At 45.0% G+C, this 103,224-nt stretch overlaps 2 protein-coding genes across 11 annotated transcripts; one reads left to right on the forward strand and one right to left on the reverse strand.

Annotated features, from left to right (window-relative positions):
* Positions 1–3,811: 3,811 nt before the first annotated feature.
* DCAF4 (DDB1 and CUL4 associated factor 4) lies at positions 3,812–44,824 on the forward strand. 8 transcript variants are annotated; one of them, XR_011568992.1, is made up of 16 exons: positions 3,812–3,966; positions 21,277–21,373; positions 23,495–23,604; positions 24,053–24,210; positions 24,932–25,014; positions 26,122–26,224; positions 28,251–28,394; positions 29,077–29,126; positions 32,863–32,942; positions 33,938–34,036; positions 34,150–34,247; positions 35,106–35,279; positions 35,632–35,746; positions 37,289–37,491; positions 38,589–38,664; positions 42,835–44,824. XR_011568992.1 is itself a non-coding variant. In XM_070797815.1 (15 exons), the coding sequence occupies exons 2-14, from the start codon at positions 21,285–21,287 to the stop codon at positions 37,480–37,482; spliced, it is 1,497 nt and encodes a 498-aa protein (XP_070653916.1). In that variant the 5' UTR covers positions 3,812–3,966; positions 21,277–21,284; the 3' UTR covers positions 37,483–37,491; positions 42,835–44,824. The 8 variants fall into 8 exon arrangements, 5 of the variants coding, with proteins under 5 accessions (XP_070653916.1, XP_070653918.1, XP_070653915.1 ...); XR_011568991.1 differs by lacking the exon at positions 38,589–38,664 and having other exon boundaries at positions 37,289–37,533; XM_070797815.1 differs by lacking the exon at positions 38,589–38,664.
* Positions 43,623–88,548, reverse strand: ZFYVE1 (zinc finger FYVE-type containing 1). Of its 3 annotated transcripts, XR_011568990.1 has the most exons (13): positions 88,315–88,548; positions 86,042–86,984; positions 66,622–67,126; positions 62,131–62,345; positions 53,091–53,197; positions 50,678–50,786; positions 50,031–50,128; positions 49,827–49,944; positions 48,272–48,442; positions 47,363–47,543; positions 46,768–46,881; positions 44,516–45,316; positions 43,623–44,106 (listed from the first exon to the last, which is right to left on the reverse strand). XR_011568990.1 is itself a non-coding variant. In XM_019969166.2 (12 exons), exons 2-12 carry the CDS (start codon positions 86,522–86,524, stop codon positions 45,084–45,086), a joined length of 2,334 nt encoding a protein of 777 aa, XP_019824725.2. In that variant the 5' UTR covers positions 86,525–86,984; positions 88,315–88,548; the 3' UTR covers positions 43,623–45,083. The 3 variants fall into 3 exon arrangements, 2 of the variants coding, with proteins under 2 accessions (XP_019824725.2, XP_019824726.2); XM_019969166.2 differs by having other exon boundaries at positions 43,623–45,316; XM_019969167.2 differs by lacking the exon at positions 88,315–88,548 and adding an exon at positions 88,060–88,140 and having other exon boundaries at positions 43,623–45,316.
* Between the last annotated feature and the right edge of the window lie 14,676 nt (positions 88,549–103,224).

Genomic DNA, 103,224 nt, shown 5'->3' on the forward strand with positions numbered 1-103,224 from the left:
GACCATAGCCCAGGAGAAGGAAATGGCAACCTACTCCAGTACTCTTGCCTGGAAAATCCCATGGCGGAGGAGCCTGGTAGGCTACAGTCCATGGAGTTTTGAAGAGTCGGACACGACTGAGCAACTTCACTTTCACTTTTCACTTTCATGCATTGGAGAAGGAAATGGCAACCCACTCCAGTGTTCTTGCCTGGAGAATCCTGGGGACAGAGGAGCCTGGTGGGCTGCCGTCTATGGGGTCACACAGAGTTGGACACGGCTGAATCGACTTAGCAGTAGCAGCAGCAGCAGCAGCAGCAGCAACAGACCATAGCCCACCAGGCTCCTCCGTCCATGTGATTTTTCAGGCAAGAATACTGGAGTAGATTGACGTGTACTCCTCCAGGGGATCTTCCCGACCCAGGAATCAAACCCCCATCTCCTACACTGCAAGCGAATTCTTTACTGCTGAGCCACGAGGGAAGCCCAGGAGCCTCAATGAATATTAACATTTGGATTCTGCCTATCTGGTTATGAAAAAGAGTATGTCAGAGGAGTTTTCAACTTTATTTTCCTTACCTTGAGTGAGGCTGAGCATCCTTTCATGTTGACCTCCTTTTCTGCATAGTTGGTATAGCCACTGCACCTTTTTCTATTGAGTTTATTTGTAGGAGCACTTTATATTTTAAGAAAATTAGCCTTTTCTGTGGTAAGAGTTGTAAATATTTTATACCAAATTGAAGTATGTTTTTAGACTTTCATTATGATACTCTTTGCCTTATGAGCACAAATTGTGCCACTCACCAGCTTGTTGTTGTTGCTATTCAGTCGTGTACAACTCTTTGTGAGTCCACGCACTGCAGCACGCCAGGCTTCCCTATCCTTCACCATCTCCTGGAGCTCACTCAAACTCATGTCCACTGAGTCAGGGATGCCATCCAACCATCTCATCCTCTGTCATCCCCTTCTCCTCCTGCCTTCAACCTTTCACCAGCTTGAGCAAGTTACCTAACTTCTCTGTGACTCAATTCATCAATGAAGTGGTGATATTAATAGTACATGCCTCATAGGGTTGTGGTAATTAAAAGAACAAATATATGGAAAGGGCTTATATATGTGACATATGAGAAGGACTCAAAAAGTATTGTTTTTTTTTTAATGTAGTCAAAGTTAATGCTGACTCATTTTAGGTGCCACTTCAAAGAAAAACTTATTTGCATTGGCTTCAAATTCTGGAGAGGAAATGAGAAAAAGGAATTATTCTTACTTTTGATAAGTAATATGCACTATTCACATATCAAGTCATCCACATAATAAAGGATGCTCAGTCCATAGAAGTTACAGATCAAGCAGTAAGGTGCTTTCTGGTTTTCTCCTCACAGCCACTCTTTTTGATAAACAAGGTCTACTGTATAGCACAGAAAAAGTATATTCAATATCCTGTGTGTGTATACACAGATATATATATATATATATATATATATATATATATATATATATATACATATATATATATGGGTTTCCCTTGTGGCTCAGCTGGTAAGGAATCCGCCTGCAATACAGGAGACCTGGATTCGATCCCAGGATTGGGAAGATCCCCTGGAGAAGGGAAAGGCTACCCACTCCAGTATTGTGGCCTGGAGAATTTCATGGACTATACTATATAGTCCATGGGGTCACACAGGTGTAACAGCACAGGAAAAATATATTCAATATCCTGTGTGTGTGTATATACAGACATATATAATATATATATGAAAAAAAAAAAACTTCAGCAGGTATCATTATCCTCATTTTACCTATGAGGAAATTAGAGTTCACAAATGCCAAGACTTGCCCAAGGCCAAGCTTCCTTTGGGCACTGATTTGTAAATATTTTTTATCCTTTTTCTGGTGTGCCTACCTTAGATCCCCAAGGCACATCCTGTTCCAGTTCCCTCAGTGACTATTCAAGAGAGCCTGGGGGCTGGATGTTTGTTATTGCCAACTCCTTCTGACTTCCTCTGGTGACCCTGGCTCTTCGCCTGGAATCCCATTTGACTCTTCCCAGAGTTCCTCACATCTTACTGATTCCCCCTCCTCTGAAACCTGTCTTGACTCTACCCCTCCCTTCCATCCCAGTTGCCACCACTCTGGTTCAGGTCTGTCTACCTTCTTCAGGGACTCATCTTCTACGGAGACTCGAAGGTGACTTCCACATCTTTCCTTTCCAGTTTCCTCTACAGTGCTGCCCAAACCACAGCTATGATCTCCCCAAATCACGGCTCTAATCTTGTCACTCCCTACCTCTCAAACCTACAGAGGCTCCCTCTGCCAGCTCCTTACCCTTGACATTTGATCCAACCTATTCTGCCAGTTTAGCTTCCAAGACTCCCCTCCCTTTCAGTCAAAATGAATGCTTCACTACTCCCTGAACAGGCTTCCAGTCAGATTGTTGGTTCAGCTTAGAATTTCTGTTTTCTCTTCCAGGCAGCTCAAGCTTCATGAAGCTGTCCTTTATTCTGACTTCTGTCCTTACTCTGATCATCTCTTCCCATTCATACCCTTTCTTATATAAAATTCTTGACAGGCAGAATCCTACCTTCCTTGTTATTTGTTGAAATGCTTTCACACATGGCTACAATTGATTAACCCCACAATCTATTTTCTAAGGGATCTAGCAACTCACAGGGCCCTGGGTTAATAGGGCACATAGTGTGCCAGGTCTGCTCATGGCAACAACCAAGCCTGGCCCATTTGAACCCAGCTATCCTCACAAAACTGTCACTTGTACATAGAGAACATACCTGTAGTTAGTTGCCAAGGGGAAGGGGAGTGAGGGAGGCATGGAGTGGGAGGTTGCAGTTTCCAGAATATATATAGAATGAATAAACAACAAGGTCTTACTGTATAGCACAGGAACTGTAGACAATATCACATAACAAACCATAATGGAAAAGAAATATATATATATACAAAATTGAATCACTTTGCTGTACACCAGAAACTAACACAATATTGTAAATCAACTATATTTCAATTACAATAAAGATAAACAAAATCTGAAAAAAAAAAAAAAGCAAACTGCCACTTCTGGTAAAGGGCCCTACACAGGATTCCATTTTCCATCTTTTATGTCAGCTGACACCTGGAGCAGGCACAGCACAGAGAAACCATACTGGAACTATTCATTGTATAAACAAACTTTCCACTAGAGAGAACATCAGAACGTTAGATCTACTTCCTTGTTTCAGGAGAAGAAATCAAGTCACAGAAACGGAAGAGACTTCCCCAAGGTCACACAGCAAGAAGGAAATAGAACTTGATCTACAGCGGAAGCTCCCGAACTGAATCTGAGGGCACGCTCTTCTGCAGCTTGGAGCCACGCAGACCTACGGTCAGTAGTCTCAAGCTACCAGAGGTCACCACCAGTTCATCACCGGTTCCTTTTTCCTCTCATCTCAGACCCTCCTTCGCCCTTTCCACAACAGACTCTTTCCTCCTCCGTAAGTTTAAAGGAGGGGGTCCCAAGCAGCGAGAGGACTTTCCTGGGCTGGATTAACCGGGTTGGACACAGAAAATACCCGGTGCTGGGTGGGGTAGCCACAGCTTGGGAAGTTTCAACTCGCCTCTGGCCCAGCCCGGCCCGGCCAGGCCCAGCCCCAAAACGCGTCTGTCTCCACCCTAAACATGATTGACCCCGCCCCAAAGGGAGGAGCCCAAAGAATACAGCCGCCGATTCGCTGCCTTTTCGCAGGCCTGGGCGGAGCCGAGACCTCAACCCCGCCCCTCCCTAAGATCCACCCTTATTGGCATAGCCCGTCAGAAGACGCGTCCAATGAGAAAGGAGGGGCGGCTGCCATCTCCCTATCCGCTGCGACAACGCGAGAGTGGACGCAACTAAGTGGCAGACGCTACCCTTCGGTCTTTCCGGGTCTTCCACGCTTCGCACCCGGCACCTGTGGACCCTGGGCCCGAGGGAGAGCCGGAAAAAAATCCTCTGATCGAGTAAGTCTGCGCTGACTGGAGTACTGTTGGCGTCGGTTAGGGGGCTGCTGCTGCTCCTCTGATAGTGGAGGTGGGGGGCAAGGCCCAAGAAAAGGGGCGGAGAGGAGGAGCCGCGCGGACCCCGGCGTGGGTAGGGGGCTGGGCGGGCTAACTCTGGTTGAGTGGAGTCTGTGGGCGCGTGGAGCTCGCTCGTCCTGTTCGATTTACAGCCGTAGAGACGGGAGAGGAAAGCCCTGAGTTTCGCCGCTCCGTGTCTGCCCCGATGGAGCGTTCTTTTAAATTGGGATGTCAAAGTGCCACCCGATAGCTGCCAGTGGCTGGACTGCGGGCTCTTGGTGGCGGTTTTACCTGGAAGTTCAGATTGTGGTTGGCTTTCAGACAGGTCAGCATAGCAGTTAAGGCAAGCACCTACAGTGCTATGCACTACCAACTGCTTTATAAGCATTATCGAAGCTTTCCGCACACTAACCCCATGAGGTCGGCGGCAGTACCTCTGTCGGACGCAGAACGAGCCCTAGTGAAATTGTCATTTACCCGAGGTCACTAGCAAGCGGTGGGGCCACGGGGTGAAACCACACTTCCCGAAGTTAACTTCCGCACCGAGGTGCCTTAGCGACGAAGCTAGCACTAGCTATGTCCAAGAAGCCTCGTCGTCACCCCAGTTGACCTTAGAAACCATGACTACCCCCTCCCCTTTCCCCTGGACGGACATGGGGTGGTCCACAGACCTTGTCCTCTGAATCCAACAGCTCTAAAGAAAGAAAACTGAGGCCACAGCTTCCAGGACGAAACAAAATTACAAAACCCCAAACTCTAGTTTTAAATAATCGTGGAGATCGCAGTTGAGGTGGTGTCCTGAGGCGGACCAGCAGGAGTAGAATCCCTTCCCCAACCCCTAACCCCCACCCCATTGTGTCTTTCTGGGTACCATATTTAGCCTTCAAAGCCTTGATTTCCTTCATTTGTGAGGTGCTTTTAAATACTACTCAGGGTGGGCAGGGCAAGCCCCCTGCAGAGGTCATTTTATGTGGGGCTTTTCAAGCCAGTGGCGGTAGCGTTTCCCACGCTGCAGTCCAGTAACCTCTATAATCTTAACTCATCTGTCGCTGGATATTTAGGATATGTCTCATTTATAAACGTCATAGTACTTTTGTAGCAGGAAAATTTTTGTTTGTTTGGGCTTCCCTGGTGGCTCAGCTGGTAAAGAAGCCACCTGCAATGCGGGAGACCTGGATTCGATCCCTGGGTTGGGAAGATCCCCTGGAAAAGGGGAAGGCAATGGCAACCCACTCCAGTAGTCTTGCCTGGAAAATCCCATGGACGGAGGAGCCTGGTAAGCTATAGTCCATGGGGTCACAAAGAGTGGGACACAACTGAGCAACTTCACTTTCACTTTCACCTACTCCAGTATTTTGACCTGGAGAATTCCGCAGTCTGTATAGTCCATAGGGTCGCAAAGAGTCGGACATGACTGAGCGACTTTCACTTGGATATATATAATTCGCCTTTTTATAATGCACCGTTTGGCAGGTTTTGTACAATATTTCCAATGTCGTCTGACCATCTTGCGTGTGTGCGTGCTGCGTTAGTCACTAAATGGTGTCTGACTCTTTATGACCCTGTAGACTCTAGCCCACCAGGCTCTGCTGCCCATGGAATTCTCCAGGTAAGAATACTGGAGTGGATTGCCATGCCCTTCTCCAGGGGATCTTCCAGAACCAAGGATCAAACCCCATGTCTCTTGGATCTCTTATGACTCCTGCATTCGCAGATAGGTTATTTACCATTAGCGCCGCCTGGGAAGCCCTGTGACCATCTTATTCCAGGACATTTTCATCACTCCCCAAGGAAGCCACTGCGGGCCACGTGCTGGGTAGGACAGGGCAGTGAGCCTTGGCCCCGTGCTGAATTTCGGCAGGACTGGGCCACCTTGCACAGAGGCCAGGAGAGAGGCTTCCTGGTTAGGTCTGAGATTCCCAGGCCTGGCCTTTTCCAGGCTGCACCTTCAGGATTTGGCCACCTGGCCTGGAATGGTGTCTGGGGAAGAGGAAGGAAGCGGTACCCTGAAAAACCTGCGAAGCTCAGATCAGATCAGTCACTCAGTCGTGTCCGACTCTTTGCCACCCCATGAATCACAGCACACCAGGCCTCCCTGTCCATCACCAAATCCCGGAGTTCACCAAGACTCACGTCCATCAAGTCAGTGATGCCATCCAGCCATCTCATCCTCTGTCGTCCCCTTCTCCTCCTGCCCCCAATCCCTCCCAGCATCAGAGTCTTTTCCAATGAGTCAACTCTTCCCATAAGGTGGCCAAAGTACTGGAGTTTCAGCTTTAGCATCATTCCTTCCAAAGAAATCCCAGGGCTGATCTCCTTCAGAATGGACTGGTTGGATCTCCTTGCAGTCCAAGGGACTCTCAAGAGTCTTCTCCAACACCACAGCTCAAAAGCATCAATTCTTCGGCGCTCAGCCTTCTTCACAGTCCAACTCTCACATCCATACATGACCACAGGAAAAACCATAGCCTTGACTAGACAGACCTTTGTTGGCAAAGTAATGTCTCTGCTTTTGAATATGCTATCTGCTGCTGTGCAACCCCATAGATGGCAGCCCACCAGGCTCCCCCGTCCCTGGGATTCTCCAGGCAAGAACACTGGAGTGGGTTGCCATTTCCTTCTCCAATGCATGAAAGTGAAAAGTGAAAGTGAAGTTGCTCAGTCGTGTCCGACTCTTCACGACCCCATGGACTGCAGCCTACCAGGCTCCTCCATCCATGGGATTTTCCAGGCAAGAGTACTGGAGTGGGGTGCCATTGCCTTCTCCAAATATGCTATCTAGGTTGGTCATAATTTTCCTTCCAAGGAATAAGTGTCTTTTAATTTCATGGCTGCAGTCACCATCTGCAGTGATTTTGGAGCCCAGAAAAATAAAGTCTGACACTGTTTCCACTGTTTCCCCACCTATTTCCCATGAAGTGATGGGACCGCATGTCATGATCTTTGTTTTCTGAATGTTGAGCTTTAAGCCAATTTTTTCACTCTCCACTTCACTTTCATCAAGAGGCTTTTTAGTTCCTCTTCACTTTCTGCCATAAGGGTGGTATCATCTGCATATCTGAGGTTATTGATATTCCTCCCTGGCAATCTTGATTCCAGCTTGTGTTTCTTCCAGTCCAGCATTTCTCATGATGTACTCTGCATATAAGTTAAATAAACAGGGTGACAATATACAGCCTTGACGTACTCCTTTTCCTATTTGGAACCAGTCTGTTGTTCCATGTCCAGTTCTAACTGTTGCTTCCTGACCTGCATACAGGTTTCTCAAGAGGCCAGGTGGTCTGGTATTCCCATCTCTTTCAGAATTTTCCACAGTTTATTGTGATTCACACGGTCAAAGGCTTTGGCATAGTCAATAAAGCAGAAATAGATGTTTTTGTGGAGCTCTCTTGCTTTTTCCATGATCCAGCGGATGTTGGCAATTTGATCCCTGGTTCCTCTGCCTTTTCTAAAACCAGCTTGAATATCAGGAAGTTCACAGTTCACATATTGCTGAAGCCTGGCTTGGAGAATTTTGAGCATTACTTTTACTAGTGTGTGAGATGAGTGCAATTGTGCGGTAGTTTGAGCATTCTTTGACATTGCCTTTCTTTGGGATTGGAGTGAAAACTGACCTTTTCCAGTCCTGTGGCCACTGCTGAGTTTTCCGAATTTGCTGGCATATTGAGTGCAGCACTTTCACAGCATCATCTTTCAGGATTTGGAATAGCTCAACTGGATTTCTATCACCTCCACTAGCTTTGTTCGTAGTGATGCTTTCTAAGGCCCACTTGACTTCACATTCCAGGATATCTGGCTCTAGGTGGGTGATCACACCATCGTGATTATCTGGGTCGTGAAGATCTTTTTTGTACGGTTGTTCGTGTATTCTTGCCATCTCTTCTTAATATCTTCTGCTTCTGTTAGGTCCATACCATTTCTGTCCTTTATCAAGCCCATCTTTGCATGAAATGTTCCTTTGGTATCTCTGATTTTCTTGAAAAGATCTCTAGTCTTTCCCATTCTGTTGTTTTCCTCTATTTCTTTGCATTGATTGCTGAAGAAGGCTTTCTTATCTCTTCTTGCTACTCTTTGGAACTCTGCATTCAGATGTTTATATCTTTCCTTTTTTCCTTTGCTTTTTGTTTCTCTTCTTTTCATAGCTATTTGTAAGGCCTCCCCAGACAGCCATTTTGCTTTTTTGCATTTCTTTTCCATGGGGATGGTCTTGATCCCTGTCTCCTGTACAATGTCACAAACCTCATTCCATAGTTCATCAGGTACTCTATCTATCAGATCTAGGCCCTTAAATCTATTTCTCACTTCCACTGTATAATCATAAGGGATTTGATCATACCTGAATGGTCTAGTGGTTTTCCCTACTTTCTTCAATTTAAGTCTGAATTTGGCAATAAGGAGTTCATGGTCTGAGCCACAGTCAGCTCCTGGTCTTGTTTTTGCTGACTGTATAGAGCTCCATCTTTGGCTGCAAAGAATATAATCATTCTGATTTCGGTGTTGACCATCTGGTGATGTCCACGTATAGAGTCTTCTCTTGTGTTGTTGGAAGAGGGTGTTTGTTATGACCAGTGCATTTTCTTGGCAAAACTCTATTAGTCTTTGCCCTGCTTCATTCCGTATTCCAAGGCCAAATTTGCCTGTTACTCCAGGTGTTTCTTGACTTCCTACTTTTGCATTCCAGTCCAGGAGCAATTTGGTGAGCTGTGCAAATCTTTGGCATGCACGCACAGTAAACTTCCAGGCTGCAAGTCAGAGCCGACTTGCCCACATGAGAGCCTCACAAAAGACCCCAGCTTTGAAGTGGGGGCCAAAAAACCGCTGAAGCATGTGCCGACCTTCAGGATTGTCTGCACGCCGAAGCAGTGAGTGGAAGGAACCATAAAGGAAACGTGATGACCTCACAGTGACATCATCATCAAGAAATGGAGTCGCCAAACAGCTACCTGAAGTAGAAAGAATATATCAGCACACCCTTCCGCTGGATGTGTTATTTCCTGATGAACCCAGTTATAAAGAGCTACAGTGGATGCTGTACAGACAGCCCTCATCTGGAGGAAATGGTTGGCGGTTCTGAAAAGCAGAAAGTAAAGGAAAAGAAGACTGTATTTTCAGAATTTATCATTATTGAAATGCTTTTTCTCAGCAAAGCTTCAGAGGTATACACTGCTCCCTACCAAAATATACAAAAGATTGATGAGAAGCTCTGAGGTTTTCAGAAGCTCTAGGTATTCACCCGATTATCCATCTCACATATATTGTAAGAGTACATTCACAGAGTCCTTTTCAGAGATTGCTCAGCTCATTGTCTGGAACAGGACAAGTGTCCACCTGTGGACTAAGAAAGGATCAATAAGAAGATGAATTAGATATTACAGAAGAAGGAAACTAGCTTTCCTCAGTTTCATTTTTATCTTAATATGACTCAGATTTCAGGATTGCTGAATTAATAGAACTTTATTCTGGTTTGCTCTGCTAAACATCAAAATGCGGCTGAAAGTAGGGGGAAAATTAAAGGATTATTTATGCTGACCCAAAATCAAGGTTTTAAAAAATATTACACACCCAGTCATTTCACTGCCTACCTAGTCAACTTCCTACCCAGTGATATATGGTCTTTTTGTATAACTCTGACACTTTTTTTTTTAAATTATGGTCTTCAAAGTATTTCATATTACTACACTGTGCCTGTAGTAAGTAAATATCAAAAACCAAAAGTTCTACCAATTCCTGTTAGCTTCTTTTAGATTGACTTCCCAAAAGGATCCTGTCTAGTCATTCTGATTAAATATAAATTCTGTTCCATGAAGCTTTAACTAAAAAGACAAGTTTTCTTTTTAAAAAAGAGAGAGGAAAAAAAAAAACTTTCACTGAATCCTTAAGTTCCATCATTTGATCTGTAAATTTACCTTTCAACAAGTGTATAATCAAGTAGAATAAAGGAAATATGATACCAGTGTATCCATGTTTTACAAATGCACAAAGCATAAATTTTAGTTTAAAGTCATATTCAGTTTGATTCTGACTTTAAAACAAGTGAAACTGCTGTCATGCTCATAGAGAAGAGGCTTGTGGTTGCTAAGGGGGAGGCAGGTTGGAGGGGTGGAGTGGGAGGTTAAGGTTCTCAGATGTGAGCTATTACATGTAGAATGGATGGATAAACAAGGTCCTACTGCACAGAACAGAGCTGTGTTCAGTATCCTGTGATAAACCATATTGGAAATGAACACTTTAAAAAAGAATGTGTGTGTGTAACTAAATCACTTTTCTGTTCAGCAGAAATTAACACATTGTAAATCAATTATAATTTAAAACATTTTTTAACTGCTGTCATACACTAGTATTATATATGGTACTAGTAATTTGATGGAATGTTACCTAAGAAAACAAACAAGAACACATGGAACATCATAAATCATTTAAAATTCTATAAAAATTTTTCAAAGCTACCACCTAGATAATAAAAAGATGTAATAGTTACTCTTATTCTTAGACGCATAAAACAGTTTAATCAGAGTCTTCATCAACTCATCTGGGGATAACTGGAAAAAGCAGTTATTCATAACAGAAAAACAGGCTTTCAGGAAGCTTTAAAAAAAAAGAGGACCTGGCCCTTTATGCTCCCCATACTCTGTACCCCTCCTCCTTCAGCCCCTGAAAAACCGCTTCTCTCGTTCTGCCTCTCTGAATGTGCCTATTTTGAAGATTTCATGTACATCAAATAAGTCACACAGTATGTAGCTCTTTCTGTCCCACTTCTTTCACTTAGCATAGTATTTTCAAGGTTCATCCATGATGTAGCTTCCGTCAATAGTACATTTTTTTTTATGCCTGAGTAACAGTCTGTTGTATGGATGTGCTATATTTTTACTGATTCATCAGTTGATAGAAACTTTTATTATTTACTCTTTGGGGCAGTTATGAATAATACTGCTATGAACATTACTGTCCAGATCTTTATATGGCCATATATTTTCATTTCTGCTGGATTTTGTTAAGTCATATGGTAACTCTGTGTGTAATCCTTTGAGGAATTGCCAAACTGTTTTCCATAGTGACTGTAGTGTTTTACATTCCCACCAGAAGTTTCTTCACATCTTCACCAGTACTTTTTTCTTTTTTTGTAGCCATCCTGAGAGAGATAAAGTGGTATCTTATTGTTACTAGGCATCTACCTAGTAATGACTGAGCGACTTCACTTTCACTTTTCACTTTCATGCATTGGAGGAGGAAATGGCAACCCACTCCAGTGTTCTTGCCTGGAGAAAGGGGCCTGGTGGGCTGCCGTCTATGGGGTCGCACAGAGTCAGACACGACTGAAGCGACTTAGCAGCAGCAGCAGTAATGACTAATGAGGGGACTTCCCTGGTAGCTCAGACGGTAAAGCGTCTGCTTACAATTCGGGAGACCTGGGTTCGATCCCTGGGTCAGGAAGATCCCCTGGAGAAGGGAATGGCAACCCACTCCAGTATTCATGCCTGGAAAATCCCATGGACCAAGGACCCTGGTGGGCTACAGTCCATGGGGTCGCAAAGAGTCGGACACTGGCTCAGATGGTAAGGAATCTGCCTGGAATGCGGGACACCTGGGTTCGATTCCTGGGTTGGGAAGATCCTCTGGAGGAGGGCATGGCATCCCACTCCAGTATTCTTGCCTGGAGAATCCCCATGAACAGAGGCTCCTGGCGGGCTACAGTCCTACAGGGTCACAGAGTCTTGCTCGACTGAGTGACTAAGCACACAGCACAATGACTAATGATGCTGAGCATCTTTTCATGTTCTAAGTGGCTGTTTACCACATTTCTAAGTGGTATATGTTTGAAGAATTGTCTTCAGATTTTTTTCCTTATTTTTCATTGAGTTATTTTTTTCTTGTTGAGTTGTATATATATTTTGGATACTAGATCCTTATCAAATACATGATTTAAAAATACTTTCTCGCATTCTGTGGGTTGTCTTTTCACTTTCATTTTTTTTTTAATTTATTTATTTTAATTAGAGGCTGATTACAATATTGTATTGGATTTGCTGTACATCAACATGAATTTGCCATGGGTGTACACGTGTTCCCAATCCTGAACCCCCCTCCCACCTCCCTCCCCATACCATCCCTCTTGGTCATCCCAGTGCACCAGCCCCAAGCTTCCTGTATCCTGCATCTAACCTGGACTGGCGATTTGTTTCTTATATGATATTATACATGTTTCAATGCCATTCTTCCAAATCATCTCCCCCCACCCCCACCCCCCCACCCCCCTTCACCCCCACCCCCCCCCCCCCGCCCACAGAGTCCAAAAGACTGTTATATACATCTGTGTCTCTTTTGCTATCTCCCATACAGGGTTATCATTACCATCTTTCTAAATTCCATATATATGCGTTAGTATACTGTATTGGTGTTTTTCTTTCTGGCTTACTTCACTCTGTATAATCGGCTCCAGTTTCATCCTTACTTTCTTGATAGTGTTCTTAGCACAAAAGTTTTTACTTTTGATGAAGTCTAATTAAGCTGTTTTTCCTTGTGCTTTGGGTGTCATACTTAAAGTGTTGCTTGTTCAAAGTTCTTGATGATTAATACCTTTGTTTTCTTCCATAAGTTTTATAGTTTGAGAGCTTAGACCCATTCAAGTTAATTTTATATATGGTGTGAAATAGGAATCAGATTCATTCTTCTGCGGGTGAATATCCAGAGCTTTGGGCAGTTGAAAGATTTTTCTTTATCTGCTGCTGCCTCCCACCCCCATATTGTCTTGGCACCTTCGTCAAAAATCAATTTTCAGGATTTCCATGGTGGTCCAATAGTTGGGAATCCACCTGCCAGTGTGGGGTACATGGGTTCGATCCCTGGTCCAGGAGGATTCCACATGCTGTGGGGAGCTAAGCATGGGTGCCACAGCTACTGAGTCCACAAGCCACAACTCCTAAAGTCCGTGTGCCCTACAGCCTGTGCTCTGCAACGAGAGAAGCCACCACAATGAGAAACCCACGCTCTGCAAGTAGAGAGTAGCCCCCACTTGAGGCAACTAGAGAAAAGCCCATGCTCAGCATCAAAGACCCAGCGCAGCTAAAAGAAATAGATAAATAATTTTCTTTAAAATTTTCTATAAAATATCCAATAAATATATGGATTTATTTCTGGATATTATTTCATCCATAAATATATGGATGTATATATTTATACATCCATAAATATATGTATTTATGTATTTATTTCTGGATTTCTTTCTTTCTTTATTCTCAGTTCTACTCCATTGATTTATGTTGCTGTCCTTGTGCCAATACCGATGTCTTGATTACTGTAGCACTGAAATTGGGAAGTGTGAGTCCTCCACTTTGCTCTCTTTCAAGATTATTTTCACTCTTCTGTGTCCCTTATATTTCCAAATGAATTTCAGGATCAACTTAGTAACTTCTCCAAAGATAGCGGTTGGAATTTTGAGAGCGGTATGTTAAATCTGTACATCAGTTTGTAGACCATCTTAAGTCTTCCAATCCGTGACATGGTTGTCTTCTCATTTATTTAGGTCCTCTTGAATTTCTTTCAACAATGTCTTGTAGTTTCAATGTATAGAGTTGTGCACTCGTTAAATTTATCACTAAGTACTTTATTCTTTTTTGTGCTATTTTAAATGGATTTGTATTCACTTCACTTTCAGATTATTCACTGCTCATGTACAGAAGTACAGTTATTTTGCATCCTTCAGCCTTGCTTAACTCATTTCTTAGCTCCAGTAGTTTCTGTGCATATGTGTATATGTGAATTCTTTAGGATTTTCTTTATGTATCACATCATGTCGTCTACAGATATGAATAGTTCTACTTCTTCCTTTCCTGTTTGGATTCTTTTTATTTCTTTTTCTTGCCTAATTGTTCCTGGCTAGAACTTTCAGGACAGTGTTAAATGGAAATGATAAGAACAGACATCCTTGTCTTGTTCCTGATCTTAGGAGAAAAGCTTGCGGTCTTTTACCATTATGGTGGTAGCTGTGGGGGGGTTGTCAATGCCCTTTATCAAGTTGAGGAAGTTACCTTCTGTGCCTAGTTTTTGTCATGACAGTATATTGGATTTTTTTTTTAAGATAAGAGCTGTTTTGTTTTTGAATGTTATTTATTTTCGGTTGTGTTGAATCTTCATTACTGTGGGCCAGGCTTTCTGTAGTTGCGTTGTGCGGACTTCTCGTTTCAGTGGCGCAGACCCCAGGGGACACAAGCTTCAGTAGTTGCAGTATGCAGGTTTAGTCGCCCCACAGCATGTGGGATCTTCCTGGACCAGGGATCAAACCCATGTCTCCTGCTTTGTCAGGCGGGTTCTTAACCACTGGACCACCAGGGAAGTCCAGCAGGACATTGGATTTTGTCCAGTATTTTTTTTTTTTTTGCATCTATTGAGATAATCACGTGGGTGTTTGTTTATTTTTTTCTCATTTATTCTGTTAATATGGTGTATTGCACTGATTTTTTTTTTAGTGTTGAACCTAGATTTGGTTTGCTAGCATATGGTTGAGGAATAGTGTCTGTGTTCATAAAGTAGGTTGATCTGTAGTTTTCTTGTCTTGTGATACCTGTGTCTGGTTTTGGCAACAAAGGACTCCTAGCTTCATACAGTGAGTTGGAAAGTTGTAGTAAACGTCTTGCATATAATTCTTACAATCTTTTGGATTATTTTCTTAGGATCAAGGCCCAGAAGAAGGCAAGGAATATATTTAAATTACTTGATAAGTATTGCTCAGACATTTTCCAAAAAGTTAAGTCATGTTTCTTTATTTGTTTGAGATTAACATTATCTTTCTAGAATAATGGTCTCTTAGAAATTATTATTCTTTATTCCTTTAAGTGCTTGAAAGATACTCTAAAAGGCAAAGCCAAGCTCAGCCTGCCACAACACATCTTATTTAATATCTGTGCTTGGCAGAGTGGTTCCCAAGGAGCTGAGAGCCAGCATTTTATCCCCAGCAAAATTGTTATTGAGCATTTCCTTTTGGAGCAGGATTTCTTAACCTCAGCACTATTTGGAGCTGGATAATTTGTTGTAAGGGGCTGTCCTGTATTACAGGATGGTTAGCAGCATCCCAGGCTTCTACCCACTAGATGCCAGAGCAGCCCACCCCTCCCCACCCCCAAGTTGTGACAAACAAAAATGTCCCTGGAAATTGCCAGATGTCCCCTGGTGGGTGAAATCGTCCTTGGTAGAGAAACACCAATCTAAAAACTGATTGTGCTGACTTCATGTTACTGTCCAATAAAATTGTCTCTAATTTTGAATTTTAATCCTCGCTGTATATTTGGCTTGAGCCACATTTGTCTCAATCTGTTACCGTGTGCTGATGACTTTCAAATCTGTATCTTTTGCCTCATTTCCCCTCTGGATTCTCAGGCCCGTTTTAACACATCTTGAGATTGGCTTCTTCATGGTCAGACTTTGTTCCCCAAACCGCCCTTCCTTCTTTATTCTTGGACTCTCAGGTCAGAACACTGCCAGTTATTCACTTGTCAGTTTTCAGCTGCCCTCTGCCCACCTCTCCCATGAAATTTCCCTCCTACCTCTTTCTAACTTCAGGGTTCTCTATCTCAGGTATCACTGTCACTTCCATGTTGGTGGGTTCATCTAACCTGAGTTGCTGCAGCAACCCTTAACTTCCAGCTCATTCCCTCCACCGCTGCCTCTGAAATGCCCTTTCTAAAATACAGGTCTAATGTTACTCACCCAGGGACCTCAGTATCTGACCCTGCTTGCCTCTAGCCCAATCTCCCAACCCCTTGTACCTTAGGCTCTGGCCACACCAAAAAGTGCTCACAGACTCCTCACACTGCCATCTTGCCTGACGGGCTGGATTCAAATTCAGTCTCCACTCTGGCTCTTCCACTCCGAGCCATCACTGCCTTCTCCCCCACTGCACCTGGAGAGACCTGTATCACCCTGAAGATGCACGGCAGGAATTGGTGCACATATTCATCTTCCCTCTAAGCACCGAGTCCCTTGAGAACGGGAACCACAATTTATCTCTGCCTGCCCCTCCATGCCCGGTGCCTGACGTGAGTGGGCACTTTGTAATGTATGTTGAATATCAAATGAAAATACCCAGAGCAGAAGGAAGCTACTTGGGATTTAAAATAGCTGCAGAGTTGGCTGGTTGGTTGGTTGGCTGGATGTTGGTCAGTTGGTTTTAGCTCAGTGAACATTTACCAAGAGCCAGCTACTGAGTGCCAGGAATAGAAAAAAGAACAAAGCAGGATTTTTGTCTTAAAGAATTCACATCACATTTAATGGTGGGAGGTGAGAGTACAGAGTTCCACGCAGAGGGATAGGTGCAAACCTGGTCCCTAAAGTGGTTATTGAGATTGAACCACGTTTGCATTTAGGGAAGACACACTCTACCCCTGAAATAGACTTCTTAAAAGTACAGAAAGATACCGTTTCATCCCACTCTTAATTCTTTTCCATGTTTGGTCAACATCTATTTGTTACGACTTTTAAAAATGACTTCCGCTTGATCTTGTCAGCCTCCCTTGTTCTGTTGCATTGCCTGAACCTGTGTTTGTGTGACTTGGTAGTTTAGAGGTATTGTCTTCAGCCAAAACCAGCAGCTGCCATTTCTTTCTTATTAGCTGTGTCTTTGTGATTGTGCGCTGCTCTGTTGAGGACAGTGGTGCAGGTGGGCCAGTGGCCTGCCTCCTGCTGGGTGATCTGAAGCCTTTGACTCACCATTATCTTTTTATTGAGTTGGTAATAATGATAATCTTTTAACTTATTATTTTTTTTTAATAAATACAACTTTTTTTTTTTCTAAGGCTTAAGGTAATTGATCTAAATTCAGGAGCCATTAAAGTGGTTACTGAGAAAAATTAATAAAATTATATTTTTGGATGGGGTGAAGCACTGATGGAATTTCAGAGACGGGAAATACAGATAGGTAAGAGAGCAGGCTAGGAAACTAGAGAGAGATTATGAACTCTTTGGAACATGTTGAATCTGCTTCATGTAGAAGTAGACAGGAGATGGCCTTTTCATGAGAACTAGATGCTCTAGGGCAGAGGTCCGCAACCTTTTGGCACCAGAGACCAGTTTCATGGAAGACAGTTTTCCAGGGTGGGTGGTTTCAGGATGATTCAAGCAAGCTTCGTTTATTGTGTGCTTTGCTTCTAATCTAGAGACACTGCTGATCTGGCAGGAGGTACCTGTCTGGAGGCCTGGAGGTTAGGGACCCCTGCTCTGGAGGGATGCTAGGATAGAGGTGAAACTGTGTTTGTAGGTGAGATGCTATTAAATATGGAATCAAGAGCATCTGGGATAGAATGTTGGGAAACACAGAATAGGTGGCCCAGGAGAAATGAGAGAACGATGAACTTGACAAGTCAGGGGAGAACCAAGAGAAAGCTCTTCCAGGAACCTCAAGAAGCTTGAAACTTTGTGGTGTCACATGTCGTGAGAATCAGGACTAAAGAGAGACCACTAACATTGGCAGGTAGGTGATCATTAGTTCACACCTCAGTAAGAGCATTTTAGCAGAAGGGTGAGGATAGAGGGGGCCTGACTGCATTGGGGAATGATTGGAAAATAAAGAAGTAGGGTGTGTACATACAGATTGTGCTTCCAGAACACTTTTGTTCCTTTTGGATTGGAGGTGGAGCACATACAAATGAAAAGCCGGAGCATGTTTATACGCTGAGATGAGGAAAGTGGGAAATTGATTAAACATATGAGAACAGATGTTGGCAATGTTTGAGAAGGAAACTGTCAGGAGGGATGGGTTGGCCTGGAAAAGGCACAGGGCCACGTGTTTCTCCTAGACAGGAGGGGAGATGATAGGAATTAGTAAAGGCAGACATTTGTGCAGGGGATGAGAAAGAAGTTGGGGTATTCATGCTGGTAACGTCTGTCTTCTGGGTGAAGTAGGGAGCTGTGCTATGTACTAACGGTGACTAGAAGGAAGTGGAAAGGATTTTAGGAGAGTGATAATGCTCCGTATTGTCAGCAGTGAACCAAACTAGGAGTAAATAAAACTAGGTCAGTTTATGATGTCCCAGCAGAGGATGAAAGTGAAACATTTGTGATGGCTCCAAGTCGGCATGGTTGTATGATGTGCTTTAGTGGTGCATATGCTTTCTGGCACAGGACTACAGAGTGGCTGGTTAAACTAATCCAAATTGTGCAGTGACTCTATGGGAAGCAGACTGAAAGGAAGCAAATCAAGGACTTTGTTACAGAATTCATGAAATGTTTAAGTACTATACTCACTTAATTTTTGTTCATTTGTATCGAATTAACCCCAACTCACAATCATAGGTTGACACAGAGTCTTTGGATAAATAGTGAATTCTGGAACATAGGTCTGGACTTGCAGTGCTTTGTTTGATGCTAACAGGCAAGGCACTCCCTACTCAAAAGTAGAAGTTGGGGAATAAAGGCAAGTTCAGTTCAGTTCAGTCGCTCAGTTGTGTCCGACTCTTTGCGACCCCATGAACCGAACCACGCCAGGGCTCCCTGTCTATCACCAACTGCCAGAGTTCACCCAAACCCATGTCCGTTGAGTTGGTGATGCCATCCAACCATCTCATCCTCTGTCGTCCCCTTCTCCTCCTGCCGTCAATCTTTCCCAGCATCAAGGTCTTTTCAAATGAGTTAGTTCTTCGCATCAGGTGGCCAAAGTACTGGAGTTTCAGCTTCAACATCAGTCTTTCCAATGAACACCCAGGACTGATCTCCTTTAGGATGGACTGGTTGAATCTCCTTGCAGTCCAAGGGACTCTCAAGAGTCTTCTCCAACACCACACAGTTCAACACCGTCAATTCTTCGGCTCTCAGCTTTATAGTCCAAATCTCACATCCATACATGACTACTAGAAAAACCATGGCCTTGACTAGATGGACCTTTGTTGACAAAGTAACGTCTCTGCTTTTAAATATGCTGTCTAGGTTGGTCATAACTTTGCTTCCAAGGAGTAAGCGTCTTTTAATTTCATGGCTGCAATCATCATCTGCAGTGATTTTGGAGCCCCCAGAAATAAAGTCAGCCACTGTTTCCACTGTTTCCCATCTATTTGCCATGAAGTGATGGGACCAGATGCCATGATCTTAGCTTTAAGCCAGCTTTTTCACTCTCCTCTTTCACTTTCATCAAGAGGCTCTTTAGTTCTTCATTTTCTGCCATAAGGGTGGTATCATCTGCATATCTGAGGTTATTGGTGTTTCTCCCAGCAGTCTTGATTCCAGCTTGTGCTTCTTCCAGCCCAGCATTTCTCATGATGTACTCTGCATATAAGTTAAATAAGCAGGGTGACAATATATAGCCTTGAGGTACTCCTTTTCCTATTTGGAACCAGTCTGTTGTTCCATGTCCAGTTCTAACTGTTGCTTCCTGACCTGCATACAAGTTTCTCAAGAGGCAGGTCAGGTGGTCTGGTATTCCCATCTCTTTCAGAATTTTCTACAGTTTATTGTGATCCACACAGTCAAAGGCTTTGGCATAGTCAATAAAGCAGAAATAGATGTTTTTCTGGAACTCTCTTGCTTTTTCCATGATCCAGCAGATGTTGGCAATTTGATCTCTGGTTCCTCTGCCTTTTCTAAAACCAGCTTGAACATCAGGAAGTTCACGGTTCACATATTGCTGAAGCCTGGCTTGGAGAATTTTGAGCATTACTTTACTAGCATGTGAGATGAGTGCAATTGTGCAGTAGTTTTAACATTTTTTGGCATTGCCTTTCTTTGGGATTGGAGTGAAAACTGACCTTTTCCAGTCCTGTGGCCACTGCTGAGTTTTCCAATACTGACATATTGAGTGCAGCACTTTCACAGCATCATCTTTTAGGATTTGAAATAGCTCAACTGGAATTCCATTACCTCCACTAGCTTTGTTCGTAGTGATGCTTTCTAAGGCCCATTTGACTTCACATTCCAGGATGTCTGGCTCTAGGTGAGTGTGAGTGATCACACGATTATCTGGGTCATGAAGATCTTTTTTGTACAGTTCTTCTGTGTATTCTTGCCACCTCTTCTTAATATCTTCTGCTTCTGTTAGGTCCATACCATTTCTGTCCTTTATCGAGCCCATCTTTGCATGACATGTTCCCTTGGTATCTCTAATTTTCTTGAAGAGATCTCTAGTCTTTCCCATTCTATTGTTTTCCTCTATTTCTTTGCATTGATCACTGAGGAAGGCTTTCTTATCTCTCCTTGCTATTCTTTGGAACTATGCATTCAAATGGGTATATCTTTCCTTTTCTCCTTTGCTTTTCACTTCTCTTCTTTTCACAGCTATTTGTAAGGCCTCCTCAGACAGCCATTTTGCTTCTTTGCATTTCTGTTCCATGGGAATGGTCTTGATTCCTGTCTCCTGTACAAAGGCAGGTAGGTTTTCTAATCTGTTCTTTGGTTGTATTTCAGCCCTAGAAATATTTTTCCAATTTTTGTCGTGGCATTTAATTACGTTTATAAAGTACATTCAGTCGGATGTCACGGTGTCTCCAGTGAGTGGGAAAGGAATCCCAACCAGGTGTTGGGAAAGCATGAATCTCGCAGCAACTGGCCTCCATACTACAGTTCAGTCTCTTAAGAATTCCTAGTGTGATTCCCAATGTTAAAACTTGTGACATTTTGACAACTAAGTGATAAATTCAGGCTATACAAGGTAAGATTTGAAAAAGCCACTTGAAATAGTTATGGCAACATCAGTGTCGTCATTTCAACAAAGGCACGCCCTTGCCTTTAGTTAATGTACTTCAGGAAGCTAAAACAGTCTCTAAAGCACATCGAGACGTCACAGGCACTGGCCCTGTTTAATTTGTTCACAGTTTTTCCTGCTCGATACTGAGGAAGAGAAAGTATTCACTATTAACTGTTCTGTATGAATCAGGGGTGTGTGTGGATTGAAAGAATAATTATTATATAGCTCTGGTGTTAATCTGGTAGGGAAAAGACTAGCTGAAGAAGGTTCTCAAGGCAGGCTCAGACCTCAGTCGAAAAGTAATTGTGAGAGTCTGTCCACACGTCACACAGTGACCCGGGGAGTGGAGGCTGGCGGATTGGCAGGCCAGGTGTCTGTCGTGAGGTAAGAGGCTGCAGGCAGACAGTGGCTACGGGCGCTGGGTTTTATCCGTGCGTCCACCTCGTGGCAGGCCTTCTCTAGGTAAGGCTTAGTGACGGCTTTCCCAGTTCTGTACGTGAAGGAACTGAACTGTCAAAAGCAAACAGAAGAGAAAGATGTGCGCACGTGCGTTTGCATGTAATTTCTTTTTGTTTCTTCTTTCTGTCTTTTAGGAGCTGAAATGCATCAAAGCAGCTGGAAGAGTAGAAGGCACAGGAGAAGGGGCCACCGACACAGCGCTTGGTTCAGACAACATGGCTCTAACGAGAGGCAAGTGCTGTCGGTCGCCCAGTGTCTTCCCAGCATGGCCAGCACGCTGACATGCACATAACTCCCTAAGGGTCTCGACCAAGTGCAGCATCTGAGGGGGGCTGACTAGTCTACGCGTCTCCCACGCTCCCACGGGGGTGTCTCTGCCGAGGACCAGCCCATCCGCCACACTTTGAGTAGTGAGGAGATGGCCACACTCATCTTCCTCTTCCGTGTGACCATGACCTGTGGCCAGAGCCCTAGCCACAGGCTTAAACACTGTCTGGTATAACTGAGGAGCTGTTTCTCCATTTTTTGAACCTTTTTTCTCTCTCTCTCTCTTTTTTTTTCAGCCTTGAAAATAGCTTTCTAGAAACCTAATTTCATTAATTCAGCCTAAATCCCAAGGAAGGCTATGTAATATATAATAGCTAATATTTAATGAATACAGAAAGGTATAAAGAATAATACAGTGAATATCATGTACCTACCACCCAGCTTAGAAAATAAAACAGCGTAAACTTAGGTGGAATCCCTATAATAAACATTTTCCACACTTGTTTTTCTGCATGAATGAAGTACAAACAGTCTAGTCTCAGGACATGATTCACCCCACCCCACCCCAGGAGAGGATACCTCCTCACAGTTCAGGGCTGCTGACCTGACTTCTGGCCCTAGGAGGTCTCTACAGCCCATTCCTCACCAAAGGAGACCTATATGCCAATTTCAGAACTCTTCCACTCTCCAGATCTCCTTTTAAAATGGACAAATTTCTAATTATAGAATCAGAAGCTGTCGAATGCCAGTATGCTTCTCTAGAATAGATTAACTCAAAGAGTAAAAAAAAACCATAAAATTTAAGTTTTAAAAAGGCATCACATTTGTGTGGAAGGAACAAGGGTGTTAGGATATCTGGGTTTGACGCTCTGCATTTTTCCCGTGTGAAATCGGGCAAGCTACTTGGCCACCCTGAGTCACTCTTCGTATACAGTGCTTCTCTGGCGAGGGTCACAGTAGTGTATGCAAAGCCCCATGAGGATCCCTGGCTCTGAGCAGGCCTCCTGTATGGGCAGGCCTCACCTGGTTCAAGCTAATAGGGACTCTGAGCTGAAATCCCAAACTTGACCCGTGTTGTAGAAAGATCAGGATAGTACCCAGTGCTGATACGTTGTATAAGGAGAACCATGGGCCCCAGGCCTTCCCCCAAGAGCACAACATGCACCAGAATGTGGTCTGTGTAAGAAGAGTACCTTGACTCAGCCTGGCAGAGTCGCATGGAAACATGCAGGACAGCAATCCTCTGCACTCCACATGGAAAGAAGGGAACAGCAGTCCTTGGACTAGAAATGTAGACATCTGTCATGACACTTAATCCCTCTCTCTCTCTCTGCTGATAACAGATGAACTGCCTCGGGAAGCTCTGGGCCATAAAAAGGGAGAATAAATAATATTCTCTGAAACTGTATTGTATTTCTGGGCAAAAAGAAAGTTATTTGATTTTTTTTTTTTACGCTTTTTTTGCAGTTTGTATTCCTTTCAGTGTTATAGGCTAGGGTAGGGAAAGTTCATAATTTTGGACTTTATCAGAATTCTAAAATTAGGTCTTTTGTTCTATCCTTCAGCCTGTAATTGCCACAGGAGCTGCTTGTACCTTTGCAGAATGAGTCTTTAAACCATGGGTCTGTCCCAGTGTTGTTGAGGAAATCACCTCTGTGCCCGAACCCCAGTTTCTCCAACCGTAGGCTTGGGTAGCCAAGTAAAATGTAAATTCTTTGTACTGCTGAATCCAGTAAAGACTTGAATTCACCTGGCCTTGTAGCTACTCTTGAGTTGACAGATGAGCCCAGCTGGTAAAATTCTTATTGGCCAAGAGTTCTGTTCTCATTTTCATCTGGAAAATTCCAAAAGACCTCAGAAAATGCTCAAAGGAGGAGATACAAAAGGGGAAGTACTGTGACCTGCATCCTGTAAAGGGTGAAAAGCCAAAACCTTGCCCTGACTTTGGAATATTGGCAGTAGGTAAACTGCTTCCAAGGAAGAGAAGGGTCAGTGCCTCCCAAGTAATCGAGGGTTGGGAATGTGAAGGCTGTGGAACTGCAGGACCCCACGGTCAGAGAATGACTGGGACTCACTGGCCGCAAGTTACTCTTGCAGGAAGGACGCAGGGGCGCAGCAGAGCCCGCAGGGTTCCAGCGATGGCCATGGTGAGGCCCCCTCGACCTCCAGCACAGCTGGCAGCTCTTCTGTGCCAGGTAAGGCCGCCTGCCGGACAGGGCTCCTCTGGGGCCTGCCTGCGGGGAAAGATGACTAGATGAAACCTAGTCATCCCTTGTCATCTGGTTCTGTCTGTTCTGGCTGTCCTTCTCCTCAGCCCCGTGTGTCTTCACTTGTGTGTGGTACACTCTAGGTGTGTCATTAGCCCATTCCTGACTCAGAGGAAATCCTGGGAGCAAGTTGAAACACTCATGGGAGGAGCCGAGTGTGTTAAGAACCGAGATCCTGAGGCAAACGGCTCCCCGCAGGGCTGAACTGGGGCCCAGGGTGGAGACTGGCAATGCTCGTCCACCTGCTGTCCCTCGGGAAGGACCGGCAACGGGAGGGGTGGTGGACAGGCCCCTGGGCTCTCCGTTGGGTGGCTAAGTTCATGGAGTTTTAAGTTGAATTTTATTTCTTTTGATGTAAGATCTCTTTTGATGTAAGATCTACCAGGTTATTACTTTGATCCTGAAAAGAAGCGCTACTTCCGCTTGCTGCCTGGCCATAACAACTGCAACCCGCTCACAAAGGAGAGTATCCGGCAGAAGGAAATGGAGCGCAAGAGGCTGAGGCTGCTAGAGGAAGAGGAGCAGCAGGGAAAGGTAGGTGCCGCACCCCAGGGGCTGCCCGTCCCCGCCACTCCTGCCAGCGTCCACCCACTGCCACAAGGAGGCGGCAGTGAAACACCCCCCATAAGACTCGGTGTAGCACACTTCCCTGAAGGGGACCTGATGAAGAGAATAGGAAGCGGCAAGATACTCCTCCCACCACCACCACCTTTTCTCATTCGCTGGGTTTCATCAGTAATCCTGACTCTCTGTTCCTCCCCTGGAGGTTCTTGGTTAGCAACCTGATACAGCCTCTGTGACTGTATCTTTTCAATGGAAAACCAGAACATGTGGTTTGTATAGGAGGGTCTCCAGGACCCCTTCTGGGAATGAGACACCAGGATATCTCAGTGATCACAGGAGTAGTGGAGTGGAAAATCCAGGCCCCACCGTCATGGTAGCTCAAACGGAAAGCACGATGCAGACCCGAGTGGCCAGGCCATTCCTGCACTCGCTAGCTCAGCGGCCTCATCGCAGGTTTAAGTTGACAGGGCCCTTGGAGAGAGGGGTGCCGAGCAGACTTTGTAGCTCTCACATACTTTCTTGTGATAGGCTTTTTCTCTTTCCAAGGAGAGGAGACTAGCACAGCAGAGGATCAGATTTTTGTGCATGTAATTTCTGTCAACTTAGTACCTGTTTCTTCATCACATCCTAAAAACAGAATCCATTATACAATAACAGAAAACTTCATTGCATCTTTCTCTCTTTAATTTAGAAAATAGCCAGGTTGGGATTTAATGCATCTTCCTTACTCCAGAAAAGCAAGCTGGGTTTTCTCAACGCCACCAGTTACTGCCGGTAAGATAATGCCTCATGGTTATGTTTTCTTCATCAGTGTTCTTTTCGTATTTTTTTATTTCCATGGTCCAAGAATTAAGTGGGCATAGCGTGCGTAGCTGCTCTTTGAGGAACCTTCACAGAGGAGGCGCTTCAGCCCACAGCCTGCCTTCCGCTGCTGAAGTCAGCCCTGGGAGCATCACCTCCCCTCTAGAGCCAGGGAGAGCGGGGAACGCATCCAGGCAGAGAAACTGGGCAGGAATTTCTCAAGGTGTTTCCTCTTCATTACCTGTAGTTTGTTTCTAGTTAAGTAGAAGGTCCTTTAACTTCATTCCATCAGACTTCTGCCTCCTTTTCTCCTTCTAACGAGTTGTCAGCAAAAATGGCACGTTAAATGGGTATGTACTAAATTTCAAACACTTGTGATGTCTACAGTTCTAACTAAAGACCTGTGAGGTAGGTTGACCCTTCCCCCAGCTTCCAAACGAAGAGACTGAGACTCAGAGTGGAATGATTTGTTCAGGGTAAAAGTAGAAAGGGGACCGACCATCCATCTGACCCCAAGCCTGAGCTCCTAGCCCCTGCGTTCTGCTTCCTGCTACAGCTGGGCCGGGAAGAACAACATGAGTGGGGTGGCTCCCTTGGGGAGGCCCCTCCCCGGAAGGCCGGCCCTACAGACAGTGTCAGCCAGGGCAGGTGGGAAAAGAGTTAAAGGTCTAGTTCTTCACCTGAAGACATGCTCAGTCCTTGGTGAAGAGGAAAGGAGCCAGTCGGATGGGCGGCTGCACGGGAACTGTGTGCCCTGCCGCAGGTTGTTCCGTTCGGTCACACGCTCTTCATCCCGAGAGAAAGAGTTGCGCTAGATGATCCAAAACCAATCTTTCTAGTGTGCCCTTCTTTGACACCATGAGTGAGCCAGCCATTTCTTTGCTGTCGTTTTCCTAAGATTCTTAAATCGAGCTTCCTTGGAGCCTTGTTCAGCTCCACTGCTGAGATTTAACACAGAGAGAGAACTGACCCACAAAGATGGTCTTCTGGGTGGGGGACAGAGCAGAAGCCCTGCGTCTTCTTCATGGATACCTACCTGCGGCGTCCACCCTCCCATGCTGCTCTCCTTCTCCTCTGCAGTTTAGCCCACGAGCTGCGAGTGAGCTGCATGCAGAGGAAAAAGGTCCAAATTCAGAGCTCGGATCCCTCCGCTTTGGCAAGTGACCAGTTTAACCTGATAATGGTGAGTGCAAGGGAGCCGTCCGCGGGTGCCGGGGTGTAGTGGCCGTCCCCTGGGCCATTTGTGGCTTCGCTTTGCTTTCCATCAAGCCTGACCGCATAGAAGCCTCTAGCCTTGAAATCAGGTATTACGGTTCTAACAAGCAGCTACCAGCGGCAGATGCCAAGCTGGCGAGACAGGCTGTGCTGTGACCGTTGTCAGCCCCACTACAGCTGTGTCACTTGACATTCATTAAAGCCACAGTCCGCACATGCCAACAGAGAACCATCACTAAGTAACTTTCCACTGGGTATGTTGTGTACACAGGCGAGAAAGCACACAGTGGACCAGGGGCCTCTAGTCCTTTCCGTGCTGGACAGGGTTTGGTGGCCAAACCTGAAGTTCCAGCGTCCTTCAGAAGCAATGGCGTATTCGTCTCTTGCTTTGTCCCTGACTTCATTAGCAGGGCCTGCTCATCCAGCACACCTCCGTTTCCTCATCCATTGCATCATTTCTGGGGAACAGAAAGTTCCCACTTCTGGTTAGACCCAAACCAGAAGCCAGGGGCCAGAGAAATGCTGGCAGAGGATCAGAGTGTCCACCACAGACGGAAGGAGTCAGACCACTGAGCTAGACTGGCAACCCCTGGAGGCCTTCTGGGAGGCAGAGGGCCAGTCAAGGAGAGTGAGAGAACCTCAGTGGTCTACTGGTAGGATGGGAGGCTGAGGCGATGGAATTGGCCATTGAGGTCCGGCCCCAGGAGACCTCGGCAGCAGAACCCTTCTGCGTAAGGTGTGTTGGGGGCCAGGACTCACATTCTCTCCTGTGTTTGGGCTACCGTTTGACCTCAGTCGAGCAGAATCCTTTCTGGTGGTGGGTTCCCCTCCGGAGCCCCTTCCCTCCAGTAGACCGGGCGGGGACAGTAGAGGTCGCTGTGCGCCTGCCGCTTTAGCACGGCCTGGGCCCTCGGTCCTCACACTGCGGTGCTGGTGCCTGCAGGTCCCTCCCCGCCTGGATGGCGGGTGTGACCAGAGGGGTGGGAAGGGCAGTTTGTCACCCAGGGATCAGGTGCTCAATCTGACGCTAGCCATGGAAATGATTCTTCAGGAACATACTTGTTCTTGCCGAGTGAACTCGCAAAGGGAGTGTGTTTTCACCAGCATCCAAACCAGTGTGTATATGTGTATATTTATACATATATATTAAAAACACACATATAAAGGTTTTGCTTTGAAGTAATTAACCACATCTTTTAAATGAGAAAAGAAAAGCTTAAAAATAGCCCACATCCCAGTGCCATCTTTTTATTACAATTTTTTTCCCCACGCAGTGCCTTTTTTTACTTGGTGGTAATCATAGTGAAGTGAAAGCCGCTCAGTCATGTCCGACTCTTTGCCACCCCATGGACTGTACAGTCCATGGCATTCTCCAGGCCACAATACTGGAGTGGGTAGCCTTTCCCTTCTCCAGGGGATCTTCCCAACTTAAGGATCAAACCCAGATCTCCCACATTTCAGGCGGATTCTTTACCAGCTGAGCCACAGGGGAAGCCTGAGAATACTGGAGGGGGTAGCCTTTCCCTTCTCTAGCAGATCTTCCTGACCCAGGAATCGAACTGGGGTCTCCTGCGGTGGTAATCACAGTAGCTGTGTAATAGGAATCTTTTAGCCCTTGCCAGTTATAACTAGCATTCCCCACATTGCTGTGTGGCCTGCATGATGGCCACGTGCTGTGTCACCATGAGGCTCATCTGAGCAGTCCTCTGGGTGGACGTTAGGACTCTCCCACACCCAGTTGAGTGAAGTCAGACTTGCTGGCCGTGCCCCTCACTGCCGTTTTTGCCTCTGAGTTGTGAGACTAGATATCTGTTAGTTTTGCCCGGTGATGGCTACACCACGTAGGGGCAAGTCAGGTCACTCCACATTCCCTCATGGACAGGAGCCCTCACCTGGTGGGAATGCACAGAGAACGTGGGGACTGGGCAGTTGGTCTTAGGCAGCCCACCTGGCTCAGCCTGGGCAGTCACCCACAGTCCACCTCCCCTCTCCAGGCGGATACCAACAGTGACCGGCTCTTCACTGTGAACGATGTCAAAGTCGGGGGCTCAAAGTACGGCATCATCAGCCTGCACGGCCTGAAGACCCCCACGTTCAGGGTGCACATGCACGAAAACCTCTATTTCACCAACCGGAAGGTATGCTGCCCTGCGCTATAGCCTTGGCAGCCGCTTTGCCTTTGGATCCAGGGCACTGTGGTAGTTGGTCACACTCAGAGGAGAGGAGAGCTTGGTGAAGGAGGCAGGGCTCCATTACCTCATTTTCACAAGGGAAAACGTTGTGTTTTAGCTCCTGGGAGGTGCGCCACGGTGGGCAGAGGGTCCTCCCACTGCATCATCCTGTGTTCCATCTCCCAGCCAGTCTAGCCAGCACTGAAATTTACATAAATGTAAAGAGCCTTGCTTGCTGACTAGCGGGCAGCCTTTACATTGATTTGGGGTGATGGCATCTGTAAGAAGCTGTGATTTCCTCTTCGGTTGAGACCTGGGCCACAAGACAGACACAGCTTGAAAATGGTTTCTGGGTTAAGTGAGATCCGTTGCAGAGAATCCATCCCCTCCCTGGACGGGATACCAGATGCCTCATTATGAGGCCCCCATGCTGATGATGAAGGACCCCAGCCCAGGAGTTGCTTCCTACCCTTGCCCTCAAGGTTCTACGCAGTGGGCAGGGAGCTTCCTTGTCCTCAGAAGCTCGTTCCAGCCCCTATTCAAGGAGTGAGACCTGAAGAAAGCAGTCATGTGTCTGTGTTCTGTAAGAAAGAGTCTGATTCTAAGTTGGCAGTCAGACCAGTCTTCCCATCTTGTCTTTCCTCACCAGGTGAACGCCATGTGCTGGGCCTCACTGAATCACCTGGATTCCCACGTTCTGTATCTTTGGGCATTGAAGAGGTTTGGTGGGCGGGCTGCACACTGGTGTAGACCTGGGCACCTGTGGGGTTTGTGAGACTGTGTCTCGGTGTCTTAGTGTCCAGAGGTCTGGGCCATTCTGCAGGCATGTCTCCCCTGAAGGAAAGAGCGGCGCATCCGCTAGAAAACAGGGATCCCCATGAGCACAGAGAAGTAGTTGAAGTGCTGAAACTGTGCTGATGGCACCACGTATCAGACAGAGTCCTGGGCTCGAGAGTCAGTGCTTTAGCAGAGGAACCAAGCGCAAAGGAACAGTAAAGCCGTGAAAAGGGACCCCAGGTCCTCCTGAGACAGAGGGAAGGGGAACCTTGCAGGCAGGGCGGGGAGGCTGAGGGCACAGCAGAAAGGGTGTCCCTGGACGTGCACTGGGGCTGTGGGCTCTAGGCCTTCTTCAGAGCACTCTTCATTCTCGTCTCCATCTTCCCTTCCCAGGTTATAGGGGCACACAGTGCCCAGTCAGGGCAGTTGGGCTCCCTGGGGCTCTTGATGGTGCAGAGGTCAGCTGTCCATTGTGTCCTTCATGGAGAGAAGGACCCAAAGTCGAAGCCACGTGCTAATGAGTCTTGTGGTTTACTTCCATAACAAATGAGCTCTTGAAACTGTGTGACCACTTGTTTTACCTGACTTAGAGCTGTCCTCAGGTTAACTGGTTAACATCTGTGAGTACACTCAGCACAGTGCTTGGCCATGTCATGGGTCCTCAACAAATGATGCCTCAATTGGAATCTGTTAGTTTGGTTTGCGGGGTTTGTTTTTTTTTTATTTGTTCCACAACACTCTGTTTCAAAGGGTTTTATTAGGATCTGATTATAAATTTTATGTAAGACAAACTGTGTGTGTTCTGTAAGTAGAAAGTTTTAGGTGGCTTTCGTTTGGTGGGGTTTGTGTAGTGATAGGACCACCTGTTACTGTCTTGATCTTAACCAGAGGGCAGAAGAGATCAAGCCTTTAAAAAGGCAAAACAAGAACCTCACTCCCATTTCTGATCTTCAGACAATATGGCATTTTTCCATGCTTCTCTTTGTGAGGATAAAATTCATTTATAGGCCTACCTCAGAGAGAGTGTAGGTTCAGTTCCAGACCACTGCAACGAAAAGAATATCATAATAAAGCAAGTCACATGAATTTTTTGGTTTCCCAGTACATATAAAAGTTGTTTACACTATCCTGGTAAGTGTGCAGCAGCGTTATATTTGAGCAACAACGTACCTTATCTTAGAAATACTGTTGTTAAAAGTGCTAATCATCATCTGAGTTTGACTTGTTGACGACAAGTCAATCTTTTTGCAATAGACATCAAAGATCATTGATCACAGATTACTATAACGTAAAATAGTAACGAAAAATTCTGAAATGTTGTGAGAATTACCAAAATGTGACAGAAAAACACAAAATGAACAAATGCCATCGGGGAAATAGCAACAGTAGTAGACTTGCTCAACGTCAGGTTGTTACGGATTCTCAATTTGTTTTAAAAATATATTAAAAAGTCCACTATCTGCAAAGAGCAGTAAAGCAAAGCATTATAAAACAAAGCATGCCTGTAGTGGGGTTTCATGACTGGGGTCTATTGCTCTTTGATCAGCAGCTTGCCCTCTGGTGGTCATTTCAGGTAATCAGGCTTTTACACACCTGCTGCTTTTACTGAAGGTCTTGAACTTTCTCCCTTTAGAAAAATGACACCTGGTTCAGACCAGCCATCTGCTCTTTTCTCTGGAATGGCGGAAGGGTCAACTGAATTTTTTCTACACTTAACTAGTTTCTTCATTGACCTGTGGCCTATTAAAGGATTAAATCTTTGATACTGGCCCTTGCAAGTACTGTGCAGAGTTTGAGTGTAACCTGGGTTTCAGCCATAATAACATGGGTAAGGACTTTCTCCCATCCTTGCCCTACAAACCTAAAAGGAAAAGAAATTTATTTAAGAAAGTACTGAGCTGCCCAGATCAGGGTTCTCATGTATAATTTCAACAGCCTGTGTACTAGAGATACTCAACATGAGGCTTACCACCCAAGGCAACATGATACCCACACGTCACACATGCAGGTGGTCAAGACTATTGCCTGCTTGGCACAGATGTACATTTTTCGATGAAGTTTGTATATTCATTCCATCATTTATTGAGCATCTGCAACCCCTGTGGAAGGTAGGAACTAGGCACCTCAACAGGTGATCAAGTCTGCAGTGATGGCCATGGGGCAGTTGTAGAGTACAGGAATTGGGTGGCCTTTCTGGAGGTGATCCCCACATGGGAAGGAGGGGACAGAGCGCCCATTAGAAGGAAGAGTGAGAAGCGAGCTTGGCACATTGGACAGCAGTAAGTGGCTTGGTAGCCATGATGTTTTTGGCTAGGTAGGACCTTGCAAAACCACATCCTCAGGGCTGTGGGATGCCCCTGGAGAACAGTCGTCATGGATTCACTTCTCAAATGGCAGTGAGGGTGGTTGACTGGTGAGGATGAGACCTTGGGTGGAAGGCTGCTGCAGGACCCAGAGTAGTGGCGAGAGAGTGAACTGATGAGCAGGAGTGGAGGAGAGACACGAGTTTACGAGGCTTTAGAGCCTAGGCTGGGGTGTCTTAGCGATAGAAGGTCCAAGGATGGAACGCCAGGGGAGTGCTTACGGAGCCAAGGAGTGTGCCATTAGAAACTGTGCTGCATGGCTCAGGGCAGGACCGGAAGGCATTCATCGGGTTTAGGTATTAAGAGCTCACTGGAGACCTTGGTGGAGAACATCTCACTGAAAAGATGAAGGTCTGACCTGGATTTCAGTGGGTTGAAGAGTAAAAGGCGAGGAAGTAGGGAATAAACACAGGTTTCTATTGAAACTCTGAAGGGAAAGGAACCACATCAGAAGACGGTCCAGTAGAAAAGCAGGCAAAGGACATAAAGTGACAGCTCAAAGGAAGGGAAGCCTGAGGACTATCAGATGTAGCCAGAGAAATGCGAACTGAAAGGTAATTTATACCCATTCAGATAAACACAGTTTTTAAGGTCTGATAGAGCCAAGCTTTGGTGTAGGAGGAGAATGGGGAAAACTGCTAGAAGATGCCGGTTTCCTATTTAGTAAGGGTGACTGTTTTACGGAACTCCTGTTTCAAATGTTTGTGTGTGTGTGGCACACTGTAGTGTAAAGTGAAATCCTTATCACAGGTGTAAGAAACTCTTAAGAGAAGCTTCCCATACATGGGAGTGGAAGACAGAAGGACAAGAAGAGAGGAAAAAAGGATGCGGGCGGGGGCAAAACCCACTTCAGCAGCAGGATCCCAGATAAATAAACTGTGGTCTGTTCATACAAAGGGGTGCTCTGTGGTGCAAGTGGTTGAACCAGAGCTACAAACACTACCACAATTACGTCTCGGAGACAATGTACGTTGAACAGTTGTAGAAGATTGTGTGTGACGCCATTTACATGTATTTTAAAATCAAATGCTTCTTTACATTGCTTAAGGACAAATACTGTGTAGTAGAAATATTAAGGCCTAGAACTCAGACTTGTTTTAGAGTCGCAATTCTATGTGGGGGAGTTAAAAAGGGGCCTTTAAGTGTATCTGTGACATTTTTTTCCTTTTAAAATATCCAAAACTAAATATGGAACATGGAGCCTGTTAAATGTGGATGATTTTTTTGAAGAGTGCTGATGCCCATTCTCCTCCTGGAGGAGACTCGTTCTTGACTGTCCTTAACAGCTCTTCCAGGCTGTGCCTCATGGGAATTGCAGAGACTCCGGGCTGTGCCACCCTGCTCCCCACGTCGCTGTTTGTCAGTAATCATGCAGGTACTGATGGATAAGGAGGTGCTGGGGGACATCTTTGTCCTCTGCCTCCCAGAAGCTGCAGCCAGCAGCAGCATAAGCTCTGTGGTGATGGCTTGGACAAGACGGGTGGGGACCACAGGCTGGTGAGTCCAAGTGGGAGCTCGCAGGATGGGGACAGTCTGCAGAGCACCTGGGAGGATTCCCTAAACCCCACCCAGGATTTGTACTGGAAGCGTGTACATCTTCACTTATCCCCTCCTTTTGGGTCTTTTCAGCAGCCAGAACAGTTAAAAGCATGTGTAACCAGTATAGGAGATGAAAATATTTATTTAGGCTGCCTATATACAGATCACCAAGAGAGCATCTGTTAAGCTCCTACTGTATGGAAGGTGCTGTCAGGGATACTTAGATTCTGTATGGCTGAAGGCAGTCTGGCGGCCTGGCAGCATTCTGGATATGAAGTTTTCAGTTTCAGAGAATTAGGTTCAGAGACAAGGATCAGGCCTCTCAGGTAGACCTGACATGAATCCCAGCTCTGCCCCTAACCATCTTGAAGAGATTGCTTAACCTCTGGAAAGTAAATATCTGCCCCCTCGGGTTACATGGAAGATTAAGTGATTTAATGCACACATAGCCTTGTGCCTAGCGTTTCATCATACAGCCAGTTTGTGAAGCAGGAGGATATAGTATCATCATTTTACAGATGAGGAAACTGAGGCAAAAAGAGGTTCAGAATTTGCCTTACAAAACCAAGAGATGCTTTTAGAAGTCAGGATAGTGGTTTCCTTTAGGGAGGAGTGAGGAGGGTAGTAATTGGGAAGAAACATGAAGAGTATCAGGGTACTAGAATGTTCTAGTAACCTGGGTGGTGGTTACAAAGCTCTACTTACTTTGAGAGAACTCATTAAGGAGTATAGTATGATTTGTGCCCTTAATGTATGTTTTATCAATTTTAAAAAATGAACAGAAAGTTTGCTTAAGATCACACAGCTGGACTTGAAACACTGTTCCCTCAGCAGGAGACCGGCCTGGCATGCTCTGCAGTTTCCGGATCCCCGGGGCCTGGTCCTGCGCGTGGTCCCTGAACATCCAGGCAAACAACTGCTTTAGTACAGGTGAGCCACCCAGCTGCCCAGAGTGAGAGAGGGCACAGACCTGAAACGCCAGTCCACAGTTCCTCTCCCCGGACCGAGAGGGACATTGTCCGCCCTGTCTCCGTCTCTCTCAGGCTTGTCTCGGCGAGTCCTGGTGACCAGCGTGGTGACGGGACACCGGCAGTCGTTTGGGACCAGCAGTGACGTCTTGACCCAGCAGTTTGCTGTCACGGTTGGTTGCACTGGGGAGGGCCTAACTCAGAGTTTCCCAAGAGGCGACCTTGTGCTAGGCTGGAATGGGATTCCCTTGTGTGAAATCTAGTCCTCCTCTCTCATATACAGGGAAAAAGAGGGCATCCGAAGTGATTCATGGGTGAATAAGTCAGTGCTGAATGAAATTTGGCCGATCTAGAAAGGCCTGGCTCAGCTGGCTTTCAGCAACTTCCTAAAGTTTCAATGAAGTGTTAGTTCTTGAGTACTTAGATTAGCCAGCAGGACAGTAAAAAAATTTTAATGTATAAATTATGTCCCAGTTTGTAACAGTTTTATATGCAGTTGGCAAGCTACCCATTTGATAAATTTAAAAATTAAAATTCTGGTCCTTACTACATTTCAAAGACTCGACCTATAGAAAATGCCACCTTTCTTTCAAAGGGTGGAAGAGATGTGGTGACCTGCTTTTGGCAATAAGCACAGAACTCATCATTCTGGTTTCTTCAGCCATCTTCCCACTCTATTTGGGACCCGTGTCTTCCCTGGATTTCTAGTCTGTTTTACTCCACTCTCATCACCTACTTTCTCACTCATAACCTGGGCGGGGATGGGACACCCTCACTTCACGGGAGGGGAGGGGTTCAGGGTGAGGCCTTAAGGGCCCGTCGCAGCCAGCGGGGAGGACACTGGAGGGACACGTGATGTCCAGTTCTTGACCTTTGATAAGAAACCCTTCCGTCTCCACTGAAGCTCGAACCCTAACCAGCCTGCCTCTACCCATCCCTCTGATCCAGAGAAGGGAGACAGGGGGTGTGTTCTGGGGGACTCACTCTTCGCAGACGTGGAGGGAGGTACCAAACAGTCCTTCTCTCCACAGGCTCCTTTGCTGTTTAACGGCTGTCGTTCTGGCGAAATCTTTGCCATTGATCTGCGTTGTCAAAATCAGGGCAAGGGCTGGAAGGCCACCTGCCTGTTCCACGACTCTGCAGTGACCTCTGTGCAGATCCTCCAAGAAGAACAGTGCCTGATGGCGTCCGACATGGCCGGAACGGTACGGGTACTGCTGACTGCAGCCACGGAGCTGCTCTGGGCCAGGGGAGGGGCTCGGCAGGAGAGGCTCCTGTGTCGGACCGCGGCAGGGGAGAGGCATGTGGAGACCAGGTGAGGTGCCAGGTGTGCAGGGCAGCTGCTTTGCCGCCCACTCGGAGCCCCATCTGGTCTAAAGGGATGGGGCACTTGTCCTGGTGCCTCTGATAGGTTCTCAGACTCAGAGCGGGCGCCTTACATTTTCTCACTTGAAGAGGTCTGTGGAGACACCTCGCCCCCGCTGGCTTTCACGCCTGGGGCTCACCAGTACGTGCTGGATGGACCCTTCCTGACAGCCTCTGTGCTTCTTCCCACAGATCAAGCTGTGGGACCTGAGGACCACCAAGTGCATCAGGCAGTACGAAGGGCACGTGAACGAGTATGCCCACCTGCCCCTGCACGTGCACGAGGAGGAAGGAATCATGGTGGCAGGTAGCTGGGGACGAGGCGTTCCATCCCACTGACCCTGACCCTGAGGACCCCCAGCAGCTAAAGCAGAGAAGACATGACTCTATGGCAAGCTGAATAAAGGGGGGTTTGGACACTTGGGGTCTGGGAGTCAAGATGGGGTGCAAAGTTGGCCATCAGTAAGCAACAGTTTAACCCCCAGCATGTGGATAGCCCTTTGTCTCCATGTCACTGGGCAGACGTCACTTCAGTTACAGGCCAGTGAGGAGCAATAAAACACAGCAACTTAGGAGACCTGGGTGTGGGGGTTAAGTCTGTTCACCAGGTCTGCATTCAGGGCGGCCGTCCTGTCGCAAAGCCTGAGCCCCTGTTCTTTGTACTCATGCTTCTACCAGAGGATGCTGAGAACAGAGATGAAGGTCATTGTAAAGGAACCAATGCCCGGTCCCTTTACCACCACCGCTGTGATCCCATGATGTGTAGAATAGAAGCAGAGCTTTCGAGCACCAAACCCCCTTGAAAGGAGTTAGGAGTTGATCACAGATTATATTATATAATTATTCAGCACTTTCACAAATGAAATAGTAGGCCCTTGGCATTAAGGTGTATGTTCTTAGTCTTCACAGATCTCAAATTTTCTAATATTCCTACAGAAAGTACCTATCTGCTGTGAAACTTTTTGTGGCTGAGAAGCATCACTTCGCTAGAACTTTCTTAGAATTTTTTACTACTCTTACCACACCACCAGCAGTTAGCTTCCTTAAGTCTATTTTCCACAAGTTTTCACTGCAGAAGAGTTTCTGTGTTCTGGATGATAGGAAAGATACGAGCCTTGTTGAGAAGCAGATGTAGGGAGTGGGCTGACAGCAGTAATCCTTGAACTGCATGACCCGAACTGACCCACCCCCAAGGTCATAGAGTCAACTCGGATGGTCGGAAGCACACACTGAAGTCCGTGACGCCTGAGGTCTGCCCTTTCCCCCAGTAGCGTATACTGGCTGTCCGGGCTGCTGTAATCAGTGGTGTCTGGTGTCTCTTTCCTCTGACCTGTGAATACTGAAGACTATAAAGTCTTATGAACTGAATCATTAAACCAGAAAATGTTTTGGAGAGAGTTATCACCCAGTTTGCCCCGGGATGTAATGAAATTAAAGAGATCGTCCTGGTTACTATCTCATAAAAAGGAAATGAGCTGCATGTCATCTAGAACAGGTGGGCTGGGCTCCCTCTTGAACAGCCCTTGTCACCAAGAGAAACAGAATGGGCCACCCAATAGCCAAGATGCCCCATGAACCACCCAGGGTGTCACAGCCAGCCTTTGCATCTTGTCCCTTTGAACACCGGCAACTCGCAATTCTGGAGCACCAGGGCAACCTGTGACTTTAATTTTCAAAAGGGACATCTTATCTGTAGAGACAATTTCCGTTGTGAGTTTGCTTGGCTCATGTGGAATCACCTTTAGCCCTTAGGAATTGTGGAAGCCAGGGCCACAGTTTCCACCCCCTGCCCTCCGCCCTGGTCCTGTGCATTCTCACTAACCTGCAGCATGTCTTCCCTCTCTCTTAGTGGGCCAGGACTGCTACACGAGAATCTGGAGCCTCCACGACGGCCAACTACTCAGAACCATACCCTCCCCATACCCCACCTCCAAGGCCGACATCCCCAGCGTGGCCTTCTCTTCTCGTCTTGGGGGCACCCGGGGAGCGCCAGGGCTGCTCATGGCTGTCCGGCAGGACCTTTACTGCTTCTCCTACAGCTAACTCTGCAGGGTGCGGCCTGGAGGGGTGTGAATGTTACTCAAGGGAGCTAAGGTAGCCGTATTTTTGCCACAATTGCTGTTTCCAGTGAGGGCATTTTAAGTGGGTCGTCTGTGTGCACATGTACCATCCATCCAGCTGCGGAGGAAGAGGTGATATGTTTTATGTGGAGATACTTCAGTAAAGTGATCTCGGTTAAGTTGTGAGCCTTGAAAGTCCTTTTCATAAAAGGTGCCTATTTCTTGTTGAATTCCTTAGGATCTCTCTTCCCCTCTTTTTTTAACAAAAAATAATTTTCTAAAGGCTGAAGATAGACAGTAACTAAAGCTGCTTTTTTCACCAAAAGCCCTTTCAAGAAGCCTGATGAGACTGTTAGTAGTCAGTGCCTGGGTCCCAGAAAGACATCCTTGAGAAAGCCAGGTGAGAAGAAGGGAAAGTCATTTCTCTGAGTCTCTAGAAGAAGATTTTTAAGGCTGAGTTGGTCATCATTAAATTTGCCTTCTCAAACTCACTCAACACCAGTGTCAGATCTCTCAGATTCTCATTTATTACCATTCATTGGCTTTCATAGGAAAGGTGGATCCTTTCAGATGCTAGGCAGGCCTTAGCGTGCATTTCTTGAAGCACCTTCCAGACTGTTAGATACAGCAGCTCCTGTATTTATCGTGGTGACTTGAACATCCATTCAAGGGCCCCAATTCAAAGAAAACGGGCTTGGCCTTTTTGTAATCCAAGAGAAGTGGTTTGTGAGATGTTTATACAGAGTGTTAATATGAAGAGCGGGTCTTTCTACCAGATAAAGAACCATAACATGGTGTGTCATTTCTGTTCATGATTTAGAACCTCGTGATGCTTGGCTGCTGTAGCATCAAACCAGCTACGGCAACACCTGCTCAGATCTTGGGTGAGGGAACAAAAGATGGAGACTGAGGCCAGCTTTCGTGGCTTTTCTGCAAAGCTTTCAGCAGGCTCCCTGGCCTGGGTTGGGTTCAGCCAATCGAACATAACAGCAGGAAAGCAGACAGGAGCTTGAGGGGAGAGTGTTAGTTTCTGGCTCCCCTCCTTTTGGGGTTTGCAGAGCTGTCTGTGGCTGTTTCCCTCCACCCCAGGCTACAGCTTCTGCTGGAACACAGCTCTCTGGATTCCAGGAACTTCTCTCCATTTGTCCCTGCAGACCTGCAGCTGGTAATTGCATCTCTCTGTTGTTAGTCCAATGTGCTTCGCCAATTAACACACTCTACAGTTATCCCCTTAAGTGTTACACATCTGTGTCCTGCCAGAACCCTCCTACAACTTAATGTACAGATAAACAAATCCAAAACTCATTAGAGTATCAGAATGGTCATCCCATAGATGAGCCGTATGTTACAATAAATGTTTTCAGAGCTTTAGGTTTTATAAATGACTTTCCCCTATCTTAACCTGACTAGACCCTTAAAACAACCCATAAAGGAGGTAGGGCAGTAGTAATAATATAAAAATTATCAACATCGTTTTCTGGGCAGAGAAATTGACCACAGATCACAGACCTGGCATTGGTACCAGAAGAGACCACGTCCTCTACTTTCCACACTCCTCCAGTTGCTGACAGTACTTGGGTATCACACTGCTAGTGCTAAGGAGAAATCACAAGGCAGCTTGGGGCAATGCTAGCATTTCATATTTAATCACCAAGTAAATAAATTTTTCTGGCTCTGGCACTCAAAGGCAAGAAGCTTGCCAATTACCAGAATTCTTAGGTGTTCAATCATTTAGACATCGCCCCTGTATCTCTGCAGCCCTGGCATGCTGACCTGCATGGAGGACTCAGGAAATAGCCTTATGATTGAAAGGTCCAGCTGACCAATCACAGCAGAATCTTTTGGATTGATTTTGGTGACATGCCCCCACCCGAAGAGCACAAACAAGCATAAGTGCTAAGCTGTGACCCTAATATCACTCATACTTTCACCCCCAGAAGTTCTAAGTTCTCACAAGTTTGTTCATAAGAAGATCTGCCTTCTACAGAGAGTATCTTTGGTATTGCACCTCTAGTGCAGAGCTTTTGCCACAATTCTGTACTGCAAAGAAGCTGTGGCTACTCAGTCCACTTTTGAAGAGTACACTGTCTCTCAGAGACAGGAGACAACTGACTACTCAAAAAAGTACCTGATGAGCTCTGAGATGTAGCTGGTGGTTATACCTGCAATGCAAGAGACCCAGGAGACGGAGGTTCAATCCCTGGGTCAGGAAGATCCCCTGGAGGAGGAAATGGCAACCAACTCCAATATTCTTGCCTAGAAAATCCCATGGACAGAGAGGAGCATGGTGGGCTGCAGTCCATGGGGTCGCAAAGAGTTGGACATGACTGAGCACATCACATTCCCAAACACCTTCCTAATGCCTTGTCAACTGTGCCATAGCCCAAGTTTCTTACTAGGCAAATACAGTTGTCAAAGAATTAGTTGTAATGTTTGCCTTAGGCTTAAAAAAAAAAAAAAAGGAGGTGAGGACATGATCAAAACTTCTTAATTTAGCAATCTGTTCTTATGTTTGGTTAGTGGTCACTGCTCCTAACATTTGCTCTAGATGATATGAAAAGTGGTTAAACTTCACTGCAAAGTTGATAAAGCATTTTGGCACACTGCTTGTTAAGAGTGTCCCGAAGACTAAGTCTGTCATACACTCTGGAGGCATTTTTCACTTGCAGGTCTGTTAGGGCCTTTTGCCCTGATCCTCCGGGTGCCAATGAAAGGTCTAGAATGAACAGAGGGTGGCGTCAGCACCAGGCTCTGATAAACCCTTTGCTGTTTCCTTGCTCGTGGCCTTCTTAACGGATGAGAACAGTAGCACAGACTGGTCACCAGAAATGCCCACCGGTCAACACTCGGTGCCCACAACAAGGGCACCACCTGCTTACCTCTTACCTGTGAGCCCTCACTCTGTCCTGGTCTAAATGTTCCCTGTAACCGTCTCTGAAAACAACTGCAGGCTAAATTTCTCCATTCATGTTACAACGGTAGATGCCTCCAGGCCCACTCCTTGACGTCTGCCTCTTCAGGCCACCGCCATGAGAATGACCTTTCCCCAAAGATGCCTGCACTCAATGGCTTCTTATGCCTCGGGATAAAACGTGGCCTTGAGATGTGAACACACACACCTTACCCTGTTGCCCCTTCTCTTGGGACATGTTTCACCCTCACCTGGGCATCTGTGCAAGCTGTGCTCCGATCTGTTTCATCTGTAATTGTCTAACTGTTGCGATCAATGCAAAGAATTAGAGGAAAACAACAGAATGGGAAAAACAGAGATCTCTTCAAGAAAATTAGAGATACCAAGGGAACATTTCATGCAAAGATGGGCTCGATAAAGGACAGAAATGGTATGGACCTAACAGAAGCAGAAGATATTAAGAAGAGATGGCAAGAATACACAGAAGAACTGTACAAAAAAGATCTTCACGATCCAGATAATCATGATGGTGTGATCACCCACCTAGAGCCAGACATCCTGGAATGTGAAGTCAAGTGGGCCTTAGAAAGCATCACTATGAACAAAGCTAGTGGAGGTAATGGAATTCCACTTGAGCTATTTCAAATCCTGAAAGATGATGCTGTGAAAGTGCTGCACTCAATATGCCAGCAAATTCGGAAAACTCAGCAGTGGCCACAGGACTGGAAAAGGTCAGTTTTCATTCCAATCTCAAAGAAAGGCAATGCCAAAGAATGCTCAAACTACCACACAATTGCACTCATCTCACACACTAGTAAAGTAATGCTCAAAATTCTCCAAGCCAGGCTTCAGCAATACGTGAACCGTGAACTTCCAGATGTTCAAGCTGGTTTTAGAAAAGGCAGAGGAACCAGAGATCAAATTGCCAACACCTGCTGGATCATGGAAAAAGGAAGAGAGTTCCAGAAAAACATCTATTTCTGCTTTATTGACTATGCCAAAGCCTTTGACTGTGTGGATCACAATAAACTGTGGAAAATTCTGAAAGAGATGGGAATACCAGACCACCTGACCTGCCTCTTGAGAAATTTGTATGCAGGTCAGGAAGCAACAGTTAGAACTGGACATGGAACAACAGACTGGTTCCAGATAGGAAAAGGAGTACATCAAGGCTGTATATTGTCACCCTGCTTATTTAACTTCTATGCACAGTACATCATGAGAAACGCTGGACTGGAAGAAACACAAGCTGGAATCAAGATTGCCGGGAGAAATATCAATAACCTCAGATATGCAGATGACACCACCCTTATGGCAGAAAGTGAAGAGGAACTAAAAAGCCTCTTGATGAAAGTGAAAGTGGAGAGTGAAGAAGTTGGCTTAAAGCTCAACATTCAGAAAACGAAGATCATGGCATCTGGTCCCATCACTTCATGGCAAATAGATGGGGAAACAGTGGAAACAGTGTCAGACTTTATTTTTTGGGGCTCCACAATCACTGCAGATGGTGAGTGCAGCCATGAAATTAAAAGATGCTTACTCCTTGGAAGGAAAGTTATGACCAACCTAGATAGCATATTCAAAAGCAGAGACATTACTTTGTCAACAAAGGTCTGTCTAGTCAAGGCTATGGTTTTTCCTGTGGTCATGTGTGGATGTGAGAGTTGGACTGTGAAGAAGGCTAAGCACCGAAGAATTGATGCTTTTGAACTATGGTGTTGGAGAAGACTCTTGAGAGTCCCTTGGACTGCAAGGAGATCCAACCAGTCCATTCTGAAGGAGATCAGCCCTGGGATTTCTTTGGAAGGAATGATGCTAAAGCTGAAACTCAAATACTTTGGCCACCTCATGCGAAGAGTTGACTCATTGGAAAAGACTGATGCTGGGAGGGATTGGGGGCAGGAGAAGGGGACGACAGAGGATGAGATGGCTGGATGGCATCACTGACTCGATGGACGTGAGTCTGGGTGAACTCCGGGAGTTGGTGAAGGACAGGGAGGCCTGGCGTGCTGCGATTCATGGGGTGGCAAAGAGTCGGACACGACTGAGCGACTGAACTGAACTCAACTCAAATCGGTTGAGTCTGAGCTTCACAGAAACCTCTAGGGCGCTTAGCTTCCCCAGCACTTACTTACCACATGTAGACACTGAGTATGTTTTTTCACCATTATTCCCGTTTAATTCTTAGGACCCTACGAAGCAGTTGAAGATCATGCCAATATACTGCGGGGGGGCGGGGGGGGGGGGGCGGGCGGGGGGCGGGTACTGAAAAGAAAGCAGTTTGCCTAAGGTCTGCTAATGAGTGAGACAGCTAACAAGGTCTCCTGCTCAAGAAATCTATTCAACCCCCTGGTGTTAGAGAGAATGGAATTTTTACTTTTGCCCTGCAAGTGTAAGATCTCCTTAAACCTAGTTTTCCTACAGGTGACTTCCGGACCCATCTCCCTGCTTGCTCCTACCACCCACCCACCTGCACTCTTGGCCTCATCTGAATTAAAGCAGCCACCGCAAAACCAAGATGAACACCGGGTGTGTAGGACAAAAGAGAGAACTTTTGGTTATTCTGATACCGGGTTACCTTCTTCTCCTCTCCTGGTCTGACTAGTGTAAGAAAGCGAGTTCGGAAGACTTGTCTGCATCTTTCCTGTGTGGTCCAGCAGACACCATGCTCAGGGGCGGCCCCACACGACAGGACAGGAGACGGTGAACAGCTGTTCAACGGGAGCTGAACAGACAGCAAGGCAGGGCAGAGGATCGACACCAAAGGGCAGATACAAAAGGAGAAGAGTCTCTTCCCAGGGCTTCCATAGGTCACTAGTAACACCTAATCTCTTCTGGGAGAGAGCATTCCCAGGGAATAAACTGAGATATTCACAGGTAAAATATACCTCTCACTTGGCTTTTGCTCTGAAAAGCCACCAGCTTTCATCAACTAGGGGACGTCCCTGGTGGCTCAGACAGTAAAGCGTCTGCCTACACTGCGGGAGACCCAGATTCAATCCCTGGGTTGGGAAGATCTGGAGAAGGAAATGGCCACCACTCCAGTATTCTTGCCTGGAAAATCCCATGGATGGTGGAACCTGGTAGGCTTCAGTCCATGGGGTTGCAAAGAGTCAGATACGACTGAGTGACTTCACTTTCACTTTTCATCAACTAGAAAGAGGTAGCAAGATAATACTGATGAACTTAAAGGAAAGAGGCCACAGTCCATATTCCGCAGGAAGACTCCTTTATAATGGCGAATTTAATAATACACAGTACTAGAGCAGGCCTCAGTCACTGGGCCACGGGAGGCGGGAAGGAAGCAGGTCTGAGAGGGACCAACACATCTCCAGGGCTCACGTCAGTGACACCAAGTGACCACCACGTACCTCCCTGAAGCTTGGCCCACCCCCCAGTTCAGTCAAGAACTGTGTCACTTCGAATTCTTCCTTTTTGGCCATTGACGATAAAATCCACCATGATGACAGGATTTCAGCACAACGGTCTCTTTCCAGTCACGACAGATATGGATGTCCCAGCTCTTGAGAAACAAACGTTCATCTGACTTCTCTCGCCAGGACTGGAGAATTTTTTCGTAATGATCCGCTGAAATGTTTGTATATACTTTGAAAAAACCACTAACAGTCCGTTCTGTGCTCTTTCCCTGGAAGATTTCTCATGAACACCCCTCCAACAGCTCAAGGGGTCATGTGTCTGGGAATAAAGAATTAAGACACTTCAAAATAAGCAAGAACCCTAGTGCAACACTCAGTAGATGGGGGGCTTGCGGGGGCTGGGAGGGGAGGGTGGAGGCAGGTGCTCACTGCGGGGCAGGGAAAGCCAAGTGGTGGAGCGAATGGAAGCATCGACAAGCAGGGAACACTGCTGGGGAAGGCCCGTCTCCTTCCGTGCCCGCCCCCGCTCGAGGGACATCACGTCACCTGCGCTTGGGGACTCCTTGGGTCCGGGGACCCTACCACACCCTCCACCCATCCGTGACCTGCACGCGAAGCTGGGTGGTCTCTGAAACAGGCCAAGGCCAGGGATTGGGATCTGACTCTGGAGGGCCCAGGGAGCTCCCCGGCAGGCCACCCCCAGCAGAAGGTCCCTGGGAAGCTCCTACCCTGGCAGCCGAGGGGCATGAAGGCTTCGAAGGCTCGGAGAGAAGCAGCAGAGGGAGGCTAGTGGTGCAGTGGCCTTGGACTTGGCTCGGTTTTGTGGGGGGAAGACCTGCTGCCCGCTGCCCCCGGATCCCTGCTGGGGACGGACTGCGCGGGTGTTCACGGCCAGCGGCAGCGTGAACGCCTCCACATTCCTTTTGTATGTATATACGCGTGCGTGTGTGTGTGTGTGTGTGTGTGTGTGTGTGTGTGTGTGTGTGTATATTTACGTACTTATTATTTTTAACTGAAATAAAATGCAGTGGATTCGAGTTCATTCCCCTTTGCTCTAAGCTGCTCAGGCTGCCCGCCCTGGCGGGGTTCACGCCTTCGGGCCCGCCGCCCGGCTCGCCCCGACTCACTCTCTGCACCCCCCCGCCCACCACCCCACAGTGGGAACAGGGCCCCCGGGATGAGGAGAGAGGACACACACCGCCACAGGTGACCAGGAGGAGGGCCTACCTCAGCACGACCTCGTTTCTAACCCTGAGAACCTAAGGAATTGTGAAGGACTCGGAGAGGGAGCTGGGGTTAAAGGTCACCGGGCTTTTTATTGCAGTTAAAGCAGACTCGGACAGGATGGTCCCAGCCTCGCGAGGGGACAGCCCGGCGGTCGTGGGAACACTCGTCACAGAAGCCCTGTCCGCAGGCCCGGCAGTGGTGTTTCGAGAGCTTGACGCTGAACTCCTTCCGGCAGCTGTGGCAGTGCAGGATCTCATGGTCCGGGACCCAGTAGGCCGGCCTGGCTGCATCCTTCACCAGACCTGCGTCGCGGAAGGGGCCATGATGGGCGGCACACTCGGGACCCAGCACCCCGAGTCCCACCAGGCAAGACGCCAGCGACAGACACTTCACTGGCTCACAGTCTAAGCACACACACATCACCCCTTCTACCCAGGGCTCCCTCACCCACTACCACACAGGTCAGGATGTCTGGCACTGATATGTGCCTATCTAGTACGCTCTCCAGGTGAGCCTAAACTACGGCTGAATTAAGAACCACTGGCGGAATGGTGAAGTTTGGGCTTTGGAGTCAGGACACAGCTTCATCCCAGTTCCACTGAGCCTGAGTCAGTCAGGTGTGGGATTGACAGGTTCCTTAGAGTCTCAGGGCCTTGGGTTTACTCATCTATAACAACCCACCTTCAAAAGCAGTTACAAGATTACAAGAAATAAAGTGTCTGATGAGCTGGGACCCAACAGCCAGTGAGTGCTCAGCAAGTGAGTGCCTGTTAAGCACAGTTGGAAGGTTCTGCCAAAGGCGGCCCCTGCCCCTCCTGGTCACCTGAGAGCAGATGCAACTTGAGCCTCCAGGCTGGATAAATCCATCTATTTCTACACTCTCAAGTCAAAAGCCTGTCATCAGCTCATTCTGTGAGCCATGTGATCAAATCTGATCCATGCAATTGTCATCACAGCCACCCAGGAGCCCTTGGTCTCTCCCCTATGAAGGGCTGGAATGCCCCAGGCCCAGTCAGCCCTGCCTAAGCCCTCCGCACACTGGCAGGTTTCCCTTCATCTCCCTCTTCCCATCCTGGTTATAAGCCCGCCCCTTCACATCAGGTGAGTGGCTCTCTTCAATGTTAAAGGAATAACAGCTTGGCTGGTGTGGCAGATTGAGGCCCTGCCCCTTCTCTTGAATCTAGGCAGGCTCTGTGACTACAGCAGTCTCTAGCAGAAGAGCTGGTTTCCAGGCCCAGGCCTGTCTGAGAGCCCTGAGGCACTACATAAGGAGTCGCTAGCACTGGAGAAACCATGTGCAGAGGCGTGGGGAATACAGGGAATGGGGTGAGGGGGAAGTTCTCCTGAGCCCAGCCTTCGAGGCAGCTCTGCCAGGCTAGCCAGCGTGTAAGTGAGGTTGGCTTGGCCCCTCAAGACCCGTCCAGCTGCCATACTGGAAAGTCCAGCAGTAATTCCCGGCAATGCCACTTAGAGAAGAATGCTTGCCTGTACTGTTGAGACGTGATTGTTTTAAGCCTTTCCATTTTCAGGTGGTTTATTATGCAGCAATAGATGGCCTAAGAGGATGGCCTCCAGGAATAGACATGAAACCACCAAGGTATTCAGCATGAAGCAGGGAAAGTAAATTCTCAGTCGCGTCCTTGGGGCCCAACTCAATCCAGGTCAGCAGGCTGACAAAACAACAGCCCAAGGCACGGCACTCTGCGAGCCCTCACCCACACACACCGCACCCGAGAGGCACTGCCAGGCCCACCTAGTGGTATGTCAATGGCTGTCACCACGGCTCCTAAAGTGTTCTGCACGGCCTCGCCCACCTTCCGAGCGATCAGCGTCCCACCTTCGTCGTCCCCCTGTGCCTCAGTGACATCTGCAGACAATGATGAAGGAAATGCCATCACCTCTGAGTCATTTCCCAAATGACAAATTCTAGACGCTTCTCCCAGGGCACCCTGTGCCATTCTGCAAGGGTGGCAAGGGTCTGGGCTGTGGGCACGCACACCACAGCCAGTGAGGTCTGCCACTCCTCTCTACCTCAGGTCTCTGGGGCTATTTCATAACCTTCCTTTACAGTGGGCCAGGAGCATGACCTAGAACCTCCTCCAGGAGAAGATTCAGTCTAAGCCTATGGTAAACACAGGACAGCTTTAACCCTCCCCCAGCCAAGGAACAGCGCCCCCAGGACCCAGTTAACAAAGAGCTTAGAGGATGCCTGGGCAAGACCAGGGGAGCGACTGCTCTCAAAGAGTGAGGCGGGGAGGAACAGGGTTGGGCAGGTGAGGGTCCCATTCCCAGCACCCAGTGCCAAGGAGAGGTCCCCTCCACCTTGCGGCTCCTGGGCCCCACGTTACCTAACTGGGAATTCCTGGCTTCATAGCAGTTGTCACACACCCGCACGGGCGCAGGGCCCCAGCCCCGCTCGGGCACCGGCCGGGTCTTGGATGAACAGCTGTCACAGAAGCCCTCCCCACAGGCCCGGCAGTGATGCTTGGTATCGTTATCTTTAAAGGATGTAGCACATTTGTTGCAGCTCTGTTCCAAGCCCAAAACAAACAGAGAGGCAGGTGTCATTCATGTCTGCTCAGCCGAGAAAGTCAACCCAGGGAGTCTTGGATCATCTGAGGATGGCAGGATGCTGATGGTCCCAACAGAGGGGACCTAAGACCTCCAGCCACATGGAACACCCTCACTGAAGCACAGCTGTGATTAACATTTTCTTCCAAGAAGTGCTGGAAAGGTACCTCACATCCACCTGGCCGAGTCACAGGGATCTCAGAAAGGACTATGTAATTTCAGCCATAAAAGCAACAAGGATTCGTTTCTTTCACGGTTTCTCATGAGCCTCTGGGAAGCTGAGGAGGAACAGGTTTCCTGTCACAAGTGTTTGGGCCAAATCTGGGGGCTCCCTTGATGTGGGAGCCGTGAGGTTTGTGTATCAAGCTGGGGGTGACCCTAAATGACCTCTAAAGGCTCCCTTTCCTCTACAGTCTATAGGTATGACCTCAGACATTTGACCAATAACAACTGGCTCTAGTGGGAAAGTGAACTAAAATCCACCACAAGGGAAATACTCAGAAAATAACACGGGAAATCAGCGGACAAAGAGGACACTGGCTGTCTTAGGTGTGTCCCACCCTTTCCCACACTCTGGAAGCTCATCTGGCTGGGACAGAGACTCCAAGCCTTCCTCGCAGAACAAGCTACGGGCAGGGTGAAGCAACACAAGGAGAATGGGCTGTGCGGGGATCCTGCCACCGTACCAGGATCTGGGAGTTGGGCCTCCAGTAGGCAGGGGCGATCTGGTCTGTCAGCCAGGACGTCACAGCCTTGGTGGGCCCGAGGCTGAGCTCAGACACCGACTGAGCCATGAAGTTCATCCCGTCCAAGAGGCGCTGGGCCGCGTTGTTGTTGTCCTTCAGAAATCCATCAGTCTGAAATGAAAACACAGGCTCCCATCACGTTCTGAGTGACGGGAGTAAAGGGAAGGAGGGAGAGGGGTCTTAGGTGAGTTACATACCCATCACAGCCAACTCAGAACCACAGATTCCCTGGCAGAGAAGAGCAGGGTCAGATCAGAATCCCTATGGCTTCTAAGCAACATCACACCCTATGAGTCATTGCTGATACTACTCTTCAAGATGACCACAGGACTTGGTCCACAACTGTTCAATTCAGAACTTACTCTGCTTGTGAGATATACAACCCAGGAAATAAATAATCCTATAAAGAGGACACCTGCTCCAAGAGGTTCCCCACCCCAGGCTGGGTTAGGATCTGTTGCTTTAGGAATCACCCAGAAAGGGGAACACCACCAAGTAAAATAAGTCCCTTATAGAAAAGAGCTTCCCTGGTGGCTCAGATGATAAAGAATTTGCCTATGATGCAGGAGACCAGGGTTTAATCCCTAGGTTGGGAAGATCCCCTAGAGAAGGCAATGACTACCCACTCCAATACTCTTGCTTTGGAGAATTCAATGGACAGAGGAGCTTCGTGGGCTACAATCCATGGGGTTGAAAAGAGTCTGACACAACTGAAGCAAACAACACATAGAAAATCGCTTATCTTTCTTCCATGAAGGGAAAAGGCATTGGATGTGCTGTGATTGATGGGTAATTCCAAGTGTGAATCGTGCTTTAATGCAGAATGAAAGCACTGTATCACTGCCTCATAAATAGATTTGTTTTTCCAACATCTTGAATTAAAAAATCCAATTTAAAAACAGTAAAGGTCCATAGTGATTATACTTCTTAGAATATACTTCAAGAAGAATATACTCCAAAACAAAGAAAAGGCTTTCTTACATGAAGATGGTCACGATAGCATTTTCTTTGATAATAAAAAAATCATAAACAGCATGAATGTTCAAAATGAAGAGAATGGGGAAATCAAACTTTAACATTAGACAGAATATTACACAGTGATTACAAATGAAAATCATGAAAAGTGAAAGCAATATGGAAACAAAGCAAAACTGTGGTATGAGAAAAAGCAGTTAAGTGGCACGTTAATTATAATTGTATCTATACAAACATACATATGGAAAATGAGTGAGGAGAATATGAAAAGATAAAGTTTTATTTGCTAAGGCAATTTATATATCAATTTTTAGTTTAAGTCGTGTTTCTAATATTTATGCAAGAAATGGGATAAAAATGAACAGTCTAGAACAAAAAAGGCACTCCAGATCATAGCTTCCTAAACCACCAACATATTGAAATTCATGGTTAACCACCATTGTAAACAAGCTCCACTTTCCCATACACAGGAATAACTGGACAACCCGAAGAGAAAACAGAAAAATAAAACAGCTCTTACTCCAGGCCACACGTGCACAATCTCTGTCCGCACCACCGTATCCACAGGATCTTGGTTCCCAAACCAGTACTGCCGGCTACGATAGACCACGCCACAGTTGGGACATTCGATCACGTACCTACAAGGAAGGCAGACAGATACTGGAACTCCACACCAGGGGCCTGGAGAGACAAACAGACCCAAATGCCAGCCACTGAAACTCACCCAGACCAGGCATATTTTGCAAGACCCATCCAGGGGGAGTCAGTGGAAGCAGCCGTCTTGGGCACCACGCTGACTTCATTGCCTCTCTCGTAGCAGGCCTGAAACACGGAGCACTCTGCCAGCTTCTGTTCTGTCCACCAGACCCCCTGGCCTCTCCACACCCCTGTCTGGCCCACTGCCTGCAAACCAGACCTGCTGAGGGCTTACGGACCCTGGGTTTTAGCAGAGCAGAGGAAAGTCTTTCTCCAAAGAAGTCAGTGCCCTGAATGATTATGATCTGAATGTGTACCCATCCCAGGGGCCCAAAACTGAGCTACAAATTCTATCACTGTCATAGGAGAAATTCATCCAAACTAAGTTTCTGAAGGGCAATTTCACTCTTAGGAATAAACAGTCAATGTAGATGAACCCGGCATACAGGCTCAACAGGATAAGAGGGGAGGTTTAAGCTTAAAAAAAATAAACCAAGGGGCCCCTGGCAACAGACATGTGAGTTTTTAATGGCTGGAGCTGGAGAAAAGTTTCAGATAGACTCAATTTGAATATCAAATACTTTGGTAACAGTCAAGAGTGGTCCTAAGCCAGTCTTCCAAGAGGGGAGTGTGGCCAGCAATCCAGCTGCTGGAGGAGAGGTTGGGAGGACTCACCTTGCAGGTGAAAACCCGGTTGTCATACTGGTGGGAATATCTGCAGCGGCTCTTGGCTTCATGAGGTACCCCTTCTTTCCCGTGATTCATGCTGTTCTTACATCCAGCCCTGAGGGAGGCACCAAAGCTGACATGAAGCTGCTAAAAGGAGCCAGGGCCACTTACGCACAAGCGTTAGGCCAGATGCAAGGGCAAAACTAGACCCCCTGTTACTAATTGGGCCCCAAATACGGAGGAGAGAGACAGCAGTTTGTTTTGGAAACTAAGGGCCTCTCTCATACTTGCAATCAACAGTGCTACACAGGTAGTGCACCTATTACTCTTGCATGAGGAAAAAGGGCCAAAAGGGTATCTCTTCTTGGAAAACCACCAGGTCCCTCAATAGGAATGGAGGAGCCAGCAGACAGCACCTTGATGAGAGAGAAAACCTGAACAGCCTTCAGGGAACTCAAACATCCAAACAGCATGAAATAAGAAGTTTAATCAGAACAGGCTGCCAAGATGCAAAACAAAAATTGACCCTCAAATTTTGACAATGCATTAAGAGGAGGCTTAAGCTGAACAAGAAAACCTTCCAAATGAACAGTGGGCTCTGCTCTCCTGACAACGCAAAACCAGGGACCAGGACTTTAGAATTTCACTGTGAGAGAAGGGAAAGCTCTGGAAACCCTGGTGAGGCACAGTTAGAATGGAAAAGTGATGATGATCCAACAGAGCCTAAGCCTCTCTTGCTGGGCTCATGGGGCCCGCTAAAGGAAGTCACACTGGCAACTAACATCCCTCTTTCCTCTCTAAGACAAGCCTCAGTCCTCCCTGGCGCAGTCTGTATAATCCAAGAACCACGTCCTTGTTACAAACTCAGAGCAAATATGGTGGCCCAGGAGGTGGCCTATAGGGATCAATGCAAAAAGGCAATTCATTACAGAAAAGGCTCAGGTCTCCCCTGTATGGGCAAATGTGGAGGACAGGATTAGATGATGAAGTGATGAAAGCAGTGGAGAGGTGGGCCAGTGTCTACAAGACAGAGTCTGCAATCTGACCCTGACACACTGCATTTAAACCCCCAGGCTCCATCCAACAAGTCACTGGCCTGTGACTGAGTAGCTATCAACAGTTCAAATTAATCCAGTGAGCCTCAATGTGCGGTCCCCATTCAGCAACATCAGTATCACCCGGGAACTTAGCAGAAAGGCAAATTCTCAGGCCCTACGTCAGACCTACTGAATCAGAAACTGGGAGCAAGGCCCAACTACCTGTTGTAACATGTCCTTCAGGTTTTCCTGAGGCATGCTAAAATTGAGAATCACTGCTGTTTCCCCTGTAACCAAGGACCAGCAGCATCACCCAGGAGCCGGCTGGAAACACAGAATCTCACCGAGACCTGCTGATTCTGAATCTGCATTTAACAAAAGCCCGAGGCGATGCATACATAAAGTTTGAGAATACTGCCCTAACTCAATGTTCTCAACTCAGCTACACATCAGAATCACCTGAGGAGCGTTTTAAACACACCCGTGCTGAGGCACCACCCCAGATCTGGTAAGTGAGAAACCCTGGAGGCAAAGCCTTTCAATCATTTGGAAAGCTCCCTGGATAATTCTACGGTGCTCTAGGCGTCTGTCCTCATCATGAAAGGAATCCACTAGGACCGATCCTACCCCAGTGCTGTGCACAGTGAATGGATGGAATGACTAGAATTGAAAGCTCTGGTAAGAGAAACACAGAAACATGGGCAACCTAAAGCTTTCCGTGCTTTTTCTTTTCTGTGCTAAATGCTTTTGAACTGTGGTGCTGGAGAAGACTCTTGAGAGTCCCTTGGACTGCAAGGAGATCAAACCAGTCAATCCTAAAGGAAATCAGTCTTGAATACTCATTGGAAGGACTGATGCTGAGCTCCAATACTTTGGCTCCCTGATATGAAGAACTGACTCATTGAAAAAGACCCTGACGCTTGGAAAGACTAAAGGCAGGAGGAGAAGGGGATGACAGATGGTTGGATGGCATCACCGACTCGATGAACATGAATTTCAGCAAGCTCCAGGAGTTGTTGATGGACAGGGAAGCCTGGAGTGCTGCAGTCCATCGAGTCGCAAAGAGTCGGACACGACTGAGTGACTAGACTGAACTGAAAGCTTTCTGCAGTGAAAGTTACTCAAACCAGTCAATTTCACATCTAAACCGGTTGGAATCTTCAGGGAATTTTTCGTAACCATGTGTCCTGTAATCCCCTGCAACCTCAAAGTGTGGTCCTTGGACCGTTAGGCTCACCAGGGAACTTGTTGGAATACCCTATCTCAGGCCCCACTCCATCCTTTAGTCACAGTCTAACTTAAGCAGACCCCACGTGATCTGCAGGCACAGGGAAGTCTGTGAAGCACTGTTCTGAGGCTCTTTTCCCACAGTGGGGACTTACCCGCAGCTGAGACACAGGGAGGAGCAGGTGAAGTACTCGTCTGGAAAAAAGGAGCTGTGTGCCATCTGGTCATCGGGGATCTCACCACTGAAGCGGTCACTCAGAGCCTGCGCGGAGGGAAGGTGACACGCGAAGGGCCTCAGCAGAGAGCTCGGAGCTCTGGGCCTTCCACTGGCTGCCTTTCTAACACGCCCTCACCGCTGGCTTATTTCTTACCGGTTCTGCAGCTAGAAGCGGGAAGCCAGCGACTTCTGCTCCTTAACCTCCACCTTCTTGGCCTGACTTACACCAATCCTCACCACAGGAAACCTCAGAAAGAACCGGCCCATTTCCCAAGAGCTCAGAAGGAAGCAAAATTACTGTTCTCTCCTAATGTCCTTGAAAGTTATAAACATGTCACACACTCCACTGTTCATTCAAAACCACCAGATACTGACGAATGCCCATTTCATCTTTGTGAAGCTGGGAAAGAAAGCGATACTTGAGAAGGTGGCTTGTCTTGAAGTCGGAGGGAGACAGAGCTCAGAAGTGCGCTGGGAGTTTTCTGGGCGTCTCCACCAGTTCTAACCACAGACCCTCACTGGAGTTTACTGGCCACAGAACTATCTCTATGTACAAAAAAGGGTTATCAGCCAAAACGCAAGGAGGAATTATTCTAGGTATTGGCAGCCTTTTTATCAACTATAGTAACTAACCTAAAAGACAGCAAACGGTCAAAATAAATGCCAAGAAGAAAGATAAAGGTATGTGAAGTAACAGACTGAAATTTTTATGTTTAAAGGAAGCTTCCATTTTTAATCCTCTTTGTGTTCACTACTTTATATTGAAAGTATTCTTCAGGCTGATTTTTTTTTTCCCCCCTCCAACCCTTCAGTCATACGCAGTGAAAAAAGTCATATGAATTAAATATAAATAGGCTTTCTAGGCTTTAAAAATTATTAAATATTCACAGTTCCTAAGTCTCGACTCTTTCTGTGGCAGCCAGGCACTACTCAGGGGAAGAGATATAAAAGTAGCTTTAAAACAGAAGGACAAGATGCTACTTTCTTTAGTAAAAAGGTGAAAGAAATTTTAAGATGAGATTCAGAAAAGGGGCAGGTTAGGTTCTAAACTAAGATTCTCAAGTTCTAAACAGAATTTCGCTTAAGGACACTTATTTATTAAAACTCCTTTTCCTTTTTCCCAATGAAGCCTAATACCCTGAGTTGTAAACCAACTGTTTTCAAAAGCACAAGCTCTCAATGTTGAGTCAGGTCAGGTGTTCAAGACAAGAGTAGTGGCAAAGAATGTGTCAGACTAAGGGCGTGGGACTCACCCATGTGCATTCAAATTCAGCTCCTGCAAAGATAATGAACATGCCCATAAAATACCACCTGCCAGTGACGGCTGACCAAGTGGCAATCTCTGACTCGGACCAAAAAAAACAATCTAAGATTAATACATATACGTCCTTTTCTCTTGGTAGTAATTTTGTAAAAAGTAACTAAGGGAAAACAAGTAAGATTTGGAGACAGACTATAAGGGAATATACATGTGAATATTGAAGAGAATAAACAAGACGCAAACCCAGCAGAGTCAAGCCTACACCATCCTCCTCTCTCCTACTTTTGAGTAGGACCTATCCTTGGTCTCACCTTTTCCATGCAGCCTTCCCAACCACTCTGGGAAGATCACACTCTGCCTTGCCTTCCCAACCACTCTGGGAAGATCACACTCTGCCTTCTCTGAGCACCTCCTGTCCTCAACATCGGAACCAGGTAGTAAGTGATGAGGCAAAGCTGTAAGCCTGATATATGTATCTGATCTCCCAGACTAGATCACAAACACTAAGAAAGGCACGTACTACCTCTGGATCCTCCTCTCAGTCCAGCACACGTCTTAACAAGTACTCAACTAGGACCTCTGCAATGAAGTGCCCCAGCACCAAGCCCCACGCACACACCAAGCCCCACGCACACGCCAACCCACCCACCCTCTCCTCCTCACCTTGGCCCTGCCTCTGCACCAGGTCTTATCCCACGCCCACAGGCCTCTCTAATTTATGCCTAACTACTCACTGATTGGCCAAATCACTGATAACTCTTTCTGTATTTCTCACACAGCTGTGTTTCTCAAACAGCTGTGTGCCTAACCTTCTGGGGCTAGCTGGTGGGCAAACAGAGAATCATCTTCCTAATGTGTCAATTTACTGAAAGATTTGGGGAGGAAGTTTTTGCTTTGTTTTTTAGCCACACCACGTGGTATACAGGATCTTAGTTCCCCGACCAGGAATTGAACCCATGCCCCTTGCAGTGAAAGCACAGAATCTTAACCACTGGACCACCAGGGAAGTCCCAGGAAGTTATTTTTACTTAAAAAATAAACTTGGGTATAGCATGAAACCAAATGGAAAATTTGCATAAATGTGAGGACCCCCCACAAAAAATTATTTCAGCCTGTAGTTGGTAGCTCTTCAAGTGCCTCAATTTCCTTATCTGTAAAATGAGGGTGGCTATTGGAGCAGGGGTCTCCATGGATTACACTGTGAGATCAAATGAAGTTACTCCATAGAGCACTTGGCAAAGATTGAGAGCTCAGAAACCGTGAGCTGCCACGATTAATATTTTTATTTTTTATGCTGAGAATTCTTTAATTTTATCCTTCAGATACCCTCACCAACTGATCCAGCTAACAGAAGGGATATAAGAGCTTCTCTCCTTTCCATGACAGCTCCCTGGTCTTCATGGCTGGTTGCATTTGTGGGTGAATATTTAGCTGCAAAAAGATGCTTAAGTACCAAATGCAGTGTTAAAATAAGAAAGAAAAAAAAGAGAGCTAAAAAAGGAACGCAGAAGCTACTAAAGATGTATAATGAAACCCAAAGAAGAGCATTTTTAGCCCTCGGTTTCTCTTTTAAATAGGTAACTGAAAGGATAACCTAAGTAATACTTTTTCTTAGGAAAAATATCAAATTTAGCATGAATCCAACAGCTGGGTTGAACTCAGAAGGCATGCCACTCCCCAGTAAATGTAAAATTGCAGCCCAATAATAGTGACAGCATAAGGTTTTTTCTGTTCCAAACTCAAGTGGCCTGATTCACTTCTCTGGAAGATCTTCAGAAAAATGAGGACATTTCTAAATATCTCAAGGCTTAGCATGAAACAATCTGCAGCCTGATCACCATGAGACAAATCCCCATAGAACCTCCATTGTCACCGGCCCTAGACAACTGTTGGCTTACGTTTGCCAAGGCAACAGTAACTTCTTATGACATCAGAAAGAGAACTCCAAGACCAACCAGCCTCACCTCTTCAGATGCTGGCCACCCATCCTCTCAAATGCTGGTAACACAAGCATCGTATTTCTCTCACAACTCACCGAAGAGCCGGCAGTCAGTAATGAATCAGACCTTGACAAGCATCAGGAGGACTTACATGAATCAAGAGTATGGGAATAGGACTTCCCTGGCAGTCCAATGGCTAAGACTCCACACACTCCTTACAGGGGGTACAGGTCTGATCCCTGGTCAGGGAACTAAGATTCCGCATGCTGGATGATGCGGCCAAAAAAAAAGTATGGAAACATAACAATAACTGTTAAAAAAAGCTTGATGCTCATGTGTTTTAGATACAAGGGTAAAGAGACACTGTCTTCCTTCCTCTATAACCTGTTTCTTTCCAGTGTGAACATTACCACCTAATCCATATACTTCATCTCTTTCAAGAATTTCAAGCCTCACATCATTCCAGGGTTTCTTGGGCTCCCTCCCTCCTGAGGCCCCAAAGCCATAAGAGGCAGGGAAGGACCTTTCCTGAGAAAGCTTGGGAAAGTATTTGAGGTCAGTCTGGAAAAGGCTGCCTGGAGACTAGATGATCTTGAACTTTAGTTGCCTTGACAACAGTACAGCTCTTACTATCTAACCTGTAAGTTTCACTCCAGTCATCAAAGGCTAGCAGTGAATTTTCTGATTCAAAATGGAGACTCTTATGTAATCCACGATGCCACCCCCCCCCCAAATATATAATAACTTCGTAAATACTTAATAGGTGCTTCCTGATATGACAGAATTAGAGAGTCAGAGTTCCTACATTTACAGATCGGAGGCTAAAGGAGGTATTACATAAAACCTGTAAGAATCCAACCTTAAAATGGTTCTCTCCATTATTCATAACTGTAAATACAGGCAACAACAGTTAATTCAATATTCAACTTCCTTGGTCAATAGGGACCTGAGCATCTCTTTTCTTTAAACAGACTTACTTCATCAGTGAGAATATGCTCTGCTGGTAGGTATCTGAGCTGTTGCTACTGTGGAAACTGAGCAAACGAGGGAGAGGTTAAGAAGTGAGAAAAATTCCCCTGGAGAAAAGGAACTGGGGCTTGGACCACAAAGAGGCTAAATGGCAGGAAGAGTGACTAGATCAGCAGAATGAATGGGAAACACACGGGCAAGTCTCTAGAGCAGAAAGTGACTGAAGGTCTCATACACACACACATGCTCACACACACACACATTCTACAACTCCTCAATCTTGCTCATTAATCACATTTCCTGTTTAATAATGAACAGGAAAAGAATATGAGGAAGGAAAAAAAGATTTAACTTCTCTATGATCTGACTTATTTAGGGAGAAAATGTATACAAACATTACATACATATATTTCTGTATGCACCGAAGCAGCACCAAAAATTTCTGGAAGTGTATGTCAGAAAGTATTGTAACAGTTATCATACAGTGAGGGGGACAGGAGTGAAAGGATTCAAGTCATACCTTACTATTGGATTGTACTATTTGAATCTGTACTATTTCAATTGTTCATTACAAACACACATTGCTTTTACAATTTAAACAATAACTTTTTAAAGTAACCAAACACTCAAATACAACTTATAAGAATGTCCTTTGTAAAGGCAACTGGCAGTATGCATCAGGAACCTTTAAAGACGACCCATCTTCTGACCTTCTTAAAAGTCGAGTAACTACTGAGAAGGAATACAGCCCAGGGTTTAAAGGCACAGACTTGGGAGCCAGACTACCAGGTTCAAATCCCCACCACTGGAACATCCCTGGTGGTCCAGTGGCTGAGACTCTGCGCTCCCCATGCAGGGGGCCTGGGTTCAATCCCTCGTCGGGAACTAGATCCCACATGCTGCAACTAAAAACAATCCCACGTGCCACAACAAAGACTGAAGATCCCGAGTGCTAGGCTGCAAACTAAGACCTGGCCCAGCCAAATAAATAAATGAATATTAAAAAAACAAATTCTCCACCACTCACCAGACAAGCCATCTCGGGCAAATTAGCATACCTCTCTGTGCCTCTGTTTCTCAACCTCAGAGTTGGTATGAGGATAACATGAAAAATACACGTCAGTGCAGAGCACAGAACATGACATCGGTAAACACTCCACAGAAAGGTTGGCCAGCAGCAATGGGAGCTGCAATTTACCTGAAGGAATTAGGCAGAATGTGGGCAACACCTTTGCTGCTGCTAAGTCGCGTCAGTCGTGTCCGACTCTGTGCGACCCCTGAGACGGCAACCCACCAGGCTCCCCTGTCCCTGGGATTCTCCAGGCAAGAACACTGGAGTGGGTTGCCATTTCCTTCTCCAGTGCATGAAAGTGAAAAGGGAAAGTGAAGTAGCTCAGTCGTGTCCGACTCTGAGTGACCCCATAGACTGCAGCCTACCAGGCTCTTCCATCCATGGAATTTTTCAGGCAAGAGTACTGGAGTGGGGTGCCACTGCCTTCTCCGGGGCAATACCTTTAGGTACTCAGAAAATATAAGGAAAAATGGAAAGTACTATTAAAATAAGGGCAGAACTACTACATATAAAAAATGATCCATCCATATAAATGAAAAAGCATGCAGCTATTTTTAAAAAAACATGGTTTTATAGGATATTTAATAGCATGGAAAAAATGCTAGGCTTCAACACTCCATAAAAAAAAAAGCAAAGTATATAAGTGCACATAGATACATCACAACCCCAATTCTCTTTTTAAAATAAGTAGCAAAGAATCATATAATGCCCCATTTATCTATTTTTTGCACACTTAGTTTGCTTTTTTCTTTGCTATTACAAGGCTGTTGCCATTAACATCCTCATATAGGTCTCTGTGTTCCTGTGGAAGAGTTGCTTTATGGCCAGTTTCTAGAAATGACATGGTTGGAATATATATTATGCATTTCTTTATACTACTGCATTTCAAAGTGGCTGTACTAATTTTACCTCAACCAGAAGTTTGTAAAAGTTTACAGTGCTTCATATCCTTTTTGACATTTTATTGCCTAACCTGTCAGTGTTCACCCTTGCACAGTGGTGGTCTTGCTAGAGGGTTGCGATTTCTTTTTTTGGCCATCACAGTCTTGCCTCACAGTGCACACAGTGCCTCCCAATTTTCCCAAAAGGTTTATACATTTTTTTCCTAACAATATTCCTGTGTATCTTATGTAAAATAAAGAGAAAATCACAGAGGAAACAAAATCATATAAATCATACTAGAATATATCCCAAGGCTTCTTGAAGTGTTTCTTCAGGGAGTCAGTAAGGCACTGGACAAGGTGAAGAATAAATACCAGTAGAGAAAGAAAAAAATGGGAGAAACAGAAAGTCAAACAAGCTATTTTGGCACTGATAATTTATCTGTTTATGACCATCCCTACTCTTTTGTTCCAAAAAAGAATGCAAGGCCACCTTAAAAGAAAAAAAATACAACATAAAACAAAAAATAAGTGGACAAAAATAAATGGCCATTATATTATACACTGCTTTGAACTATGAAGACTTCTGTTAAGAGTATTTTAATAGCAATACACCTCTCCTAGGTCAATTTGCCTAATGCAGACCTTAAAGGTAGCTTTCTCTAAGCATGATTATCAGAGAATGAACAACTTCTAATTTAAAGAAGATTAAAAACAACCAGAAAAAGACAAAACAATTTTTTCAAGGATCTGAACAAGTTGCAAGACCCCAGAGTTCCCTGAGGAGAGCCCGAAGCACAAGCTTAAACAGGTAACTCCATCCCATGGACAGAGCTGTGGGCCCACACCTCAGTACAGCACAGAGCCTGCCTCAGAGAACAGGAAATACAAGATCCAGGTAAACTCTTGAGGCCAACGGTCACCAAGAGTCCTCAAAATTCCAGCTGACCAGGCTCTTTTTAATCACAGAAAGCTTCATGAATCATATCACCTCATAAAAACACAATGTGACAACAACAGCAGCAGAAAGGGACCTGACAAACCGGCCTGGAGGAGGGCATCCAAGAACTCTGAGCACAGGTTACTTACTGCTCACGGCACCTGGTGTCCCTGAAGGGCTTCTGTAAACACTAAGCAGGTTAACTTTGAGAAAACCTAAGGAACTCTATAATGCAGCCATTGGCCTAGTTGTCAATAGTCTTAAGGATCAGATTTTACAGCCCTTTGTATAACGTAGTACGGATTCAGCCTGCATTTAAGAATGTTCCCAATATTTGGGTGTAATCTTCCACCTGACTATCTCTAAGCCATTACTAGGACATGTGTGGTCAGTCGTGTCCGACTCTGTGACCCCATGGACTCGAGCCTACCAGGCTCCTCTCTCTCTGGGATTTTCCAGGCAAGAATACCGGAATGGGTTGCCGTTTCCTCCTCCAGAGGATCTTCCCGACCCAGGGATCGAACTCGTCATCTTCTGCACTGGTAGGCAGATTCTTTACCATGGAGTCACCTGGGAAGCCCTTGAAGAAGTATACTATAAGGGCAAACACTGGTGTCTATCTTATTCTCCACGGTTATTTCCAGCACCTCAAACTCTGACACAGAGATCCACTCATTTATTTGTTGAATGGATGAACGAACAAATTTCCTAAGACCAAGCAACAGGTAAATGGCAGAACTGGGATCCCAACACAACTCTGTCTGACTCCAGAGTCCCAAGTTTTTCTAGTCCAATCAGGATACTCTAATGAGATACCACAGACTGGGAAGCTTATAAATGACAGAAATTTATTCGCCACAGTCCTGTAGGCTGGAAATCCAAGATGAGGGTGCAGCATGGCAGCCTCCAAGCGGGGGTCTGCCTTCTGGTTGACAGATGGTGCCTTCTCAGTGTCCTCACTTGGTGGAAGGGAGCTTTCTGGGGCTCCATTTGTAAGGGTGCTAAAGACACTCAAGAGGGTTCCATTCTGATGACCCAGTCACCTCCCAAACCCCTGGATATGTATGTATACTAGTACATGTATACTAATTGGGCATTAAAGTATTTCAAGATATGAATTTTGTGAGGTTACTAAACATAGCCTTTAGTAACCACTATGCAAAAACCATAAACTTGTCTGAGTAGTAACTTTTCATTCCCTTCTCTTGTTTTTTTTAACTTTTCATTTTGATGTAATTTCAAACCTGTAGAAAAGTTGCAAAAATAGTATAACAAACTTCCATATACAGTTTACCCAGATGCAGAAATTGCTTACACTGTGTCCCACCGCAAACCTTTTAGACTCCATGGATGAAGCAAATCAGCATATGCCCAAAGTCTGTTCCTGGGTCAAACAGGCCAGCCTAGCTTTATGGAAACCGGTTCTCCTATCTCCTCCGGTCTCGGGCTCTATGCCCTAACCCTCAGAGCACCCTCAAATCCCTAGCTCAAGTCTTCCTGTCAACAGTGTCCTTTCTCCAAATCCCACACTCCCAGCACTGCTCCAAAGACCCTGTTCCCTCCCTGCTCCTCTGTCCTCCGCCTGCAGGCATGGTAACACAGGGGCGTATACAAAGTAAACCTTAAAACAGAAGCAGTCTTGGCAGGAACTGAGTTGATGTCTTTATTATAAAGAATGGTAAAATAAGGTTTTTCTCCAAGATGAGGACCTTTTAATTATCATCCAAGATTCATGTTCCTGGCAAGAGGACACCATTCAACAGGTAACACACTGCACTCATGCCCTTCCTTTCACAGATCCTCTCTTTGCGGCCCAGGTTTCTAATCACCAGCACCAACAGAAGCTGGAGACCTGAGTGTCCTCACCACCCACTGGTGCCCCAGTGAGAAGCACTCAGGCCAGAAACCAACTGACCTTCAGGGCTTTGAAGATGACGCCGGGGTGCCGGGGAGAACGGGTGGTATTGTTCTCCAGCTGCTGCTCCAGAGCACGCCGAAGCCCAGAAAAGTCAGTGGGAGGGTTGTAGGTCCTCGTCCCCTTGTAGTGAATGGAACTGAAGGCTTCCGGGAAGCGGCCCAGCTTCCGGAACCGGTCCTGGATGAGCTTCTCCGGCACCTCAGAGGGGTGATCTGTGGAAACAGGTGTGTGAACAGGGGCCTTTCTTAAGTCTCCTGTCTTTCATTATAAAAGGAATATGTGGTGCAACTCCGTAAATATAAAAGTACATAAACAGGCAGAACTGCTCTATGCTGTTGGAAGTCAGGATGGAAGGAACTGCCTAGAAGGAAGCACGAGCAGGGGTTTCTGTAAAGTGGGGCCTGGTATTGAAGTGACAGGTACCCTCAGCTTGTGAAAGTGCTCAGGGATACACTTCTGATATACTGTGCACTTTTTGGTATGTGTGTTACACTTCAAGGAAGTAACTTAAAAAAAAAAAGAGAGAGTCATTTATTTAATTTTAATATTTATTTATTTAATGGCTGCAGCAGGTCTAAGCTGCATCATGAGGGATCTCCATTGTGGCTCACGGGTTCTCTAGTTGCGGCACGAGGGCTTAGCTGCTCCACAGCATGTGGGGGTTTCAGTTGCCCAACCAGAGATCAAACCAGAGTCCCCTGCATTACAAGATGGATTTTTAACTAGAAGTGTCTTTTTGTTTTTTAGTGCGCTTATTGTAAAAAATCCAAACATGTCAAAGCATAAAAGGAAAGAAACGTAGGTCCTCTGCTCCCTCCTACTCTTCAAAGGGAACTACAGTCCAGTGATTACCCTTTCAGACTTTCTTTCCTACATAATTCCCAACACATACGTGCAACTTGCTTTCATCACTTAACAACATACGGTAAGCGTGTGTCCTTGGACACTTGATACACTGTGAGGAGACATCTCCTTCTTTTTAACAGCTACATAAGTCTTTCATCCTATGGATGGATTTCACCAGTCACCTTCTAGTGAGCATTTAAAATAAATAGCTGCTCTGGAAGCGCTGATCTTATGCTGGTGAAGTTGCAGACAACTGCCATTGTGTGAAGGTATCAGCATTCCCGTAGTTTATCTAACATTTATCCAGAAATTTAGGGAGCAGCAGTATAAACAGATTCAATAATCATTTTGGAGATAAAACTTGGACGGACTTTTGGTTTTAATTTCCTTTAATATTTTTTTTAAAACCTAAATTATTTTATTCTTTAGAAACTAGATTCTGTGCTGACAAAGGATTATGTTGTTTTTAAAATTTATTTTTTTAAATTGAAGGATTGTGTTAATTCCTACCAAACATCAACATGAATCAGCCATAGGTTTACCTATGTCCCCTCCCACTTGAACATTCCCTCCCACGTCCCTCCCCATCCCACCCCTCTAGGTTGTGACCAAGCCCCGGGTTGAGTTCCCTGAGTCATATAGCATAATTTCCTTTAATATTTTAACAACAAAATCATTCCAATTAAACACTGGAAATATGGCTTTAGCTCAATTTAAAGGTACAGTCATCAAAGAGAAGTAGCCAGAGTTCTGGATCCACAAACAACTCTGGATTCAGACTCCCAATTTTGCAGCCTACTAGCTGGAAACTCCTTGGTTACATAACCTATGCTCTCTGAGTTCAGTTTCTTCATTTGTAAAACATAGCTGCTGTTGATTGAGCTGAGTAACAAAGAAACATTAAGTCTGCATTTATTTTAAGAAAATGTTGGGACTTTCCTGGTGGGCCAGTGGTTAAGACTCTGTACTTTCACTGGAGAGGGTACAGGTTTGATCCCTAGTCAGGGGACTAAGATTCCATATACTGTGTGACACAGGCAAAAAAATAAAAATGTTTAAAAATTTAAGGAAAAAAATGTTATCTTTGTTATTCAGCTTTTATTTAAAAAAAAACAAATAAACAAGCACCTAGCATAGTGCAAGGCATAAAGCAAAAGAAAAAAAGCAGGGGTGTTTCCCTGATGGCTTAGTGGTGAAGAATTCATCTGCCAACGCAGGAGACACAGGTTCGATTCCTGTTCCGGGAAGATCCCACATGCTGCAGAGTGTCTGAGCCTATGCGCCACAACTACTGAGCCTGTGCTCTAGAACCCGCAAGCCGCAACTACGGAGGCCCTCACGCCCTAGAGCCTGTGCTCCGAAAGAGGAGAAGCCACTGCAACGAGAAGCCTGCACACTGCAACTAGAGAGCAGCCCCCGCAAGCTGCATCTAGAGAAAAGCCCACGCAGCGGCAAAGATGCAGCACAGCCAAAAATAAAGAAGGTTGTTTTTTTTTTTTTTTTAAGTAAAGCCTATGGAAAAAAAAAGTTACTTTGAAAGGCTGGTTATTTCAAAACCCTGAACAGGAAATTAGACCTTCCCCTCACCAAAGCTGTGAAGATCCAAAGTGGCATAAAAATGCTAATCACGGGAGGTATCCTAGACCCAGATCCTTCGGATTCTAACTCCTTAATAGGGTCCCAGTCTGTCCACTCCCCACCTGCTGCCCTGCCCTGGCTCAGGCCCCATCACTCCTCACCTAGTACTGTGATAAACTCCTGGCCACCTCCCTGCCTCTACACGTGCCTCTCTAGTTCATCCTGCAACAGGCCGTGGGGGATCTTTTTGAAAATACAGATCTGATCACATTAACTCCCTACTTAAAATCCTTCAAGGGATCTTGTCATACTTGAGACCTAAATCAAGGCCATCCATGCATGATCTGATCCCTGACTGTGTCCACTATTCCCTCCCACACAATCTAAGCCTCAGACACACTGAGCCTCTTCATTCAGCAAGTACCTGATGACAGCCTCCTGTGCGCCAAGCACTCACCCAGGCTCTTCAAAGGCAGCAGTGAATAAGACAGGCAAGGTTCCTGCCTTCCTGGAGTTTCCATTCCAAGGGGAAAAGATCAAAAACCAGTAAGCAAACAAACAGGATGATTTCGGAGAGCGACAGCTGCCCTGATGAACATGAACAGGGTGATCTAACAAGACAGGACCACCAGGGTGCAGGAAGGACCATTTTAAAGGAGACACTTGGCAAAGGCTCCAAAGGGCTGAGAGTTGAGCTGAATCTGAAAGAGGATGGCTGGCTGGAGGAAAGTGTGTTCCAGGTAGACAGAGTAGCATGTACAAAGATGGGAACAGAGAAAAGTCTGGTATAGCTAGTGGAGGAAGTGAAAGGGGTAAGCAGAGTTCAGAGACAGAGGCAGGAGTGAGGACACTATAATTAGGAGTTTAGATTGTATCCTGATATAATGGAAAGCCATTGACAGGTTGGAAGCAGGAGTATGACATGACCTAAAGTATAAATTAAGCTTTTAAAAAACATCACTCCCCATCCTTTGAGGAGAATGCATTGAAATGGGCAGGAACAGAATCCAGGAACTCAGTGTACAAATACCTACAGTTCCCTGAACACAATAAGCTCCTTCTAACCACTACAGGTTCATCTTCCTAGACCATCCTTCCTCCCCTCCTCTATTTAGCCAGTCTCTAAAGTTCAAATGTCACCTCCTCTTTCCTACAAAGATGTGTACAGTGTCCCTCTTCTGCACACTCACAGCTCCAGGAGCGACACCCACCACGGAATGGAACACATGTGGCCTCTCCAACTAGACTACCAGCTATTCGAGGGTGGGAATTGGTTTTCTTTTCAGTTTGGGGTCCTGGCAGTCAGCATGTGACCTTGTGCACTTAATAAACTTTGTTAACTAAACGAACGTTCATAATGAAACTGTTTTTGGAGCCAACACTATTGCCCCCACTGCATCCAATCACTGTCGCACCTGCTCCCTCACCCTCCCACTCGGGCGATGCTCTTGCTTCCTATTTCTCTAAGAAAACAGAAACAAGAAGACACCTTCCACCACGCCTACCTACTTACCTGTAATCGTGTCCATATAATCTCCCTTCTCTCCTGTTGTTACAGATGAGCCGTCCACATTCCTAAGGTCAGCCCTCCACCTGTGCATCACTCCTGCTCTAGTGAATCATTCCCAGCAATACCCAAGTATCTGCAATACCTCACGTCTTAAAGTTCAATAAAGGGAAAACTTGAAATCCCACATTAGCCTCCTGCTGTCACTTACCTGCTTCCCTTTATAGAAGAAAGAGATCAATATACTACCTTAAGTTTTTTCCTTCTCTTTTCTCGATCCCACTCTGATCAGGCTTTCAGGCCCACCATCCCTGGGAAACGGTCTTACCCAGATCACCAGGGCCCTCTATATCGCCAAAGCCAATCAGCAATTCTCAATCCTCATCCTGCCCATGAGCAGATTCTGACATGGTTGATCATGTCGTCCTTCTTGAAACACTTCCTTATGTCTTGCCCAGGCAGAAATTTTTCTGGGCAATGTACCGCCACCAAGTCACTACTGCAGCCCAGTGTACCCAGAAAGGTCAAAGTATGACAACCGAACCCCATCTACTTACCAGAGCCCAGCAGCTGGGTGTGCACAGTCTCATGGAAAATGATAACAGCAGGGCCCAAGGTGGACAAGGGGACATCCAGGCCACAGCGGGCAGTGGTAGCCTTGAGCTCCTTAGTGAAATGTTTCAAATAAGCTTCTGAGGCATCCCCAAGGAACTTGAAGAGGTCATTGTGCAGTCGGTCTGCATGAGTTCGATAGATGACGAGGTCTGAGATGGCCAGGACCTTAAGCAGCAGCCGTGTTCTCTGGCTTAGATTCACTGTAGCTCCCAAGAGCCCTTCCGTGTCTATCACGGCTACTTTGTGGACTGGGTCATATGCTGCCCACACTCCCACAGTGCAGGACTCCTGGGCAGGGGAGGTTTTGAAGACTTCTCGGCCATAGAAGAAAGTGTGGTTGAGGGTATGAGACTTCCCATCCCCAGTATTTCCGAAAATGGAAACCACTTTCAGATGCTGATCAGGTTTGCAGTCCAATTTCCTAATGAAGTCCTCTTCATTCGTTACCTTCCCAAAAAAGGGGAGGGGGGGGCGAGGGGGGAGGGGAAAGACAATGAAATACAAAAACTGCAAAATAGCTAGAAACACCTGCAAGAATTAAGTGCTTGCCAGGGCTCCTCGATTGACTTGTCAATGTGACAAGGAAAAGAAGTCCCAGGATAATAGCCTCTCACCCAACACTTACCCCTGCTGCTGCTGCTGCTAAGTCGCTTCAGTCGTGTCCGACTCTGTGCGACCCCATAGACGGCAGCCCACCAGGCTCCCCTGTCCCTGGGATTCTCCAGGGAAGAACACTGGAGTGGGTTGCCATTTCCTTCTCCAATGCGTGAAAGTGAAGTCGCTCAGTCGTGTCCAACTCTTAGAGACCCCATGGACTGCAGCCTACCAGACTCCTCCATCCATGGGATTTTCCAGGCAAGAGTACTGGGGTGGGATGCCATTGCCTTCTCTGACACTTACCCCTAGCAAACAGCTAACAGGAACTTTGAAAGCCTCAGTCAGTATATAAGAACTTAATGGTCATAAAAATGTTAAAACTATAAACTCTTAAAAGAAAGCATAGGAGGAAATTTTGCAACCGTGGATTAGGCAATGTCTTCTTAGATATGACACTAAAATCAATACAACAAAAGAAAAAAATGGATAAAATGGACTTCATCAAAATTAGAAACTTCTATTCTGCAAAGGATACCATTAGATGAAAAGACAATCCAAAGAACGGGGGAAAATATTTGCAAACCACATATCTGATAAGGGACTAATGGTCTAGAATATGTAAATAATTCTTACAACTCAGTAAGGAAAAAATAACCTAATTAAATATTAAGCAAACAATTTGAACAGACATTTCTCCAAAGAAGACATTCAATTATCAATAAGCACATGAAAAGATGCTCAACACCATAGTCATCAGGGAAATGCTAACCAACCACAACAAGATATCCCTTCACACCCACTAGGATGGCTATGATCAAAAAGATAATGGCAAGTTCTGGTGAGAATACAGTGAAACTTCAATGTTCAAACGCTGCTGATGAGAATGCACAATGAACAGCCACTCTAGAAAACAGCATGGCAGTTTCTCAGAAAGTGAAACACAGAGTTACCAAATGTCTCAGGAGCTCTACTCCGAGGTATAAACCAAGAGAATTAGAAACATTCATCCATACAGAACTTGAACATGAATCTTCACAGCAGCCTTATTCATAACAGTGAAAGATGGAAACAACCCATGTGTCCGTCAACTGATGAGTGAATATACAAAATGCGGTATATTTATACAATGACTGAATATTATCCAACTATAAAAAGTACTGATATATGCTACAACATGGATGAACGTTGAAAATATTAAGTGAAAGAAGCCAGACACAAAATGTTACATATTATATAATTCCTTTTATATGAAATGTCCACAATAGGTCAGCTCATAGAGATAGAATATGTATCAGTGGCTGCCAGGGGTGAAGGGAAGCAGAAAATAGGGAGTGACTGGTAGTGGGTACAGGGTTCCTATTTGGGTTGATGAAAATGCTAAGGACTTAGTACTAAGGGCCACACAATGTTATGAATATACTGAAAGCACTGAGTTGTATATTTTAAAAGGATGATAAATACATGGTATGTGACTTACATCTAAGTAAGACTATTAAAAAACATGTAAGACTATTAAAAAACAAAGAACAACTTACTAGTCAAACTCCATCTATCCATAATTCCTCTGTTTACAGTTTAAAAACACTGCAGTCCTTATAAGAAGTCAGGCCACGAGACTTCCCTGGTGGTCCAGTGGTTAAGAATCTGCCTTCCAGTGCAGCTGATGCAGGTTCCTAAACAAGGAGCTAAGATCCCACATGCCACAGGGCAAGTGAGCCCAAGCGCCACAACTACTAAGCCTGTGGGCTCTAGCGCCCATGCTCCACAGTACGAGAAGCTCACGCCACAAACAGAGAAAACATGTGTGCCGTGACGAAATTAAAAAAAAAAGTCAGGCCAGGAAGGAAGGGCGCTGGCGTCAGTGAGATAGATCCCAGACTGGAGTTCCAGGAAGATGCTCAGGGGCCTGTAACTCTCAGAACACAAATCCCCAGGGTCAAAGCTCCTAATTCAAACACACGGTGTTCTACTCCAGCTAAAGGAGTGATGAACCTTTACAACTCTCATCCTCCAGCCAGGAGACACACAAACAACAACAACAGAAAACACATTCCTGACTCTCAAGAGTCTGCTGGTTTGATAAGGAGAAGTTACAGGGAGGCAGACCACTGGGTGTGATAATACGATCTCTTCATTTCCCATAATCTCATCAAGATGGTAAAGCACTCACTATTCTATTAATGACATCACTACAATTATTACAGGAATAGCCTTAATGACAATATTTTATTTACTGAATGCCCACTGCACTGACAGTGCCCTTCACTAGATGCATGAGGGCAGAAGCGAGTCTGCCCTTACACCCCCAGTACTCGGGATACGGCCTGGCACAGGAGAGGAGTTCAATATTGAGCTACCGAATGAATGAATGCAGTGCACCTTGCTAGGTACTTTGATCACTCTTCTCCACCCTGGATCGTCCACAGGGCTGAACACAGCGGCGGCATTTGATAACTGGGCTCACTGATCTCCCAGGCAACTGAGAGGAACAAGAAGTTACACAGAACAGCCCACTTTGGACCCATGTCACTCCTCCAGTATCGTTCCAAGCTGCAAAGCTGGCCGCAAGAGAAACAAAACAAAAGCTCCATAAACCTCTACCAGCAAGGAGTCAGATAAGGTCAGAGTGGCCGGCTGCAAGAGTCATCAAACAGTCTGGAGGAAGAAGACAAGGCCCAGGGGTTTTCTCCCCTGGAAATGAACTCAATCATGAATCCACTATCCAAAAAAAAAACCACAACGGGTATCCAGGACACTCAAGAGTGGGCACCTGAAAAGGGGCCTGTAGGAGCTGTTAAGAGTTAAATGTCTCAAGATTTACCCACTAAATGATGTGCATAACATATATAAGTAACTCACTGGAGTCAGCATTTGGGGATATGATTTTGGCACCAGGTGTCCGGGGGTATGTTAAACATACAAGTTCATGTGCGCATGTGCAGATGAGTCTAGCGCAAAGAATTCTAGGAGGTGGAGCTCAAACCTCAGGCTGGTTTTTCTACCAAGAAGCCCTGAATAATCATTCAATATGCACTGACTGCATTTTTCCACATGTAAAATGAGGATATAACCATCTTTGCCTCCCCTGACTGGGTACTGGTTGCTAATCAAATCAACAGATAAACGAGAAAATGCCTGGCAAACTGAAACCATGCTTCGTTTTTCCTTCTTCTGCCTTTCGCATTATTTTGCTCCCTGTTATACTACTCAATTCATCCTTAACCTGTGGGCAGTTTCCCCTGAGCCAGAAAGGAGACAACAGCCTAGGGAGTAAGTAACAAGACCGGTTTTTCAGTCAGAAGAGAGTGAACTGAAAGTGTTAGTCTCTGAGTCCAACTCTTTGCAACCCCATGGACTGTAGCTCGCCAGGCTTCTCTGTCCATGGGATTCTCCAGGCAAGAATATTGAAGTGGGTTGCCATTCCCTTCTCCAGGGGATCCTCCTGACCTAGGGATCGAACTCAGGTCTCCCCCACTGCAGGCAGATTCTTTACTGTCTGAGCCACCTGGGAAGCCCACAGTTGGCAGAAGAGAAGGTCAAGAAAAGGTAAGAAGGTTCCCCTTGATGAAGGAAGAATGCGGCCAGGGGGAACAAGGCTGCTGCTCTACTGGTTCTGCCTATTCACCATCTGCCTGTTCCCACTCTGCTCCATTTCTGGGCTGAAATAAGCTATCTGACTCTGAGCCCTGCCAACTGGTCACCCCACCCAACTTGACATGCTGGGAATGGTCCTCGGCCCTGACCCAACAGCAAAAACAGGAGCAACACCCCAAAGGTGCTCCTCCCCAGCCTCTGCCTTCGGTCCTCCTCCTGCTCACATGGACCTCAGGCAAGTCAGAAACACCCAAATTCAACACCCAGTGTGGCCCTGGAAAGGCTGCTCAACTCCTGAAACCTCAGGGAAATGAGATGGTATGAGATTCTACAACCCATAGGGCTACTGAGAGGACTAAAGGCGATAAGGCACGCAAAGGGCACAGTACAACGCCCGGCACAGAGCAAGCACCTGATGAATACCAGCCATTATTTAGTAAAGACGAGCCTGCTGGGAAAACACCCAGGGGCACAGCAGCAGTGCCCGAGCTTGCGCCTGCTTGTGGCTCAGAGGTTGTCCATCCAGGGACTGAGGCAGTGATGGGGTGAAATCTAAACTAATTCTATCTGAAAATGAAAAGCTCTCACTGCTTGCTCCTGGTAACTCCTTTTCACTCCTCTTAAGCAAAACAACATAGTATTATTGATACTGACCTTATAGCTTGGGCTTCCCTTGTGGCTCAGCTGGTAAAGAATCTGCCTGCAATGCAGCAGACCTGGGTTCAATCCCTGGGTTGCAAAGATCCCCTGGAGAAGGGAAAGGCTGCCCACTCCAGTATTCTGGCTTGGAGAATGCCATGGACTGTATAGTCCATGGGGTCGCAAAGAGTCGGACACGACTGAGCAACTTTGACTATCACCATACCCATCTTGAAGAAACCAAACAACACACCCCTCTCTCTATCACTGTCTCACCCATCAAAGCTTTTCATTTTGTGCCAAGTTCCAAGGAGAGTTTCTAGAATGAAATGTTATAGTACTCAATGAACTACATTGTTTCAGCTCAGAGTTCAGAGCAGTTTACAACAGTGAAAAAGGCAACCCAAGCAGGCAAGGGGAAGGATGACAGTCTCTGAGAGATTCCTTCTCGGCCCTCAGAGAATTATTCCGGGACGAATGACCGTGTGGGCTTTGCTCTGAGGCAGCCGAGGGAGGAAAAAGCAAGAGATGGGACAGAAATCGAAGTAAAAAGCCTTGGAAGGAGGAAAGTTCAACAGAGCAGAGGCAGTAAAGTTAAAGTCACCGGAACATACTCCAAAGGAAAGAAACTCAGGACTGAGGTCCTCTCAGTTCTGGTCATTCTGGGTGCAGAGGATCTGATCTGCACCAATTACAAACACGCAGTCCTCTAAGTTTTTATAGCTGAGGACAAAAATCAGGTCCTTTCCCAAAGTAATGAAAGGGCTAAGGGAGGCATGACTGCTCCGCCCCGCACAGCGCTCATGGTAAATCCCACCCTTGGACAACAAAGATGATTTTATACCTCTCCACTGAGATTCTAACATTACTCAAAATAGATAAATTATCCCCAAAGTTAAGTTCCCACTAATTACATTTACGTGAGGGTCTGTGCTGGAGAAGACTCTTGAGAGTCCCCTGGACTGCAAGGATATCAAACCAGTCGATCCTAAAGGAAATCAACCCTGAGTATTCACTGGAAGGACTGATGTTGAAGCTCCAAAACTTTGGCCACCTGATGCGAAGAGTCAACTCACTGGAAAAGACCCTGATGCTGGGGAAGACTGAAAGCAAAAGAAGAGGCCGGCAGCCAGTGAGATAGTTAGACAGCATCAACAACTCAAGATGGGAATTTGAGCAAACTCTGGAAGACAGGGAAGGACAGGGAAGCTAGGAATACTGCAGTCCATGAGGTCACAGAGCCAGACACAACTTAGGAACTGAACAATTACTCTGGTTTATTCTGCTTTCATTCCATTTTTGCCTGAGCTCCAATGAAGAGACAGAACCCAAAGAAACCAAACCAGATTCTCAATCTTGGCAGAACTGGAACCACTATCTCAGAAGGAAATGAGAACTTGATTACTTCATTTAACCTGTACACAAAAAATATGCTGTTTGCCATTTCAGTAAACAAAGAACGCTGCCTGCCATTCTGGTAAACAACTAATATTGCCTCCATCCAGCCATCAGTCACTGCAGCCACCCCAGCCCTCCTGCCATGGTTCACCCTGAGGGGATTCAGGATGGAGAAAAACAGAATACTGACTCTAGATAGTAAAGGTGTACATCAAAGGAATAATTTCAATGAGCCCAGACTCTTGCATCTTCCCACAGAAAAGCACTGAAATCATTAACTTGAGATTTCTATTCTTTGTGATTAGCAGTGATCTTTTGATGTTGGACTAGAAAATTTTTCTTTTTTTCCCCCCAGCAAAAACTCCCTTGTATGCTGGTTCCTCCTTCAACTCCTTGAAACAGTTCCTCTGAGCCATCTGAGAGGCTGCTGCTGCTGCTAAGTCACTTCAGTCCTGTCCGACTCTGTGCAACTCCAGAGACAGCAGTCCACCAGGTTCCTCTGTCCCTGGGATTTGCCAGGCAAGAGTACTGGAGTGGGCTATCTGAGAGGCTACCCTAGGCTATACTCCTCAGTAAACTCACCAAGTAAAACCTAATTCTCAACTTTTAGGCTGTGTTTTTTCTCTGTTGACCAATCAACAAATATGTATCAAGCTTCATCTAGAATCTGGCACTAATCTAACAGTGTAAGACCAACATAAGTATAATTTAGGTAACATTTTCCATCTTCTGTAGGAAGGAAAGGAGAAGTGAAAAGTGAGGACTCTCTTCTCTGAAAAATCCAGAGCCATTTTCATCATGTTGAAAAAAACTCCATACAAAGATTTAAGTCCATGGCCTAATTTTCAGATAAAATTTTACTTAAACAATGTCAAACAGATCAGGACCCAGTCCACTGTTAAAGTCCAAAATCAAAGGAGGTTCCCTTCCAACCGCAAATCCCTACTGCCAGAAAGTTCTAGTAAACCTGCTCCCCCAACCCAGCTAGTTCAGAAAATTACGTTTCATCCTATCCTCCAAGGACTGTACATGTTTGTGTTTACCCACACATGTGCCAATCAAGTTTCATGTAAAAAACAATTGTTTCTCAATCAAATGTTTTCTTAAGACCACTAAGTCACAAGATTGGCTTCACAAACACACTGAGCGCATTTGGTAAGGGCAAAGATCATTTTCTTCCACTCCAGTGTCCTCAAAAGAGTTCCATTACTTGAGAGGTCAGGAATTCTCCTCCCATGTCTTCTAACTACCAGTGGTGCCTTTGACATATGACCTCACAGTGCTGCCTGCAGCTCCTCTAGCAGGAAAGAGAAATGTTTCTATGTAGGGATGATCCACAAAGCAAATTCTTTTAGACGGGTCATTTTTAGCTCCATGGTCAGTTTCTTTGACTTCACCCAACTCACCCAGTTCAGCTGTCCATTTATATCTGAGTGAAAAGCTTTCCAAAGCAATGCTAGATTCTCGGGATTGGAAATACCACATCATCCTCAAGACCCACATCATCCTCAAGGAACTCTTCCAAGGAGCTTCCAAATGGAAGATGCCCCCCTTTCAGTGGCATGGCATGGCATACTCATATCTGGCCAGCTATAGAAACAGACGGAAGCTCTGGTAAAGGCTCTGGGATTAGTAGTAACAACTCCAGGCTAGACAGAAGACAGCAGAGCTGAGCACAGGGAACTATACTCAGTATCCTGTGATAAACCACAAAGGAAATGTTTTAATTTTTTAAAAAGTGGGAGCTCGATTCAGATCCACCTCCATCTGGATCGCGCCATGGGCAATTTTCTCTACCCTTCTCTTAATCAGAGCCTCCAGTCCCCACCCACCACCTCTGTTAACATTTTCCCATTATTCCTGGTTCCAGCTTCCCACTAGAGCATACTCCAGGTTGGCAAGGGTCTAAGCTATGCTGTTTACCACTAGCCCTAAGACAGGGCCTGACACACAATAGGAAATCTGTACTTATTTGTTAAGTAAGTGAATAAACACAGAACAGAATGTCTAGATGCTATATTCTCTCTAGGGAAGGCTACACCTTAGGGTCCAATCTGGGGACTTCCCTTGCAGTCCGGTGGTTAAGACTGCAAGGGGCATGGGTTCGATCCCTGGTTTGAAGAACTAAGATTCCACATGCTGTGCAGTGTGGCCAAGAAAATATCTTTTTTTAAAGTGGAGGGGGGACTTCCCTGGTGGGCCAGTGGGTTTACTCTGCACTCCCAATGCACAGGACCTGGATTTGATCCCTGGTTGGGGAACTAAGATCCTACCTGTCTCAACATGAGTTCTCATGTTGCAACTAAGACCCAACACAGCCAAATAAATAAAAATATATATTAAAAAAAAAAAAGCAGAGGGGGTCCAATCTGCCTCTACCACTCACTGACTTCAGAAAAACCTTAAAGAAATTATTTAATTTCTCTGGGCTCCATTATCTCATCTGTAAAATGAGGGTAACAATGTAATTTACTTCACAGGATTGTTGCCAGGATTAAGTTGAGAGAATGCACAGCAAGCACTCAGCACAGCGGAGGCCTGCCTTAAATGCTGTTAAGTGCCGACTGATGTTGCAGTGCCCTGGTCTGCCTCTAGGCCACACTCAAAGAGTAAATGTAACATTCAGAAGAACTAAAGGTACTAGTGGTTTTCATTCTAAAATTAAGATAGAAGTGGATACTTTCTTGTAGTTCTGTATCTTCAGTATTTTAACATGACCAGTCTATGTAAGTTTTATAACTGGAAAATAACAAATATTGCATAAAAAAGACAAAAAAATCACTGCCCTCTGGTACAGGGTTTTCTTCTGGGATGACGAAAATGTTTTAGAACTAGACAGAGGTGGTGGCACCACACTGAATGTACCAAATACTAATGAATCGTTCGCTTAAAATCGTTAATTTTATGTTACATGAATTACACCCCTATAAAAAAAAATCACTGCCCTCAGGAAGCTTACATGCTAATGGGGAGAAGAAAGACCATAAGCAAACAATATATATGGCAAACAAAATGTCCTTGGACAAATGAAGAAATTGCAGTACATCTATACAATAGAACTTCTCTGCAACACAAAGAAATGAACCGAGACACGCAACAACACGGATGACCTTCAAAAACATATGGTGAGTGCAAGAAGCCAGATACAAAGCAGCACCGAATTATTCTATTCACACGAAACTCCAGGAAAGTCAAATCTGCAGCTGTAGAAGGCAGATGAGTGATTGCTGGGGACTGACTTCCTAGGGGAAGTCAGAAGGAAACCTTCCGAGGGGGCGGAAGCGCTCTATACCTTGAGCGTTATGGGGGCCCCAGGGGTGCAATTGGTTAGCGTGTGGTACTTACATCTCGAGTGTTGCGGAGGTGGTTACACAGGTGTACACACATTTGTTGAAACTCACAAATCTGTACACTTAAAAGGTGTGTATTACAGAGACGTCCCTGGAGATCTAGTGGTTAAGACTCCGAGATTCCAATGCAGGGGCCTCAGGTTGGATCCTGGTCTGGGAACCAAGATCCTACAGGCCATGGGATGAAGCCAAAAAACTGGTTTTTGATGTACATATTATATTATGTGTAAGTTATACCACAAGGGTTGGTTTTAAGTACATGTTATGTCAAACAATGATAAGCAGAGTGAAGAAAAACCAGGAAAGAGGAGTAGGACTATAGGAACAGGCAGGAGTTGCTGTTTTAAATCTGGTGGTCAAGGAAGGCAGCACTATAAAGCCAAATCTCTTTAGATCAATCCTTTAAAAAAAAAAATGCAGTAAATGCAATCTTCATGGTAGTGAAAGGAGAAGAAATGTATGAACAGTCCAAAACAGTACATAAGCAGTTCCCTGGCGGTCCAATGGTTAGGACTCTACTCTTTCACTGCTGAGGGCCTGGGTTCAATCAGATCCCTCATTGGGGAACATCCCCCAAGCTGCATGATGGTGTGGCCAAAAAAAAAAAAGAATATGGTACATAAGCCTAAAGGGATTCCCTTGTAGCTCAGCTGGTAAAGAATCCGCCTGCAATGCAGGAAACCCCATCTGGATTCCTGGGTTGGGACGATCTGCTGGAGAAAGGATAGGCTACCCCCTCCAGTATTCTTGGGCTTCCCAGGTGGCTCAGCTGGTAAGGAATTCGCCTGCGATGCCGGAGATCTGGGTTCAATCTCTGGATTGGGAAGATCCCCTGGAGAAGGGAATGGCTACCCACTCCAGTATTCTGGCCTGGAGAATTCCATGGATTGTACAATCCTGGGGTTGCAAAGGGTCAGACATGACTGAGCGACTTCTACTAAGCCTAAAATTTTACATGTAGCACTGGAAAGAAACGTTTTTCCCCTGGCAATGGTAGATTTAACTTCATAATTCATGAAGTAGGGGGGAGAAGAAGGGAAGAGATGAGGGAGGGAGAGAGGGAAGGAAGAGTCTAGAGGGAGGGAGGGAAAAGGAGAGAGAGAGAGAGAATTAGGGGAGGAAGGAAACAAGGAGAGGAGGAGGAGGGAGGGAAGGAAAAAGAAGAAAGGCAAAGCAGGCTGTCTTTATGGCTGCCCATGAGGTGATCCAGTTCCAAACAACAGAGCTGACTAAGGACACGGGGAGGAATGAGTGCACCCAGTGACCTACCAGCCACAGACTGAACGCCCAGGCACCGGGACCAGAAAGGGTGCGCACCAACAGTCAGGATCCTCAAGCAGCCTCTGCTCAGAGACAAGGACAGAAGACAGCAGGGCCTTCCCAGGAAAGAAGACCCCACAACCCCTCCCCAGTCATGCTCAACCTCTGAATTTTCACTTTAAAGCATTTTTCAGAGCGATTACTCAAACTAGTAAGGCAGAAAATTGACACTCAATAAATGTTTATGACTGCTGTTGAATGACACAGGTAAACTGAATTAAACTCTTTGAAAAGAAAGGTTATAAGAGATTATGGAAAACGGTTCAGCCATGTATTAATTGGATGACATATTCACCAGGCAGGAGAATGGGCTGAGAGGTAGAGGAATTTCTAGAATACTCTATGACTGCTGAATTGCTTGGGATTTTATTCTCTTCTTAACTTGAACCTGGGGTATCTGTGACTACATGCCAGAACCAGGCTCCGTCTGTTCAAGTACTCTAAGAGTCAAGTTCCTGGGAAAGACAGCAATAACCCAGTCACAAGCAAAAGAAAATTAGGAAGGAGGGGAAAAAAAAAATTCCAGAAGCTACAAGAAAACTGAATTATCCTCCATCAATTCAAGCCAGAGGCCAAGTGCTTACGTATGGTGGGTATACCTCTCTGCCACCACCAAGGATTCCAGCTACCACCAAGTTGACCTCACAAACAGGTCAAAGGGAACCTCTTAATTATTGGCCAAAAGCTGTTGGAAAGAGGGGCAAAATGAACAAAACATTCTCCAAGGAAACACCCACCCTTTCCTGCCTCCAAAAGTTCCTCTGTGTCCCTTCCCATAGGTCTTTCCAATCCGTCTTGCCTGAAAACTTTCTCTTTCCCTCCTCTGTGATCTCACCCACTAGGTTTCCGCTGGTTGCCCCCCATTGATCAAATGTGTTCAATACATTTTAGCAGTTCCAACCTCAGCTGGAACTGATCTCTTGGGAGCTGTTCCCAAAGCAGACAGGACTCCCCAGAAGAGTCCAGCCAGCCATCAGAAGGCTTCCACATGACACAATCTGCAGGACCAACTCAAGAGTAGCACAGCCCGGAGATGCAGCCACAGGGAAACATACACCGTCAACTTAATGAGAAATCTGCCTAGGATACTAACCCCGACTCAAAAAAGCCAAATGTTTACCAAATTCCAGAAAAAAAATCAATCACTTCAAGGAACTGACAGACCAGAAAAAAATTAGAATCATACAAACTGGAGGTAACTTGAAATAGTTAAAGATAGGTTCCCTGAAAAGCTGACTCACAGTGGTTTTGATGGCTTGCATGGGTCAAATTTTAAACAGCCCTGGACTAAAAAAATAGCCTCCCAGGTTAAATGCCAGAAGTCTGTTACAACTGAATAAGCCCAAGGCTGAGTGAGCTCACAAGATGCTGAGCAGAAATCAGAGGCATATAATAGGGGTTCTTTCATCTTCCTGTTTGTCTGAGTCATCCTCAACCCCAGTTTCCCAATAATATCATACAATGCCCTCCCCCAACTACTATTACTAAACAAAAGGGACTTTTACTTGGCTTTCTATGAGTAAAAGGTGGTGGAGGGAGATGGAGTCTCTGCTGTTGTACCAATTACTGCTTATTATTTTGACAGACAGCTCCTAAGCAGATCTATGGGAGGGGTTTTTTGTTACATTTTTTAACATGGCACCTAATAACCAAGAATAAATATATTTGTGTTTTGACCAGAATTTGCCAAAGGGCTAACCAGCCACAGTACCAAAATGAGTCCTTATACTATAATAGTCTGACCATTCGAAGAGAAAAATAAGGAAGTTCCACAAGTTAGATAATTATGATCCCCAGGTTCCTGACCTACCAACCAGTTAAGTCCTGAGGGGTTTCTGCCAGCTTCTCTGAAACAGAGGTCCTGGGAAGAGCAAGCCCCTGGAAGGTACCCTAGACCAGGCAGCAGAGGACAAGGCCCAGGGGGTCACGCGCAGATGAGTCTAAGACAGAAGCAGAAAAGAAATGGGACAGACCAGCACAGCCTGTTTGGGGTCAAGGATTCCCATACAGTACAAAAACATCCTCAGCTATTTTCCATTCCTGAATCCCACTAGAATAATGTCTCTTTTAGCCAATTAAAAAAAAAAAAAAAAGGCCAACTCCCAGTGTTCTGAGCCACACTATTCTGGGACTGTAAACAAGTGGAGCAGCCAAACAACGTGATGGGTCTTCTTAAAGGAACGGTCTCAGTGAGATGAGGTCCACCACTGACTTCACTGAAGGACAGGAAGGCTTACCCTGGCCTTCCCTTTCAGACAGGGCTCAGGGCTCTGGATTTCTAGTCTAGGAAGGCCTACCCCAGGAGACACTTTCTTAAGGGTCTCATGGACCACTCCTGGGTCACTGGGCTTCCTTATCACCCAACATGTTCAGCAGGAGGGGATTTAACTTCCAGAGCTTTTTGGCATGAAGAGCACACAGCCTTCCTACCACTGGGGATCAGTTAGCATGAGGATGAAACAGGGGCAAGAGACTGTTAGTGTGCTGCTCTGTTCTGATAGCAAGTTTGTAGAAAAGAGACAGTGGAGAATGGAATGGTTGTAAAAAGAAAGAAAAACTTGGGGTTTAAGTATTTATATATACATATATTAGATGTGGATCTGTGTACATATAAATGTATAATTTTGTTTTATATATATATATAAAAGTATATGAATTTTTTCACCATTTCTGTGACTAGAAATATTTCAGCAAAACAAGATGTCTGAATCCCTCACAAGACTCAACAAAGAGGAAAATACTACCCCCTACCTCCATTAAGAACTCTAACTGTTAGAACTTTATTCTTCTAACCTTTGAGTTATTTGCTAAGGGCGCTGTCTCTAACTTCAAGAAACTATAGATCTCTTGTCAGTGTGGATCATTTACGTATTGTGAGTTTCTAAATAATGGACCCATGAGTCTCTGGTTTTCCAACTACAGTTCCAGTAATGTCTAGAAAAATCAATGAATACAACACAGAAGGTCTAACCATTTCACTAGAGAGGTTACAAAATATGCCAAAAGATAATATTGATTTCAGCTAAATTACTTCTGAGGAACAGAAAGAACCAGAAGAGGGAATAAAAAGTGGTGTATTGGTTAAATGTTTTCCACTTCACTGGAATCCAGGTCTCCTATCAGAACAAATCTTCATCTCTCAGATCAGTTTCAATCTTAGCAACCTTGACATTTTGTACCAGGTTATTCTCTAGGTGGGGGTTACCCTATGCATTTTAAGATACTCAGCAGGACTCTGGCTTCTACCCACTAGCCAGAAGCACATAATCCCTGATCCCCCAGCAGTGACAATTAGAGGAGTCTCCAAACATTACCAAATGCCCCCCCACCCCTACCCCTGGGGGCAAGCAAAATCACCCTTGGTTGAGAACTACTGTGCTAGATAGTAACAAATGAGATTACTTTAACTTTTTCTTTATTATGTGAACTGAGTTCTTAAAAGTTTTATCAATTTAAGTCTGGGGTTTTATCAATTTAAACCTGGGGTTTTAAGCAGGTGTTATTTGCACAAACCAAATGCCTAGGAGTCACTACAGAGTCCTCTCCTTCACTCACCTACCCAACATACCAGCATTCCTGTTTTACATCCAAACTTCGTCCCAAATTCATCAATGTTTTTCCATCTCACCATGACAATAACTGCACCAAATCCAGGTTCCTTCTCCCCTCTGCATCTGCTACAGCCTCCTAAGTGGGTTCCCTGCTTTCCTCTTGTCCTCTCCCAGACACTACAAAGTCTCCTAGTCTTCACACCAAAGTCAAGAACATCTCTAAAAAACTTCCATCAGCACAAGTGACCTTCTAGCATAAAGCAATCTGGTGCTTCCCACAACATTTAAAACCACACTTATTTCCATGGCCTACAAGGCCCCACAGCATCTGGCAACTGCCTAGCTCTGCACCTCCATCTTCACCACTCTCTGTCGGCTCACTCCAGCGACACAGGCATTCTTTCTCTACTCAAACATGCCAGCCTACCTGCTTTCTGTTCTCATTTTCCTCTGTCTGGAGGTCTATTTCCCCAGGTGATATTAACCATCATGTCTTTGCTTAAGAGTCACCTCTACAATAAAACCTTCCCTGACCATCTGGCAAAAGTGGCTTCTCAGTCACTCTTCCTTGATTATACAGCGAAACCACCTTTTTTATGTGTTTTACATGTGTGAACTTTGCTTTCCTCCCTTAATGGTAAGCTCTTATGACAGCATGGACCAAACCTTATCTCTGGAGTCTAGAAAATGACTGGCACCAGCAGATATACTCCATAAAGGTGATGAATGAATGAAATGTCTTTGGCTAGTAGGCCAAATGTGTCCATTTAAGAGCCACCAATGAGTTCCTGCTTCTGAGACTACAAGTCAATCTCTCCCCAAATTTGCAATTCCAGTATACACTCAAATGGCAACGGGTCAATGATAAAATTGTCACCTCCAAAAGGAAGCTTTTTGTCCTCCCAGGTCTTCCAAAAGAAACTAAATAATATTCAGATCACAAACAAAAAATCTTAGGAGATTCTAGGCCAGAGAATTTGAGGGAACCTCACATAACAGTAACAGCCTACAAGCTGCTAAAATCATCCCTATGAACTAAACTGAAAATGATCAAAGCCCACAAATGCCTAGAAACATACAGAGAAAAGCAAAATCGGGGCCTAAATCATGAAATCTTCACTGATATGAGGAAGGAGTTCTTCAGTGCTAACAGTCTTGCATTTACACAGAGCTGTGTTTCATTTGATCCTCACAGTAGCCATGAGGAATTGGTAAGCTGATGCTACTGACCAGAATGAAGTTTGATTAGAACATTTAAATGACTTGGTGAGAGAGAACAGAAGTATTATAGCACAAGGATCTTGGAGCGCAAATCCTCTGCCACTTATTGTAACTTGACCTTGGCAAGTCATTTCATCTCTCTGTGTTTCAGTGTCCTCATCGAGAAAATACACTGCTTCTAGATGATATGTTGTATTCCCCTAAAATGCATATGTTGAAATCCAACTCCTAATGTGATGGCATTAGGAAGTAAGGCCTTTGAGAGGTGATTCAGTCATGAGGGTAGAAATCTTATGAACAGGATTAGTGTGCTTATAAAAGACACTCCAGAGAGGTTCTTCCTGCAACGTGAGGACATGATGAGAAGACAGCTGTCATGAACCAAACACTCATCAGACACTGAATCTATCAGTGCCATGATTTTGAACTTCCTAGCCTCTAGAACCATGAGAAATAAACTTCTGTTGTTAATAAACCTCCCCATCTATGCTATTCTGTTATAGCTGCTGAACTTACTAAGACTTACACTTAGTTCACAGGCTGTGGTAGGGTGAAATTGCCCCCACCCCACCTCCAAAGATGCCATCCTAGTGCCTAGAACCTGCGAATCTGTCACTTCATGGGGCAAAAAGGCTTTGCAGATATGACTGAATTAAGGACCTTGAGGTGGGGAGAATATGCTGGATTATCCAAGTGAATCCAATGTAACCACAAGGATCCTTGCAAGAGGGAGGCAGAAGGGCCACAGGCAGAGAAGCAAGTGACAGCAGAAGAAAAAAGATGGAAAGGGGGATTAGAAGATGTTAACACTACTAGCTTTGAAGCTGGGTGGTGGGGCCACAAGCCAAAGTACACAAGAGGCTTCTTGAAGCTAGAAAGATAAGGAAACAAATTCTTCCATAGCCTCCAGAAGGAACACAGCCCCATCAATCCATTTTAGGACTTCTGATCTCTGACCTATAATAGAAAAACTTGTCTTAAGTCACTAAATCTGTGATAATTTGTTACAGCAACAGTAAGAAACTAATACAGAGCTATCTGTCATCAGGATTCAATGAGTGCAAATGCTATGCATGGTGCCAAGTACCACAGTGAGAGCTCTTTAAATTTTAACTATGATGAGCCAAGACCAGAACCCAGGGGAGATTCAGAGAAGCACTGCAGGAACAAAGAAAATAAGGTTCAGAAATTTGGTAGTATCGATCTAAATCTAAAATGCACATATCATTTGACAAAGATTCCATATCTAAATAGATTTATAGGATATTCAATACATCCCTGGTTGTAATAACTCAAACATCCCATAATAGGCTAAAATTATAGAAAAACCATTCAACCGAGTACTAGGCAGCCTTTAAATAATGAGGTAAACCCCAAAGTGCAGATAAGGAAAGTTCTACAAGTATCCTTTAGTGAAAAACAGCCAAGGACAGAGCAGCAAGTATATTAGATTCCCTTTTTGTTGAAAAATTTAAAAGATGCATACATATATTCATAAGCATACGTGACAAAAATTCTAGAAGGGCGCATAGTTAACTGTTAATGGTGAATGTTCCAACAAGAGACCAAGAGCATGGAGCAGGAGGGGAATTCTTGTCATTGTATGTCCTTTCATAAGGTTTTAGCCTTTTGACTAAGTATGTGTGTGATATTCATTTCTAAAAAACTGAGGCTGACATGTGACATCACCAATCAAGTATTTAAGGGCTGATATGTCCACCATTGTATGACCCAGGGCACAACACAGGGTCCTGCTCTCCAGGAGTTTACAATCGAGCTGAGTTCATCATCTAGATTTATATCAGACAATCACCTCTCTAATTGTTTCAGACCTTCACATTAGAAAAGGGAACCAGATAGTTTCTCCACGTACGTTACCACTATGACTCTATGGGAACAAATCTCCACCTAAAATTCTCATCTAATCCATTAGTCCCAACCAAAGCTGCTTGCAATTAATAAACTGTTATTTGCTGGGAAGTAGTCAATGTTTATGAAGGAGAAATCTTTACAGAACAATCCAATTATAATATATATATATATGACACATTACCAGAAAAACAGATGCACAAACAGTTGGATTTGTCTTCTTTGGTATACATTCTTCTATTTTCTTAATTCTCTACTAAGAAATATGTATCAACGCTACAAAAAAAAAAAAAAAATACAGCCTCCTCCCCTTAAGAAACACTCTTTTTGGTGTTGACACAGTATCCATGAGGATTACTGGTCATCCCAAATCTTCCTCTCATTTTATGACACTGACAACACTGCAAAGTATTCCACATTAAAGAGAACTGGTGGTAAAACCAACAAGAAACATCCAAACCCAAGTGTTCCATTTATAAATATTTAGTCCACACTGTCACCCAATTAGAGCATAATCCATAAAGGAGACATTATTGCTAACAAGGGAGGCAGAAGGGGATCTGGGTCACTCTTCCATAACTCTATTAGTTCCTTTCAGCCAAGAAAGAAAAGCCTGTGTTAGCAAAGTAGCTGACAATACCATGTACATAGAAATCATGATGCAATTCATCTCCATAATCTTATCTAAAGAGGAAAAAGACAGATGAAAAATATTCAAGGGTAATTAGACAGTTTCCAAGTGGTAACTTACAAATGTACTCCTCCAATCTGGAGGCTTGAGGAGTCATCACAACCAAAAGTACTGAATGTACCACAAACACTCCCTGATACTGACAAATACAACAAACTGATGCTGACTCCAAATGCCAGGCCCGGTGATAAGGGCCTTTCCATTTCCATTCCTAATTTCTTTGAATCCTCTCAATTGCTACTACGATGTGGAAGCAAAATTGAGGCACGGAGTTTAAATAACTTATCTGTGGTGATACAGTCCATAAGTGAAGCCAGGATGTGAATTCAAGCAGTCTTCATTCGAAGTATAGAAATGATGATACTAGCTAGCTTCAGTGGAGAGTACATTCATTCATCTACCCCCTTTACCAAACGGCCCAACTGTCACACACTTTCATCTCTCCAACTTGCTCCTATTATCACTCACCACCCTCTCCCTAGCCCAGAATTAAATATTTCTCCAGTCCTGTTATCACAGATGCCCTTACTGGCCTCTACTGATCAGAAGCTAATATATGAGAATAAGAGCCCATTTGGAGAGGGTACTACCCTTAGGAAATGCCCACTTTTCAAAGACCTGTCTCCCAGTGGAGCTAGCAGGGTTATGATTTACAGCCTTCCACTCCCCTGGGACCCACCAAAAAAGTGTTTCTTTCTCTGCACACACAGTCTCTCCTCATTCACATGTATTCACAACTTACCAAAGTGCTCTCATTCAGAAAATGGTTCTAAATCAGTTCTTTCTGATAATAATCCTAATAATAATAATGACAGCTATCATATACTGAGTGTTCACTATCTAACAGGCTTTACAAACACTGTGTCATTTCTTCCTCATGACCACCCAATGAAGTAGGCACTGTCCCCAGTGTACAGATGAGAACATTAAGACTCAGAGGGGTAAAGTACTGATAATTCAGCCCAAGGTCATGCAGCTGGTAAGTGAATCTAACTCCATGCAACTGAAGCTTTCGGAAGTCTTGCCTCTTAGCGATTAAAATGTGAGCTCCTCCTGGACGTTCCCTGAGAGTCACCTGCCAACAACACATCTCCTCCACTACCACATGAATCCTAGAGCACTGAGCGCTTACCTGAATTTCTTCATTTTCATCTACTAGGAGGAAACTCACAACCTTCTCAGTCATCTTCTTCCTCTTGGTCTCCTCATCCATCCCTTCCTCTTCCAGCAACTCCTGGACCTTAGTGACATGGTACACAGTAACGGGGTGCCTCCTTTTGTTACCCCCAGAATGAGTCCTCTTCTGGCACTCCAGGCACAAGTTGATTTTACAGGTCTGGCACCTCACCACTGCCCTCTGCTTCACACCTGGAGAGTGCCCATTGGGGCCCTTGCAGGGGTCACAGTAAGGGACATGGCCAGCTTTGAGTCTGATCCGCTCATGGTTTCTCAGGCGCTCCTGCCGATGGAGTTCCTCCTCACAACGGAGACACTGCAGGCTGCAACACTCATCACACTCGAAGACAGCTTCGTCAGTCCCACTGCAGGTGTAACTTTCCTGGCACAGCAGCCCTGGATTCAGGCCCTTCTCTGCTGGGGAAGTCTGGGCACTCATATTCAGACTGGAAGGAAACCACCTACCATGTAACGGTAACTGGGCTTTCCCCGGGGGAAGTGAAGACAGAGGTGTTGAGTCTGAAGACTGCACACAACTTCCACAGGGTTCTGAATACCCTAAAAAAATGTGTTTTGTTTTTAAAAAAAAAAAACAATCGATGTCCTATTAGAATTCTTCACACACTCACAAATGTTCCAATGTTTAATTTTCTGCCTCTAAGACTCTTGAATCAGCAGCAACGTTGATTTGGTTTGATAGTTTCATCTTCCATAAAGTGCAGGCAAATATGTGGTCAAAATCAACTTGAAAGGGTCTTTTATGGCTATCTGAGAGAGATCTGATGGATTTACTGAGGTGGGCTCATGGGTGGGGCCTCAGTCGAAAGGTTTTGGTAATGAAAGAGTGGTCAGGAGCTTTTCAATATTATCCAACCTCAAGTCAATATTTCTGGGGATACCTACAATAGAGGCAGGAAAAGTATTTCACTCATCTAAAAGAAGTGCACCTTTATAAAAAGATTGTGATTAAATATGAGGCTAAAACTCCCAAGAGAAATTTCATTCTTGAAACTTAAATACTGACTCATTCTGATCCTAGAAATTTCTCCTCAAAATCATGATTAAGGCTGTTCCTTTTGAAAACAACTACCTATAGGATCAAAGCACTTAACAGACTCTGTCGCTTTATTTCCCAGACTGAAATTCTCTGTTCCTTGAGTTATTAGATTCAGATCGAAAGCACTAAGCAAACAGTCCTTGAAGGGACAACCGTCCCTGCACTCCACAATTGGGAGAGGCGAAGAAAGATGCCTGTAAAAAGCTACAGAAGCAATAATAATAAACTCTAGCTCCATCAAAGTCCTGGGCAGGTCCAAAGACCCTTGTAACTGGGCTGTTTCAACTCTAGACAGATGCCTATTAAGGACTCTCAACCTGGAAAGAGTCACCATTCTACGGTGCTTAAAAACAACTATTGTACTTCCTTTCATCCTTTTCTCAAATTGCAAAAAAGGAGCGACAGGAGACAGAATTCCTTCACTATGGCCCACTGCAAAGCCAGGCATGCAGTGAGTTAAATAATTTTTCTCTTTGTCACTCAAAACCCAACTTTAAAATAACTTAAAAAAAAAAAAAAAGAAAGAAAAATAAGTGGAGCAAGAAAGGGGCTTTTGCCCCTTCTACAATCATATTTCTAACTCCCCTTCGCCTGGATACCCATTCTAATGCTCCAACGAAATGTAAAGCCCTCCTTTCAGGTATTCAACTCCTCCCATACAAAAATCAATCTATCCTTCTAATTTTTAGATAAACAGGGAAGGCGAAAGGAATGACTAGGAGACCTTATTTACACCCTAATCACAGACGTGCCCAAGCAGCTCCCGCAACGTTAACAAAAATCAAAATTGTCACAATTGATTAAAAATGTAAAACCAACCTTCAAAAGGCTACCTCTCCGCCCACCAAGACCCAAGCAAACAGTCTGCCCACTCGGCCTCCCACCTCGGCGCCTCTCCCCAGCCGGGGATTTCTCACCCTTCCTTCCTCCCAGGCAACACCACCTCAACCCGAGGGGCTGGAGCAGGATCTAAGAACAAAGAAGGTCCCCCCAAATCTCCCCCACGCCGGCAGAGGCCAGAGCCGGATCCATTGTTTATACCACCCCACCCCCACCCCAGCCGCACCCGCCCCCCCCTTCCTCCCGGGGGCAGAGGGAGCTCCAGGGCTATCGCTCGCCCGGCGCAGGGCCGTGCCCTTCCCTCCCCTACCGCGGCGGCCCGGGAACCCCACCACTAAGCAGTTCTGTCGCGGCGAGGCGGCGTCCGGGAACCACGGGGCGCCGGTGGAGGCGGGGGCTGTTCTTCAGGGCACCGGTGGATCCATCCCCATCTCCATCTCCGCCCCCCCCTCCTCCTTCGCTGCCTCCCGGGCTTCCTCCTCTCCTGTTGTCAGTTAGGATCAGCTGATCGGAGTGAACTTCTCCCTGCTCGGACTAACAGGAAGGCGTGAGCGCTGCAGCCCACTGAGGGAGGAGCGGGAGAGGTGGAGCCTGACAGCGGCGAGGGCGGAGAGGCGTGCGCACAGCCTCCTGGGAAGTGTAGTTCCTCAGAGTGGCACCCTTCCCCAACTTCCCGGAAGTGAAGCCTCTGAATGACTACAACTCCCGATACGGAAGACGCGGCTCCTGCGAAGAGGCGCTAGAGACAGGCTCTCGAGCATTATGGGACTTGGAGTTTTTGCGCTGACTGTGGTTTCCGCAGGTTTCAGCACGTTGTTCTGGGTAGTGGCCAGAGAAGGAGTGGCTCTAAATTAGAGAACTGATGTAATATGTGGTATAGGCCAGGCAAATAATTCGATTTCAAGTAACTTTTATTGCACACCATTCCTTCAGAAATGTGTTAAAAACAGGCAGTCTCCAGTTACCCAATTTCGTCTTGCACAAATTAAGACCAGAAAGAATTTATATGAGAATATAAGTAGTCTTGGAATGTTCTGCAAGCCAAGAATTAATTTTTTTTTCCTCCATTAATTTATTTCTCTGACCTTTCCTTATTTACCTTCAGAACTTCCAAGTTTTAAATCAGCTTTTGGTAAGAGAGAGGTACATTTATCCAGGTAAATTTTCAGGCTACAACACAAGCTAATGGTTAATATTGTTACCTGTTTTTTTGTTTGTTTGTTTGTTTTGGAAATTGTCTTTTATTCAGTGCTTTCACTTTTTGTCTTTTCTATTGTTTCTTAGAACAACACCAGAAGCCTGGTGTAAAGAGCACTAGTCTGAGATGAAGACTGTGATTGTTCTAGAAAGCTCTTGGGCAAATCATGCAACTCTCTATGAAATAAAAGGATTGTATCAATGTAATCTCAAAGATCCCTGCCAATTCTCATGTTCTCTGACTCTGTCCTGATAACTGTTAACCCAGGAGAGAAACCGATGGTTAAGTGACTCGCCAAGGTCATAAAGCAAATAATTGACAAAGCTGGGACAGGAACCCATCTCCTGAATTAAAGTGAGATAATTTTTTACCTGATGATTCAAGGGACATAGTTAGACCAATAGTAAAGCCAAGTCTACATAATACAGTATAAGTTATTTGTGAGGATTATATTGCTGAAAATTATGTTTTCAAGACTGGACAGATAGCCAACAGTTGGACTAACAGTAAAACTTCGTTGAGAAAGCCACATCACAAACCAAGATACTAAGAACTAAGCTATCTGTAGCACTTTGTAATTTTCAGGTTTTAAAGAGAGAAGAGGAAAAGAGGGATTTTGGAAATGAACTTAAGATAAAAGATCTCGAGCTAGGCTCTAAGGATTGGCTAGCATGTCACAAAATTTCCCTAGAAGCTTTTATTTCTAACCTACCACAATAATTTTTTATAATCTTAATAGTTTGCCTCATACTCCTAATCATAAAATGAGGATATTAATATATCTTGAGGACAAAATGGTATTTAAGTAAGTAAGTGAAGTCGCTTCAGTCATGTCTGACTCTTTGCAACCCCATGGACTGTAGCCTTCCAGGCTCCTCCGCCCATGGGATTTTCCAGGCAAGAATACAGGAGTGGGTTGCCATTTCCTTCCCCAAAATGGTATTTCAGTTCAGTTCAGTTCAGATCAGTCACTCAGTCATGTCTGATTCTTTGCGACCCCATGAATGGCAGCACACCAGGCCTCCCTGTCCATCACCAACTCCCGGAGTTCACTCAGACTCACGTCCATAGAGTCAGTGATGCCATCCAGCCATCTCATCCTCTGTCGTCCCCTTCTCCTCCTGCCCCCAATCCCTCCTAGCATCAGAGTCTTTTCCAATGAGTCAACTCTTCGCATGAGGTGGCCAAAGTACTGGAGTTTCAGCTTTAGCATCATTCCTTCCAAAGAAAACCCAGGGCTGATCTCCTTTAAAATGGACTGGTTGGATCTCCTTGCAGTCCAAGGGACTCTCAAGAGTCTTCTCCAACACCACAGTTCAAAAACATCAATTCTTCAGCACTCAGCTTTCTTCACAGTCCAACTCTCACATCCATACATGACCACTGGAAAAACCATAGCCTTGACTAGACGGACCTTTGTTGGCAAAGTAATGTCTCTGCTTTTCAATATGCTCTCTAGGTTGGTCATAACTTTCCTTCCAAGGGGTAAGCATCTTTTAGTTTCATGGCTGAAGTCACCATCTGCAGTGATTTTGGAGCTTTTTTAATCCTTTTTAAAACTTTAAATGGTATTTAATCCTCCAGTACTTTGGCCACCTGATGCGAAGAGCCAGCTCATTGGAAAAGACCCTGATGCCAGGAAAGATTGAAGGCAGGAGGAGAAGGGGACAACAGAGGATGAGATGGTTGGATGGCATCACCAACTCGATGGACATGGGTTTGAGCAAACTCTGGGAGACAGTGAGGGACAGGGAATCCTGGCATTCTGCAGTCCGTGGGGTTGCAAAGAGTAGGACATGACTGAGAGACTGAACAACAACCGGGATATAGTGGAGGAGCCAGAGAAGCCTAGTGTGCTGTAGTCCGTGGGGTCACGTGGGGACTACAGATTTGACTTAGCAACTGAACAACAACAAACCCAGTGGTTAGCTCATGGAAGGAGCTGATATGATCAGGGCACATGGTAAGCATCTGGGTGTTTGTTGGTAGTGTTTAACTCTTGACCTTCGTAGTAGCTGTACCAATACTCACTAGATTTTGCTTTACACAATTTATATGTTTTTTGTACTTTCCCATTTGTATACAATGCAATACAATACAATACGGTTAGTCACTCTGTGCAACTGCATGGATTGAAGCCCGCCAGGCTCCTCTGTCCATGGAATTCTCTAGGCAAGAATACTGGAGTGGGTAGCCATTCCCTTCCCTAGGGGATCTTTCCAACCCAGGGATCGAAACTGGGTCTCCTGCAGATTCTGAGCCACCAGGGAAGCCCATTTGTGCATCTCACCATAAAAAATAAAATTTAAAAATTTTAATTAGAAAAAACTGAATAATGCAAAAGGTGACAGGAAAGTAGAATCTTCGAGGTAAGCAAACCAAGCTTATGGACTTACTGATTTCCTTAGGTCACTCAGCACAGCATTTTAAAGGTCTTAACCCCAACAAGACATACAAAACAAGTAAAAGGTTTCCAGGTCTGTCATTTTAAAATACGATAATCTATTTCATCAGATTATGTTTGAGTCCACCAACCTATGAGCTATATTTTCCTTCCAGTAGTTAAGGCAGAAGTTGTGAATCAAACTGCCTTAATCAATAAAAGAAATGATTTGGCTCACATAATTGCACAATCTGGCGATTATCATTTCTGCCAAATCTCAATCTTGGGGTCAAATAACATATTTAAGATCTTATTTCCTTCTCCATTTCTCATCTTTGAGAAATGCACTCAACTAATTTTTGACAAAGGTGCAAAAGCAATTCAGTTACAGGAAAGATTGTCTTTCCTTTATCTTTGAGGAAGAATGATGCTGGAGTAATTGCACACAAAAAAATAGGCAAAAAGAAAAAAAAATTAACCTCAACTTGAACCTCATACATTACACAAAAATTGATTAAAAACTGATCATAGATGTAAATGTAAAATGCAAAACTATAAAATTTTAAGAATAAAACGTGAGAAAATCTTCAAGACCTAGGCTAAGTGAAGAATTTGTTGACATGACAGTAAAGCACAATTCATAAAAGATAAAATTAATACAATGAGATGTCAACAAATTAAAAACTTTTTCTCTGTTAAAAAGGTACTAGAAAAGACCTTGATCTCTAGCTGTGCCAGTCAGATTTTCTGCCCAGGGCATTTAGAATTAACATCCAAAAACAGTGAATAGAGTGGACATTTGCTACAGAGAGTGTACTCAATATATAATCTCTTTTCTGTGTTTGGAGATATACCTGTTGTGTAAGAGTTGATGAGACATTTGTTCAATCAGTGGGCTGACCATGGACCACGAGTACATTGTAACAACATTAAATAAATAAATAAAAACAGTTTGGAATTCAAAATGAAACTTCTGTTTCCGCGAGTATGCTTGACATGGTATTCTAAAAAGACTTATGCAGCAGAATACTCAGATGTTAGGTAAACTACAAAAAATATATATTTAAATACATTACTACACTGACAGGAAAATAAGAGCAATCCCCAAGTATTAAAAAGAGAAAGTCAAAAAAGAAAGTTAAAAAAAAAACCACAAGCAGAGTGGTAATTCCTGGGGAAGCCTGGGGGGACTCTCCTAGAGTCTTTTATATATATTTATTTATTTACTTTATTTGGCTGTGTCAGGTCTTAGTTGCAGCACTCGGGATCTTCAACCTTTGTTGCAGATCTTTAGTCAAGACAGGCAAACTCTTAGCTGTGGCATGTGGGATCTAGTTCCCTGATGAAGAGATTGAACCCAGGACCCTTGCATTGGGAGCACGGAATCTTACCACCGGGCCACCAGAGAAGTCTCAGAGTCTTGATAACAATTACTAAGGAGAGAAACAGAAGAGGAAACTGGGCAATAAAAGAGAGTCCTTGCAAAAGAAAAAGTGAAAGTCACGTGTGACTCTTTGCAACCCCAACGACTATACCATCCATGGAATTCTCCAGGCCAGAATACTGGAGTGGGTAGCCGTTCCCTTCTCCAGGGGATCTCCCCAACCCAGGGATCAAACCCAGGTCTTTTGCATTGCAGGTGGATTCTTTACCAGCTGAGCCACAAGGGAAGCCCCCCAAGAAAGCTTGGAGTCCAAGGATGGACTAAAATACTTTACCTACCAGCAGGGGGAGCAAGAAAAGAAACCTGTCTGTGTGACCACTGCTCAGCCGTTAAGTTGTGACTTTGCGACCCCATGGACTGTAGCACGCCAGGCTCCTTTGTCCATCGCTATCTCCCAGAGTTATAGGTGGACTGTATTCTATAATAATGATCACAAGTGTCTCTTCTGAGAATTTGTAAACATGGTTTTGTCATCATGAGGGTCTGAAGTTTGAACTGAAAGCAGAAATAGACAAATGCACAAAGAGCTGAAGGAAATCAGTTAAAATAGGAAAGACTTGAACAACATTATCAACCAACTTGATATTCCTAACAACAGCAGAACATACCTTCTCTTCAAGTACACACAGGACATTCATCAAAATAGATCATGTTAGGCAATAAAACAAATCTCGTTAAATTTAGAAATACTAATATCATATAAAGTCTTTTCTCTGATCACTATGAAATTAACTGGAAATCTGTATCTGAAATATATCTGGAAAATCCCCAAATATTTGGAAATTAAACGATACACTTCTAAATGATACTTTGGTCAAAGAAACCACAAAGGAAATTAGAAAGTATTATGAGTTGAATGAAAATGAAAACACAATAAATAAAATAAAGACAATGCTTAGAGAGAAATTGTAGGATATAAAGCTTATCTCAGAAAAAAATAAAGGTCTCAAAGCAGTTATTTAGGCTATTGTCTTATGGAGCTAGAAAACAAGAGCATGTTAAATCCAAAATAAATAGGAAAAAATTATTAAGATCAGAACAGAAACTCATGATATAGAAAACAATAGAGAACACAGGTATACCTGTGGCGGATTCATTTCAATATTTGGCAAAACTAATACAATAGTGTAAAGTTTAAAAATAAAATAAAATTTAAAAAAAAAGAAAAAAAAACAAAATTAAAGAAAAAAAAAGAAAACAATAGAGAAAATAATCCAAAAGATGGTTCTTTGACAAGATTTTTTTAAGTTGGTAAATTTATATCTAGACATACCCAAAAAAGATAAAAAAGACACAAACACAGTTAAGAAAATGGAAATAAGAATCACTACAAATCCTAATATAGTAGAAGAATAATAAATAGTATTAATAACTTTTTGTTATTATAAATTCAACTACTTACAAGAAACGGCCAAATTCCTTAAAGCAAACTGCCAAACATGACTCTAAATGTAATCAGAATAACCCTTTATCTATTAAGATGAATTTTACTTTATTTTATTTTTTTTAAAGATGAATTTTAGTTTAAAACTTCCTCACAAAGACAATTCCAAGCCCAGACAGCTTTGCTGTTGAATTCTATTACTATTACCAAACACTTGAGGAAGAAGCAATACCAATTCTACACAAATTCTTCCAGAAAATAGAAGAGGGACCCCCTTCCCAACTCATTTTTGAGAACTTATAATCGGCGTGTAACATTGTATTAGTTTCAGGTGTGCAACATCATTATTCGATGTGTACATGCACTGTAAGAAAATCACCACAACAGTTAATATCTGTCAACATAAACAGTTACAAATTTTTATTTTCTTTCTTAGCCACATCGTGTGGCTTGTGGGATCTTAGCTCCCCAACCAACTAGAAATCGAACCCAAGCTCTGAGTAGTGAGAGCACCAAGTCCTAACCACTGGACTTCCAGGGAAGTCCTCCCAGTTTTTTTCTTGTAATGATAGACATGAGTTTGAGTAAGCTCCAGGAGTTGGTGATGGACAGGGAAGCCTGGCATGCTGCAGTCTATGGGGTCGCAAAGAGTGGGACACGACTGAGTGATGAACTGAACTGAATGAGAAAGTTTAAGATCTACTTTAAACTTTCAAATATGCAATACGGCAGTATTGACTACCGTCACAATATTGTACATTACACCCCCATGATGTGTTTATTTTATAGCTGTAAGTCTGTTCTTTGGACCCCCATCACCCAATTTGTCCACCCCTCAACCTCCCTCCACCTCTGGCAGTCATCAATTTGTTGTTCCCTGTATTTTTTAGCTTGGTTTTGTTTTTTTGTTTTCATATAAAAGTGAGAGCATGCAACGTTTGTCTTTCTCTGATTTATTTCACCTAGCATAGAGTCTTCAAGGTCCATCCATGTGGTCACAAGTGTCAAAAGGTCATTGATTTTATGGCTGAATAACATTCCATTACTTACGTTACTCACATATTTTTTATCTATTCACCCATCAATGAACAGTTAGGTTGTCTCCATATCTTAGCTATTGTAAACAATGCTGCAATGAACCTGGAGTACTCACGTTCCTTGCCTTCAGAATTTTTCAGAAAGCTACAATAATCAAAACAGTGTGGTAATTACACATGGATAGAAGTATTTCTCAAAGGAATATAATTGAGAGTCTATAATTAAACCCACCCATTTACTATCAGTTGATGATTTACAAAGGTTCCAGGACTATTCAATGGAGGAAAGAAGTTTTTTCAAAAATTGGTGCTGAGGCAATTAGATATACACATGCAAAAAAATGAATTTGGACCCCTATACTACAACATATACAAAGTGAAAGTCGCTCAGTCATATCCGACTCTTTGCGACCCCATGGACTATACAATCCAAGGAATTCTCCAGGCCAGAATACTGGAGTGGGTAGCTGCTCCCTTCTCCAGGGGATCTTCCCAACCCAGGGATCAAACCCAGGTCTCACACACTGCAGGTGGATTCTTTACCAGCTGAGTTAGAAGGGAAGCTCAATACTGGAGTGGGTAGCCTAAGCCTTCTCCAGAGGATCTTTCCAACCCAGGAATCAAACCGAGGTCTCCTGCCTTGCAGGTACGTTCTTTACCAACTGAGCTATCAGGGAAGCCCCACGACATATATAAGGATTAACTCAAATCCAAGATGTAAAAGATAAAACAATGAAATTTTATTAAAAACAGAGGGCTCCCTGGTGGTCTAGTGGTTAAAAGAATCCACCTACCAATGTAGGGCACATGGATTCAATTCCTGGTCCTGGACGATACCACATGCCGTGAAGCAACTAAGCCCATAGGCTACAACTGCTGAGCCTGTGCTCTAGAGCCCATAAGAAACAACTATTGAGCTCACACGCTGAAACCCATGCGCCTAAAGCTGGTGCTCCACAACAAGAGAAGCCACTGCAATGAGAAGCCCGCGCATCACAATGTAGAGGAGCCCCTGCTCTTGACAACTAGAGAAAGCCGGCATGCAGCAACAAAGACCAGTGCAATCTCTCTCTATATATATACACACACATATATATGTATGAAAGGAGTGCTCTGGTGATCCAATGGTTAAGATTTAGAGCTTTCACTGCCATGGGCCCAGGTTCAATTGTTGGTTGGGGAACTAAGATCTCACAAGACCCACAACATCACCAAAAAAAAAAAAAAAGTAAAAATACAGGTATATATCCACATGACCGTGTGCTAGTATCTGAATGTTTCAGTTCAGTTCAGTTCAGTCGCTCAGTCATGTCCGACTCTTTGCCATCCCATGAATTGCAGCACGCCACGCCTCCCTGTCTATCACCAACTCCCGGAGTTCACTCAGACCCATGTCCATCGAGTCAGTGATGCCATCCAGCCATCTCATTCTCTGTCGTCCCCTTCTCCTCCTGCCCCCAATCCCTCCCAGCATCAGAGTCTTTTCCAATGAGTCAACTCTTCCCATGAGGTGGCCAAAGTACTGGAGTTTCAGCTTTAGCATCATTCCTCCCAAAGAAAACCCAGGGCTGATCTCTTTTAGAATGGACTGGTTGGATCTCCTTGCAGTCCAAGGGACTCTCAAGAGTCTTCTCCAACACCACAGTTCAAAAGCATCAATTCTTTGGCGCTCAGCTTTCTTCACAGTCCAACTCTCACATCCATACATGACCACTAGAAAAACCATAGCCTTGACTAGACGGACCTTTGTTGGCAAAGTAATGTCTCTGCTTTTCAATATGCTATCTAGGTTGGTCATAACTTTCCTGCCAAGGAGTAAGCGTCTTTTAATTTCATGGCTGCAGTCATCATCTGCAGTGATTTTAGAGCTCAGAAAAATAAAGTCTGACACTGTTTCCACTGTTTCCCCATCTATTTGCCATGAAGTGATGGGACCAGATGCCATGATCTTCGTTTTCTGAATGTTGAGCTTTAAGCCAACTTTTTCACTCTCCATTTTCACTTTCATCAAGAGGCTTTTTAGTTCCTCTTCACTTTCTGCCATAAGGGTGGTGTCATCTGCATATCTGAGGTTATTGATATTTCTCCCGGCAATCTTGATTCCAGCTTGTGTTTCTTCCAGTCCAGCGTTTCTCATGATGTACTCTGCATAGAAGTTAAATAAGCAGGGTGACAATATACAGCCTTGACAAACTCCTTTTCCTATTTGGAACCAGTCTGTTGTTCCATGTCCAATTCTAACTGTTGCTTCCTGACCTGCATACAGGTTTCTCAAGAGGCAGGTCAGGTATTCCCATCTCTTTCAGAATTTTCCACAATTTATTGTGATCCACACAGTCAAAGGCTTTGGCATAGTCAATAAAGCAGAAATAGATGTTTTTCTGGAACTCTCTTCCTTTTTCCATGATCCAGTGGATGTTGGCAATTTGATCTCTGGTTCCTCTGCCTTTTCTAAAACCAGCTTGAACATCAGGAAGTTCATGGTTCACGTATTGCTGAAACCTGGCTTGGAGAATTTTGAGCATTACTTTACTAGCATGTGAGATGAGTGCAATTGTGCGGTAGTTTGAGCATTCTTTGGCATTGCCTTTCTTTGGGATTGGAATGAAAACTGACCTTTTCCAGTCCTGTGGCCACTGCTGAGTTTTCCAAATTTGCTGGCATATTGAGTGCAGCACTTTCACAGCATCATCTTTCAGGATTTGGAGTAGCTCCACTGGAATTCCATCACCTCCACTAGCTTTGTTCATAGTGATGCTTTCTAAGGCCCACTTGACCTCACATTCCAGGATGTCTGGCTCTAGGTCAGTGATCACACCATCGTGATTATCTGGGTCGTGAAGATCTTTTTTGTACAGTTCTTCTGTGTATTCTTGCCACCTGTTCTTAATATCTTCTGCTTCTGTTAGGTCCATACCATTTCTGTCCTTTATCGAGCCCATCTTTGCATGAAATGTTCCCTTGGTACCTCTAATTTTCTTGAAGAGATCTCTAGTCTTTCCCATTCTGTTGTTTTCCTCTATTTCTTTGCATTGATCGCTGAGGAAGGCTTTCTTACCTCTTCTTGCTATTCTTTGAAACTCTGCATTCAGATGCTTATATCTTTCCTTTTCTCCTTTGCTTTTCGCTTCTCTTCTTTTCACAGCTATTTGTAAGGCCTCCCCAGACAGCCATTTTGCTTCTTTGCATTTCTTTTCCATGGGGATGGTCTTGATCTCTGTCTCCTGTACAATGTCATGAACCTCCGTCCATAGTTCATCAGGCACTCTATCTATCAGATCTAGGCCCTTAAATCTATTTCTCACTTCCACTGTATAATCATAAGGAATTTGATTTAGGTCATTCCTGAATGGTCTAGTGGTTTTCCCTACTTTCTTCAATTTAAGTCTGAATTTGGCAATAAGGAGTTCATGGTCTGAGCCACAGTCAGCTCCTGGTCTTGTTTTTGCTGACTGTATAGAGCTTCTCCATCTTTGGCTGCAAAGAATGTAATCAATCTGATTTCGGTGTTGACCATCTGGTGATGTCCATGTGTAGAGTCTTCTCTTGTGTTGTTGGAAGAGGGTGTTTGCTATGACCAGTGCATTTTCTTGGCAAAACTCTATTAGTCTTTGCCCTGCTTCATTCCATATTCCAAGGCCAAATTTGCCTGTTACTCCAGGTGTTTCTTGACTTCCTACTTTTGCATTCCAGTCCCCTATAATGAAAAGGACATCTTTTTTGGGTGTTAGTTCTAAAAGGTCTTGTAGGTCTTCATAGAACCATTCAACTTCAGCTTCTTCAGCATTACTGGTTGGGGCATAGCCTTGGATTACTGTGATATTGGGTGGTTTGCCTTGGAAACGAACAGAGATCATGCTGTCGTTTTTGAGATTGCATCCAAGTACTGCATTTCAGACTCTTTTGTTGACCATGATGGCTACTCCATTTCTTCTGAAGGATTCCTGCTCACAGTAGTGATATAATGGTCATCTGAGTGAAATTCACCCATTCCAGTCCATTTCAGTTCGCTGATTCCTAGAATGTCGACGTTCACTCTTGCCATCTTTTGTTTGACCACTTCCAGTTTGCCTTGATTCATGGACCTGACATTCCAGGTTCCTATGCAATATTGCTCTTTACAGCATCGGACCTTGCTTTTATCACCAGTCACATCCACAGCTGGGTATTGTTTTTGCTTTGGCTCCATCCCTTCATTCTTTCTGGAGTTATTTCTCCACTGATCTCCAGTAGCATATTGGACACCCCTACCGACCTGGGGAGTTCCTCTTTCAGTATCCTATCATTTTGCCTTTTCATACTGTTCATGGGGTTCTCAAGGCAAGAATACTGAAGTGGTTTGCCATTCCCTTCTCCAGTGGACCACATTCTGTCAGATCTGTCCACCATGACCCAGAGGTGGAATTGGGGCCTGATCGGCGGCCAAAAGGAGTTACCGCACGTCCGAGGTCAGGGGCAGCGGCCGAGAGTGCCAGGCTGCGACGGCGCAGGAATGGCTGAGAAGAGCTACACAAGTCCGAGGTCAGGGGCGGCGGCCGGGAGGAGCTACTCCGCGTCCGAGGTCAGAGGCTGCGGCCAAGAGGAGCTACCCCACGTCTGAGGTCAGGGGCGGTGGCCAGGAGGAGCCACACCACGCCCGAGGCCAGGGGCGGCAGCCGGGAGGACCAACCCCACGTCCAAAGAGCGGTGGCTGCGCCGGCGCAGGAGGGCCTAGATGAGCTATCCCACGTTGAAGGTCAGGAAGGGCTGCGGTGAGGAGATACCCCTTGTCCAAGGTAAAGAGCAGCGGCTGCGCTTTGCCGGAGCAGCCGTGAAGAGATACCCGATGTCCAAGGTAAGAGAAACCCAAGTAAGATGGTAGGTGTTGCAAGAGGGCATCAGAGGGCAGACACACTGAAACCATACTCATAGAAAACTAGTCAATCTAATCACACTAGGACCACACTCTTGTCTAACTCGATGAAACTAAGCCATGCCCGTGGGGCAACCGAAAATGGGCAGGTCATTGTGGAGAGATCTGACAGAATCTGAATGTTCATGTCCCTCCAAAATTTATCTGCTGATATCTTAATCCCCAAAGGTGATGATATTAATAGAATATTAATAATATTATTATTTGGGAGGTGATTAGGGCCTTTGGGAGGTGATTAGGTCATGAGCGGGGAGCCCTCATGAATGGGATTAGTGTTCTTATAGAAGAGATCCCACACAGCTTTCCAGTCCCTTTCTGCCATGTGAGTCAACTAGGAAGAGTGCTGTCACCTGGCCCTGCTGGCACTCTGATTTTGACTTCTAGCCTCCAGAACAGTGACTATTAAATTTCTTCTCTTCATAATGCTCTCCAGTCTGTGGAATTTTGCTGTAGCAGCCTGAACACACTGACACTTTAGAGTTGGCAACAGATTTCAAAGACGACACCAAAAGCACGAACAAACAAAGGATGCGTTGGACTTCATCAAAATTAAAAATGTTGTGCATCAAAGGATGCTGTAAGGAAAGTGAAAAGACAATCTGCAGAATAGGAAAAAAATATTTGTAAATCATACATCTTTGGAAAATTCTTAAAGAGGTGGGAATACCAGACCACCTGACCTGCCTCCTAAGAAATCTGTACGTAGGTCAAAAAACAACACTTAGAACTGGACATGGAACAACAGACTGCTTCCAAATTGGGAAAGGAGTACGTCAAGTCTGTATATTGTCACCCTGCTTATGCAACATATGCAGAGTGCATCATCAGAAATGCTGGCCTGGATGAAGCACAAGCTGGAATCAAAATTGCCAGGAGAAATATCAGTAACCTCAGATATGCAGATGACACCACACCTATGGCAAAAAGCGAAGAATAACTCAATAGCCTCTTGATGAAAGTGAAAGAGGAGAGTGAAAAAGTTGGCTTAAAGCTCAACATTCAGAAAACTAGGATTATAGCATCTGGCCTCATTACTTCATGGCAAATAGATGGGGAAACAATGGAAACAGTGACAGACTTTATTTTTGGGGGCTCCAAATCACTGCAGATGGTGACTGCAGCCATGAAATTAAAAGATGCTTGCTCCTTGGAAGAAAAGTTATTACCAACCTAGATAGCATATTGAAAAGCAGAGACATTACTTTGCCAACAAAGGTCCATCTAGTCAAAGCTATGGTTTTTCCAGTAGTCAGGCATGGATGTGAGAGTCTGACTATAAAGAAAGCTGAGCACTGACAAAGTGATGCTTTTGAACTATGGTGTTGGAGAAGACTCTCAAGAGTCCCTTGGACTGCAAGGAGATCCAACCAGTCCGTCCTAAAGGAAATCAGTCCTGAATATTCATTGGAAGGACTGATGCTGAAGCTGAAACGCCAATACTTTGGCCACCTGATGGGAAGAACTGATTCATTTGAAAAGAGCCTGATGCTGGGAAAGATTGAAGGCAGGAGAAGGGGACGACAGAGGATGAGATGGTTGGATGGCATCACCAACTCAATGGACAGGAGTATGAGTAAACTATGGGAGTTGGTGATGGACAGGGAGGCCTGGCGTGCTGCAAAGAGTTGGACGTGACTGAGCAACTGAACTGAACTGATGAGTCTAATATTCATAATAAAGAATTCTTAAAACCTAATAATCAGATCAGATCAGTCGCTCAGTCGTGTCCAATTCTTTGCTACCCCGTGAATCGCAGCACGCCAGGCCTCCCTGTCCATCACCAACTCCCGGAGTTCACTGAGACTCATGTCCATTGAGTCAGTGATGCCATCCAGCCATCTCATCCTCTGTCGTCCCCTTCTCCTCTTGGCCCCAATCCCTCCCAGCATAATTTTAAAAGAGCAAAGAATGTAAATAGACATTTCTCTAGTCTAAAAAGACTGCAGAAAAATGATACATGTATGACCAAAAAGCACATGGATAGATACTCATTGTGCTTAGTCACTCAGTCGTGTCCAACTCTTTGGAAACCTATGGACTATAGCTTGCCAGGCTCCTCTGTCCCTGGGATTTCCCAAGGCAAGAATACTGAAGTGGATTATCATGCCCTTCTCCAAGGGATCTTCCCAACCCAGGTACTGAACCCAGGTCTCCCACGCTGCAGATGGATTCTTTACCATCTGAGCCACCAAGCGAGCCCTAGATGCTCATTACAGAAATGCAAACCAAAACCCCAGTGAGATATCACTTCACATCCACTAGGACAGGTATAACTAGGGGGGAAAATCCAGAGAATTGCAAATATTAGCAACTAAAATCCTCAAACGTTGTTAGTGGGAACAAACAATGGTGCAGCTGCTATCGAAAACAGTTTGGTATTTCCTTCAAAAGTTAAACATAGGGCTACCATATAATCCCACAATTCCATTCCCAGAGACAACATTCAAGAGAATGGAAAACATATGTTCAAACGAAATTTGCATACAAGTGTGCATTGTACCATTATTCACAGTGAAAACAATTCAAATGTCCATCAACTAATAAGTGGATAAATCAAACCTGGCATATCCATACAACAGCATATTATTCAGCCATAAAAAGGAATGAGGTACTATCACATGGTTCAAATGGATGAACCTTCACAACATGTTAAGTGAAAGATGTTGTCGTTGTTAAGTCACTCAGTCATGTCCAGCCCTCTTGTGACCCCATGGACTGTAGCCTGCCAGATTCCTTGGTCCATGGGATTTCCCAGGCAAGAATGCTGAAGCGGGTTGCCATTTCCTCCTCCAGGGGATTTTTCTGACCCAGGGATCAAACCTGGGTCTCCTGCTTGGCTGGTGGATTCTTTACCATTGCACCACCTGGGAGTGAACAAGTCAGA

Source organism: Bos indicus, chromosome 10, assembly GCF_029378745.1.
Source record: "Bos indicus isolate NIAB-ARS_2022 breed Sahiwal x Tharparkar chromosome 10, NIAB-ARS_B.indTharparkar_mat_pri_1.0, whole genome shotgun sequence".
NCBI lineage: Eukaryota > Metazoa > Chordata > Mammalia > Artiodactyla > Bovidae > Bos > Bos indicus.

Coding starts and splice junctions, on each gene's coding strand:
- ZFYVE1 (XM_019969166.2), bottom strand. CDS start 86,524: ATGAGTGCCCAGACTTCCCCAGCAGAGAAGGGCCTGAATCCAGGGCTG. Junction 48,443..49,826: donor TTGTGCACGTGTGGCCTGGA/GTAAGAGCTGTT, acceptor TTTTCATTTCAG/ACTGATGGATTTCTGAAGGA. Junction 45,317..46,767: donor AGCCATTGACATACCACTAG/GTGGGCCTGGCA, acceptor TCCGCGACGCAG/GTCTGGTGAAGGATGCAGCC.
- DCAF4 (XM_070797815.1), top strand. CDS start 21,285: ATGCATCAAAGCAGCTGGAAGAGTAGAAGGCACAGGAGAAGGGGCCAC. Junction 25,015..26,121: donor AACGCCACCAGTTACTGCCG/GTAAGATAATGC, acceptor TCTCCTCTGCAG/TTTAGCCCACGAGCTGCGAG. Junction 35,280..35,631: donor CGTCCGACATGGCCGGAACG/GTACGGGTACTG, acceptor TTCTTCCCACAG/ATCAAGCTGTGGGACCTGAG.